The 121,896-nt window shown below is 36.6% G+C and overlaps 3 protein-coding genes, 1 long non-coding RNA gene and 1 pseudogene across 8 annotated transcripts; 3 read left to right on the top strand and 2 right to left on the bottom strand.

Annotated features, from left to right (window-relative positions):
• Positions 1–3,324: 3,324 nt before the first annotated feature.
• Positions 3,325–37,806, top strand: LOC138326054 (SCO-spondin-like). Of its 2 annotated transcripts, none has more exons than XM_069272171.1 (33): positions 3,325–3,735; positions 9,862–9,997; positions 10,389–10,568; positions 11,228–11,395; positions 11,749–11,907; positions 12,326–12,478; positions 12,946–13,116; positions 14,415–14,579; positions 14,842–15,006; positions 15,204–15,368; positions 15,538–15,702; positions 16,223–16,387; positions 16,702–16,866; positions 17,864–18,028; positions 18,375–18,539; positions 18,850–19,014; positions 21,772–21,936; positions 22,444–22,608; positions 22,792–22,956; positions 23,828–23,992; positions 24,653–24,817; positions 25,258–25,422; positions 26,339–26,503; positions 26,822–26,986; positions 27,344–27,508; positions 27,804–27,968; positions 28,339–28,503; positions 29,415–29,579; positions 29,922–30,086; positions 31,511–31,687; positions 32,196–32,348; positions 32,637–33,092; positions 36,207–37,806. In XM_069272171.1, exons 1-33 carry the CDS (start codon positions 3,382–3,384, stop codon positions 36,272–36,274), a joined length of 5,805 nt encoding a protein of 1,934 aa, XP_069128272.1. In that variant the 5' UTR covers positions 3,325–3,381; the 3' UTR covers positions 36,275–37,806. The 2 variants fall into 2 exon arrangements, with proteins under 2 accessions (XP_069128272.1, XP_069128273.1); XM_069272172.1 differs by having other exon boundaries at positions 34,415–37,806.
• A 1,947-nt stretch (positions 37,807–39,753) lies between these two features.
• Positions 39,754–52,585, bottom strand: LOC138326053 (pancreatic triacylglycerol lipase-like). The gene is made up of 11 exons (XM_069272170.1): positions 52,448–52,585; positions 50,934–51,199; positions 50,452–50,598; positions 50,111–50,219; positions 49,766–49,882; positions 49,283–49,399; positions 43,077–43,192; positions 42,403–42,535; positions 41,836–41,959; positions 40,627–40,827; positions 39,754–39,903 (listed from the first exon to the last, which is right to left on the bottom strand). The coding sequence occupies exons 1-11, from the start codon at positions 52,527–52,529 to the stop codon at positions 39,828–39,830; spliced, it is 1,488 nt and encodes a 495-aa protein (XP_069128271.1). The 5' UTR covers positions 52,530–52,585; the 3' UTR covers positions 39,754–39,827.
• Positions 52,586–60,974: 8,389 nt separating this feature from the next.
• Positions 60,975–99,940, bottom strand: LOC138326052 (uncharacterized). 4 transcript variants are annotated; one of them, XM_069272168.1, is made up of 7 exons: positions 99,781–99,940; positions 72,239–72,880; positions 64,950–64,992; positions 62,977–63,105; positions 62,420–62,506; positions 62,056–62,185; positions 60,975–61,834 (listed from the first exon to the last, which is right to left on the bottom strand). In XM_069272168.1, exons 2-7 carry the CDS (start codon positions 72,554–72,556, stop codon positions 61,750–61,752), a joined length of 792 nt encoding a protein of 263 aa, XP_069128269.1. In that variant the 5' UTR covers positions 72,557–72,880; positions 99,781–99,940; the 3' UTR covers positions 60,975–61,749. The 4 variants fall into 4 exon arrangements, with proteins under 4 accessions (XP_069128269.1, XP_069128266.1, XP_069128268.1 ...); XM_069272165.1 differs by lacking the exon at positions 99,781–99,940 and adding an exon at positions 97,553–97,744; XM_069272167.1 differs by lacking the exon at positions 99,781–99,940 and adding an exon at positions 97,331–97,393.
• A 971-nt stretch (positions 99,941–100,911) lies between these two features.
• Positions 100,912–102,049, top strand: LOC138326051 (uncharacterized). The gene is made up of 2 exons (XR_011208861.1): positions 100,912–101,490; positions 101,952–102,049. It is a non-coding gene; the product is annotated as an uncharacterized lncRNA (long non-coding RNA).
• Positions 102,050–113,805: 11,756 nt separating this feature from the next.
• On the top strand, positions 113,806–115,100 carry LOC138326560 (uncharacterized; annotated as a pseudogene).
• The last annotated feature ends 6,796 nt before the right edge of the window (positions 115,101–121,896 follow it).

Here is a 121,896-nt window from a genome sequence, read left to right as displayed (position 1 = left end):
GATGCAATTAAATATTTCTGATAATTTTATCTTGATGTAAAAGTAGAAGCTCAAACTTTTCAATGGTTGTCATGATGTAAAGCAAGTAACTTTTGTAACTGAAGAAAATTACTCAATCGTCTGCTGCTGTTTTTGAGAGAGGAAAGCTCCTATTTGTCAGTGGTGGAGCATCTTTAAGCGTAATAAATGAACTAACCAACTCGGAGGTTGAGAGCTCTCCTGATCTTTACAATCCGTTAACTACGACCATTAAAGTTTTACCAATGACCAACAGGAGCCTTTTACAAAGAGTTATCCAGAGTGATCTACCCTGGGATTCAAGTGTTGAGCACGTCATAGTTATTAATAGGTTTTTTTTTTAATGAATATTACATCATTTTCTCTGAAAACTTTCTCTCATTATTCACCGATTTGTCCCCGGTCAATCTATACTGACCAAATAGCAAAGAAGCGTTGACATCGAAAATAAGTCTGTGGAACTATCCAACAGCACTTCCCTGAATTCTTCCACATTTCTATTCCCACAACAAAATTAACGTTTTGTCGGTTAAGGGCTTTCCTTGTGGTTTTTTGTAAGTACTTAATGTCTACGGCGTTCTCATTTCCGGCAGATAAAGGCGTCTTCTTTCCGAAAAAGCAATAAAAAGGTTGAAACGATTCGTATATTGAAATCATTGATTTTTTTTATCAAGGAAGAAGCCTGAGGCACTGACCTGCCATTATTTTAAGTATTAAAAAGAGTTTTATTTACAGCTCGCGGTGAATGGATAGTATAAACTCCATTGATTTCAACTAAAGGCTACTCAACTTTATTTCTTGATAGAGTATGTCACGTGCAATTCGAAACCGCGCGAATGAATATATGATGATCCGCATCAGAAACTGTTAAGACCGCGCGGTCCATTCCAAATATCGATACCCTATGGCAAGCCAGCATGAAATTTATTCAAAGAGCAATGCCGATCCTTAATTTCAATGCATATATATAAGGTAGCCTGATTGCGAATAAGATATCGGATACAGTATATGAGCTATCTCATATGATGATAGGATGTCTTCTATAAAATTTTTAATGAATCCTATATAAGATATCTTATATCGTATATGATATATCGCATATAATATATAAGATATCTCATTTAATTTATCTATATAAGATATCTTACATAATATAGATAGCATTATAGCAAATATATTTATTTCCTCCATGTCCGAACCGACAACTAGAGTAATGGAAATAACTGCTTCTGCGCTTTCAATACATCATTGAATACAACCAAACAGCGCTTGATTCCCCCTTTCAGCGCCATGTCCGAAGGTCTCCGAATGATGCTCGAGGGAAAAAGAAGTTTCTGGTTTTAAATGCTACGAAATCTCATTCTATAAAAGATATTTTGTATATTAATTGAGATATCTTATATACGATAAAAAATATTTTGTATAGAAAATTAAATAAGATATATTATATACTAACTGAGATGTCTTACATAAATAAGATAATTAATTATGAGATATCTTATATTCTATATAAGGTATCTTACATATTATATAATACATGTTAAGTTGGCTTGCCATGATACCCTACTCAACTTTATCCTTCGATAGAACCACCTGAACGATACTTTAGTCCTTAACACAAATTACGTGGATATTCACATTCAAATGAATTTTGAAATGTTCCTTACCAATCTAATTAAAATTAGACTTGTAATTCCGCTCCACTACGATACTCTACGTTACGCTTTCATTGTTGTCACTTGTGGAATAGAAATTACGGAATATAATCATAAAAAACTAACATCGACTTCATTTCATTCAATCATATATGATACACATTACTATACAATTTAGGAGTTTACACAAGATTGGATTCGGGACAAAGACTTTTGGAAAAATGTTTTACTCAATATACGAATACATATACAACAATACACCTACTTTAAATAGAAGGACTATCTATTGCATTTGGTTTACAGTAACTGTTCCTAATTTTTACAACTGTTTGTGTAAAATGTTCAATGGCTTTTGTCTTTTTCTCAAACTGATGAGCTGAAGACTCAAGATAACGCATTAATTGAATTAAATCGTGCATTTCCTAAATTTCAAACCACGTCATTTTTGTGTTCCGGACGATTTACAGTGCTATGAAGTAAGGTCACTGTGGCCTCCCTGGGATCATCCTCGATACTCCAGGGGTTCAGATCACTTACGATCCCTACACCCCTGGACTATCTCATAGTGAAATTAAGGCAGCTCAGCGGAAAACATTTGACCAATCACAGGGCAGCAAATATTTCCTTTGAAGACTAGCGACGCCTAACATCAAAGTCACACAGTCAACTACAGTGTACCGTTATACGGCTCTAATGACGTACATCAAACGACTAAATTACCTGTTCTGTTCTGTTGCCTCCGTGATTTACTATGATATAGTCCAGGGGTGCAGAGATCGTAAGTGATCGGAACCCCTGGAATATTGAGGATGCCCTGGGATATTGTAAACAATAATCCATTAAAAATTCAAAGGTGTGTGCCAAGGGGATAGTTTTTGTCCAGCACATATTGTTTTGTTTATGAAAAAGTGGAAAATCCGAATCAATACAAAGTATATGATTAGATGGACGAATTTTCTTGATGTTTTAGTCTTGGTGTTTTCCTGCTTTTCTCTAAAGTCTTGATGATTCTAGATAATGGAGTACGATCTAATTATTGACTTTTTGCCTGCTTCTTACCAAAGACCAGAAGAGGTGATAACCGTGATAATTTCAGGTAAACAGTTATTCCGGGACGAGATACGCTGCAACATTAATGTGCTGTGTTAAGTAGACCATGTACCGAGTGGACGTACTTCGTGAGGTCCAGACGAGAGGGGCAGGGGGGTACCGTTATCAATGTGAATCCTTAAAGGCATCCTCCACAGGGTCATAGTACTTAGGTCATCAATCGTAACATTTAGTAGGCTTGGTTTTATTATATGTTATTGTGTTTTTAATCAGAATCCAACTTATGTTTGATCTTCGTCCCTTATTTCCCCCCTGATCTCTCGATATCCACCATCATAGCTTCCGAACCAACCTTCCCGTCCAATATCCCTGACTACCTGTGCCCCCTTGTGCCTCATTACTACTCGGACTGGATAAGAAACTCATCATTTATTTAACAATCTTCGATTGTAATTCTTACTTCTGACTTTTACCTGCGCAATATCAAATCGGTGCTACCTGAACAACACCTATACACAGGTAGATAATTAAATTAATTATTTAGTGGGCTATACCTTGATCTCGGCCAACTTCGGGCGGTACAGGTAGATAGAGAAAAGACACCATCTTGTACGGTCGTAAGAAAATTTGACTTAGAACAAGGAGAACACCCGATTAAATGATACCGAGATCTTTACTGCTATGTCTCCTGGCATCCATTGTGTCGGGAACGGTGTCCACTACCGAACAATATGGCGTCATTAAGGCAAGATTTACCCGGAATAACGAATTGTCCTTCCCCGGGAAGGTGTTGGAGAACCATGTCATCAAAGAGTTCAGCACCAAGTTCCAAGTGACCCATTGTGCCATGGAGTGCTTCCTTAACATCAGATGTCAGTCGTTTAACTTCGATGCCAGTCTTCGATCGTGTCAGCTGAACGATGCCTCACAAATCGAGTACCCCCAAGATTTGAAGGACACCAGCACGCCCACAGCTGAATATCACCTTCGGAATGCATTCTCTTTGGATTCCGTAAGTAAACAGAATTAAGTTGAACTTTTCCAACATTGATACTGTCTTTGCAAGCAATCAATTTTTTTTTAAATCTCAATTTAATACCTAGTTAACAAACAAACAAACAAAACTTTTAAAATATAAAAGCATTCTTGCCAAAAAATATACTATATTGTGTAGAGTTTTCATGATAGGAATTCTGTTATCTTGATTTTGTTCGTACTGCCAACATGCTTTTTGAAGAATAAATGGAAAGTCGAAACGTAAATATACGTTAGGCTTGACATGTTGACCAATTTCTTTAATTGATACAAGTTACTTTTGGTCGCTTTTAAATTGTTGACGTTTTTGGTATAGATAATGCACCGCACTTCAAAAATTGTGATTGGAATTCTCGATATTGAACTTGTATATCACAAGTCCCGCCGTGTTCAAGTCAAATTAGTGTTTAACAGTTTGAGGCATGTCTACTTGTCACAATGTTTCAAATATAATGTTGGTGCTGTCATGTATGGCCTTATCTGTCTGTAAGGTCAATCCTAGGTGTAAATGATAAAGTGACTATATGGGTCATATAGATGTATACTATAGTGGGCCAGGTCATATATATTATTGTAAATAGCACAACTGTCGGAAAAACGGACGAAAAACATAATAAAAATACTCAAATCACGGAATGTTCTAATTGGAGCAGAAGTTAGACATCATTTATATTGTAAAGATGAAACAGTTGACGAGGACATCTTATCCAGCCATCAGTATGTTAAGATGATAACAGGGGTTAATCGGTGAAATTCTCTGACATGCCAATCAGGGTCATCAAGGTCAAAGTAAGGTCTAGGAAACACTAAACACAATTTTGGCACCAAGAGATAAATGATAGTACAATGTATTTAAAAACATTATATTATGGCTGTTTCATTGTCTAGAATTGTCAAAGCACCCAGGACGTAATTTTTACAACTTATTGTTTTCCTAATAGGGCAATTGACTATTCTAGTTAATATATTTTTTATATTTCGGCTCATTTAGGAAAATATATTAGTAGTTAGATATATTCTTAATATCATGACGACGGAGTCTATCAAAAGTGTACAGTGTATAGTATATGATTTCATTAAAAAAATATAAAAGTATTCTATCAGGTATGCAGTAGAGTAACTTTTGCAATACCTGTTTCTTGACATGTCAGTCACATGATGTAACGGGGTGTTATTAACTCACAAACGCCTTCGTTTGCTTCAAAGAAAAATGTTTCCCTGCTGCAATTAATGTTACAATGTGCTGCAATTGCCTGCAGCCCGTTCCTTGCCTTGTGGTAGCCCCGTAGCATTATCGATTGACCAATTAGACGCCTTCGTTACCATATTGACACCGCACGCAAACAGACTGCTCGCACGGTAAGATGGCCGCGGTACGATTAATTAATGACGAGAATCACGTGTGAACTACAGATCGATACAATATAGATGTATATATATGTTCCGTTGTTTTATTGCTACTCCATACCCTGTAATTAGAGGTCTACTTTGTGATGTAATACTCACTATGTCAGTACCAATTACTTAATAATTGCCCCTATTTTTTAACTTCGTCATTTTGTATTAACTACTACTAGTAGTACCGTATTCTTTACATTTTAGTGCTAGCCTTATTTTAACGTTTTAATCATTTGAAAAAAAATATCCACACCAGATGAAGAATAATCTGATTAACAGAGGACTTGATGGAGAGTCAAGTTATCAAAGAACAAACTTCGCGACTTTCTCTACATACAATGAACTTAGGATTCAGGAGAGGATTGGGCTTGGTCATGTCCATAGATTTGGAGGAAATGCTAAAATTAAATAAAGCATAATATATTGCAAAACATTGATTCATTAACTGAATTAAAAATTTGTAATTTCATGACAAACTAATTCGAGTTTGTTTTCCGTTTAAAATAAGCTTCATTACCCAAAAAGGAGAGTACAATAAAGTGACCTAACACGGAAGGGAGTTCATTCATACCATATTTGGGTTTGATTAATGCATGTGTTCTGGAAACTTCCATCCTGACGTATTTATCTGGACCATTCTGTCTGAGACTACAATATTTTACAACATTTTGTTATTTTACAAGACCACGGGGGCATTTAACTATTTTGTTGTCGGAATAATGTACCTTCTAGAACTTTTCACTTAGTTCCATTATATTCTACAACAGTTGCATTTTGTTATTATCTCAGTTTTTTCTCTGTTATAAACTCACGGGCTAATTTTCTCCTTGTACACATATTTTTCTTGTTACTTTTATTATTTACACACAATCTTGTAACACCAGACTTTACTTTGAGGATGTGCCTGAGACTACCATAGGATTTACAGTTACAACTCAGTTCCTTCATAAGTCACTTTACTTTGAGGATGTCCTGAGACTACCATAGGGTTTACAGTTACAACTCAGTTCCTTCATAAGTCACTTTACTTTGAGGATGTGCCTGAGACTACCATAGGGTTTACAGTTACAACTCAGTTCCTTCATAAGTCACTTTACTTTGAGGATGTGCCTGAGACTACCATAGTTTACAGTTACAACTCAGTTCCTTCATAAGTCACTTTACTTTGAGGATGTGCCTGAGACTACCATAGGTTTACAGTTACAACTCAGTTCCTTCATAAGTCACTTTACTTTGAGGATGTGTCTGAGACTACCATAGCATTTACAGTTACAACTCAGTTCCTTCATAAGTCACTTTACTTTGAGGATGTGCCTGAGACTACCATAGGATTTACAGTTACAACTCAGTTCCTTCATAAGTCACTTTACTTTGAGGATGTGCCTGAGACTACCATAGGGTTTACAGTTACAACTCAGTTCCTTCATAAGTCACTTTACTTTGAGGATGTGTCTGAGACTACCATAGGATTTACAGTTACAACTCAGTTCCTTCATAAGTCACTTTACTTTGAGGATGTGCCTGAGACTACCATAGGATTTACAGTTACAACTCACTTCCTTCATAAGTCTCAAACATATGGTGTTGTATGTGTCCTTTGTCGCCACTGAGAAGTGACTACCTTAGTTTCCTCACTCACCATTCCCGATAGAGATGACGCCCTCGGGTTACTGACACAGATTTGATATTGTCTCTGTCTTGTTCCTTATGGAAGAGTTTAAGTATGAACTGGCCAAATGTTTGTCTGTCCCAATATTTCCTCTAATTCATCTGTGTTATCTGTGTGATGTTTGTGGGATGACTTGCCTACTGATGCCCACGATCTGTATTTAGTTATTTTGAACCAGAATTGTATTGGTTTGATGTCTTTATAGGATTGGCCTTAGATGTTAAGGTTTTTGATATTGCTGCTGGGCCTTTTAGACCATTTTTTTTAGACCATTAGGAGTATAAATACAATATATATCTTGGACCTAATTGAGGATGTCTATATTCTGGGGAGGTTCTTTGTTTAGTCTACCTTTTGTCTTTGTCTTTGTTAATTGATTCTTAATTTGGGATACTAAAGACTTTTTGGTGCTCTTTCTAAACCATTAGCCATACTCTCACTTGAAAACATACAAAAGTTAAAATTCAAATTAGTAAATATTAACATTAGTCTTCTCATCGCCTTTGTAGACCGTCCTTATATAGCCTTAGCTTCTTTAGCTGGTTAAGGCTTTGACCAATAATTTGGTCTGATATGCCTCTCATTACAATAATTATCTGTCAGTTGTAATACTCTTTTGTTTATACTTCATTCAGTTCGTACTATTATTTATCCTAACTGTTTGCTGGACAGCGGTAAAGGATTTAACTATGACCGTTCTCATTTTCTTAACCGTTTCTGTTAAGATAATACCCTTTTTAGTTGTCGATAACCTTAGCCTATTGTTTCTAAGAATTGGACATCTTCCCACCCTTATTCGTGTCCTATATATTCTATAACTTAGCTAGTACCCGATGTCTAATGTTCTAAACAGCCTACCTGACTGTCTAACCTCAATACTATGATAGTACTACTAGTAATGAAATATCCAGATACTTCAGGTACTAAACCAGTGAGAAGAAATTCGCTCACCTTAGGTTGTCCTCTCCGGGATCGTCTCGAATCCTGGCCACGGTAACAAGGATGACTAACTTTGTACTCCAAGGGTTATTTATAAGGTAAAGCAAGTCTTCTCTTGTCTCTGTGTTTATCTGTCTGTCCTAGTCTTAGTCTCTGATTTCTGGTCTGTCACGGCCTTTTATTTATGTGGATATCGCACGAGACGGCTGCACGTGCCGCTAGGACAATGGTTGACTCAGGGGTACCTAGCTCATCACAGCACTGCCAACGTTTGCTAAATTTATTACTAAAGCCAGACTACCTAGCTGGCGTCCAAAATGGACTACTGCTGGTGTTTCGAAAACTTCCTACCTCTAATCCTGCCAAATCTGTTTCTATGGAGACCAATCCGACTGAGAACATCATATTTTACAACTTTTTGTTATTTCACAAGACCCCTAACATCATTCGGATAGTGCGTTTTAACGCAGGAATTCCATGGCTACGTGGTCAATTTACAGTACCTTTTATAACTTTCCTCTATAACTATATTATACAGAGCGATTTTTTTTAAATTCTAAAAATATTTTGAAAGCGGAATAGATTGGAGCGAGCGAATATTTTCACAGGATTTTTTATTAGACTTTAATGTTTATTTCGTGAAATAACAGTTAATAACCGAGTTTTTATGTGAAAATATGAGTTTTGCTGTTTTCTTCAGTGTTTTTAACATTCATAACTGTATCAAAGATGTAAAAAAAAAACCAGGAAGTCTAATATTAAGGTATTTGTGCAGCTATTGATAATATGCTATTACACAAAATGCTTTCAATGCATGGTATATTTCAATTTTAAGACAAATCATGACAATTTTAACATTGAATAGCAATGTTTAATACTTATAGGGAAATAGTCAAGACAGCTTTACTTATTGTCAATAATTTCAATAATTAATTTGCTGTTGACAGAGCTATCAGCAAAAACAAACAAACTAATAGAAACAAACAGTTTATGGCATTCATGGAAAATATTTTAAACTTATATAACCTCATCCGACCTGCACATTCTTTTTTAGTTGTCACATAATATTGTATGGAACTGACTATTTTTGTTTAGCATGTTACGTATTTGGCTGCTCATACTTAAAATGAGATAATGTTTATACAGATAACTACAACAAGTATAAACACAAAGATTATTCATTTCAATTACATTCCTTCATTGTCTTTAAAAAAAGCATATTTGTATAAAAATATATGGACAATATGACTCAAAAGTTCCACGACATGTATATTAGTTTTCATATCATAAAAGACATATTCTAAATTCACTTTTTTATGATTTTCTCATGAAACGCTTTGGGCAAATCAAACCCAAACCAAATTGCTAAATTTTTGTTCGCTATTTTTTTTTAGTTTTAAGTGTAAATCGTAAAATTTTGAACCACGAAAATCGCCGTCTATACGGTATATCAGTTTCCTGTTACCAATGTGGTTGGTTGTTTTAGCGACCCCATCTATTTTCATCATAAAATTGAATATCAGTCAATTAGAATCATATTGCACGGCTTTTGGCTTTGCAGTGATACCATTGTAGCGTAATTTACCGTCATCTTCGTTACCAATTTCAGACACATTATATAGTTGTTTTACCCCCAGTAAACTACAGGAAAAGTTGGAGTAAGTAATCAATCGGAGTGAGGTTTTGTCTTTATCTTTTTCCGGTGTTGGTGTGGCTGATCCTTTTGCACTCTGTGTTTGTCCTCCATATTATTATATCTGTAGAAAGCTGTAGTATATGTAGGCCTGTCTCTTTTTCTTTGGTATATGGTTATCATTATTACTTGCAGTTATTTCATCTCAGTTTTCTACCAAGTTATTTTACCGCTCTAGAAATGATTAGTTCCAAGAATTCTTTGAATGTTTTTCTTTTATTCATTTGTGCTCTAAATCATTTCATGTCCTAACGTCTGTGAAATGTTTTTGCAGTTTTGTCGTTGCTGACTGATGTAGACTTTTAAAGTCCTGGCCGAATCAGAACAATGTTATGTTTCGTTTTGAGTCTGTACAAAACCAATAGTCGCAAATCCCTTTCACATGTTAATATTTGCTTTTAAAGAAAGCTGTGGGTCCATGTGGAAATTTCCCCTGCCAAAATAGCGGACGTTGTCTTGACACTCAGACTATCCACGGAGAGCGGACGTACCTATGTCTCTGTCCGGACGGGTGGACGGGCACGAACTGTGACGTTAAAGGTAACGTAATCACACGATGATTTTCTGAAATTAGGATAGCTTCATCTACCGAATTCGATAACTGTTTATGGTAAAATAGTGAATTATTGGAAGCTAGACTCTAGTATTTCCGTTGGCAACACACTTTAATTTGAACTTTCATTAACCAACGTGGCCAGAACATGGTTATTTGCAAACGCAAAATCATTTGGAAAAAAAATGATTTGAATCTATGTTAATCGTTGGTTATAGCCAAATAATAATAAACATGTTTCATATAAAGCTATAACAACATTACAGTCTAGTTTACCACAAATTACACAAAAGAGACACAAGATATAGAACCAAACACGACGATAATGTTATTTCTATCCGTATTAATATTATAACGAGACATCGTTTCTTTTGGCAGCTCACACCATCGGATGGTCTGATTGGTCGGATTGGGGTACGTGCTCTGCCACGTGCGGAAACAGCAGACGACACAGAGTCCGCCAATGTGTTGACAAAGATACGGATATAACCGTCGACGCCAGGTTTTGTTTTGGACGCGAAGAAGACTACGACTTCTGCCCCTTCAAGAAATGTCCAAGTAAGGCAATGTAGCTAGTAGAGAAGTGAGGAGGACTAAAGCTCTTCACATATGGAAAAGTTTAGTTAAATGAATTACGTTGATGAATATTATCAACTTAATTATAGATAGGGGATTCAAATGAGAATTAAAACACTGGGTTTGAGGAGGGGAAATCAGTCCTGTTGAAATGTCATGTTAAAACAAATGTGAAAATGAATTACAGTGTCTCGAAAACGGAACGGAGATAAAGGATAAGGGAGTTAAACAGATGACTATCGAGTGAGCTGAAAGAAAAGACTATTGTATGAATAATTTTCATGTTAAACGCAATGTGTTATAATGTGGCTTTCTTACCTTGATGAGTCAATTACGGTGTAACGACCATATATTGTTGACATAACCAAACCTCCCCACATTGATGATAATATTCAATGTTGAAATAAAACTCCTTCAAATTGGAATACTTCATTCAATATATAATCACCTTATAATCAGTCTAAATTTCTGTGACGTTTTATAGTCATACAACCAAGTAAATATCATTTTTATCTTATTAATGTACGTATTTATTAAATATACAATCTTGTGAATAAATTTGTAGTTATAAGTAATTTTAGTATATTTTAACTGCGATAAGTAATAAATCTGAATAATTACCCACTGATGTTTTTCAACAGTTTGGGACAACTGGGGAGAATGGAGTGTATGTTCTACTGACCACACGTGTGGGCGTGGCACCAAGCAAAGGTCAAGGACATGTTTGTATAATGGCGTACCAGGAGTGGATCGCTACTGCAAAGGGGACACAATCCAGTACGGTACCTGTGAGGGTATCATGTGTCAAAGTAAGCTAACTTTTACCGCTACTTCTAGTCAATTAGTACATATTATATAATAATAACGTGTTAAATTCTGTGAATCTTGTCAGAACCAGAGGTAGATATCTCTGAAAGCATTTTGACGTTTTTTCAAAGTGCCTCTGAAAGCAAGTATTGATCGTACGCCATTTATTTCTGTGAGCACCGCAATTATTTTTATATGAAGAAATAATGTAATGCTTTAGACTTGCCCATATAAGTTGTTTCCAGCTTCGATGGGGTATTTATTGTAACGTGTTTATGAAGGTAACGTTACAATTTATTCAGTTAAAATTTTCAATCGATACCTACCAAAAACCAGAATAATTCCTGGTTTTCAGGTGCCGTGCGACTGGTAAATGGCAGTGAGTTTGGCGAGGGCCTCGTGGAGATGTGGAACTCAAAGGCCCGGATGTTCCATCCAATCTGTGATGAGAATTGGAATATGACGTCAGCAGAAATTGTGTGCAGACAGAACGGATTCTTGGGAGCGTTCGATGGTGAGATCCCTGGGCTTTACTTTGCTATGTCATGATCGTACAGTATTTTTCATTTTCATGGATAGTTTTCCTGATTTCCCCTTGAAGTCGGATTCCCTCTACAATATATTCTTTATTTCACGGAGGAATAGAATGGATGCCTGCTACATGTCTCCTTTATGCTATCTTTTTTTCGCAAAAGGTGTTTGACCAACAGATTTTATATTTTTACAAGGAACTGTACAATAATGTTGCTTTTTGTGATTCGACTTTCGACAGAAGCTATTGTTTAGTTTGCTTTTATTATTTTTCGTAGCATAGTGCAATTAACAGTGGAATCTCCAACGACGTGAATTCCAATAATTTTCCATGTGTAGAAGACTGCCTTTCTAGGAGGGGCACTTTACTATTCTGTGTTAAATATGACGTTATATTGTAGTGGTCGGGAGAAACTCTTCATCAACGACTGAAATACTAGAGATCGCTTCCGACTTCGTGACGACATCTTGCCAAGGAGACGAACGATTCCTGCAGAATTGTCCACGTCATCAGTCTGCAGCGTGCCCCGGACCTGCCGGTGTTAAGTGCAGAGGTCAGTGCCTGTGTCATGTTGTTTTACATATTTCTCGTGTTTTTAACATGTGGTAATGTATTAACGTCTCTTGAGGAAAGTTTACCGTTTAGAATTACGTAACGCCTACTTTTTGTGAACAAACAAATGGGTTTTGGATGCCCGAAACAACGACACAAATATCCTGATACATTTATGTAGTTGGCCATACACAACTCCAGGAACACATACTCTGTTTTTGAAAGATCTTTTACTATTACTTTTCACAACAATTATTGAAGACGGATGTTGACGATGCCAACAGGCCCAATATAAAACCCAACCTAAAACAGGCCAGTTCCAGGCATTCACTTATTGAGATAGCATAATGTATAGCCAATAAAATGTTTTGCGAGCAAATCGAATTACTTATGGCGAACACAAAACGCCAACACCAATTTCTGAAATTTGTATATTTTCTGTAATTATACCGTTAAATGTTATAATAGTGAAGGGTGCGTGGGCTCTTTGGGAGGAATGGGGCGCGTGCTCAGTCACGTGCGAAGACGGAAGAAGAACGAGGACAAGGACATGTGACTTCCCTCCACCCAATCACGGGGGAGAACCTTGCCCAGGGGAGGATATCCAGTACAAACCGTGTACAGAGATCATGTGTCCAGGTAAGATATTCAGTACAAACCGTGTACAGAGATCATGTGTCCAGGTAAGATATTCAGTACAAACCGTGTACAGAGATCATGTGTCCAGGTAAATTATACATATGAGAGAACCCGAAGACACATTTGATAACTCATCTGGTTACGCAAGACAAATTGACCTCCTCACTGCCGCTGACCGGAATTTTACCAAATTTAACTGTCAGCAAGTTTCTGGATGGGGGACGTAAACATACAGATGTAACATATTTGCTATAATCTTATGAGTATCCCAATGGGGTATGGGGTCCAAATTTTGGACGGAACCAAAAGTTGTTAAATTGGCTTTACTCATTTTGTAAATGAATCTGTTTCTGAAGCTAAACAAGGGATATTACTCATATTTAAGCCTACACAACAGATCGAGACTCGAGTAAATATTATACAAATGAACATATCGTAGGTCTCCATGTCTTTGAAATGACTAGTGTAAGTCTGTGTTCGAGGATCATTAGTTATTCTTGTACTGAGGCTTCAGTCTCACATTGTCCTTTGTAGTGGTCCTTTGGAGCGATTGGTCCGCGTGTAGTGTCGAATGTGGAGGAGGCTCACAATCTCGGTCCCGCCAGTGTTTATATAATCCCGCTCCGTGTATAGACAATCCATCCTCCCAGACTCAGGCCTGCAATACAGGGCCATGCAGTGGTACTGGACACTCTAATATCGGCACACCATCTCCTTTCTCATGCTTACATCACATTATATACAACTCTTCTTTTACCTTGACATCTTATGTGATATTTACCTTCCCATGTATCCTGGCCTGATCAACCACATTTCTGACCTTCATCCTCTGTGGGGAAGATATGACTTTCATCAGAATACTTTCTTTTAAATGGCATTTACGCTATGTGTTTGTTGACATTTCTTTCACATACCATAAATGCCGAAGTGATGTAAATATAAAACAGCTGGTCCGAAGGGTCATATCTTCTCAATGTTACCCACACTAAAAAATAAATCTTTATATATATAACCACGTGATCTAAATGGCGGATCTTGTTTGTGGCTTCCTCCTCCACGCTTACACACAGTATTTAACCAATCCGAAGACTGCCGTTACAACAAAGAGCCGCTGAGGTTTCACCCTGTACTTTTTACGTGTAACTCGGCATGTAATTGTGTCCTTCCTTGTGGGTGTTCGATAATAGTTTTATGTTTTTGTGTTCACAACGCTTTAAACCCATATGTGTTTATTAAATCACATGGGGAATTGAGGGAAGGGTTCTGATTGGATGATTAATGCCATATTACCGATGCAGTGGATGGCTATTGGTTGACATGGTCTGATTGGTCGATATGCTCTGTGACGTGTGAAAATGGAACCCAGTTCCGGACGAGGGTGTGCAACGAACCACTTTACAACGGGAAACCATGTGAAGGACCGAAACAGGAGAATAGAGACTGTTACCCCAGAGAATGTCCAGGTGGGTAGATAACTCATAATTAATCATGTAATTTAATTATCAGATTTTCTTTTAATCTGTAATGGTGTAAGCATGGATATTTTCGCATATGGATATTTCCTCAAAGTCAGCTTTCAAATTGTGTACTTGTTAATATATCAACACTTCATTAATACGTGAGTGAAAGTTGCCACGTCGCGAAGATTATCACTTTTATCAAGAGTCAAACACTTTTTTTTTTTATAAAGACCAGTGATATTTTTTCTATAATTCCTAATTTCAGTTGATGGACAATACGAACCTTGGAATGAATGGAGCGCGTGTTCGTTTACGTGTGGCTATGGCATGAGATTCAGGAACCGCACGTGTAATGAGCCCCTCCATGGTGGTGCTGGGTGTCCCGGGGTGCCTTCAGAAACTGAGGTCTGTAACGCCTTCTCCTGCCCAGGTAAGTTTTAGGTTCAAATCCAATCTGGAGAATGTAAGCAAGTCTACCATATTACTGTTTTATTCTTATAAAAACAACCTGCATAACTTCTGATCTCAATATTTTAATCCAATATTTACGATGCAAATATATATTGACTAAAGCCATTTTTACACAATCATAAAATATATCATATTGATTGAAATTGATATCAACAGTTGACGGTTCCTGGAAACAATGGAGCATGTGGTCTGACTGTTCCCTCACGTGCGGTAACGGAACCTCAAACAGGTCCCGTGAGTGTGATGACCCCCTACATGGTGGAGCAGATTGTCCTGGACCAGCCAACCAGACCAGGGTCTGTAATGACTTCCCTTGTCCGAGTAAGTCGTCAAAATATCCGTTTTAAAAATATATGTGTTTGTTTGCAATCTTGACATCAATTTAGATCGTGACGATGGAAATTAAGACTAACTAATTTATATAACTTGAAAAATATCGATGCTAAATTTTAAAGAAAAAAATAAAACATACATGACATATCTTTTTCAGTCGACGGTATCTTCAATACCTGGGCTGACTGGAGCGAGTGTTCTGTCACCTGTGCGAATGGAACACGCGACCGCCACCGCACCTGTTTTGGTCCCTTCCACGACGGCGCCAACTGTACGGGTGACTACTACGAACAGGAAATCTGCGTGACATTGAGCTGTCCAGGTAGGAATTCACGTGATAAAATATTCATCGAATGGTGAAATTCATATGATTCTCGTTACAGCGAATGGTGAAATTCATATGACACCAGTTACATTGAGTTCTCATAAGTTAAAAGATATTTTTTAATTTGAAGTAATTTGTTGGTTCCGATCAATCCTTCTACTTTGTAACAAACGCGAATAATCTGATAACTCGACGATTTGCAAACATAAGGCCCCTGTCTCCGAGTTAGCGAAGTTTGGTTTTATTATTTATAGGTAATTGAATTCAGTTTTGTAAATATTTGTTTCATGTTAATAGTATATTTAGATTAATATTGCTGTTCAAAGTGTTCAAAGACGTTTATGTTATTTAATATTGTACTAATTACATACCTAAATTCTAATCATTTGCAACACTGGGAACATCCTGGTCAATTTCAATACTAGAGTTGGAGCTTACAAGGAAATGCATATTGGTTAAAAGCATCCATTTTTATGTAAATGATGGGGTGAAATAATAAGTATGTGATTTGTTCCAGTGGACGGTGTCTGGGAGGAATGGTCCGACTGGGACACGTGCAATGTAACGTGCGGAGGCGGTGGCCAGAGACGGTACCGTGACTGTGAAGGGCCTTTCTTCAATGGTGCCGAATGTGAGGGGCCGCCAATGGAACAGAGGGACTGCAACATGCACAACTGTCCCAGTAAGTAAAGCAATTATATATATACTCTGTTGTTATTTATTTGAATTATTGGGAATCCAGAACAGTATTTCATTGTGAGAAATAGAAGAAATCCAGAACAGAATTTCATCGTGAGAAATAGCAGAAATCCAGAACAAGATTAAAGTTTGATTTCTACCGTCGTATTTTGTTCATAGCAGAAGAAGCGGAGATTTAGATAGACAGATGTTAGGTGAGAGAAGTTAAAAATAGTATTCTATTTTCATGAGCGTATTTAGTAGATAAACAATATACTTACCCTTGTGACGATACAATTACTATTGTGTCGTTCCTAGTTGACGGAGTTCGGACGGTCTGGTCCAACTGGACGACGTGCAGCGTATCTTGTGGTGGTGGCTTACAGGACCGGAAGCGCACGTGCGAAGGACCTTATTACGGCGGCGCTAATTGCACTGGCGAGGAAACACAGGAACGGGATTGTAACACTCACAACTGTCCAGGTCGGTACAAACATCTAATTGGTTGCCTCGTTGTCAGACCGGTAGTCAAGCGCCATCTACTTGATTATTAATTGTTTAAATAAATCAAAATTAGTTCAATTTGAAAACAAATAATCTTAAACTGTATTCAGTTTCTGACTCAATAAATTAGTTACCTGGTACGAAATCCAAATTTGTGTTTAAGTTTTAATAGGGTAAATGACAATTTGCTTGATATTGATAACGCATTTTCCGGCTGTGATCAAGTAGAGAAGCATGGCTGACATCCCGGATGTTCGAGGCGACATTGTTTGAAGATTTGCAGTGAAGCTTATACTCCGAAGTGTGTTTCCTTCTCTCTCCGCATGGCGTGTGACATATCATACTGCTATCCCATGGTAACCTGAACCATGGCAACTACACAGGATTAAAGACCCACTACCTTTCCGAAACGAATTTTGATTTTTATAATCGCGATGTAAAACGAGATTGATAATTTTGCAGAATTGCAAAAGCTGTACTGTTAATACTACACTTATCATCACCTTCCGAGCAATTTGATAAAAAAATATTTAAATGTTAATTTTCCTAGGTTAGTATCATTGCGCCAGATGGTAAAACAGCGAAATGAATTAACTGAAGTAACTGTTATGAAATCTAGTATTTGTTTTGTGTTGTAACCTCATCTTAGGCCATCGATATTTATGTCTTTATGTTGCTATTGTTAAAAAAAACTTTTTTGTCGGAAAGGTAGTGGGCCTTTAATTGTTTTAATGTTCATAGAAAACTATGAACTTCTGTAAAAACAACAACGTCAACATGTTTCAGGTGCCATGTGGGGACTATATACTTTGTGTGAGGAATGCTCTAGAGCATGGGTTGTCTGCCCTTGACACAATATAACCTCCTCGAACATTTCCCTCCTTCGCACTAGAAATACTGTTATATACCACATGTGTGTCTCCCCTAGTTCTAGCCCCTTACCTGTTTGGTTTGGATTTGACACGTTGTTTTGTAGTGGACGGAGAATGGGACTTATGGTCAAACTGGACTTCCTGTAACGTCAGCTGTGGAGGCGGTATGACGTGGCGAACACGTGACTGCGTGGAACCATTGTACGGCGGCGCACCGTGTAACGGGACCAATATGGAGACTGACGACTGTAATATCCATGAATGTCCCAGTAAGTTTGAGGGAAGGCGTTCACAACCTTACATTATCGATTGTTCATGAATTTAATTGTAGGATTTTTTTCTAAAAGTAAAAGTTAAACATTGCATAAGTTGATATATAGGCATTTGTTATAAAATAAAGTAATCAGTATTCTTTCACATCTTGATCATGATAAACATTTTCCCCAATAATACCTAATTATAAGGCGGATAACAATATTTACTCACTATATCATCTTTCTTTAAAAGAAAAAAAGATAATTGCTTATGACATTTGTTAGATTTTAATCTCTAATACAAAACTACAATATGGTAAATATTGGATGAAGTATTGATGAATATCTCGTGTAACCATAGTTGATGGGATCTGGGAGATGTGGACGAACTGGACCATCTGTAGTCTCACGTGCAACAATGGGACACAGACACGGAACCGCACGTGTAACGGACCATTCCATGGTGGCGCCGACTGTGAGGGGGCAGAGGATGAAATGAGACTTTGTAACTCCTTCCACTGCCCAGGTGAATAAAAGTCTTATATCGTGTTGATAAATAGGGACGAGCTATTTTTTTTATCTCTTTATCTTTCTGCAAAACTGAAATGTATAATTTCAGTTGTCAAGTAATAAATATAAGGCTCTGATAGCATTATCGCACGACATTTTTTTTTTAATTTTAAAATGATGGCATCTACGGTTTATTAATATTTCATCTTAATTCACTTTGAATAACAAGAAGGCTGAGGGAATGTAATGAAACATTACACCTAATTGTGAAGAATATAGATGCTACCTAACAAATACATTGTATACCTGTTGTTTTCTGACCATAGTTGACGGTGTATGGGACACGTGGTCAGCGTGGACGGACTGTTCCCACTCGTGTGGGCGTGGCAGCAAGTACCGGGAGCGGGACTGTATCGGTCCCTTCCACAACGGGTCTGAGTGTGAGGGTGCGACTGACGAGACTATGTTCTGTAACCCGTCCAACTGTCCGGGTAAGGTCTCCACACACTTGTTGTACCACTCCTATGTCTGTCCTCCTCTCTCGGTCCACAGGGACTTGTAACGTAGGTTGTGAGAAAGTCTGTTGTGTATACATGTGTACTATAGGCCTATATACTATATAAAAGGACAAGGGAACCAACGGCTCGCTTGGAAGAGGTACACCTGCCTCTACAAAAGTCGCCGGTATTTCGTCAAACATGGATAAATATGTATATATTTAATACTAATATATTCTTAAATAAATTTTCGATACGGAAAACACAACTTCAGACACGAAATAATATATTAACATACCTTTATTTCACTATGAACGCGGAAAATGCAGTCAGATTTCCTCACTATCGTTTTGCCTGTCCAGTGAAATCTAGGTCAAAGGCACTCATATTCCCTTGTAACAAATTTTGTATGCATTCATTTCACTTTCTGGTGATATTTTCCCATTGCAAATACAAATAGGCTATCTCCGATAACTCTTTCATTAATCCAATCCAACAACTAAGCGAGGAATCACTCTTTTTTTATCCAGCACTCGACTCTTGTTCGTATAATCCGCCATATTGTAATTGATGATGGGTACCTTTTTAGTGTACCCGCCCTTACCCGATACTGCACTGGAATTCTGTACCCAGACTTTGTATAAATTAAGTTTTATGGTTAAGGTTCTTAGAAGTACCTTTATTTGAAATACACGTATCATTAATTGAAGAATCTAACTTAAGTCGAGACTCTAATGTTTTACTTTACCGCTACCACATTAATATTGTAGCTTTTAGTATACAGGCACTGTGTATATGGGGTTTCCAGTTCGGGTCCGGGTATGGGGTACACAATATCCACTCAAACGTGTTTAACCTAGATTTCACTGGACAGGCAAAACGACAGTGAGGAAATCTGACTGCATTTTCCGCGTTCATAGTGAAATAAAGGTATGTTAATATATTATTTCGTGTCTGAAGTTGTGTTTTCCGTATCGAAAATTTATTTAAGAATATATTAGTATTAAATATATACATATTTATCCATGTTTGACGGAATACCGGCGACTTTTGTAGAGGCAGGTGTACCTCTTCCAAGCGAGCCGTTGGTTCCCTTGTCCTTTTATATGGTATATAGGCCTATAGTACACACGTATACACAACAGACTTTCTCACAACCTACGTTACAAGTCCCTGTGTCTCGGTCAAACTTATCTCTGATGTCTACTACTCATTGTGTAGCTTCTCTCCGTACTGCTAATTGCTGGTCAGTCATGGACTTGATTCTTCAAACATATTCGACAGTTTATACTGTGTTTTAGTTCATAAAGTAATAAAACAGTACTTGATCTGGTAATTGTAATAACACCGATCTTACAGGCATTACTTTGTAATGTTGTTGATTCGTTACGATAAGAAATTTGATATAAAATGCACAAAGGATAAGAAGCCCGTTTAACACTTTAACGATATTCCTACAGTTGTCTGGTTCATCAGGGACTTGTTAGCGACGCGGATGACCACAAGTAATGTAAAATGGCGGCGACTTAAGCCATTACAATACAAGCTAGGAAGGGAAAGAATTGTTCAGGCAATAATATACTTGTTAATTCTGCAAGCATGCCCTTTTCTGATGAAAAACAAACGAAAATTCCCCTTGCTTAAGACGTTTAATGAATATTCATTTATTTAGAATGTTATCACATTGCTGAAATAACAATCAGCAAAAAATAAAAGATAAATGAAAAATTCAAAAGAAATATTTATCATAATTGAATAAAAGATTCAACCCTATGGACACAGCGTTCTTAGAATAAAGCGAACGACTTGTTGTAACTGGGTCATTCTTCAACAACACTTTGAAGTCATCAAATTCTGATGCTAGACGACGTCACTACAAAGTCTGACACTTTAGTGAGAGGTCGGCCATGACTGATAACTGCAATCCATACGTATCTCTACCATGTTGATATTGTATATTACCTCATGTCCTGACATTTACCTGTAAGAAATCATGTGTACTGTGTATACATGCCCGTAAATTTACTTTTGATGATTCTGTAAATTTAGGGGGAGAAACCAGAGAAATATTGGTAATGTTCAACATGGTTCGCTCTCAGTATTGCATGTAATATTACTATGCTGACTATACTACCGTGTAGTGCTTCAGTAGTACTGCTATATCTACACAGCTTCCTACACTACATGCCTAGATCGCTTTTTACACCTCTGTATGATCTGTATACGTAGCTGCTTATTTACTCTGTTCTCACATCTTATAGATTTTGACATTTTATCATTTTGGAATTCTATGAACGTGTCCAAGTCTTAAAAAAAAAACAAGTCAGAATACAATAATCGAAATGGACTGACATCTATCGTCACATTGCACATAGTTATAAGGTTAAAAGAGCAATAGACCATTACTCATGAATTGAAAGGACGATATCTGTAGCAACTGTATAGACAAGTCATGATACCTTTTGATTTTATTAAAACTCATAGATTGCCTCTATACGTTGGTCAAAATTGTTTGTGAAAACTGTTCATGGCTTGCTGCTGTATATATTTCATTTATGTCCGATGATGACCATTACCAAAACACGTTCAGACTAAATTCCAAAATAGATTGTCAAAGTCTTTAGTATTTGCTTTGCTTTAACTGATTGGCTTAAAACAGAAAGAAATTCTTCTAATCTGACATCGAACAATGGACTAACATGTTTGATTAAAGATATCCCAGCCAGAACTTTGTTAGTTACCATTTTATAGCCGATGGAGTGTGGCTACCCTGGGCGACATGGTCTGCGTGTGACGTCACGTGTGGATATGGAACTAAATATCGTGACCGTGAGTGTGACGGTCCACAAGATGGCGGACAGAACTGTACAGGAGAATGGCAACAATCGGACAGGTGTTTCCCCACAACCTGTCCAGGTAAGGAAATAACAATGACTCATTGTTCCTACAAAGTAGAAAAAATACCCAATTACGTGGGTACGAATGCAACAAACAATTTCTTCTAGTGTGTGACAATTTGGGTTATATTGAATCGGTTAAGGTCGTAGAAATAACTCTAAAACACACACATGAAAATTGCTCTGTGAGGAAATATCAACGATTCTGTAAAGATATTTACCAATGGCAAATAGTAATACTTATCATCTTCTTCACTTCTAACACGAGAAAGATGGGAGTGGGTTCAAGGTTTCATCACAAAGAATTTAGATGGAATCGTACCATTTGGAGAAGACAAACTCACAGAATTAAAAAACAGAAATTATTAAATCACACAAGAAATGTTATCATTTTAAACAATTAAAGTGTTCCTCGAACGCTTATACAAGATTATGAGAAGTTAAGTATGATTCGAGATTTGGTATATACATTGACTTTCTCTTTTGCTATAACACTAAAAGTACGTTATCCCAATATTCTCGGCAGTGGACGGTATCTACACGTCCTGGACTGGATGGACGGATTGCCCTGTCACCTGTGGAGGGGCACAACAGTCCAGAAACAGGACCTGCGTCGGACCTTATTTTGGGGGTCTGGACTGTCAAGGGGACGATGCGGAGGTCAGAAACTGTAACATCGATCCGTGCCCAGGTAAATTACCTAATCAAAATCTTAAAGAACGTTTGAAAGGTTGATATTATAAACACAAAATAAAATTTAAAGTTGATTATTATTTTTCATTTTATGATTTAATTAAAATTTTTAAAAAAATCTAAAAAATTAATAGCCCCGCAAAAACGTTGCTTTACACTGATCTACGTTTGTGTCCGGCAGTGGACGGTGATTGGAGCTTGTGGTCCCTGTGGGATACGTGTACGCAGACCTGTGGGGGCGGGACAAAGTACAGGTACCGGATCTGTACCCTTGGGGCGCATGGGGGCTCCAATTGTACAGGGCCGCCGGAGGAGTTCGCCCCATGTAATGAACAGGACTGCCCAAGTAAGTGGCACTTGTTATCGGGGATGGTTTTAATCATCAATTGACATTATAGAACTGTAAAAAAGAAATGTATACGCGAAATATGTTGGAAAATTATAAGAAATACAATTGATCTAGAAACAGATGGATTTATCAATTACAGCAAATTTTTGTTATGTTTTTATAAATCTGTAATTTAAAACTGGATATTTTGTATAGATTAATTTACAAAATGATAGATATTTAAATGATTACTATCACGGCCATTTGTTTACACTAAGGACTGATATATAATATTTTGTTTCAGAAATGGCTGAGATAGATAGAACAATATGGTTTGTTTACACTTTCATCTGACGGTGCTTGTCAGACTGAACTGCATATCATTGATTTATTATTTATTATTATTATTATTTTTATGCCGAGGTTGATTGAGACAGCGATTTTAGTTCTTAGAGGCCCGTAGTATGCTTTTGATGCTTTGTAAAGTATATTTGAAGCCACGCATTGCATAGTCAAAGCCCCTAGCTCCACAAAGTTAGCGTACAAGGCTATCACCGAAAAATATATAACCACGTGCCACAGTCTCACGACCCAAATAGATCCGACTTATTTATCAAGGCCGCAAACCACGTTCCTGATAACCGTTTTGTTTTGAAAACACATATATTTTCATCGAAAACAGACTACTGTACACAATCCAATTTCATTGAAGAAATTACTTTTAAAATATAAAAAGTCATAAAAATAATTACTGAACCAGTAATTCAGTTGATATGCTAACAATTTCTAGGTTATAGGCACTAATTATATAAGGTCAGATCGGATTGGGTCGTTTGTGTAGCCTTAATCTTTGCATATAGTGACTGCTGAAAATCATTCTGTATTACAGTCGATGGTCTCTTCAACGAATGGATGGAGTGGGGAGAATGTTCTGAGACGTGCGGAGATGGTCTGCGCCTGCGTGAGAGGACATGTGACGGTCCGTACAATGGTGGACAGAACTGTACCGGAGACTGGAGCGATGTTGGTCCCTGTAACACGAGACCATGCCCTGGTGCTGTACAACTCTGTGTTAAACAATCACATATTTTCAATATTTCATTAATGTATAAAAATATTATCACTCGTCTTTGAAGTGCTCCATAAGAAGTTCATTGCATTCTTTTTCCTCTTTCATTTTATAGAAGATAAATCTTCACAAAAATAATACTTGTAACTGTTTATATAACTTAACACTGTCTATTTTATTCACATTTTTGTGATGGATGTTCTTCCTCAAGATGTACTTTTTTAGACTTGTAGTTAGCCTTATAGACATAGTTTCTATAGATGTGATTTTTTTCTTCCTCTGCGCTAGATTCCTCTCTCTTTCTCCAGCGTGAATGCTATAGAATATAGGAATTCTCCTTTACTCCTCTTTCCAATTTTCTATTTCATCAATATTTAATATCAATACCTAGTACTCACTCTAGATTTCCCATTGTATTTTCTTGCTCATATTCCTCTTATATATGTGTTTTTCTCTTGAATATCTCGTGTACTTTCATTATATTTTTTTTATCTTAACCATATTTAATGCATGTATGTAAATCTAGTCAAGACCTAACAAAATGAGACATTCTTATTTAAAAAATGATCGCAGTTCATAGAGAGAAAAAACATGTTGTACAATTTGGTTCCGCATTTTTTCTAAACATTTTTCCTACTTTTAAAGTGGACGGGAATTTCACGGAATGGATGTCCTGGTCGGAGTGCAGTCACACGTGTGGCGGTGGGAATCGAACTCGAGACCGCGAGTGTGTGGGGACTATGTATGGCGGTAAACTGTGTGAAGGGGCCTACAACCAGACAGAAGGATGTAACTCCAACGAATGTCCAAGTAAGTGTATAATATATACACAAAATTAATTTCAGGGAGAGAAAATCCCGCAAATGCATCGGTGATAGTAATATACCAGAGAAATATGCACGCTTATTTTGAGTTAGAAGCCAAACCCAATATCTGTCTTGCCATTTGGTTCTGCAGAAATTTGTTGCGAAAATAGCAATTAATGACACGTGAATTGAAGCGATGTTTCCAGAAGATTTACCACTCTCAAGACTTAGATTACATGAAATGTATATGAATTAAAATAGCACAGTTAATGTGTGATAGGTTTGCAAAAAAAACCTTTAAGACCTTCAACAGTGCAATTCATTTTTCCAACAGTAATTATTATTCAATAAAGATTTCAGAGACATTCCAACAATATTGGGAAAAAAAGTTACCTAGCATAGCTGGTGATTGACTATATTGATGACGTAACTTACTTATTACAGTCGACGGCGTGTGGGAATTGTGGGGCGCGTGGGGCGAGTGCAGCGTCACGTGCGCCAATGGAACACAGTGGCGTGACCGTGACTGTATCGGTCCTTTCTATGGCGGCGCCAACTGTACCGGACCCTACAACAGTAGTCAGGACTGTTTTCCCCGGCCTTGTCCAGGTAAGGCGGCAAATATCATCTGTATATAGTCCCTGCTTTTACAATAGAAGATAGTTCTTGAAAAGGTAAGGATTCGAAGATCCAAATCGAAAAAATATAATTGCAAAACGTTTTGCTGACAAAAAGGTGTCTTTACCATGCTATTTGTTGTATTAACATTTTGTTATACATTTTTTTTTACGTAAATTATCTGTATGAAGAAGCCGAAGCTATGTATTGTTTTAGAAAATGACTATGTCATATAATGACCGGCATCGTGTAATTAGACCATATAATTTGATTCTTTACGTAACCTGAAGCGATTGGTCGTATGTAGGTTGCAGACGAGAACATCCCCAAGAACATTCACGCAACTAACTAACTAAACTACGTTTATAAGCGGTAACAAAGTCAAGTTTGCTGTAATCCATTCCTTTTAAACGTTTGATTCTCTCTTTTGTGATAACATTCACATTAACAATCAATATCGGTCGGTTTTAACAAACACTAGGCATACATGCGTTGCACTAACGTAAATAACGACTTCCGATCGATTAAATCCGGATCGTGATGATCGGTATTCGGTTCACTTCTCCAAACCGAACCCTCTCTAAACCGGCCGAAATTATATGCACCGACCATGATCGGTTTCGGGAGGTTCCACTGTATTGCTGTTTATGGCATTTATCTATTAAGTTGGAGTGGTTTTCTAACGTTAAATGGAACTATAAATGTTTTCTCTGTAATTTCAATTACCGTAGTTTCTCTAATAATGAATTATACTAAATCTGTATTGCCATTGTATTTTACGTCGTGTTTTTGTTTCTTTTTAGTTTTTACACTAAAAGAGTGCATTGAATAATGCCACTTTATATTCATTTGACATATTCTTTTTGTACATTCAAAACGAACATAAACTTTGTTTCTGTATTCCCAGTTGACGGTGTATTCCTGCCGTGGATGGAGTGGGGCACGTGCAATGTGACGTGTGGAGGGGGCGGTCAGTACCGTCACCGGGAGTGTGATGGCCCCTACTATGATGGAGCGAACTGTACTGGACCCTGGGTCGACTACCAGGACTGTAACACACACGAGTGTCCAAGTATGTAACATTTATAGCATAGAACAACCTCGTAAAGGTATAGACAGTTAGTCATCATGTTGTCAATTATCTAGCAAATATTATTGACATTACAATAGTTAAAAGAAAATTGTAACTTTAATGAATTTTGCCCTCTTGCAAATTTTTGTTTCTCGAATCAAAGCAACGTTTTTGACGTTTATAATCGTCATAATAACGAACTCTTATAGCTTGAAGACCATGTTTAGTTTGGAATATTTTGTTTTGGTTCAAACAACGCAAACTCGAATGAGCTATTGCATTGTATTTCCTATACCTGTTATTTGTTGTGTTATGCAGTCGACTGTATCTGGCTGGACTGGTCCACGTGGGACGACTGTAGCGTGACCTGTGGAGGCGGGAATCACTCGCGGTACCGTGACGAGTACGGTCCGTTCTATGGCGGGCCCAACTGTACAGGGCCAGATAAGGAGACTAGAGACTGCAACACGCATAATTGTCCAGGTAGGTCAAAGGCATATCAGAAGTCCGTGCCGTTACGTATTCATGCATTAGATTTTCAGTTGTTGCCAACGTTGTGCGATGAAAAAAAGGAAAACAATTGTGAAATTGCAAGTTTAATTGAATGTATCATATAATTTATAGTATTTCACACAATAATTCCGGACCTCGATTCTTACCAGATCTTCATCTTTACAGGTTCTGTGGAGAAGTAACCCTTACAGGAAGGGGGTAATCATTTTCTTACCTTAGACGTGCTGTGTTGATATCAGAAATAATGATATTGTTTTTATCTCGGACTTTTATTCAAACTGCCCTATGCTATATAAATCGCTACATTGTTCTCCATTGCTGTTTCAGTGGACGGAGTCTTCACGTCCTGGTCAGACTGGTACTACTGTAACGTCACCTGTGGCGGAGGGATACAGTGGCGTAATCGTACGTGTGACGGACCTTACTACGGCGGCGCCGACTGTGCCGATGACTACGAGGATTCCAGAGACTGCAATATGCACGAGTGTCCAAGTAAGAGCTCTTTTCGTACTATACACCGGGAAAACAGATTCAGTTATTGTACAGTTCATTAATTATCACATAACAAACAATATCAATTTTGACTGTAAATTTGAAGACTAAACTTCTATTTTTTCCCCATAAAACCGATATAAGTTTAGCTCTGTGAAATGTAGTTTTTTCAATATTTGGAATATGGTGCCTCGGAGGTATGTAATGTAAACAAAAAAAGAATAGAAACAAAATTTCGTTATGACATACACAACTTTAACGCATCACATTACAATTCTTGTATACACCCATACAGTCGACGGCGTGTTTACCGATTGGTCCGATTGGTTCTCGTGCAACGTCACGTGTGGTGGCGGAGAACAATGGCGGAACAGGTCATGTGACGGCCCGTACTACGGTGGCGCGGAATGTGAGGGGAACTATGAGGACAACAGGGAATGCAACATACACGAATGTCCGAGTGAGTTTGATTCCTACTATGTTATTTTTTAAATACACTTGGGACGCTTTAAGGGATTAAAACACATTGAATGTTTTCACGTTTTAAATGAGATTTTTGATTGACTCGATGGTGATTCTATTGGTCTGAAGACATACATGTATTGTTATGGGGCAAAGAAAACTGAAGCTGAACATACTCAATAGCTTTGATAAATGTCAATAATCATAGTCAAAATGTTTGAACTTGTGACGGCTTATACTTAAATTGGAATGATACTATTATTTAAGTTGTCAGTTTTTCCTAGATTTATAAATAAATCTTGTCCGTTTCCTATTGACGGAATGTTACGTACACTAAATGATACAATATTACGTCTCTGTATTCCCAGTTGACGGTGTATTCCTGCCGTGGATGGAATGGGGCACATGCAATGTGACGTGTGGAGGGGGCGGTCAGTACCGACACCGGGAGTGTGACGGTCCCTACTATGGAGGCGCCAACTGTACCGAATCCTGGGTCGACTACCAAGACTGTAACACACACGAGTGCCCTGGTCAGAACCCGAGGATTCCACACTTTTCTCTTTTTCAGATTCTTCTTTTCCAAACTTTGGGCTGTCGGGGATTGGGACCTGCACGATACGTACTTGTCCATGTTTCACACATTCTCCCCCTGGAACTATTGTTCCAGTATTATACCACTATATTACATAATACTGCACCGATTGTTCACATTCCTCATACGCCGCACCATCATGGTCACCACTAACCTCCATTATAGCCTAGACCAGCTCCTGACGTGAGACTAACAGTACCGGGGGTAGTACTGGTACCGGTAGTCCTCACAACATACTTTGTCTTTATAACCATTGATATCATTGAATTTACTTAAAGTATAAATTTAGGATAATTAAGTTAGATTTATATCACGGTTGAACTATATATAATAGTTATATTTATTATAGAAAAATATTGAGACATTGGTTTCAATTTGTGTTTAAGTATTGTTGTTAATTGGTAACATTTGTCAAGGTTAATTAATACAATTATTTGAAATATTGAAATATTGAAATGTTCTGATGTTTTGAGATCCTTTGTTGTCGGCTGGTTGTTACAATGCAATTTAAGATAATCATTGGTAAAGGTCTAATATTAATGAATATGTTATTGTTCTCATAAAAGTAATTGAATCTGTTAATATTACATTCAAATTATGGTATTTTTAAGGCAAAAAGATATATTTCAATAAACCATGAAAATTCTAATTTATTATTTCTAAATATGCTTAATTTCTGTCATTTTTAAAAGTTCTGATGGAATTTTTATATTGATACATGTTCTTATATTTGATCAATTTCAATTCTGAAAGGTAAATGATAAAATTGTATTATAATGGTAATTATATCTATATTTTAGTTATTGATATAATTATATGCCGATATTCTGAAAGTCCCATACATTACAGTCGACGGTTTCTTTCTGGAATGGAGTCTGTGGGGCCCTTGCAGCACAACATGTGGTGGTGGCTCCCAGATCCGGACACGGGAATGCAATGACCCTCTGTACGGCGGTGCCGACTGTGTTGGCGAGTACAACCAGACGAGGGACTGTAACGAACACAACTGTCCGAGTACGTTTATAATAATTAACCTAATTATTATTTGCAATAATTCTGTTGTTCAAGAAAGGAACATGGAACGGGAAGGGAAACAAAATGTATTTGAAGCTAATACCATAAACTTAAAATGTTAATGCAATATTGAAAATGATTTTGAAAAAAACCCACAAAAAATGAATAATTCAAAAAAACAATTAAAAAAAAATAAAACAACCCACAAAAAATGAATAATTACAAAAAAACAATTAAAAAAATTTAAAAAGTAATAAGTTAAAAATTAATACAAAAAAGGAAATAATTACAAAAAAATAACCATCAAATTTTATTTGAAAAAAACCACTATGTCGATTGCAGTTAATGGTGTATGGATAAACTGGAGCGAGTGGGGCGACTGCAGCGTCACCTGTGGTGGTGGATTACAAAACCGGAACCGGACATGTGATGGTCCGTTCTTTGGTGGGAAACCATGCGACGGAGTAGATACGGAGGACCAGATCTGCTCTACAAACTTGTGCCCGAGTAAGGTTTTTTAATAATATCGAAAAAATTGTTTGACTAACTATAACACGATATTTACCCCACAAACATTAGTAATAATAATAAAAATATCCAAATAAGTAAAAAAGATTAACCGAGTACATTTTAGTTGTCCTCGATTTTGCACATTGATTTATAATTTGATATAATTTTTATAAAGACTGTCCCGTTTTCATTATAACCGTATGTACGTTGACATAAATTATTGATTTTTATTTTTCAGATATTGTTCATCACCGAAATAGTTCGGTGACTTGTCAATATTCTGTTATCCCTAATGAGTTGTAGCCCTATACCCAATATATAACCTGCCTACTCTTCATTGTATACCTCTGTGCACCCTATAAACGTCATTTAATCCAAATAACTGTTAAATCTCTCTCTATTCACGCTTTATCACTATTCAGCTTTTTATATTACTATCCTCCTTATAAATATGACAGTAGATGACACTTAGTCATCTCATTGTCACATTTTCTCTCTGCAGTTTCTACCTTGCAAACATCGATGGTATGACCTTAGATTTCAGACATAAACATGCGACCTGCATTGGTGATTGATGTCCTGGAAATCAAACATCAACATCGAATGCGCGTGCAAGATGCACACATCTTTTTATTTATAATAATTACAATTCACGTCTGACCTTTAGTAATACATGATTATGGATCAAATTTGGAAAAAAAAAAATTGTAAAATGCACTTGTGTTTAGATATAATGAATCAAATTAATCAAACGTTTTACTTAGTTCAATAGTTATTTATCTCGCTCAGCATTTATTTTAAACAACAAAATACTACTACCATGAAAGAACTTTAGTGATTGTTTTGTACAACAAAGGGCTCAATAATAAAGTTACCGGAGAGGATAATGTGCTATACATGCAAAATATACTTAAATGATAGAATTGTAATATTGACATAAAATGTTGTAAGGTAACGATATAATTCTAACATGGATATAAAAAGTGATACTTACATACTTTTAATAAAGAAAGGACAGTCGTCATGATCTTGGAGTTTGAAAGGGAACATACCAAGCAAAGGATGCTTGCAATATGCTTACTAACATTCTCCTTCTGCACAAGTCTTGGTTCTGAAAGTTAAATCATATCAACTAATATACATTTACGTATATTACAGATCATAACGCTAATTGTCTATAGTTAATTTCCAAGTATAAAATGATACGTATAATTTGGTTAAATAAGACTTACTATTACCAACTATCATTTAGAACAGTAATTAAACAAGTGTATTGTACAGTCAAACTCATTGGATCAAAGCCAATGCTTCGAGCTTCCTTGAAAATGCAATGTAATGAATAATATATCAAACAAAATACTTCGAATTCGAGTTATATGTGTTCTAATTAGCGAGTTTCAACAGTATGTATTTCCTTACAGTTCCCGGGGAGTGGTTGGAATGGTCCTCCTGGAGTATGTGTTCTAAAACCTGTGGCGGTGGTGTGAGAGACAGATCTCGTGTATGTAACGAGACTTCGTACGGGAACTTGACAGCGCCTTGTCTCAACAGTAACGTGTCCTCCGAAGCCTGTCACACGTACGCCTGCAAGCCTTATGGTTCGTAAAACGTATTCTTCTCTGTGTATTTTCAGCACGTTTAATTGGTTAATTTTGCGGATACAAATTTTGACTTAAAACGTGAAATATATTTTTAGCCAATAAAAATTGCGCAATCAGACTAACGGTATATAACAATATAATGTACCAGTTTCTTATTATTTTGGCGGATCACATTATCGTGGCCATGAGATTATACCGCGGAATTGCAAAACTGTGCTGCTAAATTGCATCAAATGGAATTTCTACATTGAATATATGCGTTTGAAGATGTTTTTATTGCTTCTTAAATGTTTGATCTGATGTTGAAATGTTGAAAATGTAAACATGACAAGTAAGAATTGATATCGCGAGAAACACGTGAATGATATTGAAATTTAAGTAAATAAATTAGACTATATTGAGTTTAATCATGCTCGACCATAGAGTTGTAATTAGCTTGTGTATGACGTACATGATCTCTTTGATATAGTGGGAAGACTGCAGATGATTTGTGTTTGTATTATAGCGAGACATTGTAGCGACCTTGCGGTCCGAGGACTTGTGGACTCAACTTATGTCCAAATACGTGTATCCGATGTGGAGACAGAAGAAGAAGATGTTGCATACGAAGTTTTCTGTGATATGGAACTGGAAAACGGAATTGGAGTGACGATTTTAGGTGAAGTATGGATGTGATAACACAAAACTAACGAATGAAAAAACTAATTCAGAAGGAACTTGAAAAAGTGTTGAACAAATTTTTAATGAAAATGAGAAATAAAGTATATCATTAAGAAATAAAAGATTATGACCAATTGCATTGACTGATTTATATGTATAATATATGTAAGCCCAAATATCCTTAAAACAAATTATTGATGTACATTGCTACTAATGTATATTTATATATAATTGTAAAATAATATAATAATGTAATAAAAACAATTGGTTATTTTGTGTCACACAGAACATAGTGAGATGCAGACCCACTTTGTGAGCGGACATGAAGGCGCCGGGTCCTATAGGATCATCCCCCAATACGGTAATGGTAACCCGTATATGCCGTACGCAGAAGCGGCCCTTATGGTGGATGCGTCGGCTAACTGCTCCCAGTATGTAGAGTGGGAATGTAAGGGAGCTGTCATTCACAATCCTTACAGTCCTCGAACTGATCCTAGCTACACCACTTACTTCGTCAACAGAACAAGCCACAGGTCGTACGACGCTAGTTCCGCCGCCTCCTATTTCCCTGGTGGAGAGCCCGGAAGTCACATGTGCGCATGCGGAATGGATGGTAGCTGTGCCGGAGGTCCTGATGCTATGTGTAACTGCGACATCAACGACAACGTTGTCCGAAAGGATTTTGGTAACATAACGTACAAACCCGATCTTCCCCTGCGCGCTTTCTGTGCTGGTGACACAGGTAAGAACGATATATTGATAATGTATAAATACAAACAGGTTATTCTTAACAAATATATAGGAATCGCCCCATTTGGTTTACTGAAGAATACAACCCAATTTTGCCATGGCTTCATATGACTTATATAGCTTAACTTTATTACCGCAGTGTTATGCATTCAATGCTAATTTTTGTGAGGTGATAATGTGTATCGTCCAATTAATAAGTAAGGTCATTTATGGACGACCCCCTTGTATGCGATGTATCATTATTACGTGTGATATATATTTTGGGTGATTGTAGTACGTTGGTGTTGTCTCTTTTTGTGATAGTGTACTGTTCATTGTTCACCCGGTCATATTATACTGACAACGATCAAATCAACCGTGCCATCCCTTTATGTTGAGCGTTGCGCACGATAAGACACCACCACTGCTATTGACGGTGATGTATCAGCATTTCTCACAGGGACGAGGCAGTCTCAAGCAGGAAGTTAAAAAAACGATGATGTCCATAATTTTGTTGCCTCTAACGACCTACCTGCAGGAAGAAAGACTATTATCATATCATTTAAATCTGAATTTGGGGATGAAATCTAAACCAGTTTGTCGATTTGTATAGTTCCACGGGAATGTTTCTACTTACTGATCAATTCCCATTACAGTCATCAATCAATATTTCCAAGATCTTGAAGGACAGTCATGAAGACACAAAGGAAATGTTATGATACTTCCTTGTTTATGGGAATTTGTGTGTATGTAATAATTGACTTTCCCTCATACAGCTACCGATAATATCTAATAACTAACACTTTTGACATTTATTGTGTAGTACTTTACTTTTCGACGATTCTACGTCAGACTCACTACACATGAGTAAGTTGTCTAATGATAGATGTTGATATACTGAATGCTAAATATATCGAGATATCTAAGTAATCCAGATTATTCCTGTTATTATTCATATACTAACTATTTACAATAATCAAAGCTAATTACCTCTTAATCACGTTATATACTCAAGTAGTTTTTTCGTAAATTATTTTTAACAACTGTATTGGCATATAATACATAACTCTTGATTGCAGCTTATTAATACATTTATATTATTTTCCAGGTTATATAAATGCATATGATATATTGTAATGCGTATTTAATTAGAAATTGCTTTGTTTTAAATATAATAATGATTGTTTTGTTAAGCGATATTTCAGTAATAGTTCCTTTTTATGCAATAATAACAATGGACCGTAGCCTATTTAGAATTAACGATGCGGTCGCCACTAATTGCGATTCTGTGCTCTCCTACCTGTCCTTACTGTAATCTTGTGTTCCCTCTCCAAGGTAATGTTGCGGAGGCTGCAAATCTCACCATCGGACCTATCATCTGTTTCGGCCTCGCTTGAAAAGAGCCTGGGATATTCTAAAAGAGAAAGCGGATTATAAAGAATGTCGTATATTTTGAAAACGACGAAATAGTCACGTGACTTTCAAGCGGGCCAATCACTATGTTACTAACAAACATCATCAGCACTGAGGTCACATTGAACAGAAGTCACTCCATTAACGCTTCTGGAATATAGTGATTGGTCCGTTTGAAGCTCACGAGACTTTGATCACGTGTGTTGGTGTGTTTGGATTTGCAATTTGAATATATTTGCGGCATGTATCGTCAGTATTTCGTAGCTGATCTATAGAGAAATTGCTATGTAGTATTTCTGAGCGAAGGAGTTTGTCACTTTACCTCCATGTCGCCACCCTGCTCCCTCAATCCTGCTCCCTCAATCCTGCTGCCTCTCCCTGCGCCTATAGATATAGCTCCTTTGCTTACCTCCTTACCTATTTCACTTTCTCCCTAGTCATACCTCCTATCACTCTTCCGTCTTCCGTAGAAAAACCACAATATCTAGTTTCCTATCTGAATTACACAACCTAAATCTCCGTACAGCCTACCTATTTAGCAGAGCCTATAACTACCTACGCCTCTTGCCAAACCTACCTAAACCTTTTCCTACCAACACACTTTCCCTTTGTTCTATGCGTACCTCAACCTCATATATCCCCTACCTACCTGCGCTTGTATCCTTTTCCTACTTAACCCTGGCTTTACCACACCAACCTTCAACCGTCCGACTAACCTCTATCTAATTACCCATTCCCACCTACCTATCAATCTATCCACCTATTCTATCCTACTGCATTGACAGTATGCGCTTCCTTGGTGACTATACCTCAACTCTTCATCTATCCCTTCCTTTATATATAGATGTACATAATGCTGAAATATACTTTTCACTGTGAATCGCTTTGTGATGCGCTGTACTCACTAGTTAGACTGTTTATCTACAGGTACCCTTACAGGTAACCCACTGTTATTCCCGCGCAAACATAAATATAAAATATCGACTAATATCTAATAATCAAAATTGGCCTGCACAATACATCTACATAATACCTTTATATACTAAGAAATTGGATATAACAAAAGACCTATTTATTAGTATTAAATAAATGCTTAAAGTAAGGTCAATATTACCCGCTAAATTGGTGCAAATTATTGTAATGTTATTTTCTTCTTTGTGCTACTTTCATAAATATACATACCAATTCAAAATAAAAATGGGATATATATTTATATAATACTGGTACGACAGATGGTAGTGCTTTACATTCAAACTTTTGAAAAGTTGTATGATTTATCCGTAAAGAATATACGTGTTGTTTTATGTGTTTCTGTATCGACTGATTCATATTTTAAACATTGATATTCTTTCGAATAAACACAGAACAAATTGGTCAGCTGCGTGTAATGAATAGACGTTGAAACGAATAAATTCAAACGTGTATGCATCTAACTGCATCTCACGTTATAAATTACCCAGCTAACATAAAACGGCTATTTATAAATATATCTTAAATAATCTTAGGTCCTTGGCTTAATGATTAATTTAAGCGTTAGGGCGGATCTTGCTAAACACTAGCGACCAATATGTTTCCGTGCAAACTCTCGGGGGTAAGTACTATTTAACAACGGCGCTGACTTGCGCAGATGGCGTATTATGATGGCTTCAACTCTGTCACATGTTGATGTAACAATGATCTAGTCTAACGACAATATTGGCTTTATTATAAACAGGGGATGAACGTACAGAAGCAGGGAACGCGACGGTAGGGCCTTTAATATGTTTTGGAATATCAACATAAGAATTGGAGAGGGTGTCATCATCACTCTCTCAGTACGACCGGATCGCATCCACTCACTTGTGACACCTATCATACCTGCATGCTGTAACAAACGAAATGGAGCATTGTTTAATGTACTTATAGTTCAGAAAACATAGAGTTATATTGAGTTCCTATTTCACTACTCTTTGAAAAGAGGCTTTCGGTGTATGATAACCTTCAGTCTTTGAACATTTGTTCCATTTCCGTCCTGCTTATGACCGTGCATGCGTACTTGTAAGAGAAGCACTTCCTGTTACAAACTCTGAAGCATGTGTTCTTTTTGTAAATCATCTAGAATGTTCTGTAAATGTTGATGTGTGTGTCCGTTTCTTTTCCTCTGACGTATCTAGGCAAAACTGATGAAAGTGGAACTGCCACGATAGGCCCACTGGTCTGCTGGGGAATGGAGGCGTAACACTAAGGTGTAAGAAATCCACCATGAATTGTCTCCCCTTTTACCTGTACCCTATAGCCTTAAATAAAATTTCTGCTTTCAGGCTTTTACTGCTTAAGTTAATGTTTTGTACTCGTCTGCTGTAGACACTCTTATTGCTGCTACAAAGTTTCTGTCAAATATTCACAAAATAAACACGCATTCATCCCCTTCCAGAAAACACCATTTACTAGCACCATCTTTGATGTATTCGTTCAGGTTTAATTACGTCGCCTATCTCTATAGAATATTCGATTATCGTAACGGATGGGAGTTCTAGCTGTATAAAATTCAACATCATCAAAGTGTCCTTTTAAGACGCTTTTTACCCATTCGAAATTGAATTATCTCTAAATGAATTGTAAAATCAACGACATAGGAGGTGCTTCCGCAGTAAAATGTAGCTCTAACGAGACTGGCGTTTGCTGATCAATAGATAATACTGTCTTTCCAATCCGCAGTTAGTTTATCACGGGCACGTGTATGTGTTCTAAGTATTCCTCCTCTCCAAGGATCTTGCTATCGTATCAAATATTCCCCTCTATTTATTATCTCCTATTATGGATAATATCTGTCTTAAATTGTGGTACAACTACGGAATCAAAGATAGTAATCTATTGATCTTACATGGAACTTGGTGTAGTTTTAAAACAGTAATTGGGTTTCCGTTGACTTGTAAATAGACGTTGAACCGTTCGCGGTAGTTTGACGGATGTAGAATGCCAATGGCCGCCTTGTGTGGCCCATTACGATAACCTCACATATTCACATGTACAACCGAAATAGCTACATTAGAAACGCGTTGTCATTCCTTATTGATCATTTCTATTTCACTCGAGAAGAAGAATCTTTTGAAAACTTCGTCTCTTATTTGAGGGCTATGTGTCATGCTATCTTTAAATATCATTATAACGGTTTTTAATTTGATAACGTCCGGAACATAATCGAGTATTCTGCTCCTTTATTATATGACTAACTGTTAAGAGTAACATTAACATGTCCATCCAGTAGTAACGAGGTAGGCGACACTTCTTCTCTTGTAAATCACGATCTGGAAATAAAAAAAACCTCACTGCAATATCCTTGTTAGTGTTCTCTTTACGGTATCACCTGGTTAGGATAAACCTTTGTTTTTAGTGTCGTAATATTTATCGCACGACACACGTTGTTAAGAGTAACGAGTTATTGCGATCCTTACCAATCCATGGACTGACTTTCTCACTGATCACATTTTGTGATCACTCTATTGTTTGCGAAAAGGCTAAACTCCTAAACAATACTTTGAATTGTATATTTTCCTAAGTTAATTTGATTGGTCCCATTAACTGCCAATGTCATTTAAGGACGTGTCAGTTTTAGTAGGAATGCCGGAGTACCCGGAGAAAAACCACTGACCTGAGGTCAGTTCCTAGCAGCTATCCGATCTGTCGGAGGAAGGGTAGTTCGAGGTATCACAGTCAGAGAAGAAAGCAATCTTTTCTTAATATACCACACACTCTTTTGATGTAGATCTGGGACAATCGCGAATTACGTTACATTGCCAATGAGAAATTTATCTGATAAAGCTGTGGTCCAGAGGTTATACTACTGTAAATTTGTTAACTTTCGCTGGTGTACAATTTCGCTATGTATTGTTTGGAACTTTATTGTCGTGCTTTATGTCAGTAGACATCGAAAGCGTCATTCTTATGATAGGCTATGATATGTAAAACTAGGATTTTGATCGCGAATTTTAATGGATCCTCGCATTTAGCGAAATTAAAACCCCGACGAATATTAGCACCTATACAGTAAAGTATACGATTCATATTCAAATGGGTATTTGTTTATGGAAATTATTTGTGTGGAGTTATTTTAAAGCCAAAGGATAAAAAGAAACAATTACCACATTAAGAATTATTCTCATTTCACAACATCGAAACAAGATTTATAAATGATACACTTTGTAATAATTTCACACGGGAGTGTAGAGTTGACAGAGATAATCTACCGAGTGTCACACGGGAGTGTAGAGTTGACAGAGATATTGTCACACGGGAGTGCAGAGTTGACAGAGATATATTCACCCGAGTGTCACACGGGAGTGTAGAGTTGACAGAGATATATTCACCCGAGTGTCACACGGGAGTGTAGAGTTGACAGAGATATATTCTACCGAGTGTCACACGGGAGTGTAGAGTTGACAGAGATATATTCACCCGAGTGTCACACGGGAGTGTAGAGTTGACAGAGATATCTTCACCCGAATGTCACACGGGAGTGTAGAGTTGACAGAGATATATTCACCCGAGTGTCACACGGGAGTGTAGAGTTGACAGAGATAATCTACCGAGTGTCACACGGGAGTGTAGAGTTGACAGAGATATATTCACTCGAGTGTCACACGGTAGTGTAGAGTTGACAGAGATATTGTCACACGGGAGTGTAGAGTTGACAGAGATATATTCTACCGAGTGTCACACGGGAGTGTAGAGTTGACAGAGATATATTCACCCGAGTGTCACACGGGAGTGTAGAGTTGACAGAGATATATTCTACCGAGTGTCACACGGGAGTGTAGAGTTGACAGAGATATATTCTACCGAGTGTCACACGGGAGTGTAGAGTTGACAGAGATATATTCACCCGAGTGTCACACGGGAGTGTAGAGTTGACAGAGATATATTCACCCGAGTGTCACACGGGAGTGTAGAGTTGACAGAGATTTCTTCACCCGAGTATTGTGGTTCGGGCTTGTTCTACATCCGTGTCGAAATACTCCTGATAGTCGGTACACCCATCGATAATCGTTTCTTTCATACTTAAGTTGAAAGTAAAATAATCAATTGTTTCTTCCATATTTCTGTTGAAAGTAAAAAAATCTAAGTTCAAACAAGTTTAAAGCATGTACTAAGCGCCATCATTAAAAGGATGTGAAATCGATAGAAGCTTTCTTTGGGAACTATGGACAGAAAGTTCTGTTATCAATATAAAACGTAAAACAATTACACTGTTAAGTAAAGTGGTTACAATGTAGAAAGCAAAATATTTTGGTGAAGTTCTTTATTTGATATTTCGTTGATTTCATTGGATTTGATATTCATGAAGGTGACAGGAAAGTTAACAAGATCTTGCGAAGTTCATCGTTCCCTGAGTCTCAATGTGTGTATTTGACGTGGCACCACATAGGTTGAACCTGAAAATAAAATTGAAAACAAATTTATGAATATTGAACCTGTCTTAAGCTAGATTCTCTTGGTAATGGGTTAGAAAAAGTGCAAGCAGTAATCTTCCACTCAATAAATGTCGATATGGTATTTCTGTTTCCACGACGAGAAAAAAGAAGCTTTTGTAAATCAGTACATATAGGCGTTACTCGTCACATAACTGTCCTGTTCAGCAATGCCATAAATATCGTAGGACACACACGTAAAATAAAACTATTGTGAGGCCACAGGTATTGGTGCTCACAACAATAAAAATAGTCTTAGAATCTCGTGTGAAATGAACACATAGTTAAGATACTGTATTTGTGTAAAAGGAAGCGAGGATACTGATCGACTTAAATTGCATGTCCTTATTCCAACTTCGTTCCTTAGAAGGATGACAACATCCCATAGGGGCATACATTCTGGTGACATTTATGTCCAATGTACTTAGTGTTACAACAACAGTTCTGTCTTACCACACGTAACGTTTTAACAGTGAATAACAGTCAGAACAAAAGGTCTCCGGATGAAACATATTCTTTAATCTCTGGTTACTAATTGGCCACTCAAATTAGTTTGCATATACACAAAATGTCACATGAAAACAAATATATACTTTAAAATAGATTAGCAAACACATTAGAGAATGGGTGTTCCGAAAGACATACTCAACTCTATCAAACGTACAATACGGAAATATCAGTACTCACTGTGAATTGGATTCACCGTGGACAACCTGTATGCGTGACACGTAAACAGACGGATGACGTAGGTTGAATGGGTTCCATGACAACGGGTTCAGTATGCTGTGCTGGTGCTCCCACTTAACGTCAACATCTGTAACTCGTCCAAGGTCGTTTGGTGACGTCACAACAAATCCATACGTCTTCCCTGGCTGAATTTCGACAGGACTGAAATGGAAGAGTTCATATTCTAAACAGGTCTTAAATACGTATATTTCCTATTCTAAAACTGTCTGAAATGGAAAGATTTCCTTTTTCGATACTGGAGTGAATTGGGTAAAGGTATAGTATTTGAATTTTTGTTATTTTATTAGTTCAGTATATTTACTGGTACACTTTACATGGATATGACGAGTTTGACTGTTTTCTGTGTGACAGATAAACCGGACTGTCTTGTTTTAGTAAGTTAAGTATGAGAAAAGATAAAATCCCAAATTTAATCGCCATTTACTATCATGCAACTGGGACAGCAGACAATTCTTACTCCCTACTGACAGGGACAGAGTGACTAGGTTGTATTATAGCGAGTAATAACGTGTGGAATCTCGTAAAGAATGATTTAAATAGAATCTGGAAAAAATTTCAATTAAGCAATTAATTTTATTTCATCAAACTAATGAAAGTAAGTTTAATACCCATCAATAAGGTACAATTTTACAAAATTTTACAAAGGATTCGTTTCCGAGATATCAAATTTCCATCATTAATGAATATTATGCCAGATTGTACGGCCCTTCTATGAAGAGTTAACAGTAAAGTTCATAAATCTACATTCTACATAAAAATGGAAAGTAATTATATTTAGTGCTGACGTAATGCTTGACTACTAATTCTTTTTAAAACCTTATTTAATTAATTTCTATATACATATAAACATGGTTCATGTTTTCGGTAATCTTATTGCATTATTGTCATAAAAGGTTTGGTTTGGATATTTTAACGTCTTATTGAAATAGGAACTCGAGACCCAGAGGTGGAGGGATTGTGGGGATATGTCGGAACATTCTGACCAACCTGCAACCGCCGCGGGCATGTAAGGTATCTTGAAATAATCTCAAATGAATTCATAAACATGGATATTAAAGTGAAATGCCATTCTTACTCCATTAATAACTTGAATGAGACAAAGGAAATAAGAAAAACATTCGAATTGCCGTTATCTTCAGAAAATCTTACTCGGTTGTCAACTGGGTATTCTGTAGTCGTCCATCTGATCCGTGGATACTTGCGAACAAATGGCCGGACCAAGTATGAGCTCCAAAGGGGCTACCGAACGACATCCTTACGGAGTAGTGGTATCCTAGAGCAAAACATACAACAGGTTACAACATATACTTTACTTGAATACAAATAGATCACAACATAGTCTAAAACAATTCAGAGCCTGGTATAATGTACATTCCCTGACTGAAAATTAACTGAAGAAGAAGTCCTTAACATACGATTATTTCATTCTGTAATGTTTTATTATAGAATTCTTTTAAGTTAAGGAATTATTTATAAATAAATCAACGTTGATGGAAACTGGGCCCCGTTCATTTGGCTCTGATTTCAAACTACAATTGTATATGTATAGCATTTTTATATTTGAATTGTTTAGCATGATATCTGTTAAGAATAGATTCTTATTTTCATATTGGCAAGTTTCAGAACATAACCGTAATGCCACACATATTTTACTAAACATTTCATGACTAAATCACACGTGAAACTTTACTAATCAGATAAAATGTATATACGAACTGCAAAACGGAGCGTCACTTCCGGTCTCCAAGTAATACATGACGTGATTGGTTCCTCGAGCCGGCTTCACACGGTCGGCATGGAGACCCATATAGCCACACCCACCAGCGGAACAAGGCATACATTGTGCTCGCTAAAAAGACATTTATGATAACATTTTTAGCTCGCCTATTCGAAGAATAGGTGGAGCTAATGTTGTCACCCCGGCGTCGGCGTCGGCGTCGGCGTCGGCGTCAGCTTTGGCGTCCCATTTCACGTTAGAGTTTTTGAGCAAGTTTCTATTTCATCAATTGTTTAAGCTTAAGTCATCATAAATGTTTATGATTTTATTTTCCTAATGTGTATGGATACTGAACGTAATAATACAACCAATTTGGGGCCCTTTAGGGATTTTTGAGTCTGTTAATTTGTCATATTTCCATGTTTAAATAGTAAATACTTGAACATCAACTTCTTCTGAATAGGCGAGCTTTGCTGTTCTCCAACAGCTCTTGTTTTCCTTTTCATTGAGTAATCAATTTGAAGCGAACGCTTCTTCTGATGACAGGTTTGCTCTTATTTCTCTTTGACTTTTTTTCCTTTATAATATATTTTCATATATTTTCCAGTCGATTAACACGTGTATACAAAATAAGCGGGTACAATATGAAGATGTCTCTACAATATAACTCTACCTTGAAGTTATCGTAACTGTCACACTTGTATCCCTGCCATGGGCATGCGCTGTTGATGGACTCGTTGAAATATTTATAGGACCTCAGGTGGTTACACGCTATAAATTCTTTACCACCTGAAACGGACAGTTATATTCACTTTTACCTGATACTTTTACCGTAATAGAATATACGTCTGTGAATGATATAAACAGACACCAATACGACATTAATTTCTCGTGTAATTTGCCTCAAAATGTCAAACCTGCAAAAATGACAACACGCTTCATGACTTGCAAAACTAAAACAGATATCAATGACCGTATTGTTTGTTACTCTTTGGTTGTTAATGGTAGGTGTCTCTGGCTATTGTATAGTTATCATTGTACAGACCGTCTATCTGTGTCTCTGGCTATATTGTATAGTTACCATTGTACAGACCGTCTATCTGTGTCTCTGGCTATATTGTATAGTTACCATTGTACAGACCGTCTATTTGTGTCTCTGGCTATATTGTATAGTTACCATTGTACAGACCGTCTATTTGTGTCTCTGGCTATTATATAGTTACCATTGTACAGACCGTCTATTTGTGTCTCTGTATATGACTATGGCTATATTGTATAGTTACCATTGTACAGACCGTCTATTTGTCTCTCTGGCTATATTGTATAGTTACCATTGTACAGACCGTCTATTTGTGTCTCTGGCTATATTGTATAGTTACCATTGTACAGACCGTCTATTTGTGTCTCTGGCTATATTGTATAGTTACCATTGTACAGACCGTCTATCTGTGTCTCTGGCTATTGTATAGTTACCATTGTACAGACCGTCTATTTGTGTCTCTGGCTATTATATAGTTACCATTGTACAGACCGTCTATTTGTGTCTCTGTATATGACTTTGGCTATATTGTATAGTTACCATTGTACAGACCGTCTATTTGTGTCTCTGGCTATTGTATAGTTACCATTATACAGACCGTCTATTTGTGTCTCTGTATATGACTATGGCTATATTGTATAGTTACCATTGTACAGACCGTCTATTTGTGTCTCTGTATATGACTTTGGCTATATTGTATAGTTACCATTGTACAGACCGTCTATTTGTCTCTCTGGCTATATTGTATAGTTACCATTGTACAGACCGTCTATTTGTGTCTCTGGCTATATTGTATAGTTACCATTGTACAGACCGTCTATCTGTGTCTCTGGCTATTGTATAGTTACCATTGTACAGACCGTCTATTTGTGTCTCTGGCTATTATATAGTTACCATTGTACAGACCGTCTATTTGTGTCTCTGTATATGACTTTGGCTATATTGTATAGTTACCATTGTACAGACCGTCTATTTGTGTCTCTGGCTATATTGTATAGTTACCATTGTACAGACCGTCTATTTGTGTCTCTGGCTATATTGTATAGTTACCATTGTACAGACCGTCTATTTGTGTCTCTGGCTATTGTTTAGTTACCATTGTACAGACCGTCTATTTGTGTCTCTGTATCTGACTTTGGCTATATTGTATAGTTACCATTGTACAGACCGTCTATCTGTGTCTCTGTATATGACTTTGGCTATATTGTATAGTTACCATTGTACAGACCGTCTATTTGTGTCTCTGGCTATTGTATAGTTACCATTGTACAGACCGTCTATTTGTGTCTCTGGCTATTGTATAGTTACCATTGTACAGACCGTCTATTTGTGTCTCTGGCTATATTGTATAGTTACCATTGTACAGACCGTCTATTTGTGTCTCTGGCTATATTGTATAGTTACCATTGTACAGACCGTCTATTTGTGTCTCTGGCTATATTGTATAGTTACCATTGTACAGACCGTCTATTTGTGTCTCTGGCTATTGTATAGTTACCATTGTACAGACCGTCTATTTGTGTCTCTGGCTATTGTATAGTTACCATTGTACAGACCGTCTATTTGTGTCTCTGGCTATATTGTATAGTTACCATTGTACAGACCGTCTATTTGTGTCTCTGGCTATATTGTATAGTTACCATTGTACAGACCGTCTATTTGTGTCTCTGGCTATATTGTATAGTTACCATTGTACAGACCGTCTATTTGTGTCTCTGGCTATATTGTATAGTTACCATTGTACAGACCGTCTATTTGTGTCTCTGGCTATTGTATAGTTACCATTGTACAGACCGTCTATTTGTGTCTCTGGCTATATTGTATAGTTACCATTGTACAGACCGTCTATTTGTGTCTCTGGCTATATTGTATAGTTACCATTGTACAGACCGTCTATTTGTGTCTCTGGCTATATTGTATAGTTACCATTGTACAGACCGTCTATCTGTGTCTCTGTATATGACTTTGGCTATATTGTATAGTTACCATTGTACAGACCGTCTATTTGTGTCTCTGGCTATATTGTATAGTTACCATTGTACAGACCGTCTATTTGTGTCTCTGGCTATATTGTATAGTTACCATTGTAAAGACCGTCTATTTGTGTCTCTGTATATGACTTTGGCTATATTGTTTAGTTACCATTGTACAGACCGTCTATTTGTGTCTCTGTATATGACTATGGCTATATTGTATAGTTACCATTGTACAGACCGTCTATCTGTGTCTCTGTATATGACTTTGGCTATATTGTATAGTTACCATTGTACAGACCGTCTATCTGTGTCTCTGTATATGACTTTGGCTATATTGTATAGTTACCATTGTACAGACCGTCTATCTGTGTCTCTGGCTATTGTATAGTTACCATTGTACAGATCGTCTATTTGTGTCTCTGGCTATATTGTATAGTTACCATTGTACAGACCGTCTATCTGTGTCTCTGTATATGACTATGGCTATATTGTATAGTTACCATTGTACAGACCGTCTATTTGTGTCTCTGGCTATTGTATAGTTACCATTGTACAGACCGTCTATTTGTGTCTCTGGCTATTGTATAGTTACCATTGTACAGACCGTCTATTTGTGTCTCTGGCTATTGTATAGTTACCATTGTACAGACCGTCTATTTGTGTCTCTGGGTATTGTATAGTTACCATTGTACAGACCGTCTATTTGTGTCTCTGGCTATTGTATAGTTACCATTGTACAGACCGTCTATTTGTGTCTCTGGCTATATTGTATAGTTACCATTGTACAGACCGTCTATTTGTGTCTCTGGCTATTGTATAGTTACCATTGTACAGACCGTCTATCTGTGTCTCTGTATATGACTATGGCTATATTGTATAGTTACCATTGTACAGACCGTCTATTTGTGTCTCTGGCTATTGTATAGTTACCATTGTACAGACCGTCTATCTGTGTCTCTGTATATGACTATGGCTATATTGTATAGTTACCATTGTACAGACCGTCTATTTGTGTCTCTGGCTATATTGTATAGTTACCATTGTACAGACCGTCTATTTGTGTCTCTGGCTATTGTATAGTTACCATTGTACAGACCGTCTATCTGTGTCTCTGTATATGACTATGGCTATATTGTATAGTTACCATTGTACAGACCGTCTATTTTTGTCTCTGGCTATTGTATAGTTACCATTGTACAGACCGTCTATCTGTGTCTCTGTATATGACTATGGCTATATTGTATAGTTACCATTGTACAGACCGTCTATTTGTGTCTCTGGCTATATTGTATAGTTACCATTGTACAGACCGTCTATTTGTGTCTCTGGTTTTTGTATAGTTACCATTGTACAGACCGTCTATTTGTGTCTCTGGCTATATTATATAGTTACCATTGTACTGACCTTCTATTTGTGTCTCTGGCTATTGTATAGTTACCATTGTACTGACCGTCTATTTGTGTCTCTGGCTATTGTATAGTTACCATTGTACAGACTGTCTTTTTGTGTCTCTGGCTATATTGTATAGTTACCATTGTACAGACCGTCTATTTGTGTCTCTGGTTATTGTATAGTTACCATTGTACAGACCGTCTATTTGTGTCTCTGGCTATATTGTATAGTTACCATTGTACAGACCGTCTATTTGTGTCTCTAGCTATTGTATAGTTACCTTTGTACAGACCGTCTATCTGTGTCTCTGGCTATTGTATAGTTACCATTGTACAGACCGTCTATTTGTGTCTCTGGCTATATTGTATAGTTACCATTGTACAGACCGTCTATTTGTGTCTCTGGCTATATTGTATAGTTACCATTGTACAGACCGTCTATCTGTGTCTCTGGCTATATTGTATAGTTACCATTGTACAGACCGTCTATCTGTGTCTCTGGCTATTGTATAGTTACCATTGTACAAACCGTCTATTTGTGTCTCTGGCTATATTGTATAGTTACCATTGTACAGACCGTCTATTTGTGTCTCTGGCTATATTGTATAGTTACCATTGTACAGACCGTCTATCTGTGTCTCTGGCTATTGTATAGTTACCATTGTACAAACCGTCTATTTGTGTCTCTGGCTATATTGTATAGTTACCATTGTACAGACCGTCTATTTGTGTCTCTGGCTATTGTATAGTTACCATTGTACAGACCGTCTATTTGTGTCTCTGGCTATATTGTATAGTTACCATTGTACAGACCGTCTATTTGTGTCTCTGGCTATTGTATAGTTACCATTGTACAGACCGTCTATTTGTGTCTCTGGCTATTGTATAGTTACCATTGTACAGACCGTCTATCTGTGTCTCTGTATATGACTATGGCTATATTGTATAGTTACCATTGACAGACCGTCTATCTCTGTCTCTGGCTATTGTATTGTTACCATTGTACAGATCGTCTATTTGTGTCTCTGGCTATATTGTATAGTTACCATTGTACAGACCGTCTATTTGTGTCTCTGGCTATTGTTTAGTTACCATTGTACAGACCGTCTATTTGTGTCTCTGTATATGACTTTGGCTATATTGTATAGTTACCATTGTACAGACCGTCTATCTGTGTCTCTGTATATGACTTTGGCTATATTGTATAGATACCATTGTACAGACCGTCTATATGTGTCTCTGTATATGACTTTGGCTATATTTGATAGTTACCATTGTACAGACCGTCTATATGTGTGTATAGTTACCATTGTATAGACCGTCTTTTTGTGTGTATAGTTACCATTGTATAGACCGTCTATTTGTGTGTATAGTTACCATTGTATAGACCGTCTATTTGTGTGTATAGTTACCATTGTATAGACCGTCTATTTGTGTGTATAGTTACCATTGTACAGACCGTCTATTTGTGTGTATAGTGACCATTGTACAGACCGTCTTTTTGTATGTATAGTTACCTTTGTATAGACTGTCTATTTGTGTGTATAGTTACCATTGTACAGACCGTCTTTTTGTGGGTATAGTTACCATTGTATAGACCGTCTATTTGTGTGTATAGTTACCATTGTATAGACCGTTTTTTGTGTGTATAGTTACCATTGTATAGTTACCATTGTATAGACCGTCTATTTGTGTGTATAGTTACCATTGTACAGACCGTCTATTTGTGTGTATAGTTACCATTGTACAGACCGTCTTTTTGTATGTATAGTTACCATTGTATAGACCGTCTATTTGTGTGTATAGTTACCATTGTACAGACCGTCTTTTTGTGGGTATAGTTACCATTGTACAGACCGTCTTTTTGTATGTATAGTTACCATTGTACAGACCGTTTTTGTGGGTATAGTTACCATTGTACAGACCGTCTTTTTGTGGGTATAGTTACCATTGTACAGACCGTCTTTTTGTATGTATAGTTACCATTGTACAGACCGTTTTTGTGTGTGTATAGTTACCATTGTACAGACCGTTTTTTTGTGTGTATAGTTACCATTGTACAGACCGTCTTTTTGTATGTATAGTTACCATTGTACAGACCGTTTTTGTGTGTGTATAGTTACCATTGTACAGACCGTTTTTTTGTGTGTATAGTTACCATTGTACAGACCGTCTTTTTGTATTTATAGTTACCATTGTACAGACCGTTTTTGTGTGTGTATAGTTACCATTGTACAGACCGTTTTTGTGTGTGTATAGTTACCATTGTACAGACCGTCTTTTTGTATTTATAGTTACCATTGTACAGACCGTTTTTGTGTGTGTATAGTTACCATTGTACAGACCGTTTTTATGTGTGTATAGTTACCATTGAACAGGCCGTCTTTTTGTATTTATAGTTACCATTGTACAGACCGTTTTTATGTGTGTATAGTTACCATTGTACACACCGTTTTTGTGTGTGTATAGTTACCATTGTACAGGCCGTCTATTTGAATGCTCTCTATAACGTCCTTACTACAGCCTGGCTGGTTCATTCCGCTGTTCGGAAAGTAGTCAACGTGACCACAAGGCTCTTTCATACCATAACCTTGAAATGAAAATTAGAACATTCTTTGAGATGTAAAGAAAACCATCTTCAGTTTAAACCCTACTTAAAAACTGCAATGAAAGTTGTACCTTCAATGTTTAAATCCGAATAAAATATTTGTGGAAAAATCATTTCACAACACAAATGGTTCAGTTCTTCATTTAGTGATATTCACAAAATACTCAAAGTTAGCAGCGATGTTTTCTTGACACATGTCATTTCCGACATAAAAAATTATCTTTCCATTCCTTATTGAAATAAAATCATTGATAACATGCGTTGCAATTTCTACATAAACTTTTTTCTTTACATTTAAAATGCAATACGCCATAATATAACATAATAAACATGATTGATAGTACCTACCAAGTTTAAGGATGCTTTCGCCGTCAGTATGAATGACGTCAACGAACATGGCGTCCGTGGGATCAAGTCTTACTTCCGGGTCAGTATATTGAAAATATGGATCAGCAGGATCTAGTCCTATAGGTAGATAAATAATGGGAATACTAGTTACGTGTATTATATCATGAATGTAATGTAATCCACAAAAATCGCGAAATCTGCCAACTGAACAATTCATGAAATAGCAAGAAATTATAAACAATGAATCATGAATGATAAAACGATCCTATGTCATTGTATCTTGAACAATAGCTACATTCTTTTAGAGTGAAGTCTTTACATAACAATGTGCGAAGAACACCCCACCCGTGATTCTGCCCAGATTCCTAGTCCCTGCGCCTGCGTAGCCCGCCACGTGAGCTCCTAAACTGTGACCAATGACGTGAACGTCTGCCGGATGAGCGCCGCCATATTGCTTTAATGAAAATATGATGTCCTTTTTTACAAATGAAAAATAATTTAGAATTAATTTACATACTTAAAACGACGTTACTGGTATGTGGTGTTGATTTCATGCCATAATGATAAACCTATCTTAGCGATCACCTCTGTTGGTACGCAGAACAAGAAAATTTGGTTATAATGACAATTTTTTCCTTTGGTCGATGCGTTGTTTTTATTGACGGTTTGACCTGTTTAGTTAGTACCTCAAGGAGACGGATCATCCTGGCGATCTCGGCGCCCACCACACGGGTGTTAGAGGTAGCCTGGGTGTAGGGTAGACCTGATCCTCCGCCCCATCCTACAATGATCACGTTGTAATCCGCCTCCTTTAGGAACTCGTTCTTTATGTCCTGTTAAAACAACGGTGAACTAAATCTTAGCTTAAAAGAATAATGAACTGTGCGTTGTGCTGAAATCGGTGATCACAATAATTTAGTTGACTTTACAAGTCTGATTCCTTTTAACTTGCAGTGATAAAACGGCAACTATTGCTGACTACCGAGTTTCAAAATCAGGGGCACACATTTTGAGTTTTATGAACAAGAAAGAATATTATTAACCACATCTTTACAAATTCTTGATTTGATGAAAAGGAAAAATAAACAAAGAAGCTAGATAAATAAGCACATCTTGAAAATTAATTATTGTCACATCATATTGAGTTCTCTGTAAATCAGTAACTTACATGTAACCAAACAACTTGTCCATTCTCCAAGAAGCCATGCGTAACAAACTTGGTTGGCCTGCCTCCAGAGAAAGGAGAATTGGTGATGCTGTTGTGGTCTTTAGGGTTGAGGTAGTGGACGGTGTTCCTATTACCCCGTGTGTACAACAAGAAGCGAGTGTCAATCTCATCTGGGCGCTGAGGTAGGAAGTTGATAGGTCTGTACTGGCTAAAGAAAGGCGCCCCGGTACTATAGCAACCAAGGTCGCCGTAGCATACACTGGATCCTACGGAATAGACCGAGATACAAAATTGCTATATTACTTCTCTGGAACTGTAAGCGTCTATCTTCAATGTGTTCTGTTTATCAAACGCTAAAAAGTGTAGGTCGATCACGTGGTTAACCGACGATACAAGGGTCATAAAGTCATCTAAGTTTAACAGGTCACTATTTAGGACTTGCACTCATGTCCAGCTCTACCCATAACGAATATAGAAATTATCAACAGAAAAGCGCATAATATAAATAGACTTCATTTAATTTGCTACATAAAAGGTTTTTGTTAATTCTTCATTTTGATGTTTAGTACAGAACTCATACCGCTACTTTTTTGGAGACATACTGATATATGTGCTGACCTACACACCGTTTGATAAACAACAATACTTTTTTAAGAATGAGGAGTGTTTTTGTTGTAAATAAGATCATATCATGGACTTTCTACTGGTGTCTTTGTTGATCATACAATGAAATAGAATCTGTCATAAACCATCCCGTCATATCACCATCCCGTAAAACACAATTAACATGCACTTAATCTGACTCATCTACCACTACACACGACTCAGGCTCCACTTTGTGTACAAACATCAAAATGCTTCTTTATCAGTCATGTGATCTTACCAAACATGGACAGCTGTGCATCAACAGAATGCACAGCACGCGTATACCACACGCAGTCTAATACAGGCCATATCCCACACACGGACTCTCAGTAAAATAAAACCACATTGCCAATATAGTTTTGATAGATACACAAAAGGCGTATCGTCAGATTTTGAATATTGAATGAATTAATGTCAAATTTCGGTCACCTTAGCCTGTGAATTGATAACAATTTGCATTCTGTGTAGCAACAGAACATATCAATTATTTGTTATTTTCTTAACAGAAAATACGCTTCTTTTATCACAGTAACATTTCATAAAACATTGAAATATAAACATACCAAAATATGTTGTATGTTACATAACGTCCACATACTACTGACAACAGAGATAATAGTTTACAATGGGATACGTACCATATGTTGTCATAAAACCATTTTGAAACAAAAAGTAAACAAATATCGCATTAATTGTCTGAAATTGTGTTCAATATCAGACTGAATAATATTCCAAATAAATATATGCCAATTATGGCTATTTATGTAACAAGACTTGACAGTTGCACTCTGTGGCCTGTATGGTCTATAGTTGAGTCAGTCAAACTACTATGCCACTTTTTTTCACGCCGGTCTCACGCGGTTACTTACTCTTTTCTATAGTGGTTGCCTTTGGTTGGACCAAACCAAAGCACGCCACCACACATAAAAATGTGACCACTGAACACGCCATTGTAGGACTTTCTTGGACGGCCGAATCCGGTCCAATACGGAATCTAGTCTATTGCATTCTTAGAGATAAGGCTAAATTCTCGTCTTATCTATAGATTCCGCGTCACACGTTTACTTTTTTTGCGCTAGTACGACGTTGTTTTTTCGGGCAATGTTGTGACATTTTATGTTTGACCTAGAAGATAGAAAAATAAGTAATACTTGATACATCATTCATAGAATTGTGTAAGAGTTGCATATTACAAAATAACTAAATGGCGTATGGTGGCTGATATATACCATTTCGTTATTTCGAAATATGTAAATCTTACACAATTCTATAAATGATATATCCAGTGTAACATATATTTTCTACCTTCCAGGTCAAACATATAATGTTCCAACCTTGCCCGAAAAAATAGCGTCGTACTAGCGAAAGAAAAAGAGTAAAAGATGTGTTAGTTTTGTCTTCGAAATAAAATGACGAAATGCTACTGTCTCCGATATGAAGTTTTCGGTCAGGAACACAATTGGAAATTTCAGAATTAAACACCCCAGTCAAATGCTTAATCTATATGTTGCTCCTATTAGAATCCGAGCAACGCTACATTCATTCTACTAACACATTTTGATGATATTGAAAACTTTGTTGTGGATGTAATAGTTTAGTGAATATGCGAAGTTCTTTATCAACTAAGTGATATCGTCTAGCTATTGGCAGCGCATACCAAATGGTTTCAGTAGATGGAAATGTCCCATCCGAGTAGGATTTTCTCTTATAGAGAAACGAAATTGAAAACAAATGTCCATTAATAAAAGTCTGTAACAGCAAGGATTTTATATTCATTACTGTATTATACGAAATAAAAAATCGTAAAAACCCAATAAACTGAAGGCAAGATGGAAAAAAAACGTATCTTTAATATGTTTTTTTCATCTTTTCTTCCGTTTATTGGGTTTTATAAATGAATAAATATTATTTATTTGGTTGGACGAAACCTACCTTTAAATACACGCCTCGCAGTGGTAAACGTGTTTGTCAAAATTACAATTCAATAATTGTTTGATCCTAACACTGAAAAAATAGCTCATGAGGGATTCTAACTATTATCACTGTTTCTGGCCTTATATGACATCAACTTTCTATAACACTTTACAACTTAAAACTAAGAACACCAAAAGAATTATAAATTATAAGGACGGTCTTTTAGATAGTTTTTATATTGGTTCACTCTATTGTGACGTATAAGAACATTACAGACTTAAGAATTAACCGAGGTCAGAAATGAATACCAAGAGGCACCTCACTTAAGGAGATCATTCATAACATTACCAGGTGCTGTATGTACCACGATTTACCTATAAAGCGTACTACACGATCAAATGGCGTCTTACCTAGACTGTCTTGTGACAGTTCCGGAATTTTCCCGGTGGCGATCCCGTCTAAACGTCGTACAAAGTCTAACTCCCAGTTCCTCATCAAAGATTTGAACTCCCCTCGGATATCCTGTCCTATAGAATTTGCTACCTTTGGCAGACTTCTCAGGGGAAGTGCCCCACACACGAACGTCACCACCTCCAGCACAAGGCACAGCACACCGCACGTGCTAATCCGTCTGAACATAGCTTAAGATATCTAACAGAAAATAATCACACCACGTACTTTCCTAAGTATGGATCTTTTAGATGGAATGACATCTACATTCACGTAAACAACGAGTGCCAATTTGGTTTCATCGCCATCAATAACATAGTGTGTAGTTCCATCCTCTAATCCTCTTCGGTTTGTGCCTTCCTTTGTTTGCAAGTCTGCAAATTTAAACTACACATTTCATTTAATAACGCCTCCACGAAGTATTTGACCTGAAACTGGATCGCTGATGGAATCTCCCACTAGATCGTTTATCCCGTTAACACTAGTCAGCATGCTCCTCAGTCCAAATCTCAAAGTAAATCTACACGATCTAGATACTGAAGGAAACACCCCTTAGACCCGCACATCGCAATGCTTTGACTAGAAACGAGTCATTTTGAAGTTGGAAACTCTAAAAGTTTTATAGTCGTCACAAACAGCTGTGTTAGAATTCATTGATAGACGTGAAAACCCGTGATATAAATCTTAAATGATTATTTGTGAAATTCTAACGCGGCCTTGGCTAATGTTGACCTCGGGTACCAAAGACGAGAAATCCGGTCACGATTTGGCCTCCAGACCAACTCGCCCGCGGCGGTGAGCAGACGACAGGTAGACGTTTTATGCTGGTATCATTACAACATTAATGATTGTATGATATTAACTGTGATATATATGAGAAACTATTACCTACATGTGTCACATAAGTACGGATGTTGTGAGCAAAGTGTTCGTCATAACAACAGTAATATAGTTAATTGTTTCAACTGCGTGGTGAGAGGTAATATCACGTGGACAATCTTTATGAAACGGATTTGTATTCTAAAACAGCTAAACAGACTATTTTAACTTTTTTTAAATGATTTTGATAATATAAGTATCTTATACCATTGTCAATTTCAATCTGAAGCGTGTATTCTATACAATTCTTTGCCTTTTCATTAAATATTCCTCCTGTGTTGATGGACTTATTATCTTATCATTAGTATAACTATATACATGTACATAATACTTAACCTTGTTAACATATTCGGGCCAACGTAACGTTGCTCCTTTTCTCAAAACTGTACACAATTGTTCAAGATGAAATAATTCTGTTGATTTCTTTAGAATATGAATGATAATTCACTGTATAATATAATATAGACGGAGTGCATTAAAATGGCTTCCAACGTAATTGCGCTCAATTTTCATTTGCTGTATTTGCTGGGTATGAGGTTTGTGTCAATACCAAATGATTATTTCTGAATTATTTAAAGTCTAAAATAAGTTGAAAATTTACTTACTCCTACTGCAAGTTTCTCAAAGATCGTAGCTTACAATTGATGTTAAAAAAAGGAAAATAAATTTCAAAAACGCATGTTTGCGGATAGTGAAAGATTAGCTCAAATAAGCAGGAACCCACATTTAAATGATGAGCTCTGCAGGAACCCACATTTAAATGATGAGCTCTGCAGGAACCCACATTTAAATGATGAGCTCTGCAGGAACCCACATTTAAATGATGAGCTCTGCAGGAACCCACATTTAAATGATGAGCTCTGCAGGAACCCACATTTAAATGATGAGCTCTGCAGGAACCCACATTTAAATGATGAGCTCTGCAGGAACCCACATTTAAATGATGAGCTCTTCTATAAGCAGGAACCCACATTTAAATGATGAGCTCTTCTATAAGCAGGAACCCACATTTAAATGATGAGCTCTTCTATAAGCAGTAACCCACATTTAAATGATGAGCTCTTCTATAAGGAAGGTGGAAGTATCATCACATATTCACGGGAAATTGAAGATTTGGTTTAAAAACTTAAATATTTTTTTTCAATCGTGGGGAGATATACCAAGGACAAAACTACTCATTATATAGTGTTTAAATCCGCAGTTATTATATAAAGTTTATAGTTACCAATCGTGTGGAAATATACCAAGGACAAAACTACCCATTATATAGTGTTTAAATCCGCAGTTATTATAAAAAGTTTATAGTTACCAATCGTGTGGAGATATACCAAGGACAAAACTACCCATTATATAGTGTTTAAATCCGCAGTTATTATATAAAGTTTATAGTTACCAATCGTGTGGAAATATACCAAGGACAAAACTACCCATTATATAGTGTTTAAATCCGCAGTTATTATATAAAGTTTATAGTTACCAATCGTGTGGAGATATACCAAGGACAAAACTACCCATTATATAGTGTTTAAATCCGTAGTTATCATATAAAGTTTATAGTTACCAATCGTGTGGAGATATACCAAGGACAAAACTACCCATTATATAGTGTTTAAATCCGCAGTTATTATATAAAGTTTATAGTTACCAATCGTGTGGAGAAGGACAAAACTACCCATTATATAGTGTTTAAATCCGCAGTTATTATATAAAGTTTATAGTTACCAATCGTGTGGAGATATACCAAAGTCAAAACTACCGATTATATAGTGTTTAAATCCGCAGTTATTATATAAAGTTTATAGTTACCAATCGTGTGGAGATATACCAAGGACAAAACTACCCATTATATAGCGTTTAAATCCGCAGTTAATATATAAAGTTTATAGTTACCAATAGTGTGGAGATATACCAAGGACAAAACTACCCATTATATAGTGTTTAAATCCGCAGTTATTATATAAAGTTTATAGTTACCAATAGTGTGGAGATATACCAAGGTCAAAACTACCCATTATATAGTGTTTAAATCCGCAGTTATTATATAAAGTTTATAGTTACCAATAGTGTGGAGATATACCAAGGTCAAAACTACCCATTATATAGTGTTTAAATCCGCAGTTATTATATAAAGTTTATAGTTACCAATCGTGTGGAGATATACCAAGGACAAAACTACCCATTATATAGCGTTTAAATCCGCAGTTAATATATAAAGTTTATAGTTACCAATAGTGTGGAGATATACCAAGGTCAAAACTACCCATTATATAGTGTTTAAATCCGCAGTTATTATATAAAGTTTATAGTTACCAATCGTGTGGAGATATACCAAGGACAAAACTACCCATTATATAGTGTTTAAATCCGCAGTTATTATATAAAGTTTATAGTTACCAATCGTGTGGAGATATACCAAGGTCAAAACTACCCATTATATATAGTGTTTAAATCCGTAGTTATCATATAAAGTTTTTAGTTACCAATCGAGTGGAGAAATACCAAGGACAAAACTACTCATTATATATAGTGTTTAAATCCGTAGTTATTATATAAAGTTGATAGTTACCAATCGAGTCGAGATATACCAAGGACATAACTACCCATTATATAGTGTTTAAATCCGCAGTTATTATATAAAGTTTATAGTTACCAATCGTGTGGAAATATACCAAGGACAAAACTACCCATTATATAGTGTTTAAATCCGCAGTTATTATAAAGTTGATAGTTACCAATCGTGTGGAGATATACCAAGGACAAAACTACCCATTATATAGCGTTTAAATCCGTAGTTATCATATAAAGTTTATAGTTACCAATCGTGTGGAGATATACCAAGGACAAAACTACACATTATATAGTTATTATAGTGTTTAAATCCGTAGTTATCATATAAAGTTTATAGTTACCAATAGTGTGGAGATATACCAAGGACAAAACTACACATTATATAGTGTTTAAATCCGCAGTTATTATATAAAGTTTATAGTTACCAATAGTGTGGAGATATACCAAGGACAAAACTACCCATTATATATAGTGTTTAAATCCGCAGTTATTATATAAAGTTTATAGTTACCAATAGTGTGGAGATATACCAAGGACAAAACTACCCATTATATAGTGTTTAAATCCGCAGTTATTATATAAAGTTTATAGTTACCAATAGTGTGGAGATATACCAAGGTCAAAACTACCCATTATATAGTGTTTAAATCCGCAGTTATTATATAAAGTTTATAGTTACCAATCGTGTGGAGATATACCAAGGTCAAAACTACCCATTATTATATTAGGTTTAAATCCGCAGTTATTATATAAAGTTTATAGTTACCAATAGTGTGGAGATATACCAAGGTCAAAACTACCCATTATATAGTGTTTAAATCCGCAGTTATTATATAAAGTTTATAGTTACCAATATGTGGAGATATACCAAGGTCAAAACTACCCCATTATATAGTGTTTAAATCCGCAGTTATTATATAAAGTTTATAGTTACCAATGTGTGGAGATATACCAAGGACAAAACTACCCATTATATAGTGTTTAAATCCGCAGTTATTATATAAAGTTTATAGTTACCAATCGTGTGGAGATATACCAAGGACAAAACTACCCATTATATAGTGTTTAAATCCGCAGTTATTATATAAAGTTTATAGTTACCAATCGTGTGGAGATATACCAAGGACAAAACTACCCATTATATAGTGTTTAAATCCGCAGTTATTATATAAAGTTTATAGTTACCAATCGTGTGGAATATACAAGACAAACTACCCATTATATAGTGTTTAAATCCGAGTTTATAAAAGTTATAGTTACCAATGTGTGGAGATATACCAAGGACAAAACTACTCATTATATATAGTGTTTAAATCCGTAGTTATATATAAAGTTTATAGTTACCAATATGTGGAGATATACCAAGGACAAAACTACATTATATATAGTGTTTAAATCCGCAGTTATCATATAAAGTTTATAGTTACCAATAGTGTGGAGATATACCAAGGACAAAACTACCCATTATATATAGTGTTTAAATCCGCAGTTATTATATAAAGTTTATAGTTACCAATGTGTGGAGATATACCAAGGACAAAACTACCCATTATATAGTGTTTAAATCCGCAGTTATATATAAAGTTTATAGTTACCAATGTGTGGAGATATACCAAGGACAAAACTACCCATTATATAGTGTTTAAATCCGCAGTTATATATAAAGTTTATAGTTACCAATCGTGTGGAGATATACCAAGGACAAAACTACTCATTATATAGTGTTTAAATCCGCAGTTATTATATAAAGTTTATAGTTACCAATCGTGTGGAGATATACCAAGGACAAAACTACCCATTATATAGTGTTTAAATCCGCAGTTATTATATAAAGTTTATAGTTACCAATGTGTGGAGATATACCAAGCAAACTATAATATAGTTTTAAATCGGTATATTAAAGTTTATATTACCATTAGTGTGGAGATATACCAAGGACAAAACTACCATTATATAGTGTTTAAATCGAATAGTTACCATATGAGATAACAAGGACAAAACTACCATTATATATAGTGTTTAAATCCGCAGTTATTATATAAAGTTTATAGTTACCAATCGTGTGGAGATATACCAAGGACAAAACTACCCATTATATAGTGTTTAAATCCGCAGTTATTATATAAAGTTTATAGTTACCAATCGTGTGGAGATATACCAAGGACAAACTACCATTATATAGTGTTTAATCCGCAGTTATATATAAAGTTTAGTTACCAATGTGTGGAGATATACCAAGGACAAAACTACCATTATATAGTGTTTAAATCCGCAGTTATATAAAGTTATAGTTACCAATCGTGTGGAGATATACCAAGGACAAAACTACCATTATATAGTGTTTAAATCCGCAGTTTTATATAAAGTTTATAGTTACCAATGTGTGGAGATATACAAGGACAAAACTACCATTATATATAGTGTTTAAATCCGCAGTTATTATATAGTTTATAGTTACCAATCGTGTGGAGAAGGACAAAACTACCATTATATAGTGTTTAATCCGCAGTTATTATATAAAGTTTATAGTTACCAATAGTGTGGAGATATACCAAGGACAAAACTACTCATTATATAGTGTTTAAATCCGCAGTTATTATATAAAGTTTATAGTTACCAATCGTGTGGAGAAGGACAAAACTACTCATTATATAGTGTTTAAATCCGCAGTTATTATATAAAGTTTATAGTTACCAATCGTGTGGAGATATACCAAGGACAAAACTACCCATTATATAGTGTTTAAATCCGCAGTTATTATATAAAGTTTATAGTTACCAATCGTGTGGAGATATACCAAGGACAAAACTACTCATTATATAGTGTTTAAATCCGCAGTTATTATATAAAGTTTATAGTTACCAATAGTGTGGAGATATACCAAGGACAAAACTACACATTATATAGTGTTTAAATCCGCAGTTATTATATAAAGTTTATAGTTACCAATCGTGTGGAGAAGGACAAAACTACTCATTATATAGTGTATATAGTTTATAGTTACCAATCGCTATTCATGTTTTACTGGAGTCTTTAGGGTGAGTGATAAACAACGTCAGCTTTAATAGAAGAAAAAGATAAACCCACTCTTCTATTTTTTCTTGTAATGGACACAGACAATGGAAATGAAATATCAAAAAGTTATGTGTTTATGAATGATTTTTCGGGGCGAGCCGTGAATCATTGAACGAATCTCAACAATGTAGTTAAAGATCAATCCTATTTAAACTAGGATATTTACTCAATGAAGCAAAATCACACCATAGAAGTGAATTAAATGTACTAGAGCAGTATCTCGCATGGCCCATAACCTAATCATTTTTCACCTTAGATTAAGATGGTGATATGTCTTCTATTGCAATGTCTGAATTATTATTTGTACCGATATGACTTCATACCTTCTCTGGACAAGTTGCCATTCTTCCATATATTAAGTCACATTTTATGCCATGGTCACCATAGCAACAATCCTGAACTAATCAGATATTCTCGCGAAAGCATTTATTCCCGAGGAGTTCCGGATGCTTATCAACCATATGGTTACCATAGCACAATTATCCAAAACCTGACAAACCAACACATACGATCGGTGTAAATATAGCTTTATTTCTCAAAGAGCGAATGACATAATTGACTGATAATGGCGTGCCTTATCGGGTGACAAAAATGTCAAACCCAATACCATACAACACGTCTGGTATTACAAACATGGAACCTAAATGTTCAACTTCATGTGATGAAATGTCCGTCATCATGGATGGAAATATGACTAAGTCGTGTCGACATCAATGGAATCGAAGTTTCATGCGATATCATCCATCATTAAAATACGATGGTCCCTTCACAACTTCGGTAGTATTATCACCTACTCTCAGAGATACAATCCTTGGGTGCTTATCGAGTGTCCAAGAACAGATAACAGAAGACAACAAAAGCGATGATTGAACTAAAACATTATGTTTACACGTACATTACAACAGTTGATTGTCCAGCGCATACATCCGTAAAAATCCCTGACTGGAGTACCAGTCTATTAAGTCAGTCATCACTACAACATTTTACCCCACTTTATGGCACCCGATTTTCTTACACAATTCAGACACTCTGAAGTCATGTTTTTAAAAAAAACATTCAAAATGTCAAGTATCTAATGATTATCACAAACGGCATGAAATCTGTGCCGTATTCCCAATGTTTATCATATATCTGTAACGGATGTTGTAAGGAATGGTCCAATGAAAGTGAAATATATCCTTATTCCGTTCCATTCCGATGTCCGTTTAGACACACCGTTAATTCCACACCATTCTGGCGCTTCTTATAAAGTCGGAGATCTCACAGAATGATCCCATGTACATAGCTACCTCTGTGTAATGATAACTTCACAGAGCACCAGGCGTACATCCGGGGTACGGTCCTTAGAGGTCATCTCCACGGTAACGTATCTAAACAACAAACAAAACATTGCCGTAAATGCTGTAAAATATTGCTATGCCTGTAAAACTCACGCAGGTTAAAATTGGACTATAATTATGCGTGTTTTTGTCTCTTTATTACATAACAACATATTGTAATTTTGATAAGCCATTCGGAATTCAGGTAGAATTGTTTTTAAAATGAGTTTCCGCCTGTGTTCAATTGTCATTGATCAGTTAGTTCGACCTACCTTCCACTCAGATCTTGCCGACAGTTGGTGACGAGCACGTGACTGTTGAGAGGTTCCGGGTGACTGAAGCACACCTGGCGGTCACCACTGGAGTTAGTATTTCCGATGTACACATACATGTCGTGGAAATCTAAGGCAAAGACATGAACAGAAATGATATGTTTGTCCACGGATATTGGTTATCATTTTGTGTTGAGAATTTAATAAGCCCATTATTTCCATGGAATGATTAATTAGATGTTTTGCGGGACATTGACTTAGTCGCTAAAGGTGTTCCACAAAATACTAAAACATTTTAAGCAGAACGCCTTTTTCGAAATAACAATAAATTGGCTTGACATTTTATAAAAATAAAAAGTTTTACCGAATCCGACGCGGCCATGAATCATGACGTCCCCTACAGGCCGGACTGTACCCAGATCTACCTGCCAAATCGGCCTGATCTCCTCATCTACAACGGTAATCAGAGGTTTGTAGGAATCTGATATAACAAGTAAGACGAGGGATTGTTATTGTGAGAATTCTCCTATATCTTTCAATCGCTACCTTAATCAGGTTCAAAATGCGAAACTCTTTATATCTAAGAAACGCGGAAATGAATCTAACTTGCACTGGTGCCGACAAAGAGGCATTTAATTATTAAAAGATATGGTTTATGGAAGATGTGAACGTTTCTTATGCGATATTTTGATGACCAGCACTATCAAGTGATCAGGCAATTATTGTCTTTAAATGAAAGTAGAAAACTGATAATCGATGTCAATGTCAGCACTGCTGTCTTATACAATACTTAAAGAAGAAATAATTTCACAAGCCTTGAAAATGAATTACGGTGTAATGAAAAATAGACACAATAGCTAGTAAAACTTTATAATCTATATTTAAATTAAACAGATAAACTGTATGGAGTATTGAACCTACCCGTCTCCGAGCAGGTATTGATATCGCCGTCCACAGCAAACTTGGACTCGCCATCTGATGCCGCTATGTTGGTGGACGTCTGACCCGTGGCTTTCTCCAAGGCGAAGTTGTTCAGGGACACTAGATCAGCTACACACAACACAAAATACAAATTCATCAGAGACACCAGATCCGCTACACACAACGCAAATTACAAATCTCATCAGACACAAGATCCGCTACAAACAACACAAATTACAAATCTCATCTGAGACACCAGATCCGCTACAGACAACACAAATTACAAATCTCATCTGAGACACCAGATTCACTACAAACAACACAAATTACAAATCTCATCCGAGACACCAGATCCGCTACAAACAACACAAATTACAAATCCCATCAGAGACACCAGATCCGCTACAAACAACACAAATTACAAATCTCATCAGAGACACCAGATCCGCTACAAACAACACAAATTACAAATCTCATCAGAGACATCAGATCCGCTACAAACAACACAAATTACAAATCGCATCCGAGACACCAGATTCGCTACAAACAACACAAATTACAAATCTCATCCGAGACACCAGATCCACTACAAACAACACAAATTACAAATCTCATCCGAGACACTAGATCCGCTACAAACAACACAAATTACAAATCTCATCCGAGACACCAGATCCACTACAAACAACACAAATTACAAATCTCATCTGAGACACCAGATCCACTACTAACAACACAAATTACAAATTTCATCAGAGACACCAGATTCGCTACAAACAACACAAATTACAAATCTCATCCGAGACACCAGATTCACTACAAACAACACAAATTACAAAAATCTCATCCGAGACACTAGATCCGCTACAAACAACACAAATTACAAATCTCATCCGAGACACCAGATCCACTACAAACAACACAAATTACAAATCTCATCCGAGACACTAGATCCGCTACAAACAACACAAATTACAAATCTCATCCGAGACACCAGATCCACTACAAACAACACAAATTACAAATCTCATCTGAGACACCAGATCCACTACAAACAACACAAATTACAAATTTCATCAGAGACACCAGATTCGCTACAAACAACACAAATTACAAATCTCATCCGAGACACCAGATTCACTACAAACAACACAAATTACAAAAATCTCATCCGAGACACTAGATCCGCTACAAACAACACAAATTACAAATATCATCAGACACCAGATCCGCTACAAACAAGACAAATTAAAAATCTCATCAGAGACACCAGATTCGCTACAAACAACACAAATTACAAATCTCATCAGAGACACCAGATCCACTACAAACAACACAAATTACAAATCTCATCAGAGACACCAGATCCGCTTCAAACAACACAAATTACAAATCTTATTAGAGATACCAGATCCGCTACAAATTAGAAAACTCATTAGAGACACCAAGTAAGTTTCAAATAACACAGTTATCATAAATCACAACAACAAAAGTTTATATCATATTTAAATGTTTTCTGGATCAAAACATGCCTCACTCCAAAAAATCTATTTGCTACGATGCATTTATTTTACAACGAACATGGAAGTCTTGCAACAAGTAAACACTATGGCTACTTCTAACTGTTTTAAAGTAACAAAGTAAAACACGATATAAAGAAGATGCAAGTATCGATTACAAAACATTTGTTTAATTAATGCTATTACTTTGAAAAGTACACTTATCCACCAAACATTTTAATTCGCATTTCAGTTATCTCTCGAAACTACAAGAAAATTGGAACCTCGTGAAGTGATGTGGTTCACAGTATCATTTTCATTAGTATTACTTTCAAAATCGACTTGGTGGAAACAGAAACAGAAAACTGAATCAAACGTGAGAGGACAATACTCCAGCGAAGTAACATATCGACGATTTGAACTTAATAATCGTTACCTTTCACATCATGTCAGAGGACACTGTGGTATACATACCGAAGTGAGTTCCAAGAAACTGGTTGTCCCAAACGGAAGACCCCTGTAATAAGAGAACAAGAGGCCCATGGGCCTTAACGGTCACCTGGATTCGGACACAGAATGAAACAAAGACATATAAACACTATATATTGGCCCGTCAGGCCCTACAAGTCAGTCAGTGATTTTATAACTTTGACCTTTAATCTATGAAGATTATTTTGTTCCGTCAAATCTGTGAATTCAGAAGAAATATTTTTGAAATTTTAGCCATTTTGACTCCTTTGGCCCCACCCCTCTGGCCCCTTGGGGTCAGTTAGGACCAATATTGATAAGATGTTAAAATGCTATCTCAGGCTAATAATTCTAACCCAGTTTGAATAATTTCTATGAAAATAAGCAAATAATGTTTATAAATGTGTTTTACCTATACAAACTTTAGTACATTTGACCCCCTCCCCAGGGGAAAATCTGAGATCCTAGGGCCATGAAATTCACAATTCTTGTAAAGAGCCTTAAAACCTTTCAATCTATGAAGAGTATCTGGTTCCATCGAATCTGTGAATTCAAAAGATTTTTAATTTTTAGCCATTTTGATCCTTTTTGGCTCCGTCCCTCTGGCCCCTAGGCGTCGGCCAGGACCAATATGGATATGACTTTAAATGCTATTTCAGGTTAATAATTCTAACCATGTTTGACTAATTTCCTATGAAAACTAAGCAAATAATTTTCAAAAATGTGTTTTTCCTATATATAATATAACAAACTTGACCCTCTCCCCAGAGAGTAACTTGAGACCCAATGTTTCCATTTATGAAGAGTATTTAATTCTACCAGTTCCAGAATTTCAGAAGAAGAATTTTGAAGTATTAGCCTATTTGACCTCTTTTGTCCCCGTCCCTATGGCCCCTGGGGTCAGTCATGGAAAATTTGTTGATATGATTCAATGGCAATTTCATAGGGATAATTCTGACAATTTTTGACAAATTACCAATTACAATGACCAAATAATGCTCAAAAATGTGTTTTCCCTATTAGTTAGTAAACTGAACCCCCTCCTCAGGAAAAAAACCCGAGACCCAAGGGTCTTGTAGAGGGCCTTGAGACCTTTCTATCCATCAAGAGTATTCGATTCTACCACATCTATGAGTTGAGAAGAAGATTTTTGAAATTTTAGTCAATTTTACCCCTTTTGGTCCCTGCCACAGCCTCTTGTGAGGTGGGGACCATATAATTCACAATTTTGATTGGCCTTATGTGCAAAATTTCATTGAAATTTCTTCAGCTGATTTTGGGAAGAAGTCGAAAATGTAAATCGGACAAAAGGCGATTAGAATAGATCACACGAGACTTCGTCTCAGGTGACCTAGAAATACTAGCATATCAAACCAAAATCTACAATAGAAGCCTTCTGTAATCAAACCAAAAAAAATGTTGTTGTAGTACCAAATCATTATTGAAGCTTACAATAGACGCACGTGTACTGCGATGGTTAGATGAACAGAACTAGTCGTCCCGGAATATCAAGCGTCTTAGTCAGTGACAACCACAATGGAACTTTGAATACAAGCTGAATTAAAAGGAAAGCTTGAAGGGTATCTGAGGAACTTGTCTAGGATGCCGAGCTATGGGACAATCGCTGGGACTTTTTCTCGCGATTTGGAACTTCGATGGTAAATATATTCGTAGTTTAACAGTGTTTGCAACAAAACCTGCATATGGTAAATATGAAAATTGATTAAATATGGGAAAAATTTCTTTGTCGGCTAGGTCTCACAGCACATTTGTTTTGCTTTCAAATTGCTACATATATAGCGAAAACACATTAATCAAACTCACATAGCTTGAAGGGAGATCCGTCGACGTAAGGATGTGTATTACATAATGAAAGATGAAGCCGAATAATTCAATAGAAGCCATGATTAATGTTCTGATCAAATAGGAAATGCAGATGCAGTTACACACTGCAATACTGAAGTTATTAAGGTGATCTGCGTCTCCAACATACCACATTGTACTCTAGACACTTCCGCTCCATCCTTCATGGAAATGCAAAACCATATATACGAGAAATGAATCTATATCCTTATCGCTAAAGTTTCACATAGACATTAGACTTATATATCGAAAAGACATTTTCTTCTTCATGAGAAAACTAATATAGGATACGCATGGCGATTGATCTATTTCCTGTGTGATATTAAATTTATTGAAATCTTAAATTCTACACGGTGTATCTATACTTGATACTGGGATGAGCTGTGATTTTTACGTAACTGATACTGGGCTTTGCTGTGATATTTGTGTAACAGAATCTGTGATCGATAAACACTTTTATCTTCACTGCTCTACTTAGTCGACAAAAACCTGCCATCAGCGATTTTCAATCTCTACAATAAATTGAGAAATACATGTTTCCAGCATCTCTTGATGACAATTAAATAAGGATGTAGCTATTTCTTGAGATTGATCTTCTAGTAAATCCTGTCAGATGTGCGATGTAGCCTATCCCAAGTGTTTGTTCAGTTACTGTGTCATCGCCAGAATCCCGCGGTCTGTCAGGAAATCAAACAGAAATGTCACTGGCAAATACCCCCATAAAGCCGCCATTAATAGTCCCACGTACTTGTGGTCGGTCAGAAGTAGGTGCACACAAACTCTTTCACCGCCGGGCATTGTGGGATATATGTTAAAAACGATTCTCTTTTTTATTGAAATGTTGGGATCATTTTAATTTGGTTAGCTGACTAAAAGTACTTGCAATCGCCAACGCTATGTAAGGTTTTACGCCATTAAGGACGCTTCCATCTTTTATTGGGAAGCAAATTGAATGTTATCGGTTCTGTAATGTAACTCGACAAGGTTAGACTTGTTCAAAAGTGCAGTTCATTTTCGACAAAAGTGGTTTTGAATGTTATTTTCATCACACTATTTTCACCATCTATTTGTTCTATTTTTTAATACAGCTGACTTGACTGCCTTACGTTTTATATCCCCCATACCTGACTTGTATATTGTAGGGATGGGGATGCGAGGTTACTCGTTGTTTTCCTTTTATATAAAACCCTCAATTAAGACGCTAGTTTAATATCTGCTACGCCCATTGCATGATAGAAGGAGGCGACTAAATTTGGGTTTTTATTTTTTCAATTCTTTCTTGTAAGAAATTAATATATTTTATTGCCATCTTTTTAAAGATCTGTGTTCATAAAGGTCAAATTTAAGTTTCACATCTATCTGTCCTTATTAATTTATCTAATTACTGTGTATGTCATGGTTCATTCACATTAGGTCTTTTATCTCGGTTTTTGTGTCTAATGCATTTAAAACATTACAAGCCATCCCGATCACCAGCTGACACATCGGATAGTGCGTCGTATCCAATGTACCCGTGTCGATTGTAAACGAATAAACGAACAAAGAGCAATATTTGGGTATATGCTTTTATAGACCAGTGGGAAAACACGTGCGACTAATGTCACTGACAGATTATTTTTATTCCCTAGTAACCTTAGAAAATGTCTGACTGATTATTTTGAGTCCTTAGTAACCTTAGACTAGAAAATGTCTGACCGATTATTTTGATTCCTAGTAACCTTAGACTAGAAAATGTCTGACCGATTATTTTGATTCCTTAGTAAACTTGACTAGAAAATGTCTGACCGATTACTTTGAGTCCTTAGTAAACTTGACTAGAAAATGTCTGACCGATTATTTTGATTCCTTAGTAAACTTGACTAGAAAATGTCTGACCGATTATTTTGATTCCTTAGTAAACTTGACTAGAAAATGACTGACCGATTATTTTGATTCCTTAGTAAACTTGACTAGAAAATGTCTGACCGATTATTTTGATTCTTTAGTAAACTTGACTAGAAAATGTCTGACCGATTATTTTGAGTCCTTAGTAAACTTGACTAGAAAATGTCTGACCGATTATTTTGATTCCATAGTTAACTTGACTAGAAAATGACTGACCGATTATTTTGATTCCATAGTAAACTTGACTAGAAAACGTGTGACCGATTATTTTGATTCCATAGTAAACTTGACTAGAAAATGTCTGACCGATTATTTTGATTCCATAGTTAACTTGACTAGAAAATGTCTAACGGATTATTTTGATTCCTTAGTAAACTTGACTAGAAAATGTCTGACCGATTATTTGGATTCCATAGTTAACTTGACTAGAAAATGACTGACCGATTATTTTGATTCCATAGTAAACTTGACTAGAAAATGTCTGACCGATTATTTTGATTCCTAGTAACCTTGGAGAAGAAAATGTCTGACGGATTATTTTGATTCCTTAGTAAACTAGACTAGAAAATGTTTGACCGATTATTTTGATTCCTTAGTAAACTTGACTAGAAAATGTCTGACCGATTATTTTGATTCTTTAGTAAACTTGACTAGAAAATGTCTGACCGATTATTTTGAGTCCTTAGTAAACTTAACTAGAAAATGTCTAACGGATTATTTTGAGTCCTTAGTAAACTTGACTAGAAAATGTCTGGCCGATTATTTTGATTCTTTAGTAAACTTGACTACAGAATGTCTGACCGATTATTTTGAGTCCTTAGTAAACTTGACTAGAAAATGTTTGACCGATTATTTGGATTCCATAGTTAACTTGACTAGAAAATGACTGACCGATTATTTTGATTCCATAGTAAACTTGACTAGAAAACGTGTGACCGATTATTTTGATTCCATAGTAAACTTGACTAGAAAATGTCTGACCGATTATTTTGATTCCATAGTTAACTTGACTAGAAAATGTCTGACCGATTATTTTGATTCCATAGTAAACTTGACTAGAAAACTTGTGACCGATTATTTTGATTCCATAGTAAACTTGACTAGAAAATGTCTGACCGATTATTTTGATTCCTAGTAACCTTGGACTAGAAAATGTCTGACGGATTATTTTGATTCTTTAGTAAACTTGACTAGAAAATGTCTGACCGATTACTTTGAGTCCTTAGTAAACTTGACTAGAAAATGTCTGACCGATTATTTTGATTCCTTAGTAAACTTGACTAGAAAATGTCTGACCGATTATTTTGATTCCTTAGTAAACTTGACTAGAAAATGACTGACCGATTATTTTGATTCCTTAGTAAACTTGACTAGAAAATGTCTGACCGATTCTTTTGATTCTTTAGTAAACTTGACTAGAAAATGTCTGACCGATTATTTTGAGTCCTTAGTAAACTTGACTAGAAAATGTCTGACCGATTATTTTGATTCCATAGTTAACTTGACTAGAAAATGACTGACCGATTATTTTGATTCCATAGTAAACTTGACTAGCAAACGTGTGACCGATTATTTTGATTCCATAGTAAACTTGACTAGAAAATGTCTGACCGATTATTTTGATTCCATAGTTAACTTGACTAGAAAATGTCTAACGGATTATTTTGATTCCTTAGTAAACTTGACTAGAAAATGTCTGACCGATTATTTGGATTCCATAGTTAACTTGACTAGAAAATGACTGACCGATTATTTTGATTCCATAGTAAACTTGACTAGAAAATGTCTGACCGATTATTTTGATTCCATAGTTAACTTGACTAGAAAATGTCTGATGGATTATTCTGATTCCATAGTAAACTTGACTAGAAAATGTCTGACGGATTATTTTGATTCCTTAGTAAACTTGACTAGAAAATGTCTGACCGATTATTTTGATTCCATAGTAAACTTGACTAGAAAATGTCTGACCGATTATTTTGATTCCATAGTAAACTTGACTAGAAAACGTGTGACCGATTATTTTGATTCCATAGTAAACTTGACTAGAAAATGTCTGACCGATTATTTTGATTCCATAGTTAACTTGACTAGAAAATGTCTGATGGATTATTCTGATTCCATAGTAAACTTGACTAGAAAATGTCTGACGGATTATTTTGAGTCCTTAGTAAACTTGACTAGAAAATGTCTGACCGATTATTTTGATTCCATAGTAAACTTGACTAGAAAACGTGTGACCGATTATTTTGATTCCATAGTAAACTTGACTAGAAAATGTCTGACCGATTATTTTGATTCCATAGTTAAACTTGACTAGAAAATTGATGTATGACTAAATGTCTGACCGATTATTTTGATTCCTAGTAACCTTGGACTAGAAAATGTCTGACGGATTATTTTGATTCCTTAGTAAACTTGACTAGAAAATGTCTGACCGATTACTTTTGAGTCCTTAGTAAAATTGACTAGAAAATGTCTGACCGATTATTTTGATTCCTTAGTAAACTTGACTAGAAAATGTCTGACCGATTATTTTGAGTCCTTATAGAACCGTTAGACTGACACTTATACAGATATGTTATTTAATGTGTCTACGGGCGTTTTTTTTTAAAAATGAGGCTTTGATGGAGAAAATGGAGAAAGTTTGATGCGTTCATTGGTTTTGAGTTTTAAGGGGGATAGTATTTATTAGTAGGAGAATAAAATCAATACGTGACAGAGAAGAAAAAAGAAAGACGACAGCAAATGAGCTAACTACACATAAACTGACTTCAGAAAAGTCGTCAACCTATCAATATAGGTGTGAATGCAGGACATTCAACTTATAGCTAGTGTGAAGGCAGGATATTCAACTTATAGCTAGTGTGAAGGCAGGACATTCAACTTATAGTTAGTGTGAAGGCAGGACATTCAACTTATAGCTGATTTGTCCTTTTTGAACCGAATCCATTATCCTAATTTGATATATAGGGAATTCAAAGATTTCAATGAAGACAAAATGACTATTATCATATCTGGTAAAACGAAACCATTACGGAGATCAAGCAGCAACGCGTGTGCAGACAGATTACTAGATTCAGTTAAAATAAATACCGCAGAGACAATACGACACCACTTACAGACAATTCTTCTAAACATGATAGTGTATTCTATTGTTGCTCAATGGCATGCTGAAGGACAATTTACCAATATGTGTGGAATATTTCAAAATAGAGACCTCACGGGATCGCGTGCGTCTTTGTTATATCAAAAATAAAACTCAACAAAAGGAAGCACATGTAACTTTTTGTGACACGGAACACAAATTCAATATAGATGTTATTGTTGTATTTCTATATGAGAACGAATACACTATAGAAATGGTACCAGAAAACATTTCCCGTTTTCGGGTGATATAGATTTTATTTTTTGTCGAATTTAACTTTATTGAGAGACAGTTTTTTTACACAATTTGAACTGAAGACCGTTAACAAGGACGAATAACTGATGTGATTATTTTTTAAATTCCCAGTAGAGTAGATTACAAGAGGACAAAATTTGATTACCTTGTGATTCTGGCACTGGTGGAATCTGATGGTGCCGGTCACCATGAGAACCAGCGATAGACCGACCAGCACACATCCTACAATCAATAACAGGAACTTCCGCACCGTGTTGCATGCTGGTTTATGCAGTTTCATCGTCGGGACGTACTTCCGGGTGATTGTAAGAAATCCCTCCGACTTCCGGTTATCGTCGCGGTCATCGTCCGCTTCACATGTTAACATGGGAACAGCGTCTGACCTGTCCACTCTGTCCGGAGGGAGAAGCACCGTAGACGATTGGTCAGGGTCGCCATGTAAAGGATCATCTCTGCTGGTCATTGTTAGTCAGAGATATGTGGCACAAAAAACTTCAAATCACAAGACGAAAAGTCCCCATCTAAAAGGAATGTTTGTTTCGCCCACAGAGAGCCGTGGTATTAGATATCCAATACAATGTCAACAGCAAATGTTCAGCAAGGATTCCGATGTTATGTGGAACATTTACTATTTGTGGAAAACGAAACAATATAAACGTGTGCCTCCTCCATTCAAGGTCAAATACGAGATGATGACATGCGCAACTTACATGTTGTCGGCTAATGCCGTCGGTGTGTTCTCCGTCAGTCAGTTTCTCCCTTCATGTAGATACCGCTTCTCGAACAACTGGAATTGAAATTAGATGAAAATACGTGTACAGTAACCAACTAAGCCGAACTGATTCCTAACATAGTTCGAACACTTTTACATAAAATGATTAAAATCCTATCACCGTGGTAATGATATAATTATCACCCACCATTCTAGTCTTCCTATTCCATCACGTTTAAACGATTTTTTTTCATTTTGAATAAAGGTTCTACATTTTCAATTATCCGACTTCGCAAACTAGTTTCAAGAAGGTGCGTTCTTTAATTCCATGTGCTTTAAGCGTATCACCCCAACTCCTCTTTCAGTCAAACAAAGTAGCTAATCGCTCCTCATCCGTGAAAAGCTTTAAATTTCGTTACAAATGACTTGATACCCGAGTTCGTTAAAGCAAATTGCACTGGAAATTAACGTAAACGTGTTCACACAAAACGCAAATTAAAATTTCACAAACATTTTTACATACCCACTTAACAAGAGGAGGACACCGTCTCCTAAACCATTGAATGCTTTGTTTACTTTGAAAAATCAATTGGATATCAATATGAAGTTATTTCACATCTCAAATCACATTAAACTCGTACTTTGACCTATTACATGTGTCTATATAAAACTGTTTTCTATAGTATAATGAAGTAGATAGACAATCATCCTATTGTTACAATCTACTAGCATCAGTCAAAGTAAAATCGTTTTAGGCATTTTACTTTCAAACTTGCAACATTTTTATCACATAATCCGTCTGATATCCAGTGATTTCACACGTATCACTAGTGTAATATACACTGAAGCAAAGTTCATCGGCAGTGCCGAGCAGGAAATTCATTGTGACATCATGACAGAAACAATTAAGTGACGCTATGATTTCGAAGACAACGGGACAAAATGATGGTCTCCGTTGGATTTGAGCAGTACATTTTGGCATTGCAGTTCTTTAAAATATAGGTTGTTGTATTTATGTGATAAACATTTTATAAAACAAGGCCCGCAAAAATTAAATCTCCGAAGATTTATTTCATATAAGTTTTATATATTTTTTCCCATATAAAAAGATCACTCATTTAAAATTCTAACGTATATACTTAAATTTTGTGTGTGGTTGTTAAAAAACGAGCTCCTGTTTTGAAATACTTATATGATAGTCTCTCCATTAATAATATCAATAGCAATACCGTTACAAATTTTACAATGGTAAAATAGAACACCAAACAGTGGATGTGACTTTCGTGTTTCAAATAAGACATTACTTGAGCACGTGGTCACAGAAAAATGCCATCACTTGTAAAATACAGCGGTAGAAGGAATAAAAGGCTATACCACACGCCGACAATAAAACATGGATGCGACATTAATGTTTCAAACAAGACAACGCCAGGCCACGTTAAGTCCATCAGGTTACAAACTCTCACTTGAAATTCAGGAAAGTGATCTCAAGAGAAAAGACTTATAAACATAAATATCACACAACAGAGGACGGCCTGCAAACGTTAGATTAGCTTTGTAAACGTAGTGTTGTATTCTAATTCATGCTGGACTGTTGAATGACATTGTTATGGACATGCAAAGCTTCTGAATTGATAATAATACCAGTTTTATATAGTAGGTTCTCAGGTGTGGACAGCCACTGATATTCATCAACTGAGGTCGACACTTAATTAATGAAGCGGACAAACATGTTTTCTATTTCCAATTATCATCACGAAATATTGCCCCCTCCTCTCCTCTAAAGAAGACGATGAGTCGGGATTTACAAGAAACTTTCAACGATTTCTTTTATCCTTTAAGGCTCGTCAACGATGCAAAGAACCATAATGAGAGAAACTTGGATGAGATTTTAAACCAACAATTACTATAAACATTCGTCTTCATTATTCCCCTGTATTGTTATATTATAAATGATACCCGAGGGGATAATTGAAATTTTAGTCATTTTGGTCACGCCCCGCTGGTCAGCGTCAGCAAGGACCGATATGGATGTTAAAATGCTATATTTCAGGCGAATAATTCTAACCAAGTTTGACTCATTTTCTATGAAAATTGAGCAAATAATGATCATAAATGTGTTTTTCCTTTATAAACTTAAGAAAACTTGATCCCTCTCTACGGGGTAACGTGAGACCTCAGGGTAATATAATTCACATTTGTTTTTCTATGAGGAGTAATTCATTCTACCACATCTGTGAGTAGAGAAAAAGTTTGAAATTTTAGTCAATTTCACCTCATTTGGCCCCACCCTGGGGTTGGGGGCCATATAATTCATAATTTTGATTGGCCTTATGCCTTAGGTTTTTTTAAAAGCGGTCACAAAACAACGCCACGTTTAAAATCTGTGGAAAATCCGTACAGATAGGAATAGATCGGAACATCTCGGAGACGTCCGAGCTATTTTAAACGTGTTCACGACAAAAATCAATATCTAAATTTAATTATTTAATAACTTTCGAAATTAACTTTACAAAGGTTAGTAAATATGGTTAGTTTAAAATTTAGTGAAGTGGAGAAAATATTTAAAACTCTTTGAATGTTTTTCTATGACAAAAAGAGAACAAGTCATAGACCATACAACTTTAAAACATGAATTATGATTCCCACAATAAACTTCACAGCTATTACTAGTTGTATACGCGTGTACATCCAGAATTGCGTTGTTTCAAGTAAAAAACGTCGATCGTACATCTGGTACACGGGAAGGTTGCCAAGTGATATGAAAACATTTCATTGTTTTATGTTTGATCGGCAGTATGATGTGTATGTAACGTATAGCCTGTTGTCTCGATAACTCCTGCCGCAGACTAAAACAGAAAGTTTTATGATGAGGACCCATCACATCCTTATCGTATGGTACAGGTCATCATTGATCTAATGTCTGGTCTTCTACAGGGGAGGAGAATACGCTGTGTTCATCACCAACCGCAACTTTGGGAGTATAACTTAATATATGTTAGGATTGTTGTCTCCAATAGGATAGTTTACCTTAGTTTTAACGCTACCGTAAACTTTACGAGCCGTGGCAAAGAAGACACTATAATAACGAAAGTTTCTCCTTCATAACGCTCAATTAGAAAGATTAGCAAGTACTGAAAATAGTACAGCAGACTATTGGAAAATAGTTCATTTTATGGTAAAAACATGTTGAAAGTTGGTATGAATATATTTGTTGATGTTCACTGTTTCCGTACGTAATAAAGGAGATAAGCAACAATATGACGCAGTCTCCCATAACGTGCAGACAAAAGTCACCTGCCTTCAATGACATTTGCTGTTAAACGGAAAACAACAAACTAAATTATACATGCAATATGTCTTTGACATGGGTGTGGTATGTCCAGAAATGATGACAACTGCCAACTTTAATTGCTTGTGATTGGATGAACTGTAGTCACAATCCAGATAAAACCGACCTGACGCTGTATTAATCCCAGTACAGGACTGATGTATGTTGTTGATTAACATGCTACGAGTTCCCTCTAGCATTTTCATATTCACTTGATATTCCAGAAAACAAAGTACCGACGACGTTAATCCTGCGATAAACAACGAGTCTAGACCATTATGGAAGGTTGGTACGACATGCTAGACAAACACGATGACTGAGATAATGGGTGGATAAACTAGGGACCAAAGTCAACTTCAGGTCTCTCGGAAATCGACAGCTCTCTCTGAAATTGTCAGGTCTCTCGGTAATCGACAGCTCTCTCTGAAATTGTCAGGTCTCTCGGTAATCGACAGCTCTCTCTGAAATTGTCAGGTCTCTCGGTAATCGACAGCTCTCTCTGAAATTGTCAGGTCTCTCGGTAATCGACAGCTCTCTCTGAAATTGTCAGGTCTCTCGGTAATCGACAGCTCTCTCTGAAATTGTCAGGTCTCTCGGAAATCGACAGCTCTCTCTGAAATTGTCAGGTCTCTCGGTAATCGACAGCTCTCTCTGAAATTGTCAGGTCTCTCGGTAATCGACTTAATTCAATTGACGACCTTTCTTACCTATTGTTCTCCATTTAGGAATGTAAAGACAGCATTAATACCTACACGAGTTTGGTCTATGGTCGCCAATAGTAACATTCAAAGACAAACTACGTTATGGGTCAAGAGGTTCAGATCGGCAATGACAAACAATCTCTATGATGACCGAAATGATGACCAGCTATATTACTATTTAGTAATAAACTGTATACTGAGCGTAGGTTCTAACTAAGCCACGTCACAAAAAATAGTTCTTATATTTCAATTATTTTATTCATGTCAAATAGCAATAACACATTCAAAAAATTCTCGTAAATGTGTTTTTGTAAACATTGACACGTGATTTTGTGGAATGTCAAAGAAAGTCCGCCAATGTTTACATGTATTCATACGCACCGAATCAGGTCACGTTCTGCACTCAAGTTATTGGGAAATAAACAGATTTTCTCCAAGTTAGTTTTTTCGATTCAGAAACAGTGGCAGTTGTAAATATTCTGTATTAACTTAAATACAGACGATACCACAACCCTGTGAATTGTGTAGTAAATACAGACTGTACCACAACCCTGTGTATTGTGTAGTAAATACAGACTGTACCACAACCCTGTGTATTGTGTAGTAAATACAGACTGTACAACAACCCTGTGTATTGTGTAGTAACCAAAATACAGGCTGTACCACAACTCTGTGTATTGTGTAATAATTAATTTTTCTTTGTTTTCATACCAAATCTGGCTTTCTGATTGGCCAATATTTTTTTTGCATACCACTATGAAAAAAAATCCGAGAATGGCGCGAAACCCCGACGTTAACGTGACGTCACAATAGAGACATTGACTTTGCGTATTGATTCGGAAAAAAGAATCCCTTGAAAAACCACTATAATGTTACATTTAAACATACTTCATTTTATCAAATAGAGTATAAAATTAATTATAAGTATTGATGTCACTATTTTTTAATTTTATCGGGTTATGAAAAAAAAATTGTTTGCAAACTTTTGTGAGAATCCGCTACGCGGATTCACACAGTTTGCAAACAATTTTTTTTTCATACCCCGATAAAATTAAAAAATAGTGACATCAATGCTTAAGTAAATACAGGCTGTACCACAACTCTGTGTATTGTGCAGTAAATACAGACTGTACCACAACCCTGTGTATTGTGTAGTAAAAACAGACTGTACCACAACCCTGTGTATTGTGTAGTAAATACAGACTGTACCACTACCCTGTGTATTGTGTAGTAAATACAGATTGTACCACAACCCTGTGTATTGTGAAGTAACCTAAATACAAACTGTTCCACAACCCTGTGTATTGTGTAGTAAATACAGACTGTACCACAACCCTGTGTATTGTGTAGTAAATACAAACTGTACCACAACCCTGTGTATTGTGTAGTAAATACAGACTGTACCACAACCCTGTGTATTGTGTAGTAAATACAGACTGTACCACAACCCTGTGTATTGTGTAGTAAATACAGACTGTACCACTACCCTGTGTATTGTGTAGTAAATACAGATTGTACCACAACCCTGTGTATTGTGAAGTAACCTAAATACAAACTGTTCCACAACCCTGTGTATTGTGTATTAAATAGAGACTGTACCACAACCCTGTGTATTGTGTAGTAAATACAAACTGTACCACAACCCTGTGTATTGTGTAGTAAATACAGACTGTACCACAACCCTGTGTATTGTGTAGTAAATACAGACTGTACCACAACCCTGTGTATTGTGTAGTTACCTAAATTCAAACTGTACCACAACCCTGTGTATTGTGTAGTAAATACAAACTGTACCACAACCCTGTGTATTGTGTAATAAATACAGACTGTACCACAACCCTGTGTATTGTGAAGTAACCTAAATACAAACTGTTCCACAACCCTGTGTATTGTGTAGTAAATAAAAACTGTACCACAACACCGTGTATTGTGTAATATTTACATTTCCGTGTTCACCTTCCTATATAACCTTACTAACCGGGCAATCGTTTACACTTGCGTAAACGCAGAGGGGCTGCTGCACAAGAACACAAACCGAAACACTGACTTCCGCCCTTATGTGAATGCGCATCCGGTTAGGCCAAAATATATGCCATGACAAAGGTTCGATATCAACATCAGTTTGAATGCAATGGAAAGCATTGTGTTAATATTAAAAACATAAAAAATGAAAACATATGGAATAAATGGATTAAAAACGCTAAAGTTATTGTGGAACTATATTTTATTTACTCCCGGAACTTGACACATTTTCCCGCCAAATTGGAGCCAGCTGTTTCGCGATTCCATCAATTACTCAGCTGTTCCATCAATCGTATAACGTTGAAAAAACGAAGTTTTATTTCACCGGAACACTAAATTTAAATGAAATGGTCGGTCGAAATGTAAATATAAGGAATGTTTTTAATTTTTTGTTGTTTACTGGTGTGTAAACTGCATTTTTTGTACAGATATTTCAACATGACGCACTGACGCGCGTCATTTAAAATATCTGTACAAAAAATGCAGTTTACACACCAGTAAACAACAAAAAATGAAAATCATTCCTTAAGTATCTAAATACAAACTGTACCACAACCTTGTGTATTGTGAAGTAATTGATACGCTACCAATAACTGCCAAGGCAATTGAGTAAAAATCGTTCAAAACCAATATATTTCATGTTAACTTTGAAATGTATTCATTTGGAATGACAACGTATACTAAAAATTGGACTCGAGCTAGATATTAACTTGGATGTATGCGTTGCTTGGTAATTACATAACAAGCATTTAAAAGAGGTTCTAATTTGAGAGAGACATGTTACGTAATGGGTAGGATGGGTAAATGAATTACCGGTATATAGGAGTAGGCATGGAAACCTTATAGTTAGGCGAGGACTAAATCCTCTAAATCAAGTAAAGCGCCGCTGATGATTAAACAGAGCATGGATGGTTTGAGTACTGTGGCGAACGGATGCCACACTTTGTGTATCAATGGGTGATTAACAGACATAATACAGGTCTGTGACAAGCTTCAGTCTCAGTACGCTGTGTCTGGGCTCTCACATAATGTGGTATTAGTACAGACGTAATACAGGTCTGTGACAAGCTTCAGTCTCAGTACGCTGTGTCTGGGCTCTCACATAATGTGGTATTAGTACAGACGTAATACAGATCTGTGACAAGCTTCAGTCTTAGTACGCCGTGTCTGGGCTCTCACATAATGTGATATTAGTACAGATGTAATACAGATCTGTGACAAGCTTCAGTCTTAGTACGCCGTGTCTGGGGTCTCACATAATGTGGTATTAGTACAGACGTAATACAGATCTGTGACAAGCTTCAGTCTTAGTACGCTGTGTCTGGGCTCTCACATAATGTGGTATTAGTACAGACGTAATACAGGTCTGTGACAAGCTTCAGTCTTAGTACGCTGTGTCTGGGCTCTCACATAATGTGGCATTAGTACAGACGTAATACAGATCTGTGAGAAGCTTCAGTCTTAGTACGCTGTGTCTGGGCTCTCACATAATGTGGTATTAGTACAGACGTAATACAGATCTGTAACAAGCTTCAGTCTTAGTACGCCGTGTCTGGGCTCTCACATAATGTGGTATTAGTACAGACGTAATACAGATCTGTAACAAGCTTCAGTCTCAGTACGCTGTGTCTGGGGTCTCACATAATGTGGTATTAGTACAGACGTAATACAGGTCTGTGAGAAGCTTCAGTCTTAGTACGCTGTGTCTGGGGTCTCACATAATGTGGTATTAGTACAGACGTAATACACGTCTGTGACAAGCAGTACGCTGTGTCTGGGCTCTCACATAATGTGGTATTAGTACAGACGTAATACAGATCTGTAACAAGCTTCAGTCTTAGTACGCCGTGTCTGGGCTCTCACATAATGTGGTATTAGTACAGACGTAATACAGATCTGTAACAAGCTTCAGTCTCAGTACGCTGTGTCTGGGGTCTCACATAATGTGGTATTAGTACAGACGTAATACAGGTCTGTGAGAAGCTTCAGTCTTAGTACGATGTGTATGGGGTCTCACATAATGTGGTATTAGTACATACGTAATACACGTCTGTGACAAGCAGTACGCTGTGTCTGGGCTCTCACATAATGTGGTATTAGTACAGACGTAATACAGGTCTGTGACAAGCTTCAGTCTTAGTACGCTGTGTCTGGGGTCTCACATAATGTGGTATTAGTACAGACGTAATACAGATCTGTGACAAGCTTCAGTCTTAGTACGCCGTGTCTGGGCTCTCACATAATGTGGTATTAGTACAGACGTAATACAGATCTGTGACAAGCTTCAGTCTTAGTACGCCGTGTCTGGGGTCTCACATAATGAGGTATTAGTACAGACGTAATACAGATCTGTGACAAGCTTCAGTCTTAGTACGCTGTGTCTGGGGTCTCACATAATGTGGTATTAGTACAGACGTAATACAGATCTGTGACAAGCTTCAGTCTTAGTACGCCGTGTCTGGGCTCTCACATAATGTGGTATTAGTACAGACGTAATACAGATCTGTGACAAGCTTCAGTCTTAGTACGCCGTGTCTGGGGTCTCACATAATGTGGTATTAGTACAGACGTAATACAGATCTGTGACAAGCTTCAGTCTTAGTACGCTGTGTCTGGGGTCTCACATAATGTGGTATTAGTAAAGGTTCATAAGACACAATCACAACAAGTGGCTTACTTCCAGTACTAAATCTCAGTTAAAGATTGAAGACTTTAAATCTAAGAGACATTTGAAATACGTAAATCGACTGAGTTAGTTGAGCACGAACAAGGATCTATTTCATCTGGACATTGTAATTCCCCGTCGTTACACAATCAACCATGATTACTTTACGGAATATGGCAACCAGATACAAAAGAAAGAAAAGGAAAGAAACGATGAACAACTTAAAGAATGAAACTAACAAAGAAATAGAGAGAATGAAATGAAAGCATAAGCAAACAAAGACATACTAGGCATTATTAATGTATACGAAGCCAAATGAAGAAGAGATAATCGGAGATTGAACATCTCCGGGGTCAAAAATACCTACCCTGTTTTTAGTTAAAAATAATTGAATCTCTTACACAAAAATGCACAACCCCTGTTTTTGAGTCAGCAACACGACAGTTTGGAGAGCGAAGGCAGCAATCACGGTCTCACTACCATCTTTGTCCATAGCAGCGTGTGATAGGAGGGGAAATGAACTAGCAAATGTGTGATAGTGGTTTTATACAGAAAATTATTCAGCTTCGAACTATCGTCTAATAGGTTTAACAAAGCAATTACCCCAGGAACTTTGAGTCTTAACCGAACATCTATCTTTCAATCGGAAATGAAAAGGGCTTGAAAACCCATCAGCTCGGGGATAATCTAAAGGGGGACAACGAACGAGTTTGGGGAAATTGAAGTTTCTTAGTTATTTAGGAGTTGAGAGTCTGTGTACTAAGTAATCAGCAAACATTCGGATGTCATCAGTCTTTTAGTTAAAACTTATCAGCGAGAAGTATCCGAACGTGTCTTCTACTATAGATCAAGTAGAAAAATATAAGTTAACGTTCCTTTCAACAATCCATCCTAAAATGAGGATTATTTTTACATGAACCAGTCACGAATATATCTCGTGCATATCTGATCGAGAATTCACAATACCTAAACGTTTACAGAATAGTTTCCTTCTCATTCTGCTGCTCTATTTGATCTCATGAGATAAATCTAACACATCAATATGCAATATCGTCCTTAGTATCATTATTATCAAATTGTATTCATTTAAACGAGCTTTACGGTTCAGTTTATAAGCTGTGTCTTAAAATACTCACGCTCACAGGTACCTTACACCAATTATACAACGGTTTAAGGGATGGCTGCCGGTACCTTACACCAATTATACAACGGTTTAAGGGATGGCTGCCGGTACCTTACACCAAGTATACAACGGTTTAAGGGATGGCTGCCGGTAATATACAACGGTTTAAGGGATGGTTGTCTTCTCGCTAGTAACGACCAGACACCCGTCCTCTTTCATTAACCTGTTATTGTTGGTAAGTGGTGTCGTGGAACCGAACTTCTTATTTCTTGGTAGTCAATATTTTAACAATAAGTTAACATGTTTAACCGACCTTCAGAAAGGCGTATGGAATGTTATATTACTTTTCTGGTTGTCAATGCTATGGCAAAAGTAATGGACATGTTAAAACGATAAAACAAAGACATGCTCCAGTGTAGTTAATCTGATGAAGCTGCAAAGGTGTCAAGCTAATAACAATATCGAAAGAAAGTTCACTGTGCCTTGGATGTCTGAGAATAATTAGTATTAGTTTAGGATCACCGATAAATTACTCCGCAATAAATTCATACAGATTGTGTTGTGTGTAATTTTATCGTTTGCCTCACAAACTTGGACGAGCAGTGCTGAACTACAGCCTCACAGACTTGGACGAGAAATGCTGAACTTCAGCCTCACAAACTTGGACGAGCAGTGCTGAACTACAGCCTCACAAATTTGGACGAGCAGTGTTGAACTACAGCCTCACAAACTTGGACGAGCAGTGCTGAACTACAGCCTCACAAACTTGGACGAGCAGTGCTGAACTACAGCCTCACAAACTTGGACGAGCAGTGCTCCGTGCCCTCGGGAAAGTGTCTGGTTCGGCGTTAGTGTTGTTCTGTCGGCACTAATATACAACTGCTGATGATAAACTACTGAGGTGGGTAGCTAATGGACAAGTCAATACTCGTGTTCCTGGTAGAGTACGACATCGGTACTAACATTGGTAATATCAATAGACAAGACACAGACAGAGAGAGAGACGTCAAGATGGAGCACTTCATTTTGACAACAGCCACTAACGCTAGGATAGTAGGGTTATGACACAAAGAGAAACAAGTCAAGATAGAGAATTTAAATTAACACAAATTATGAAACAGAAACAAGTGCATGTAATTATCATTGTAATTCAGAATCAAATTTGACAAAAACAACGACAAGAAATAAATTTAACTTCGGCACAATAAAGTGGAATATGAAAATGTGCATTAATAGGTGATAAAGCCAGGAAAGGAGTCAATCAAATTCAAAGCAATTAAGAAGGGGGAGATATTAAAGTTAACAATAACATAGACACAAGGAAGATCATTAGTCCATCATTTAGGTATATGTGAAATCAAATGATAGATACTTTAAGTTGTCTTCAGCTGAACATTCCCTTTCCTAACCAACTCCACTACCATCACCATCATCACCACCACATTGTATCCACAAGGTTTTCACCAGACCCTCCATTCCCTTTCCTAACAACCTTCCCCACCACCACTACCACCACCACATTGTATCCACAAGGTTTTAACTAGACCTTCTATTCCCTTTCCTAACAAACTTCCCCACCACCACCACATTGTATCCACAAGGTTTAAACCAGACCCTCCATTCCCTTTCCTAACAACCTTCCCCAACACCACCACCATCACCACCACCACCACATTGTATCTATAAGGTTTTAACCAGACCCTCCGCTTCCTTTCCTAACAAACTTCCCCACCACCATCACATTGTATCCACAAGGTTTTAATAAGACCCTCCATTCCCTTTCCTAACAAACATCCCCACCACCACCACCACCACAACATTGTATCCACAAGGTTTTAACCAGACTCTCCATTCCCTTTCCTAACAAACATTCCCACCACCACCACCACCACATTGTATCCACAAGGTTTTAAGCAGACCCTCCATTCCCTTTCCTAACAAACTTCCCCACCACCACCACCACCACCACATTGTATCCACAAGGTTTTAACCAGACCCTCCATCCCCTTTCCTAACAACCTTCCCCACCACCACAACATTGTATCCACAAGGTTTAAACCAGACCCTCCATTCCCTTCCTTACAAACTTCCCCACCACCATTACCACCACATTGTATCCACAAGGTTTTAACCAGACCCTCCATCCCTTTTCCTAACAACCTTCCCCACCACCACTACCACCACCACATTGTATCCACAAGGTTTTAACCAGATCCTCCATTCCCTTTTCTAACAACTTCCCCAACACCATCACCACATTGTATCTACAAGGTTTTAACCAGACCCTCCATTCCCTTTCCAAACAACTTTCCCCACCACCACCACATTGTATCCACAAGATTTTAAGCAGACCCTCCATTCCCTTTCCTAACAAACTTCCCCACCACCACCACCACCAACACCACCACATTGTATCCACAAGGTTTTAACAAGACCCTCCGTTTCCTTTCCTAACAAACTTCCCCGCCACCATCACATTGTATCCACAAGGTTTTAACCAGACCCTCAATCCCCTTTCCTAACAACCTTCCCCACTACCACAACATTGTATCCACAAGGTTTAAACCAGACCCTCCATTCCCTTTCCTAACAAACATCCCCACCACCACCACCATCACATTGTATCCACAAGGTTTTAACCAGATCCTTCATTCCCTTTTTTAACAACCTTCCCCACCACCACCACCATCACCACCACATTGTATCCACAAGGTTTTAACCAGATCCTTCATTCCCTTTTCTAACAACTTCCCCAACACCATCACCATCACCACATTGTATCTACAAGGTTTTAACCAGACCCTCCGTTTCCTTTCCAAACAACCTTCCCCACCACCACAACATTGTATCCACAAGGTTTAAACCAGACCCTCCATTCCCTTTCCTAACAAACATCCCCACCACCACCACCATCACATTGTATCCACAAGGTTTTAACCAGATCCTTCATTCCCTTTTCTAACAACTTCCCCAACACCATCACCATCACCACATTGTATCTACAAGGTTTTAACCAGACCCTCCGTTTCCTTTCCAAACAACTTTCCCCGCCACCATCACATTGTATCCACAAGGTTTTAATCAAAGCCTCCATTCCCTTTCCTAACAACTTTCCCCAAAACCATCACATTGTATCTACAAGGTTTTAACCAGGGCCTCAATCCCCTTTCCTAACAACATTCCCCGCCACCACATAATCACCACCACCACCACATTGTATCCATAAGGTTTTAACCAGACCCTCCATCCCCTTTCCTAACAACCTTCCCCACCACCACAACATTGTATCCACAAGGTTTTAACTAGACCTTCCATCCCCTTTCCTAACAACCTTCCACGCCACTACAACCATCACCACCACCACATTGTATCCACAAGGTTTTAACTAGACCCTCCATTCCCTTTCCTAACAAATTTCTCCACCACCACCCCCAAATTGTATCTACAAGGTTTTAACCAGACCCTCCATTCCCATTCCTAACAACCTTCCCCAACACCACCACCATCACCACCACCACCACATTGTATCTACAAGGTTTCAACCAGACCCTCCGCTTCCTTTCCAAACAATTTTCCCCACCACCACCATATTTTATCCACAAGATTTTAACTAGACCCTCCATTCCCTTTCCTAACAAATTTCTCCACCACCACCCCCACATTGTATCCACAAGGTTTTAACCAGACCCTCCATCCCTTCCCTAACAACCTTCCCACAACCACCACCATCACCACCATCACCACCATCACATTGTATCTACAAGGTTTTAACCAGTCCCTCCATCCCCTTTCCTAACAACCTTCCCCACCACCATCACCACTACCATCACCACCACATTGTATCAACAAGATTTTAACCAGACCCTCCATTCCCTTTACTAAAAAACGTCCCCACCACCACCACATTGTATCCACAAGGTTTTCACCAGACCCTCCATCCCCTTTCCTAACAACCTTCCCCACCACCATCACCACTACCATCACCATCACATTGTATCCACAAGGTTTTAATAAGACCCTCCATTCCCTTTCCTAACAAACGTCCCCACCACCACCACATTGTATCCACAAGGTTTAAACCAGACCCTCCATTCCCTTTCCTAACAAACATCCCCACCACCACCACCATCACATTGTATCCACAAGGTTTTAACCAGACCCTCCATTCCTTTTCCTAACAACCTTCCCCACCACCACCACCATCACCACCACATTGTATCCACAAGGTTTTAACCAGATCCTTCATTCCCTTTTCTAACAACTTCCCCAACACCATCACCATCACCACATTGTATCTACAAGGTTTTAACCAGACCCTCCGTTTCCTTTCCAAACAACTTTCCCCGCCACCATCACATTGTATCCACAAGGTTTTAATCAAAGCCTCCATTCCCTTTCCTAACAACTTTCCCCAAAACCATCACATTGTATCTACAAGGTTTTAACCAGGGCCTCAATCCCCTTTCCTAACAACATTCCCCGCCACCACATAATCACCACCACCACCACATTGTATCCATAAGGTTTTAACCAGACCCTCCATCCCCTTTCCTAACAACCTTCCCCACCACCACAACATTGTATCCACAAGGTTTTAACTAGACCTTCCATCCCCTTTCCTAACAACCTTCCACGCCACTACAACCATCACCACCACCACATTGTATCCACAAGGTTTTAACTAGACCCTCCATTCCCTTTCCTAACAAATTTCTCCACCACCACCCCCAAATTGTATCTACAAGGTTTTAACCAGACCCTCCATTCCCATTCCTAACAACCTTCCCCAACACCACCACCATCACCACCACCACCACATTGTATCTACAAGGTTTCAACCAGACCCTCCGCTTCCTTTCCAAACAATTTTCCCCACCACCCCCACATTGTATCCACAAGGTTTTAACCAGACCCTCCATCCCTTCCCTAACAACCTTCCCACAACCACCACCATCACCACCATCACATTGTATCTACAAGGTTTTAACCAGTCCCTCCATCCCCTTTCCTAACAACCTTCCCCACCACCATCACCACTACCATCACCACCACATTGTATCAACAAGATTTTAACCAGACCCTCCATTCCCTTTACTAACAAACGTCCCCACCACCACCACATTGTATCCACAAGGTTTTAACTAGACCCTCCATTCCCTTTCCTAACAAACGTCCCCACCACCACCACATTGTATCCACAAGGTTTTAACTAGACCCTCCATTCCCTTTCCTAACAAACGTCCCCACCACCACCACATTGTATCCACAAGGTTTTAACTAGACCCTCCATTCCCTTTCCTAACAAACGTCCCCACCACCACCACATTGTATCCACAAGGTTTTAACTAGACCTTCCATTCCCTTTCCTAACAAACGTCCCCACCACCACCACATTGTATCCACAAGGTTTTAACTAGACCCTCCATTCCCTTTCCTAACAAACGTCCCCACCACCACCACATTGTATCCACAAGGTTTTAACTAGACCTTCCATCCCCTTTCCTAACAACTTTCCCCACCACCACCACCACCACAACATTGTATCCACAAGGTTTTAGACCAGTTCTCCTTTTCCTTTCCTAACAACCTTCCCAGCCACCACCACCTACACCATCACCACCACTACAATCACCAAACTATATCCATAAGGTTTTATTTACATGTCTGTTTTTTCCTTGCTATATAACCTTACCAACTGTGAAATCGTTTACACTTGCGTAAACGCAGTGGTTGCTAAGCAAGAATACACACACCGGAACACTGACTTCCACAAGTAGTGTGAATGCGCATACGATTAGGCCTATTGTATCTGTATGACAAATCTTCAATATATTGCATGTATGAATCAGACCCTCCGTTTCCTTTCCTAACAAACTTCCCCACCACCACATTATATCCACAAGGTTTTAACCAGACCCTCCATCCCACTTCTTTCCCCAAATCCATGCATTACATAACCACAATGTCTTCCACTCCAAACACTGTGGTAGCTCTAAGCAGTCGTAGTAACCAGTTTATTTATTACCTGTGACTAGGAAGTAGACAAAAACTCAACTTTTTGGAGAGGTTGAAATAAAACTAATGCGAGACATAGAGTAGGATAAAATAGAAAAGGATGTATCATTTTAAGGGGTTTCTTCAGTCATGCAATTGAAGCTGCGACTACCAGCCTAACTCCTTACATAAATTTAGTTTTACTTTAGTTGAATGTTGAAATATTTGTTTTTTGCAAAGAAAAAGCTCGAGACATCTGAATTACTTTAAGATTTAATACTTCTTGGTGGAGAGAAAACGCCATGGTAACGCCATAAACTGTTAATCATATCAAGTGTTTTACATTATGTCCTAACTTTACATTGTTATCAGTAATAGAATTGTTGATGACGACAGAACAATGTACGGAGAGTGACAGATTGAGATACTGCCATTATGTATGGTACTGCTATCAATATGACACAGATTGAGATACTGCCATGATGTATGGTACTGCTTTCATTATGACACAGATTGAGATACTGCCATGATGTATGGTACTGCTATCATTATGACACAGATTGAGATACTGCCATGATGTATGGTACTGCTATCATTATGACACAGATTGAGATACTGCCATGATGTATGGTACTGCTATCATTATGACACAGATTGAGATACTGCCATGATGTATGGTACTGCTATCATTATGACACAGATTGAGACACTGCCATGATGTATGGTACTGCTATCATTATGACACAGATTGAGATACTGCCATGATGTATGACCAGATTGAGATACTGCCATGATGTATGGTACTGCTATCATTATGACACAGATTGAGATACTGCCATGATGTATGGTACTGCTATCATTATGACACAGATTGAGACACTGCCATGATGTATGGTACTGCTATCATTATGACACAGATCGAGACACTGCCATGATGTATGGTACTGCTATCATTATGACACAGATTGAGATACTGCCATGATGTATGGTACTGCTATCATTATGACACAGATTGAGATACTGCTATGATGTATGGTACTGCTATCATTATGACACAGATCGAGATACTACTATGATGTATGGTACTGCTATCATTATGACACAGATCGAGATACTACTATGATGTATGGTACTGCTATCATTATGACACAGATTGAGATACTGCCATGATGTATGGTACTGCTATCATTATGACACAGATTGAGATACTGCTATGATGTATGGTACTGCTATCATTATGACACAGATTGAGATACTGCCATGATGTATGGTACTGCTATCATTATGACACAGATTGAGATACTGCCATGATGTATGGTACTGCTATCAATATGACACAACGCGTCCGAATCTGTATGTCGGAATAACAACAAATCCCAGTATTTACGCTAGGCGAACATCCATCTACAGACATTATCTCCTAACTCCTGATGTGCCGTGGGGACCCCGGACTGGCAGTAAACGTGAGATGCTAATTTGATAGGGATAACCAAAAACAAGAGAATCCTGGTAACATGTCCCGATCTGTTACATCACCAAGTCAGATACATCTACATGACTCGTGTTGTGTTCAGTAATGTCACATAGCCTTATCTTACCAACACCACCAACTACAACTTCAGCATCACTTCTTACAGGAGGCATTAGTCTGGCAATTCATTATCACATACAGAAGACGTCACCATGTAGGCCTACATCAGCAAATAAATCATTGACATCCAACAGTCATACGTCATCTACATCATTCTTACATCATTTATATCACTCATACATCATCTACAGTCATACACCATATACATCAGTCATACATCATCTACATCAGTCATACATCATCTACATCAGTCATACATCATCTACATCAGTCATACATCATCTACAGTCATACATCATCTACATCAGTCATACATCATCTACAGTCATACATCATCTACATCAGTAATACATCCTCATCATCAGTAATACATCATCTACATCAGTCATACATCATCTACATCAGTCATACATCATCTACATCAGTCATACATCATCTACAGTCATACATCATCTACATCAGTCATACATCATCTACATCAGTCATACATCATCTACAGTCATACATCATCTACAGTCATACATCAACTACATCAGTCATTCATAATCTACAGTCATACATCATCTACATCAGTCATACATCATCTACATCAGTCATACATCATCTACATCAGTCATACATCATCTACATCAGTCATACATCATCTACAGTCATACATCATCTACATCAGTCATACATCATCTACATCAGTCATACATCATCTACAGTCATATATCATCTACAGTCATATATCATCTAGTCATACATCATCTACATCAGTCATACATCAACTACATCAGTCATACATCATCTACAGTCATATATCATCTACAGTCATACATCATCTACATCAGTCATACATCATCTACAGTCATACATCATCTACAGTCATACATCATCTACAGTCATACATCATCTACATCAGTCATACATCAACTACATCAGTCATTCATAATCTACAGTCATATATCATCTACAGTCATACATCATCTACATCAGTCATTCATCATCTACATCAGTCATACATCATCTACATCAGTCATACATCATCTACAGTCATACATCATCTACATCAGTCATACATCATCTACATCAGTCATACATCATCTACATCAGTCATACATCATCTACATCAGTCATACATCATCTATAGTCACACATCATCTTCAATAGTCATACACCATATACATCAGTCATACATCATCATAGTCATATACATCATCATACATCATCTCATCATAATCATCACACAGTCATACATATCACATCATACATCAATCAGTCCATACATCATCTACATCAGTCATACATCATCTACATCAGTCATACATCATCTACATCAGTCATACATCATCTACATCAGTCAACATCATCTACATCAGTCATACATCATCTACATCAGTCATACATCATCTACATCAATACATCATCTACATCAGTCATACATCATCTACATCAGTCATACATCATCTACATCATCATCATCACATACATCATCTCATCAGTACATCATCATACACAGTCATCACAGTCATACATCATCTACATCAGTCATACATCATCTACATCAGTCATACATCATCTACATCAGTCATACATCATCTACAGTCATACATCATCTACATCAGTCATACATCATCTACATCAGTCATACATCATCTACATCAGTCATACATCATCTACATCAGTCATACATCATCTACATCAGTCATACATCATCTACATCAGTCATACATCATCTACAGTCATACATCATCTACATCAGTCATACATCATCTACATCAGTCATACATCATCTACATCAGTCATACATCATCTACATCAGTCATACATCATCTACATCAGTCATACATCATCTACATCAGTCATACATCATCTACATCAGTCATACATCATCTACATCAGTCATACATCATCTACATCAGTCATACATCATCTACATCAGTCATACATCATCTACATCAGTCATACATCATCTACATCAGTCATACATCATCTACATCAGTCATACATCATCTACATCAGTCATACATCATCTACATCAGTCATACATCATCTACATCAGTCATACATCATCTACATCAGTCATACATCATCAGTCATACATCATCTACATCAGTCATACATCATCTACATCAGTCATACATCATCTACATCAGTCATACATCATCTACATCAGTCATACATCATCTACATCAGTCATACATCATCTACATCAGTCATACATCATCTAGTCATACATCATACATCATCATCATACATCTACAGTCATATATCATCTACAGTCATATATCATCTATAGTCATACATCATCTACATCAGTCATACATCATCTACATCAGTCATACATCATCTACATCAGTCATACATCATCTACATCAGTCATACATCATCTACATCAGTCATACATCATCTACATCAGTCATACATCATCTACATCAGTCATACATCATCTACATCAGTCATACATCATCTACATCAGTCATACATCATCTACATCAGTCATACATCATCTACATCAGTCATACATCATCTACATCAGTCATACATCATCTACAGTCATATATCATCATCATCTAATATCATCATTCTACATCATCTCGTCATACATCATCTACATCAGTCATACATCATCTACACATCATCATACATCATCTACATCAGTCTACATCATCTACAGTCATACATACTATCATACATCAACACAGTCATACATCATCTACAGTCATACATCATCTACATCAGTCATACATCATCTACATCAGTCATACATCATCTACATCAGTCATACATCATCTACATCAGTCTTCTACATCATCTACATCACATCATACATCATCATCTTACATCATCATCATACAGTCATACATCATCTACATCAGTCTCATCACATCATCTATCATACATCATCTACATCAGTCATACATCATCTACATCAGTCATACATCATCTACATCAGTCAGTCATACATCATCTACATCAGTCATACATCATCTACATCAGTCATACATCATCTACATCAGTCATACATCATCTACATCAGTCATACATCATCTACATCAGTCATACATCATCTACAGTCATACATCATGTACATCAGTCATACATCATCTACATCAGTCATACATCATCTACAGTCATACATCATCTACATTAGTCACACATCATCTACAGTCATACATCATCTACAGTCATATATCATCTACAGTCATATATCATCTATAGTCATACATAATCTACATCAGTCATACATCATCTACATCAGTCATACATCATCTACATTAGTCATACATCATCTACAGTCATACATCAACTACATCAGTCATTCATAATCTACAGTCATACATCATCTACATCAGTCATACATCATCTTCATCAGTCATACATCATCTACATCAGTCATACATCATCTACATCAGTCATACATCATCTACATCAGTCATACATCATCTACATCAGTCATACATCATCTACAGTCATACATCATCTACATAAGTCATACATCATCTACAGTCATACATCATCTACATCAGTCATACATTCTCATCATCATAGTAATACATCATCTACATCAGTCATACATCATCTATATCAGTCATACATCATCTTCATCATTCATACATCATCTACATCAGTCATACATCATCTACATCAGTCATACATCATCTACATCAGTCATACATCATCTACATCAGTCATACATCATCTACATCATACATCATCATCTACAGTCATACATCATCTACATCAGTCATACATCATCTACATCAGTCATACATCATCTACATCAGGCATACATAATCTACATCAGTCATACATCATCTACATCAGTCATACATCATCTACAGTCAAACATCGTTTACATCAGTCATACATCATCTACAGTCATACATCATCTACATCAGTCATACACCATATACATCAGTCATACATCATCTACATTAGTCATACATTATCTACACCAGTCATTCATTATCTACATACGTCATACATCATCTACATCAGTCATACATCATCTACATCAGTCATACATCATCTACAGTCATACATCATTTACATCAGTCATACATCATCTACAGTCATACATCATCTACATCAGTCATACACCATATACATCAGTCTTACATCATCTACAGTCATACATCATCTACATTAGTCATACATTATCTACACCAGTCATTCATTATCTACATACGTCATACATCATCTACATAAGTCATACATCATCTTCATAAGTCATACATCATCTACATCAGTCATACATCATCTACAGTCATACATCATCTACATTAGTCATACATCATCTACATCAGTCATACATCATCTACAGTCATACATCATCTACATCAGTCATACATCATCTACATCAGTCATAATCACATCATACTCTACATACACATCATACATCATCTACAGTCATACATCATCTACAGTCATACATCATCTACATCAGTCATCACATCAGTCATACACAACTACATCATATACATACAGTCATACATCATCATCAGTTACATCTCACATCATACATCATCTACATCAGTCATACACTCATCATATCATCATCAGTCATACATCATCTACATCAGTCATACATCATCTACATCAGTCATACATCATCTACAGTCATACATCATCATCAGTCATACATCAGTCATACATCATCTACATCAGTCATATATCATCTACAGTCATACTCATCATCTACATCAGCATATATCATCTACAGTCATACATCATCTACATCAGTCATATATCATCTACAGTCATACATCATCTACATCAGTCATATATCATCTACATCTACATCATACATCATATCATCTACAGTCATACATCATCTACAGTCATACATCATCTATAGTCATACATCATCTTTAATAGTCATGCATCATCTACAGTCATACATCATCTACATCAGTCTTACATCATCTACATCAGTCTTACATCATCTACAGTCATACATCATCTACATCAGTCATACATCATCTACATCAGTCATACATCATCTTTAATAGTCATACATCATCTACAGTCATACATCATCTTCATCAGTCATACATAATCTACATCAGTCATACATCATCCATCAACATCAGTCATACATCATCTTCATCATTCATACATCATCTACATACGTCATACATCATCTACATAAGTCATACATCATCTACATCAGTCATACATCATCTACAGTCATACATCATTTACATCAGTCATACATCATCTACAGTCATACATCATCTACATCAGTCATACACCATATACATCAGTCTTACATCATCTACAGTCATACATCATCTACATTAGTCATACATTATCTACACCAGTCATTCATTATCTACATACGTCATACATCATCTACATAAGTCATACATCATCTTCATAAGTCATACATCATCTACATCAGTCATACATCATCTACAGTCATACATCATCTACATTAGTCATACATCATCTACATCAGTCATACATCATCTACAGTCATACATCATCTACATCAGTCATACATCATCTACATCAGTCATATATCATCTACAGTCATACATCATCTACAGTCATACATCATCTACAGTCATACATCATCTACATCAGTCATACATCAACTACATCAGTCATACATCATCTACAGTCATACATCATTTACATCAGTCATACATCATCTACAGTCATACATCATCTACATCAGTCATACACCATATACATCAGTCATACATCATCTACAGTCATACATCATCTACATCAGTCATACATCATCTACATCAGTCAGATATCATCTACAGTCATACATCATCTACATCAGGCATATATCATCTACAGTCATACATCATCTACATCAGTCATATATCATCTACAGTCATACATCATCTACATCAGTCATATATCATCTACAGTCATACATCATCTACAGTCATACATCATCTACAGTCATACATCATCTATAGTCATACATCATCTTTAATAGTCATACATCATCTACAGTCATACATCATCTACATCAGTCTTACATCATCTACAGTCATACATCATCTACATCAGTCATACATCATCTACATCAGTCATACATCATCTTTAATAGTCATACATCATCTACAGTCATACATCATCTTCATCAGTCATACATAATCTACATCAGTCATACATCATCCATCAACATCAGTCATACATCATCTTCATCATTCATACATCATCTACATCAGTCATACATCATCTACATCAGTCATACATCATCAACATCAGTCATACATACTCATCTACATAATTCTAAGTTCACATATCATCTATATTACATTTCATAAGTATACATAATTCATCATTTTTCTCATCAGTCACTTGTCATCTACATCAGTTATACATTATATACAGGAAGTACATTCCTTACATTTTCCAGATGTTGTTTCACAGATATAAAGGTATCTTGGTTATTCTTGATAGACTTAGTTGTTTCCGATAGACTTTCAATCAATCATCAATGCACGGTAGTAAAGTTGCTATCCTGACGAAACTCGATATTATTCATCAGGCTATCATTTATTCATCGGCAGCTGAACACATAAACATTCAACACCCTCGGGTCTTTTTAAAAATGTTTTCTAATTTCAAATGTAGAATGTTCAGTTCATGGAGCAGTTTAAGATTTTGAAATAAAATGTCATCCCTGTTCTATAAATCTATAGTTATATATGGAGTGTTATCAGAACTTTCCGTGTTGACATATTTATCTAACACTGAGATAGGAGATGTGGACAACATTCGTGTCTGCTCAACCGGAAGTCGATATCAAACATGATTTACACCTGCCCACACTGTTTACCTGCAGCACGTGCCCAGCCAGTCGTGGAACTTGAAGTACAGAGGAGTAAATGAATAATTAATACGCGACATCTGGTTTCAACATCGGCCGGTAATTACTGTCTAACTGTGTAAGGGCACAGCCATACTATTGTCGAATAGTTAATTCCGATACCAAACTGAACGACTCAGAATCCCCATACAAACAATAGGAAAATAATGTTTAAAAAATTCATCATTTCATAACGACAAAATTCCAACTATAGAAGCTATTAGAGAGATATTTAACATAACTAGTATTATAAAACACATTTCCCTGTTACTCACCGTTCGTACAGACCGGTCCTATCTCTGTACAGGTGGGATTAGTAAATCTACCTGTCCTATGTCATAACATCGCTTATTCATATATTGATTTTTTCTACTAAATTCCTGGGAATTCTTGACAGTGATATTATATAGCATTGCTCCTGTACACTCGATCCAGTGCTAACGATGACATGTGTGTCATCACACTTTAAACATGTCGTCCAACACTAACTGACTTACCTGCCACATGTTTGGTGATGATAATAAATGATCATCCTTAGTATTATTCCAGTCGTCACATCGCAGGCGAAACAATGGCACTCCGAGCAGACGACCACTGACTACCTGACAGATCCTTCTCCAGTCTGGCGGCCTACGAACGAATCCAGCGCGGGAAGTTGCTCGTGATCGATCGCCTGCCGTCATGGAAACACGATTGTGGTCGTGCGGACCAACAATCTGCAAATTGTTTTGCCGCCAAATCTTGATGTGCAGAGTCCGCGACAGTCGGCCTTCGTAACTGTCATGCGTAACATGACACTTCTTTGGTGGCCATCTGTACGTGATATACGTCGGTTCACATTCAAATTGGCCTTCTGAGCAATCAATCCAATTTCTGGTTCTGCGATCATTGTCCCTAAACTCATCTTTCTTTGAGATACGAATTAGAAGTTTTATTTTTTCGAGTCTCGTTGTCTTCGTCTGTTCGGACGAACGAGTGAGACAAATCAAACAGCCTGAATTGAACTCTCGTTGGACGATCAAGCCTAGTGTGAGTGAGATTGAAGGTTAACGACCTTTCGGATCAAACAACATCAGAAATGGTACCATTGTCACAGACAACCAGATATGTTTCGTTATGGATGGTACACAAGTGTTATGGTGGGATGCGCCACTTTTCATTTTATGTCTTTCATTTATTTGTCATCTTGTGTCGATTTATTTTTTTATTATCTCAATTGATACATATAGTTTCCGCCTACCGCTAAATGTGTTTTCCAAATGGATCCGATATTTAGTCGCCTTTATCAAACATTCATTGAGTAGATTTATCATTATGCATCCTAGATGTATAGAATAATTTGTTTGTTTGTTTGATTACTTACCATCCTATTAACAGCCAAGGTCATGTAAGGAAGGGTGTATGTTTTGAGAGACTGTGGTATATTGGTGTTGTGTCTTCTAGTATAGTAGAACTTCAAAACACAAAAGCCTGTTTTACAGTTGTCTTGAAACTAAGATCCTGCCCATGAAATGTAAAGCCGAACAGTGCATAACAATGAGACTTAACCTGTGGTAGACTTTCCATATTACTAATATCTGGTCTAAAAAGAATTTTTCTGAGATGCAAAGCGGAATAGTGTCTAACCACAACTAACATATAATGCTATGTTGCTGTAACAAGATTAACTTGATGCTTGGAAAGTAATCTGCTAGAGAAGAGAAACAATCATTGAAATAACCGAATTAGTATAGATCAGAATTCAACCTTAAATCCGAAATCTCCAGTCATTCACAAAACCACGTCAGCGCTGTTCAGTCTAGCCGAGTACATATATATGTAGACTATTTTATAGAAGCTATTCCTCTTGCCTAATCCTTCTTTTTTGTAGAATATACCAAGTGCCGAACAAACCATACGCGTTGTTAGGAAGAATTTCGTTGGTCGGATACTATTCAAATTCTGGAAAAAATTGTTTTACTGCCAAAATAAGTTATTTTCTTGAAAATAACACTAAACATAACTGATGTATAGAGTTTTACTTCATTGATCTACGCCACCTTTAAGCTTATTAAATAGAACTATGTCAATCTGTCAAAAGTATATATTCACTCTTTGGGTCACATTTCAGTCATCAACATTTTAGCCAATCTTATTTTCATGGCTAAACAAAATGGTTATTGACATGCCAAAACTCCATTCGTACGACGGACGGTCATCCATGCGTAGAAAACTAATAAGCCAAAATACTTTCTATCTAAATCAAACTTGCAGTTTCAAATGCCTTTTACAAGGACGAAATTATTCCATCTATCAATGTTGTGCAGCCATTTTTGATAAGATACCATCACTTGAACGACTGTGAGTTCGTGTAATAGACTGGGGATTGATTTTTTGTCTACTAACCCGATCATTATATGAGTTTCTTTTCTGTGTAATTAAACAGAAAACGTCTGATAACACTGGAGGAGTAGTTGTAGAGAGAAATTGATTTGTAATTAGGCGATTGTCGGTTATCGTTAAACACGACAGGCGATATCATATGGCTGGCTACCCCGCGTTCTGATCGTAGATGTAGGGAGATGTTTGGTCGTCTGCTGATAGTACCATGGTATTTGCTGGTAGGTTGTAGGATCAACATTGTGTAAATACCGTTATAGCTCTCTGTAAAAGCAGAATGTGCAGTGCATGTTAGATAACGTCACGTGGTTATTGCATGTTTGTCAAATTTTAAAACATATCTTACCTGTGGAAGCCGCCATTTACATCCGACATGGGTCTGCACTGCGTTTAAAATCACCACAAGGTTTGTTAAGGTTTATTTGTGTAACATCTAGCACTCCGTGGAACAACTGGAATATAACGTAGAATCGGTTTAGTTTGCTTGTGTACCATTTACAATTCCATGTCACGACTTGTATCTAACATCAAACACAAAACTGGTCGTATGTTAACGTCAATCATCTCGTACCCATGTGATTGGTTTTTGTGATGACATCCATCTCTCGGTACCGGGTTATCAATAGCTATACAAAATATTTCAAATGTCTCATATCTTCAGTCAATACACGTGTTGAGTTCGCCACTGTGAAGTAGGCTCATTGGGTTCTGTCTAAAAGTGATGGTTTCTGTCCCAGCTTAGCGCTCCGCATAAAGGGAGAGGGACGACTGGTTTGCTTGTTGTTATTGGCGGCATGCTTCGATGAGTTATAACGCTATAAAATAGACAAAAAATCCACTATTACAATAAGACACAACACGAACACAAGTGCCTTCTCCTAAATCACTCGCGTATATTACATAAGATATCATACGCAGGGGAGGCCGTCCTAAAATGGCAACACATTTTGAATTTTGAATTGGACGTTAAGCACCAACCAACATAATCTGCTATTATTCTGTATTTGTATTTTACTGGGGTATCTGCAGTTGCAGGTAGGTATTGATTATGACGTCGTGCGAGAGTAACGTCATACTTTTTCTAAGAAAACGACGTATACTTTACAAGTCACAATAGATACCTACCCGCAAGGGGAATAACTTTGCAATATGGAAAAGACGAAATATCTGTAAAACTATCTGTTCTGCTTAATTTTATATGCAAACTATCATTAGAAAGTCACTTATCATGCCTTACATGTTTTGTGGAACTTTAAACAAGAAGATCAGGTTTATATGGCGGCTGTCGAAGCTGATCTGTTAAATACAAGTACGTATGGGTTTTAAGAGTTCTCGCGGGCCGTGGACTGTTCGTACTTTTATCCAGGATGATGACGGCATTGAGTGATATGTGATTAAATAACATCAAATATTCATGTATACTGTACATAGACTTCCGTTAAATTAGGCCAGGCCACTGTGGATTTGTAATCCGTTTTAAACGCTTCACATTCGTCTCCATCTGTTTTTCTCTGCAATCGAAACTTCTTCAGTCGTGAATATTTAACAAGTCTCCGTGAGTTTTAAGTACTGGGGCATCCTAAGGCGGACTGCAAACAGTAAATGTACGATTCTATGTAATGGATAATTTCCGAAAACCTGTCCATTATTAGAGAGAATGGATAGTACCGAGCCCGCAGGGCGAGGTACAATCCATTCTCTCTAATAATGGACAGTTTGAGGAATTTATCCTACTTAAAACCCATCATACCACTACTCACTACCTTGCTTACCCTGTTTGAGAAATGGGACATCCCATTTCAGGAATTGCACAGGTGTTCACTCACCTGTGACAAATAATGGACTAACAATGTTGAGATGCATGCACAATCATTTAGTTTTACACCTTTGGAGGTACAACAGTGTTTTTGAACATCTCGGATAGTGATATTTTCCTTACCCGGCCATCATTTACATGTAGGGATGTACGCAGCTGTGATGCCTGTTTGAAGTGACCTATTTATTCGCACAAGGACATGTGCATTGTCTAACGTTACATCAAATACATACAAGCAAGGTGAGTTTTCCCTACAATTTAAACATAACTGTTTTTTCCTAAAAGATCGACCATACGCATGTTATAGATATGATAAAAAACATATCTGATTGCTATGATAGCATTGCACTGGTATACTGTGAAACCTGTCTAATCCGACACCACGTTGGAGCAACTTGTTTGGTCAGATTATTCAGGGTGTAGGAAAGTCAGATACTGTTGTATATTATTGTTGCTATAGGATATAGGGAAAGCAGGTGTCAGATTAGACAGGCTTCGCTTATTATGTTTAACCATAATCATCAGATTATATGTTATAAGGGTTGTGAGATATCTGAGCTAAAAGACTGCATATTATCCCACCTCAGTCAAGAATCTAGAATTCCTATTCCTCGTCAATTACAATAAAACAAAAAGTTTTAAAAATGTGTAACAAATAATAATGCAAGACTATAATTATGTTTGTTTTTTTTTATTTTCAGAACAGTAACAGCTAGGAAGGGGAAGCAATAATTTCGATGGAGGAGTGAACATAAATGTAAAATTTTGGATAGTCAAATAAACATGTTTGGTTTCCTTACAGCAGCGGTTTTTTCCCTTTGTTCAAAATAGACTGTCCATTATTGTGGGGAATAATGGACAGTGGCCCTATAATAATGGACAGAGAGTTACATAATGGACTCCTAGGTGTCCGTTCTGTAATATAATGGTCATATACAACAAAGGAAACTTTACTAGCTGGGTTTTAATGGTGGATCAGAATCCGCAGAAGTTCGGTATACCATGGTACATCGGTACACAGAGGTCAGACAGCTGAGGTGTGTCCTGTTTATACTGGTGGATCAGAATCAGAAGTTTGGTATACCATGGTACATCGGTACATAGAGGTCAGACAGCCGAGGTGTGTTCTGTTTATACTGGTGAATCAGAATCAGAAGTTCGGTATACCATGGTACATCGGTACACAGAGGTCAGACAGCTGAGGTGTGTCCTGTTTATACTGGTGGATCAGAATCAGAAATTCGGTATACCATGGTACATCGGTACACAGAGGTCAGACAGCCGAGGTGTGTCCTGTTTATACTGGTGGATCAGAATCAGAAGTTTGGTATACCATGGTACATCGGTACACAGAGGTCAGACAGCCGAGGTGTGTCCTGTTTATACTGGTGGATCAGAATCAGAAGTTCGGTATACCATGGTACATCGGTACACAGAGGTCAGACAGCCGAGGTGTGTCCTGTTTATACTGGTGGATCAGAATCAGAAGTTCGGTATACCATGGTACATCGGTACACAGAGGTCAGACAGCCGAGGTGTGTCCTGTTTATACTGGTGAATCAGAATCAGAAGTTTGGTATACCATGGTACATCGGTACATAGGGGTCAGACAGCCGAGGTGTGTCCTGTTTATACTGGTGGATCAGAATCAGAAGTTTGGTATACCATGGTACATCGGTACACAGAGGTCAGACAGCCGAAGTGTGTCCTGTTTATTCTGGTGGATCAGAATCAGAAATTCGGTATACCATGGTACATCGGTACACAGAGGTCAGACAGCCGAGGTGTGTCCTGTTTATACTGGTGGATAAGAATCAGAAGTTTGGTATACCATGGTACATCGGTACACAGAGGTCAGACAGCCGAGGTGTGTCCTGTTTATACTGGTGGATCAGAATCAGAAGTTCGGTATACCATGGTACATCGGTACACAGAGGTCAGACAGCCGAGGTGTGTCCTGTTTATACTGGTGGATAAGAATCAGAAGTTTGGTATACCATGGTACATCGGTACACAGAGGTCAGACAGCCGAGGTGTGTCCTGTTTATACTGGTGGATCAGAATCAGAAGTTTGGTATACCATGGTACATCGGTACACAGAGGTCAGACAGCCGAGGTGTGTCCTGTTTATACTGGTGGATCAGAATCAGAAGTTCGGTATACCATGGTACATCGGTACACAGAGGTCAGATAGCCGAGGTGTGTCCTGTTTATACTGGTGGATCAGAATCAGAAGTTCGGTATACCATGGTACATCGGTACACAGAGGTCAGACAGCCGAGGTGTGTCCTGTTTATACTGGTGAATCAGAATCAGAAGTTTGGTATACCATGGTACATCGGTACATAGGGGTCAGACAGCCGAGGTGTGTCCTGTTTATACTGGTGGATCAGAATCAGAAGTTTGGTATACCATGGTACATCGGTACACAGAGGTCAGACAGCCGAGGTGTGTCCTGTTTATACTGGTGGATCAGAATCAGAAGTTCGGTATACCATGGTACATCGGTACACAGAGGTCAGACAGCCGAGGTGTGTCCTGTTTATACTGGTGGATAAGAATCAGAAGTTTGGTATACCATGGTACATCGGTACACAGAGGTCAGACAGCCGAGGTGTGTCCTGTTTATACTGGTGGATCAGAATCAGAAGTTCGGTATACCATGGTACATCGGTACACAGAGGTCAGACAGCCGAGGTGTGTCCTGTTTATACTGGTGAATCAGAATCAGAAGTTTGGTATACCATGGTACATCGGTACATAGGGGTCAGACAGCCGAGGTGTGTCCTGTTTATACTGGTGAATCAGAATCAGAAGTTTGGTATACCATGGTACATCGGTACACAGAGGTCAGACAGCTGAGGTGTGTCCTGTTTATACTGGTGGATCAGAATCAGAAGTTCGGTATACCATGGTACGTCGGTACATAGAGGTCAGACAGCTGAGGTGTGTCCTGTTTATACTGGTGGATCAGAATCAGAAGTTTGGTATACCATGGTACGTCGGTACACAGAGGTCAGACAGCTGAGGTGTGTCCTGTTTATACTGGTGGATCAGAATCAGAAGTTCGGTATACCATGGTACATCGGTACACAGAGGTCAGACAGCCGAGGTGTGTCCTGTTTATACTGGTGGATCAGAATCAGAAGTTCGGTATACCATGGTACATCGGTACACAGAGGTCAGACAGCCGAGGTGTGTCCTGTTTATACTGGTGAATCAGAATCAGAAGTTTGGTATACCATGGTACATCGGTACACAGAGGTCAGACAGCTGAGGTGTGTCCTGTTTATACTGGTGAATCAGAATCAGAAGTTTGGTATACCATGGTACATCGGTACACAGAGGTCAGACAGCCGAGGTGTGTCCTGTTTATACTGGTGAATCAGAATCAGAAGTTTGGTATACCATGGTACATCGGTACACAGAGGTCAGACAGCTGAGGTGTGTCCTGTTTATACTGGTGAATTAGAATCAGAAGTTTGGTATACCATGGTACATCGGTACACAGAGGTCAGACAGCCGAGGTGTGTCCTGTTTATACTGGTGAATCAGAATCAGAAGTTTGGTATACCATGGTACATCGGTACACAGAGGTCAGACAGCCGAGGTGTGTCCTGTTTATACTGGTGAATCAGAATCAGAAGTTTGGTATACCATGGTACGTCGGTACACAGAGGTCAGACAGCTGAGGTGTGTCTTGTTTAAGTATGGATGCTATAACCTGTCGTTAAGAAGCTTTATATCGGATATATGACAAAGTGACACCATATATAATTAATTTTACTATTGCCAAGGTAGTTAGATGACCGTTAAGGCCCTTTGGGCCTCTTGTCCTTTTTAGGTATTATATCTCGTTTCAAAATGTCTATACCTGTAAATAAATCCGGGGTTGGTTTTTTTAACAGAAAACAATCTTATTCAATTCGACGATGTGGAGATAGGTGTCTTCACGCAAGAGGGGATACTCTCAACCATAGTTCACCACACTCACAGTTAGTTATTGTAACTTTGTGAAATCGTCCCCTATCGTATCTACTCTAATGGATCCTATATTGTTATATAACATTAGCTCATACTGAATTTCAAATGAAGAGTTTCATTAAATAAAAACCAACATATAATAGTTCTGTTCTCAATAAAGCTGAAATGTTGCACGACCAAGTGAATCACAGTCATTTTTATAACGGGCGTTAGATATCTCTGTCGTGGGTTTGATAAAAAGTAGTACGCCTTGTCGTTAAGTAAAGTTGATTAAGTATGGTTTCAGTGGAACGTCTGTGTCATCTTCAATACGCGCATTCCGTTATCAGGAATCAAGAAAAAGACAACCATGAACCTATTGCTGTAAATATTAGCACATGGTGAATTGATTAGTCATTAGACTGTGAATAGATTCATTACACGAAGATATGTCTCAGAGTTTTACTGGAAACTGTTAATGTGGATTTGACCTAGATTTTTCTGGCTGGCGTTGTGACCTAGATTTTTTGATGTCGGGGGTTGCGGAGACTTACATTTTTCATAGCGGGTGCGCTATGATCTATTTTTTGTATGACAGATGTCGTTTATACCGCTTGCTCCTCCGGCACCACTGATCTTATTGTATCCAGTAGTCCCCGTAAAAAATCTGTAGTTTGTTGGTATTTTGTCAAATCGATTTTGGATTGCGATCAATCCTATGTCAGTCCTCATCAATTTTCTACTATTTGCTTTGGAAATCTATATCACATCTAACGCTTAAATTGGTCCACACACCAAATCACACATATCAATCCCTTCCATCACTCATTTGTGTTACCTAGAGCGGATTACGTATATGATGTGCTGCCGACATGTTATTGGATTTAGTGCTGAACATGTTTTCTCCGCTCCCATTTATCATAAGCATAATTGGAAGATTTACGAAAACCGTTTTGTCGAACGTTGAGAGACTTGTCAATGCAGACGTCCTGATAACTACTGGTATTTATTTAACAAAGCAGACAGTTTGTGTAGAATATAATCCAAGGATGCAGAGCAAATACAAAACAATGATTGAATAGACGACATTATCAGATAAGCCACAAAAAGACGAAAATACCAAAACGAGTTGCGCCTTCGGAAATCCTTAGCGATTATGTCTATTTTTAGCTGCAGAAATACATACAAATCATGAAAACATGCAAAATTGTTTTCTTTTTTTCGATTTATGTGCAATACATACTTTATATTCAAATATTCTTAATCACTTTGTGTCGTCATCAGCATTGGAAAAACAGAAAAACCAGAAATGCACAATGTGTGAAATAACTGAATTACGTAATGTTTTATTTTAATGAAAGAAATTTGTTTTGCTAAAAAAATTAAAGATGAAATTGTTCTATGGAATGTATGACTTCATTAGTTATGTCATTGGAAGATCAATAAGCCCTTAATGCACACTGTGTAAAACATGTCTATTTAAGTGTATTTTTGGTAATGACATTTTACTCTGGTTTTTGTTGCTTTTTACCTGGCTTTTGTACATCAATAACTCAAAAACCAATCGATAATCGTGAAACGTTTACCGGCTGTATACAGAACGACTCCAGACGATATCGACATTGTTCACCAAAATGATTAGAGGTCCTTGGCAGCTCGGCCCACTAAATAAACGAGATTGATATTCAATTTGTGATTCAAGTTCTTTACCACAAATGTAAACACTTATTATTCTTAACCTGTTCAGCCTTAAACTAAATTTCAATAAGGGTGATTATCGATATTTTGAAAAGAGAAGTACTTGATTATCCCGAGTCATTATATACATAGGCCAGGGCCCGATATGTTCAATGAGAGCTGTACACATGTCAGATAAGTTCTCAGCCAAACAAATGTCGTCGCATTGTACAACACTGCTTCGTGATACAGCCTCGTCAGGACTAAATGTAAAGAATGGCAGACCCATTTCATAAAAACAGTCTCCGACATCTTAATTTTGCCTTCGGTTGAAAAAATCACAGTGAATGGATTTCCCTGTGCGGAATACAGAAACGCTATAAAGACTTGCTTGGATTTCTAGTATCGAAGGCTTCTTTAGCCTGTAGCATTAACAGATCCGAAACGGCGGCTGGGAAGAATTTTTATAATCACGTCGCCGTCAGATCGATTGGGTTACCATGGATACAACGGAAACTGCCGACAATATTCTTGACGTGAGTATATTATGACTGTAGTGACCAATAGTGCGGAGTGGGTGTTTTTAATGCTTTTTTGTGACCAGGTACTTTTTCAAAGGTGATCACATCTAATTTATGTAAGAATATATATCTTTTTATTTTTATGTGATTAACATCGCAAACATGTTACTGTACTCCTAGATATTTATGTAGATATAAAGTATGACTTTAAATAAACCACTATTCAATTCGTTTCGTTTCTTTTATGATCTTAGCCTTTTGACTCATCGATTTGTAAAATCTCACAAGGCATCTTTATAAATAAACAACATGTTGATAGGCGTTTTAAGGAAACAAAATATGTTTGTCCAGCCTTAGGCAACAATTTTGTATTCCTGTTGGTTAAAACGGCGTCACGTGGTATCCAAGTAGATGTATTAGGTTAATAGGCCTAGCTCGTATTTGGTTTGTACCATAGAATGTTAGTTCTTTGTCCCTAACGTCGCCATTAAAACAAGATGAACGGCTTCGCGCAGACGACAGTTAGAGAGATGGATATAAAATGTGTAAATTATGCGGATTACACATGAAGCAGGTATATGTTGCAGTTCATGGTCAGATGTGACGTCAGTAAGTGTTTTGACGTCATATTTTATTCATGACGTCAGAGAAGAATGGTGTGTATTCAAGACAGCGTGGAATCAAGTCCAAAGTAAGTTTTTAAGTTTGCTTTGGAAATGGATATCATTCTATCATTCGTACTGTAAAGGTCAAAGAAATTATTTGGGAGTCAATGGACATCATGGCTAAATTTTTGTACGTCTCTCACTTCTTCTGCAATGGCCGGCGACATATTATCGTAAAGCACATATTATCGTGATTTTGATTGGCGCGGTATACCAAATGCGATTTTAAAACAATTTGGTGTTTAGATTTGATTTTAACATTTTTTTCCCAAATGTGCAAGGGGATTGGGCATTTAAAGTTGTATTTGAGACACAGAGAGAGAGAGAGAGAGAAAAGAGGAAATGAGAGAAGGAGAGAGAGAGGGGGGGGGGGGGGGGTTAGAGGGCCATTTTATGGCCAGTATGCTCCTCAAAGTGATAATTTCACCTCCTGATATACTATTACTTTACTCCGATAAAGACGACAGAATTTCTAAACCACTTTTCATAACTTTCAACTAATCATTAGAGGTTATTATATGTCAATTTTGATATCGCACCCTTTATCAGCCCGAGACCGCCATATCAGCCCAAGGGCCGCAGGGCACACATTTTGAAAAAAAAAAAAAAAGAGAAAATTTTTTTAACAATTTAAAAACATGTATTAAAATGTATTGATCGACCGATATTCCACTGGTCATAATAGGCCAATTTAATATTGAAACAGTGGAAAAACTTCATTACATGTACATGTGTATGTTTTTAACAAATACATAATCCCCGGTTAAATGAACGAAGTGAAACATATATTTTAAGCAAAATTAACAAGATCCTATTGAAGGCTAACTATCACTTAAAAAATGATAATGTTCAACAAATTCCGGCAAAGCGGGTTCATTTCAGAATTATCAGTTTTACAACGGACATGAATTATGAATTCGACGGGAAAATTAAACTACACGTATTAAACTGTCTAATTTATTCCTGTGTCTCTTCTTGTTGACAAACGCATGTCGTTGATTTCATTTATACCGAATACATTCTTTTCGTGTTATAATTATGTGAATTGCGATGCTCAGTTTTCGGCACTGTGGACAAAACTCATTTCAACCTGATCTTACTTAAGACAATATCTCCAGTAAAATCATCATGAAACAGACTATTTCTGATTTCTGATATCTTTCTCAATACGTTTATCCGAGAGCTATTTTGAAATTGAAAATTGTATCCGTTATTCAACTTATCGTCTGTAGGAAACTGAATCAAAGCGGCAACTCTAAAATCCGGAGTGAAAACCCCGGATGACGTGATATCAGCCCGGGCCGATAACTGATATCAGCCCGGGCCGATAACTGATATCAGCCCGGGCTGATAACTGATATCAGCCCGGGCTGATATCAAATTATGACGTCATAATGTGATATCAGCCCGGGCGCTGATATGACGGCACGGACAACACTAATATCGCATGGGCAAAACGTTCATTATCAAAGACAAAAGTGTGATAAATGTTTATATCATCCTTTCCTTCGTTTGGCTTTCTCCTGTTCACTTTAGGCTTCCTTTGAATATATATTCGTTTCTCTTTTGTCGTCAGTATCGGAGGATTTTATAATATAATTTACTTGTAAATACAAAACCCGAAAGATGTTGGGAGTAAAACATGTAGGGAAATATGTGATAATGTTAATATCGTTAATATAAAAGAATAATTAAAAGGGGGCCTAGGACAGACCCCTGAGGAACCCCTGCAGCTGCCTTCGAAATTTTAACGTTTGATGCGACCTATTCTTAATATGATCAGTTAACCATATCAATAATTTTCCCGATATACCATAGCTACTTAATTTATCAATTTTGTTTCCAATCCCCTGTGTTTAGAAAGATGACACGCACCAAAATTACCAACAATATTTTCAAATTTAGAAGAAAATTAAATTTTAACATAAAAATGCCAAATTTCAGTAAATCTCACCTTCCAAGTACAACATTAGCCAGGGAGATATATGCTATGGGCTTTATTCTAAGACAAATAGTCCCGATTCATATATCGCCTGCTTCCTCTAATGACAGACAACAGCGTTCAAAAAACGAAAGTTGTAAGGGAGGTAATGCAATCTTAAAAAAGAACGCTGGTCGAAGGTCACTCAAGCGCTTTTGACCAGACGTCAAAATACAAGGTAGTAAACTATGTAAATTTGATTTGTTATTTTATTGTTTACAGACTTAATCACAACCAGAAATCATTCAAATGTCTTAATATTTATGCAGAATGCTAATAATTTATACAAACAGGTATATAAATAGATCGGTAAATGGCGGTCTCTTCATTTCCCCGTAGCCATAATCTAACGATATGACTGGTCTTAAACAAATCGCCTTTTCTTCCTTTTGCATGCCAAATTTTGTACCATTTTTTTTTAATAAATGCAGGGATTGGTCGTCATGTTGACTGCGTATACGGTACCTAGTGGCAACAATGCCAACTGCCTCAATACTATCGTATACGCAGTCAAATCGAAGATAAAACCTTAATTAACCTTCTTTTTTATATTGTATCTATACCTTGCCGATTAAATCTAACAAGATATATGATCTGGTTACCACCTTTTACCAACAAATACCAATCCATGCAGCAGATCCATTTCTGTTGAGAAACTTTGAGTGTTAGCCGACTAAGTTAGAATGTCTGAAAGTCTACTAACAATTTGCCCAATCTATCCCTGTCACACCTCCAAGTCAAGAAGCAGTACTGATCGTAGTTTTTCCTCAAGGCATAATTATCCCCAGCCCCCGCCACAACGAAGAATTGCAATTGTTCAAAGCAATAATACAATTATCACTACAAATATTTAAGGCCGAAGTAAGGCTACGCCACACGGATTGTTTATGTTTCGACTGGCCTCCAATAACGTTTATAGAACAATGTTCCCTGTGACGATAACCTCTCCTCAGTCCCATCGCTACAGTTAATCAAGATACTGTGATCAATGAGTGCTCTTATTTAGCTACTATACCGACCGTCTCTATTTTCCTTGGAGGATTTGGATCGGTGAATAGTCATAATCCCACGACCGGCTTGGGATTCATCATAAGAAACAAATCAGACACGGAAACATTATCATTAAGCTACGGTCTTAAAACCACGCGCTCGCTACACCATGGGATCGTGGGGATGTGTAACATAAAACGCATGGTCTTTCACATTTTAGAAAAACCTGGTAACCTGGCCTACCCATACTGCTTTGCTCCGCGGAGCATTGTGGGTAGGTTATTAGGGTACAAGGTTATCATTAGTTTGAGATAAAGACCTGTCTCCTAAAACGTCACTTCTAACGATTCAAGATGACCGCCGAAGATTCACAATACAAATGATACAATAACGCAGTAGTCCTAACGAAATAAAATGTAAGAAACTGTTGTAGCAACAGTGCGGCCATTTCGTTTATAATGTTCTGCGTGTGTTACAGGTCCGTCTCATGGCTTTACTACCTCTACAAATTATGAGCGAGCAAATTTTCGATAAAACGATGTAAAAACGTTACATGGAAACACTTGCTACTGCGTATTTCGTATTGGCATATCACAGAGTTGTCTGCCCTTGTGGATATGTATTGATTGTGACGTCATATGTTTGCAAGCGTAACCTCATACTTTACAGAGTAGACTGGTTCCCGTCTCAGTTACCTCCCTTGCGTACGCTTCACTGAGGACCGGTAGCGAGTAGCCATCTTGAGTGAGAATTCCAACTCCAGAGTAGTGCGCATCATTTCTGCGCATGATATGTCATCATGGAGACGGCTACTTCCGTTAAGAGAAAACAACGTCATTAACGTCGTTCCTATAAACACTCTAATCTCTGTTAGCACGAAATAATTTCAAAACTTAAGACCTTATTTACTTTTGTTTATATATCGTTCAAATAAATTATTTATTCTTTACGTGAAGATCCGTCGCTTCGTGCTTAATGGGTTTTCCCACGTCTAAAAAAGTGATGCCTGTGAACCGGATATGTAGATTGACCAATCAGAAAAATCATCATGGTTACCCGCTACCGGTCCCTAGTGAGCGGAGCGCAGCCTGGCGGAGAGTAGAGAACTAAGTTAAGGGAACCAGTCTAACTTTACAGAGAAAACGACGAGAGTTTAGTTCACAAAATATGATGTCACCATGGACACCTACTGGCAAGGGAGGTAACTGTAATATTCAAAGTGCATACATGTATAAAAGTACTTCCGGTTCACGATAGAATTTAGTTGTTGAATAGTCTTGGTGGTAAAACATACCCTGGCCTTTAATCACATTTTGTGTCTCAAACATTTGGTAATCCCTCAAAGCCTCCTGTTTCGTGACACCACAATATACCTGAACCCATTATTATCTGATCAGCATTGGATAAGGCCATGCAGAAATGCTTTGGTGGTATAAAGTCGTGTTAGGCTAATACTGTGATCTAGTTTGACTTTGTCATCAATTTGTTTTTATAGTTTGTTTGAAATACAAAATAATTCGCCTATTACTCGTATTTGTCGCTCCGCTACTTGTATAGTTAGCGGGTAGTTCAAAATGAACCGATCTCCCACTTCCGTGACTGTCGATAATCTCAGTAACATTCGTGAAGATTGTAGCGAGTTCCTGACTAGTAATTACGTTATTTTCCTCTGTTTCCGGTGTCTTCTGAATTCTGTTTATCGACGTAAATCATGATGCATGACCGTGACGTGCCAGCAGGTGATTAAGAGAATTAGATCCAAGCTACACTTGACATGACTCGTCATTACAGTAATGCATCGCCATTTTCAGACTAATTTATCATCTCTAAGTAGCAAGTCTGATGTCCAGTCAAATATGTCAATGGTATATTGAATGTTACACTGGAGTCTGGGGAAGTGTAAGGAACCTGCCACACGGAAGTGACGTCAGTTACTTCGTTATGGCATTGGTCACGTGCATGATCACGTGTCTTACTATAGTGAAGGCAACTCATTTTTTGAAATACTGTCCTTGTACACTGACCACATCTGATCATATCACGTCTGACACTGATAGTAGCTTGGATGGTAAAAATGTCGATAATGTAATTTCCGAATTAGACGTGGATTTTGAATTAGACGAAGTTATTCAGGCAATTAAAGGTCTGTCTAGAAACAAGTCGGCTGGTACCGATATGATACTAAATGATAACATGATTGAATACAAAATCATTTTTGCACCTGTTCTGTTAAAATTGTTTAATAGTATTATGGATGTAAGATATTTTCTCGATTCCTCGGCTCAAGGTATAATTATTCCTGTATATAACAAAAGGTGATAAGAACAATGTAAATAACTATAGAGGTATTACATTGATTAGTCATGTAGTAAAGTTATTTACCAGTCGTTCCAGTCGTTTAAACAAAAGATGGTTAAAATGGAGCGAATCTGTATCTGCTGTTACAGATGCGCAATTTGGTTTTAAACCCGGTTTCGGTACTCGTGATGCTATATTTGCATTAAGTAGTCTAATTACCAATACTTTACAACAAAATAAAAAGCTTTATTGTGTATTTGTCAATTACAGTAAAGCATTTGATAGCATTGTACATAATAAGCTTTGGCTTAAACTATGGCGATGTGGAATTAGGGGTAGATTGTTGAAAGTGATTATATCAATTTATGATAATGTAAAATCCTGTACTAAATTAAGTGGAAAATTATCTGCAATGTTCGATTTACATGTCGGACTCTTACAAGGGAAATCTTTGTTTCCGATGCTTCATTCTCTTTTTGTTAATGATATAGAAAGTAAATTGATAAACTCTAATTGTCAAAGCTATCAATTGCAACTTTTAAATTTGTTCATACTTATGTATGCTGATGACACAGTTTTGTTTACTGATGACCTGCAACATATGTTAGATTATCTGCAAAATTATGCAAATAAATGGAGTTAATATCTGTTAAATACAGATAAAAGCAAAATAGTTGTTTTTAGAAAAAGTAAACGTCTACAGGCTAATGAGTACTGTACCTTTCAAGGAAGGGCTATAGATATTGTTGGTAATTTTTGTTATTTGGGGCTAGTTTTCAATTATAATGGGAGATTTACTCTAGCGCTTAATATTTTAGCATCATAATGAAGAAAAACATACTATCTCCTTAATAGTAGAATGAAAAAAATATATGCTTAATGTTGAAACAAAATTATCCTTATTTGATGCTTATGTTTCATGTGTGCTTAATTACTGTTGCGAGGTATGGGGCTCTCACCCAGCAACTAAGATTGAATCTGTACAACTTTTATTCCTGAAGAGTTTATTGCATGTGAAAAAAACAGTCAATGTTCTATGGTGTATTTTGAGACTGGTAGGTTTACTTTACATATACAGCGTAAAATAATGTTGATGAAATATTGGTTAAAGCCATTAAGAACAAAAAACTGTATTTTAAAGTCATGCTATAATGCTCTATTTGAGCTCATTATAAAAAACCATAATTATAAATTAAAATGGTTGTATGATGTAAAAATGATTTAGGTAGATGTGGTTTCAACAATATTTGGATTGCTCAGAATGTAGATAATGAAAAACACTTTTTGGAATTGTATTCACAGCGCTTGCATGATATATTTATTCAGGAACTGCGTTGCGTATTTGACGTGTCTTCTAAATGTGAAATTGATAAACATCTTGTTGATAAGCTTGAAATTCAATTTTATTTGAAGAAGCCTTTGAATTCTAAAACTAAACAAACATTGAGTAAATATCGCATGCATGCATACTCTCTGCATATTGAAGCTGGCCGTTATAACGCCGTTCCCAGAGGCGATAGACTTTGTACTGTTTGTGACAAAAATGATGTAGAAGATGAAATGCATTTTGTATTACTATGTCCTGCTTATTCTGAGTTACGTAAAAAGTTTATAAAAACTTATTACCACAAACACCCAAGTGTATATAAATTAATTATGTTATTTTCATCTAAAAATGTAAAGAGCTTAAATTTGCTGGGGAAATATTTGAACTAGGCAACAGCAAAAAGGAAAATTCTCATTAATCTGCAGTAGTATATCATACTCATATATTAGTCAATTTATTTAATTTGTTATGAAGTATATCGGAATTATCCTAAGCCATCTTGAAACATAACAATGATTATTGTATTATGTATCTATGTATTTTTTATACAGTTTTTATAAAGTTTTTATCAGAACGCATTTGAGATTAATACATTATTTTGGGTGAGCTTTCCAGAGTAGGTTTTGTCTATCACGAGTTTAGCGTCATATTTTCAGAGAAACCAATTCTTGGGTTTGGACCTTCCTATGTGCCTATACTGCCTAGTTTGGGGTATTTGATGACGTTCTGGTTTGATGTTTTCCTATTAATATTAGAGTTTAGGATCACTACTCGTTCTATATCAATAAGGACCAATAGCTGAGTGTAAATAAGATTCTGTATACTAAGTACTCTGTCTTACCAATGCAAATAACGACTAATGAGACGATTCTGTTTTAAGCTAGGCTTGTCTTAACATTACATGCTGCATTGTTAGTCATCACGGCTTACATGACTAGGAAAAGTACTTGTCTTGATAATTGTAGGTGCTAATTTAGCAAACTGTTGCAACAGAGGTTTGGAATATGAGGTTAACCGCATTGAATTTCGAGCGAGATTTCGCATGATATTTCGTTACGAAGTTTTAAGTGTCGAGTGAGATGGAAATGAGAATAGATACATGACCTTGGTTTCTTGGCATTTTTTTTTTCTCGAGACAAAAACATTTTGATATTTAAATAATATGCATAGGTTTCCAAAACACTGATTTCGACGACTGAGTAGCGTACCTATGTTACACAACTACGTTCAGTGCACAGATTCGATTGCAATGCGGAATATGATTGTTAGAAAATTGATTTCGATTGAGAAAGTATCTCTTGAGGAATCCGCTGTAAGGGATAAAATGGTTTTTGTAGCAGGTTTTTTAAATGTCTTCACTCAATAGTTTGTAGGCTATATTTGTCGGCCTAGATCTGACATATGCTTTCCTTCCTACACCGGCACGTTGGCGTGTTTTCGGAGCCATTGGGATCGTCTTGTCACAAATCGTATTGCTTGTCCAATGTGATTGATGCGTGTTGAACAACAAGTCAGATCGTCATTTTGTTGAAGGTCACCTTCGCCATGATCCATGTGGCTGATCGTGTATCCATGACGATGAGCTCTAGACGTCTTCAACTGTCGATTGTAACAGTGTACAATCTTGATATAGGCTGAACCAGCTTAGTCCCAAATCCAAAACAGTAAATATTTCAATATACACGAGTTCGCCGTGTTCTACGCTCGTTACATAGTAAATACGGCGCATGGCACTTGAATCAAATGATCGTCAGGTTGCAGATTGTCAAATGAACCGTCTAAATCCGGCGGTAATAAACAAGTTACATGAATGGAGTTAAACCGTGTATTGTTCCAAACGATTCTCACCAACAAAAAACAGACAATGTCTGTATATGGCGTAAGGATGGCACAGGAGATAGGGTAACCTTGTGGTGGCTGAATGGTAGCGTGGTCTGGCCAGCTGGCTCAGGCTGACAGGGCCGAACTGGGGCAACAGTGGCACAGGGCGCTCAGACTCACGGTGCCGAACTGGGGCAACAGTGGCTCAGGGCGCTCAGACTCACGGTGCCGAACTGGGGCAACAGTGGCACAATCAGGACACTCAACTTACTGGACTGGTTTTAGACTCTTGGTAACAAGGCCTGGCTAGGGACTTGTCCGGAACTTCACGGGGACACTTCATGTCATAGGGATACGATCAGGGTCTCTGGAATGGTAACTCATGGCTGTGAATGGACAACACTTGTTTTAATGCTGAGATTTGCAAACAACAATACTTAACGATTTAAAAAGGTAAAATATGGAAAAATGAATTATGGAATTCGATTTTATTCTTCATTACTGCACAAGTTTCTTTTTTTCTTACATATAATACTTATCTTCAAGTCAATAGAGAGTTTATTATTAGGTTAAAACAGTCCTCTTTAGAAGACAATGGTAGTGAAATAGTAAGAATCTTATCATTAGCTGGCATTTCATGATTTGAAAAATTTCATTCCATGCGATAGTGTAGCGGGCAGTATTGAGGAAAGTGAAAACTATATCTTGATAAACCTAGTGATAAAATGCCGATATGGTGGACATTTAAAGAATGACAGAATACTAAAGCTTCTCCTAAAAGGGAAACAAATTCACTGCAAGTCAAAAACTAACATGGAACTGCGTTGTATTTTGTTAAAACGTTTATAAAGGCTAAGTCACATTTTGGTTTGGTATATGTTGCTACTGTGATAGGGTATCGGGTAAGTCTCACCTTCTACCACTAGCCTTCCGCCTCCTGGTCGTGTCGGCGGTGCTGGACGTCTGGATCGCAAGTTTCTGGTAGACCTTAGTCTTATCTTGTCTGGTCGATGTTCTTTTCACTTTCCTTCTTAATTCAGTTTTCAATCTTTCCCAAATGTATCCAGGTCCGATAATGAGCTATTATCAGGACAAAACAAAACAAAAAACAAGACTATCAGATGGTATTGCCATGTGATGCACTTTTCTTGTGCTAGATTGTAGGTGACTGCTATCTAATTCGGTGTTGTCTATTTTAAAAGCCGATTACAATGTGATCTATCAGCAGAAGTAAGGAGCTCTGTTCGATACCCAAACACAATGAATAAGACATTGAATTACAAATACGGCTCTATTTTATGAAGACAGTATTATGACACGCCAATATATCAAATTAGATTTGATAAGATTAATGAGATACTGTGTAACATAATCCTTCGGTGCCACAGGGTTCAGAAATTAAAAAAATAGCATGATAGACGAATAAAGTACATTGAATTGAACTCTCGTCCTGCTCACTACCAAAGGCACACCATAGCCTTTACTGACAGTTTCTGCTCCTGCTTTGGGCTCAGCATAAAGGGAGAGTAACGAGTGAGTGTCCGTTTTCTGGTTCGGTATCTTTGGCGAGATGCTTCAGTGAGATAAAAATAGCAATGACCCACTATTACAAGGGGACACAATAATACACAGCATATATATAATAAACAGACATTTACACACCTAACTTATTGCACAATAATACACAGCATATATATAATAAACAGACAATTACATAATAATACACAACATATATATAATAAACAGACATTTACACACCTAACTTATTGCACAATAATACACAGCATATATATAATAAACAGACATTTACACACCTAACTTATTGCACAATAATACACAGCATATATATAATAAACAGACAATTACATAATAATAAACAGACATTTACACACCTAACTTATTGCACAATAATACACAGCATATATATAATAAACAGACAATTACATAATAATACACAGCATATATATAATAAACAGACATTTACATAATAATACACAGCATATATATAATAAACAGACAATTACACAATAATACACAGCATATATATAATAAACAGACATTTACACAATAATACACAGCATATATATAATAAACAGACATTTACACAATAATACACAGCATATATATTATAAACAGACATTTATATAATAATACACCGCATATATATAATAAACAGACATTTACACAATAATACACAGCATATATATAATAAACAGACATTTACACAATAATACACAGCATATATATAATAAACAGACATTTACACAATAATACACAGCATATATATAATAAACAGACATTTACATAATAATACACAGCATATATATAATAAACAGACATTTACACAATAATACACAGCATATATATAATAAACAGACATTTACACAATAATACACAGCATATATATAATAAACAGACATTTACACACCTAACTTATTGCACAATAATACACAGCATATAACACAATAATACACAGCATATATATAATAAACAGACATTTACATAATAATACACAGCATATATATAATAAACAGACATTTACATAATAATACACAGCATATATATAATAAACAGACATTTACATAATAATACACAGCATATATATAATAAACAGACATTTACACAATAATACACAGCATATATATAATAAACAGACATTTACACAATAATACACAGCATATATATAATAAACAGACATTTACACAATAATACACAGCATATATATAATAAACAGACATTTACACAATAATACACAGCATATATATAATAAACAGACATTTACACAATAATACACAGCATATATATAATAAACAGACATTTACACAATAATACACAGCATATATATAATAAACAGACATTTACACAATAATACACAGCATATATATAATAAACAGACATTTACACAATAATACACAGCATATATATAATAAACAGACATTTACACAATAATACACACATACATTTACATACACAGCATATATATATAATAAACAGACATTTACACAATAATACACAGCATATATATATAATAAACAGACATTTACACAATAATACACAGCATATATATAATAAACAGACATTTACACAATAATACACAGCATATATATAATAAACAGACATTTACACAATAAATAACAGCATATATATATATAATAAACAGACATTTACACAATAATACACAGCATATATATAATAAACAGACATTTACACAATAATACACAGCATATATATAATAAACAGACATTTACACAATAATACACAGCATATATATAATAAACAGACATTTACACAATAATACACAGCATATATATAATAAACAGACATTTACATACACAGCATATATATAATAAACAGACATTTACACAATAATACACAGCATATATATAATAAACAGACATTTACACAATAATACACAGCATATATATAATAAACAGACATTTACACAATAATACACAGCATATATATAGTAAACAGACATTTACACAATAATACACAGCATATATATAATAAACAGACATTTACACAATAATACACAGCATATATATAAGAAACAGACATTTACATACACAGCATATATATAATAAACAGACATTTACATACACAGCATATATATAATAAACAGACATTTACACAATAATACACAGCATATATATAATAAACAGACATTTACACAATAATACACAGCATATATATATAATAAACAGACATTTACACAATAATACACAGCATATATATAATAAACAGACATTTACACAATAATACACAGCATATATATAATAAACAGACATTTACATAATACACAGCATATATATAATAAAACAGACATTTACACAATAATACACAGCATATATATAATAAACAGACATTTACACAATAATACACAGCATATATATATAATAAACAGACATTTACACAATAATACACAGCATATATATAATAAACAGACATTTACACAATAATACACAGCATATATATAATAAACAGACATTTACACAATAATACACAGCATATATATAATAAACAGACATTTACACAATAATACACAGCATATATATAATAAACAGACATTTACACAATAATACACAGCATATATTATATATAAAACAGACATTTACACAATAATACACACAGCATATATATAATAAACAGACATTTACACAATAATACACAGCATATATATAATAAACAGACATTTACACAATAATACACAGCATATATATAATAAAACAGACATTTACAAATACACAGCAATAATACACAGCATATATATAATAAAACAGACATTTACACAATAATACACAGCATATATATAATAAACAGACATTTACACAATAATACACAGCATATATATAATAAACAGACATTTACACAATAATACACAGCATATATATAATAAACAGACATTAACACATAATACACAGCATATATATAATAAACAGACATTTACACAATAATACACAGCATATATATATAATAAACAGACATTTACACAATAATACACAGCATATATATAATAAACAGACATTTACACAATAATACACAGCATATATATAATAAACAGACATTTACACAATAATACACAGCATATATATAATAAAAACAGACATTACACAATAATACACAGCATATATATAATAAACAGACATTTACACAATATACACAGCATATATATAATAAACAGACATTTACACAATAATACACAGCATATATATATAATAAACAGACATTTACACAATAATACACAGCATATATATAATAAACAGACATTTACACAATAATACACAGCATATATATATAATAAACAGACATTTACACAATAATACACAGCATATATATAATAAACAGACATTAACACAATAATACACAGCATATATATAATAAACAGACATTTACACAATAATACACAGCATATATATAATAAACAGACATTTACACAATAATACACAGCATATATATAATAAACAGACATTAACACAATAATACACAGCATATATATAATAAACAGACATTTACACAATAATACACAGCATATATATAATAAACAGACATTTACACAATAATACACAGCATATATATAAGAAACAGACATTTACACAATAATACACAGCATATATATATAATAAACAGACATTTACACAATAATACACAGCATATATATAATAAACAGACATTTACACAATAATACACAGCATATATATAATAAACAGACATTTACACAATAATACACAGCATATATATAATAAACAGACATTTACAAATAATACACAGCATATATATAATAAAAGACATTACACAATAATACACAGCATATATATAATAAACAACATTACACAATAATACACAGCATATATATAATAAACAGACATTTACACAATAATACACAGCATATATATAATAAACAGA

The sequence above is a fragment of the Argopecten irradians genome, chromosome 6, assembly GCF_041381155.1.
Source record: "Argopecten irradians isolate NY chromosome 6, Ai_NY, whole genome shotgun sequence".
NCBI lineage: Eukaryota > Metazoa > Mollusca > Bivalvia > Pectinida > Pectinidae > Argopecten > Argopecten irradians.
The sequence above is the reverse complement of the archived record's forward strand: the minus strand, read 5'-3'. Positions and strand labels throughout refer to the sequence as shown.

What these genes read in the sequence shown, in the direction of transcription:
- LOC138326054 (XM_069272171.1), top strand. Translation starts at nt 3,382, where the DNA reads ATGATACCGAGATCTTTACTGCTATGTCTCCTGGCATCCATTGTGTCG. An exon ending in TAACGCCTTCTCCTGCCCAG is followed by an intron (nt 15,007 to 15,203) that starts GTAAGTTTTAGG and finishes TGATATCAACAG; the next exon opens with TTGACGGTTCCTGGAAACAA. An exon ending in TTTCTGTGCTGGTGACACAG is followed by an intron (nt 33,093 to 36,206) that starts GTAAGAACGATA and finishes TATTATAAACAG; the next exon opens with GGGATGAACGTACAGAAGCA.
- LOC138326053 (XM_069272170.1), bottom strand. Translation starts at nt 52,529, where the DNA reads ATGGCGTGTTCAGTGGTCACATTTTTATGTGTGGTGGCGTGCTTTGGT. An exon ending in CGAAAGCATCCTTAAACTTG is followed by an intron (nt 49,400 to 49,765) that starts GTAGGTACTATC and finishes TTTCATTTCAAG; the next exon opens with GTTATGGTATGAAAGAGCCT. An exon ending in ACAGTTACGATAACTTCAAG is followed by an intron (nt 42,536 to 43,076) that starts GTAGAGTTATAT and finishes ATGTCTTTTTAG; the next exon opens with CGAGCACAATGTATGCCTTG.
- LOC138326052 (XM_069272168.1), bottom strand. Translation starts at nt 72,556, where the DNA reads ATGACCAGCAGAGATGATCCTTTACATGGCGACCCTGACCAATCGTCT. An exon ending in ACCAGTGCCAGAATCACAAG is followed by an intron (nt 64,993 to 72,238) that starts GTAATCAAATTT and finishes CTCTTATTACAG; the next exon opens with GGGTCTTCCGTTTGGGACAA. An exon ending in GTTTCTTGGAACTCACTTCG is followed by an intron (nt 63,106 to 64,949) that starts GTATGTATACCA and finishes TGTTGTGTGTAG; the next exon opens with CTGATCTAGTGTCCCTGAAC.